We start from the raw sequence: 118484 nt of genomic DNA on the forward strand, positions 1-118484 counted from the left end.
CGGGCTATAGTCCTCATTTGGCCCCCAATAAAACTTAACTCACAACTCTCCCGTTGTGCTTTCTTTTTTCAGTCAACATAAGGAAAGATATGCAATCTTGATTACCTTGTTGAAAGAATTGCCATTCACCTTTCTGCCTTCAAAATGATTGTTCAGGGCTTCCCTGGTGGCGCAGTGGCCGAGAGTCCGCCTGCCGATGCGGGGGACGCGGGTTCGCGTCCCGGTCCGGGAAGATCCCACGTGCCACAGAGCGGCTGGGCCCGTGAGCCATGGCCGCTGCGCCTGCGCGTCCGGAGCCTGTGCTCCGCAACGGGAGAGGCCACAGCAGTGAGAGGCCCGCCTACCGCAAAAAAAAAAAAAAAAAAAAAAAAAAAAAAAGATTGTTCAACGTCTCCTTCCTCAGGAGTGCATCTTAAATGTTTAGCAAGCAGAGGGCCATGGACCAGACCTTCTGTTATTCTTAGGAAGAAAGATCCCATAATCTCCCTAACACACCCTTAGGTCTGCAGTCCAGCAATACCTCAACGGGCTATGGGGCTCAGCACTCTTCAAGCCCCAGTGCTTGTCCTTACTAATTCAATCCCCTGCTTCTAGAGAGAGGAAGAACTTCCCCAAAGGAAGTTTTTTGAAGAGTATCACCTCTCCAGAAAGAGTTTCCCACGTGTTTTCCTTCTTCACACATGCACTCTGTTGTGCTAAAACACTGAGTTCCAGAGAAGAGGGAAAATCTTGTGGAAATCTGTTAGTAACACTCATTTCGGCCTCACAATGCCAATGTTGGTAACCTCAAGCAACCAAGATTTTTTCATAGCGTTCTACACCGTAATCTACCTTAATAACGGCAGGAACAATCCATTTCTCACAGGTAGATAATATCTCTTCTAACAGAATCATACTTGTAACCACTGGATAAATAATGCAAATATTATTTACTCATGTATCACGTTTGCTCTTGGAAATTCTTAAACAATGAAAAATACGTACAATGTTCAGTAAATCACAGTCACAAATCAAATATTGGCGAGTTCAAAGTGGAAGAATTACGGGAATTCCCTATCAGTCCAGTGGATAGGACTCCACGCTTTCACTGCCGAGGGCCCGGGTTCAATCCATCCCTGTGCTAGGAACTAGGATCCCACAAGCCTCGTGCGATGAGGCCAAAAAAAACCCGAAAGCAAAACAAAGCAAAAAAACCAAAGAGGGAGAATTGAGACTATCAAATGGGATAAAGAGGGAGAATTGAGACTATCAAATGGGATAAAGTAAACGTATCATATACCGTTATCAGTCTTTATCGTTGCACCTGTCATATTACCTTACAAAATATCTGCTTATATAGCTCTCTCTTCAAGTTGACCATATGTTCAGTAAAGAGAGAATATGTGTCTTATTTACTTACGTGTAACCCTCACCCACTGAGATGTCTGGCATATAAAAGACACTAGATAACTATGAAATAAATGGATATTTTTATGGTTTAACATAGTAGAGGGCAGAGAATTTTTAATGATGATAAAGCAAAAAAAGGTTTTATTCCCTTGCTTTGCTGTTCTCAGCCTTGATTTCTGCTTACCAAAAATATAGATGATGTTATTTCCAGCTAGTCATTGATGAAAATTGGGGCAAGGAAAATATGAAGAAAAAATCCTTAAAATCTCCTTATAAAATTATGCCAGTATGTTTCCTTTCCATATTTTCTATGTATATTTTGTGCATAGGAGGAATTACACATTATTTTACCATCCAATTTTTTCAATTAACATTGAAAGAAGCATATAAGAAGCATTTCTTATATCATTGAATACATCATAAGAATAATCTTTAAATTTTCGTATTTTTCAATTGTATGGTAATATTATATATATTTAACCCTTCTCCTATTGTTGGATACAAGATTTTCGCTAATATTTGGCAAGTCAAATAATGCTGAGGTAAAAATCTAACTGTGTAGCAGCTTGTTCACATGTATTATTTCTTGAAGGTAGATCTACAAAGTAGAATCATTTGCTCAAAGAGTACCACCATTTTTAAAGCTACAGATATATTTTGCTAAAGTTATTTGCAGTAATGGTCTACTAACATTCCTAGTAGCAGCTTATAAGAATATAGTTATTACTTTATTCTTATGAGCAAGCCGTTTTCAAATTTAACCTTAATTTCAGAGCTTGATTTGTGTGATGATGCCCTCTGGTGGCCATAGTCCAAAATTACAAAAACAGACGTGGAAAAGACCCGTTGAAAACTAATAAGCAAAATTAAATGTATAAAGAGGCGGCATGAAGTGAGACAGTGGCATGGACATATATACACACTACCAAAGGTAAAATAGACAGCTAGTGGGAAGCAGCCACATAGCACTGGGAGATCAGCTCGGTGCTTTGTGACCACCTAGAGGGGTGGGATAGGGAGGGTGGGAGGGAGGGAGAGGCAAGAGGGAAGAGATATGGGGATATATGTATACGTATAGCTGATTCACTGTGTTATACAGCAGAAACTAACACACCATTGTAAAGCAATTACAGTCCAATAAAGATGTTAAATAAATAAATAAATAGGCTATAAGCTTTCCAAAAAAAGAGGCGGCAACTATTATAGATAAGTTTTCAAAAAGCACTCTTGCTATTTGGATTTCTAATCATCCTCAGCAACCATATCAAATAAGGCTTACAAACTGTTTCAAATGATACTTATTAATTCATCTTATTCAACCTGGATTTCTGTAGAACTTTCCACACTGTGACTCGTCTATCGCGTGCCAAAGACAGGTATGCGTCACAGTGCGTGAGCTCAACGGGTTTATAGCTTAATGAGGATACACGAAAGCAAACTGATGATTACAAACCTGACCAAAGGCTTTTGCAAATGGAAAATAATACTTAGTAATATTTGTATATCTGAATCATCCTTGTTTTATAAAATACATAATATCTCATTGTGTAAGCAGCCCCTAAAATGACACCCAATCATCATTCCCCACCCCCTGGTATTCATACCATTGTGGAATCCTGTTCCCAGGGAGTGATCCCCTCTCTCTCTCTCTCTCTCTCTCTCTCTCTCTCTCTCTCTCTCTCTCCCTACCCCCAGGGGAAACAGACTGCTGTGAGGTGAAGAGCCCTATGAAAACACCCACATGGCAAGGAAATGAGCCTCCAGTCAATAGCCAGTGAGGACCCTCTGAGACCAGCCAACACCCATGTGAGTGAGCTTGGAAGCGTTAGCTCCTTAGTCAGGCCTTGACCCGAGGCCCCAGCACTGACCCACACCCTGAGGACAGCTTCGTGAGAAACCCTGAGTCAGTCACCCACGTGTCGCTGCTGACCCAAAAGAAGTGTGAGATACGTTGTAGGGTAATTTATTACACAGAAAGAGCTAGTTCCCTAATAAAGAGAATTGGAACCTATTGAAACGTTTCAACATTAATTTCAACTTAAGTACTCAATTAAGTGCTATAAAAAATTTAAACTTCAATTAAAGAGTCTAGCTAACTCTTTTGAACACCTTAAGTAGCAAATGTAACAAGTAAAATTATTATAAAACCTATTGCTATTCTTGTGCTTAAACCTATTCTAAAATATAACCGTAGTTTTTAAACTTCATTGTGTGTGTTATTCCTATAATTTTTTATACTTCTCTAAGGTTATAATTGTACTTTCCAATAGTTGCATTATTAGATCCTTTGATACCTTCCTTGTTTTCAGTAATCTCCCTGGACTAAAAATGAAAATATTTCAGGAAATGGTTTATCAAACAACTGATTTTTAGGCTGAATTTGGAACCTGTTTGCTTTTCCCACAGTGATTGAACTCAAGCTGCAGGCCATTAAGTTAGCTCTTGTTTTAAACTTCATTTATTACAAAAATAGGACATTTGAAATTCTCACTTTTCACGTAGGTTTTGGATTTTTATAACCTAGTATCTCCATTATAAAAGATGTATGTTTTAAGTCTCACTTAGCTAACATTTCATTATGTATTATCCTATCCTTTTTATATATTGCTATTATCTGTTAGCACTGTTACACATTGTGTATGCTTTCTTGTAGCATCTAAATTTTAGGGCCATTTAGAAATTCTAAATCCTAGGAAAAGAGGAATCAAGTCTTGCAGTTAGCTCCCTTTTCAAAACATTTGGCTAAATCATTTTAAAACACAATACTGAACTCTCTTCCTCGTTCTACTTTTTTTATTGTGTATGATCATCCTGTTTTTGGTTCTGCTTTTTCTGGACAATTTCACTTACAATTTCCAATATTTCCCTTCTTTACTTACACAGTTAAAACAAATACCTCGGGCTTCCCTGGTGGCGCAGTGGTTGAGAGTCCGCCCGCCGATGCAGGGGACGCGGGTTCGTGCCCCGGTCCGGGAAGATCCCACATGTTGCGGAGCGGCTGGGCCCGTGAGCCATGGCCGCTGAACCTGAGCGTCCGGAGCCTGTGCTCCGCAACAGGAGAGGCCACAACAGTGAGGCCCGCATACCACAAAAAACAAACAAACAAAAAAAAACAAACAAAAAAAACCAAATACCTCTCTATACTTCATAAATACGTATATTATAAAAGAGTAAACAAAATCATTTAGCTGTATTAACACACGTAATGAAATCATTAACTTGTTCACATACATTTCTGAAACATAATCTGTTAGATTCCTCCTTTCAGATTGCAACTACCTATGCCTACAAACTTTCCTTTTAATTATCATTATAAACACATGGCCTTGTAAAAGTTAATCAATCTTTATTGATTTATATATTTATTTATTATTACCATTAAGACTCAAAGTGTCACAACCTGCCCCCCAAAAACCCCCTTCAAGCCGACATCTATGTACATTGTCTTTTTAAAAAAAATTTTTAAGATTTAATTTTTTTAGCGTTTTGGATCACAGCAACATTGAGGGATAAGGTACAGAGATTTCTCATGAACCCCCCGCCCGACACACGCATAGCTTCCCCTGTTCTCAACATCCCACGTCATGCAGAGTGGTGCACTTGTTCTAATTAGCTACCCTACATTGACACAGTCCGTAGTTTACCTAAGGGTTCACTTTTGGTCTTACACATTCTATGGGTTTGGACAAATGTAAAATGACATATATATACTACCATGTCTAAAATAGCTAGTGGGCACCTGCTGTACAGCACAGGGAGCTCAGCTCGGTGCTCTGTGGTGGCCTAGATGGGTGGGATGGGGGCTGGGGAAGGAGGGGATACACGTATGCATATAGCTGTCTCACTTCATTGTACAGCGGAAACGAACACAACAGTGTAAAGCAATTATATACTCTAATTTTTTTTTAAAAGTTAACTGAAAAGAAAAGACACGAACTCAGCTAAATCCCAAAGAGCCCTGGTTCTTCCTCTTCTCCATTAAAAGCTTTTAATGACTTCCTTTTGAACCTAACATGAACACTGAGAATTACCTCATTATCTGGCCTCTGATCACTTCCTCATCTTCATTTTCGGTCATCCTGCCCTCTAGCTGAAATCTCCTCCCACACTGCCTTCCTCTGAGGTTTCAAATGCACCAGAATAGGTATTTGATCATAATTTCCATTCTGGAGGATTTTCTTAGAGAAAGCGTTGCAATAAACAGCAACAACAAAAACACAATATCTCCTTGGTCTCACTGACACCCAGCGCAACACCCAGAACGTGGCCGGCCTGCCGTAAACAACCGCGATTAAAGTACGAGCAGGTCGGAAGGATAAACCAGATGAAAGTCATTAATCTATAAGTTAAAGGTACTATTGCAACAGTGTTCAAACAAAACTAATATTACTTATCTAGGTCAAAACAAGATTAGGGAAGCATAAAATTATTGGAGATGGCTGCGGTGTGATGGGGGGGATAATAAAAGATACTGAAAAAGACGAGTTTAAGAAAATCTTCACAGACGGGACTTCCCCGGCAGTCCAGTGTTAGGACTCGGCCCTTCCACTACATGGGGCACAGGTTCAGTCCCTGGCTGGGGAACTAAGATCCCACACGCTGCAATGTGGTCAATAAATCGATAAAGATCCATTCTTAAAAAAAGAAAAAAAACTTCACAGAAACCTGCCATGCCTGTGCTGCTGTCTTGCCTCAAGCTGCTTAGCGTGCATGCCTGCCCTTAATTTTTATATGTGTAAATATATATCAGCAAATAATGAGGGACTTCCCTGGCGGTCCAGTGGTTAAGACTTCGCCGTCCAGTGCAGAGGGTGCGGGTTCGATCCCCGAGATGGGAGCTAAGATCCCACATGCCTCGCAACCGAAACATAAAACAGAAGCAATATTGTAACAAATTCGATAAAGACTTTAAAAATGGTCCACATCAGAAAAAAAAGAAAGCCAAATAATGACTTCCTACAATATCTAAGAATAAATGGCTAAAATGCAGAATTTTAACATTTAATAAATCATTAAAGTGGAAAAGATACAATTCATGTTTGTCCTAAGCCCCCTTTCCTAATGCTACTCACAACAAATTACAGCATATGTTTTTCTTTTCTTTGATTTTTTTTTACAACTGCTATAACTACAAGAGCAAAAATAATTACAAGTCAGATTTTTATATAAGGAGTTTGCAGAAGCTGTTCGAAGCCATAAAGACCAAGACATTTTCTTTCAGTTCTTCCGCCGGTATGGCCATCTGTGGAAATAAAGCCCAGCATGGAGTATTGACTTGAATTATTATTTTTTTCACTTGAATTATTGAGAGGGACAGTCAGAAGGGAACCATTAAAAATTAGTGATAAGGACCCAAATATTAGTGTATAATGCATATACACAATTCCCTAACATGAGTATTTATCTCCTTAAAAAACAAAAGACTCTTAAATAGCAAATATACATTGACTATATGTCTAACAAAACAAGATGATCTTGCCGTGTTTTTTGCACTGTAATTAATTCATGGACCCAACAGGAAGAAATGACGACCTGTTGCATTGAGATGTTGGACTCAGTGTTAGAAGTCATTAGGCTTGTTATGAGAATTACTTCTTCTTCTCCATGAAAAGGTTTCTAAGTAGTGTTTGTGCATATCGGATGCAAGAAGAAATATTCTGATTCAGAGTAAAGAAAAATATTCTAGGAGCAGTTAAAGTCTGTAATTGACTACCTTGGGGGAAAATGAGCTCCATTTCCAAGGAGGTGTTCAAACGCAGCTTAACCACTTGGCAGGCAAGTTATAGAGAGAAATTTACAAATTCAGTGGATTTTTGGACATATAAGATCTTGTTCAAACCTATGACTTATGATTCTGTGAATCTAGATGCTTACCATAATCATGGTTCCTGTCAGCAGTTCTGGACTGTTTTCTTCCTTTTGTCGGGAGATTTCACCTCTGTGTAAATATCCTTCTCGGTCATTTCTGGATAGTAGAGAAACATATGGAGATAATTTGTGGTTGAAAGAGAACTTTCTCCCTAAGTTCAAGAAAAAAATCATTACAGTTCACACTTCCCATACAACGTACGAGAAATAGTTCTCTAGAACAATTATGTTTGAGGAGATCTTCCTCTTTTAGAACGATTCCTCTGAAGGGCTACATTAAGTGTCTATTGGAATTTCCCACCGTTTGTGGTCTTTTGTAGGTTTGAGGGAGGCCGCTGCGCCAATGATGAATGGAGAATTGGGGGATGAGGAGCAAAACTATAAGGTATTCAGACAAAAAGCAAATTATCATTTTGAAGAGGTTTTCCTACTATGCTGAAACAGATTAAAGTAATAGGTCAGAAGGCATAAAAGCAGAGCTGTCAGGAAAAAAGCAGGCTGAGAAACTGCAGCTTTGGCTGCCTGAGAGATTTAAGACCCTTTTATTTTTAAACCACAAATTACAAGGGTTTCCTGTTTTGTTTTGTCTTGTTTTAATCTTAAACGATCTTGTTTTGTAGCATAGCACATCCTCTATATACGGTAATGCTAGATTATAAGAACACAATTTATAGCTACAGTGATAATAAATCCAGAATTATTCTGATTTCTCCATTATTCTGATCTCTCCATCTTGTTTTTCCTAAGTCCATCCTCACTTGTCAAACAACCTGCTTATATTTTTAATTCAGTGTGAGTTCCTTCCTCTGTGTGATGAGGAACCCATTGAAATGGACGGCAACCAGGAGCAAGTGGTTCTTAGACATACATAACAAAAAATCCAGAGATCAAGAGGCGAAGGACTGGTCCAACAGCTCAGCAACACCGTCATCATGTCACTGGCTCTCTAAAGCTTTCAGATCTGCTCTTGGGCATGTTGACAACCTCATGGCCACAACATAGTTGCCACAGCTCCAGGTAACTTGTCAGTATCCAAGACAACAAAAAGAGAGTAGAGGCAATGCAAGCCATATACCAGAAATCCTCTAGCCAAATTTGTCTTAAGATTCAATGGCCAAAGGTGGGCCACATGGCCATTCTGGCTACAAGGGGAGCTGGGAAAGTGAATAACTTGTGTGAAGACCAAGAGAAAAGGTGATTCAGAAGGGCTCATGGATTGGTCAACAGTCTTTGGCACCCTAGGCTAGGGCTAACACAAGGTTTAATGGACATCAACAAATTTTTGATGACTCCAAATTAATGTACAAGTGATGAATCCAAAAGGGCATTTTAATTCTCAGAAAAGAAAATAAGAGCTATATATACATATATATATATATCACAGTATATAGTGAATATTAAAAATCTTTTACTACATTACTTGTTTGGTATTGTTATTCTCTGCTAGTTTACCTGTTGCAATTACTGGTATAAAAAAAATAAGAACTTAGAAACAGAGGAATCTGAATAATTTTTGCCTTTGAGGAAATACAAAAGGTTGAGTTAGAAAGATTCCACCCGAAGGATGTGTCTGGCTTAGTGATACTAAGGGATTCCATAGGTAGTAACAACTTTATATGGAGAAGAAAAAGGGATGAGTCCCAGAAGGGACCTGCAATCAAAGAAGAAAAGAAAAATAGCTTGGGACTGAACAGAAATCTTCAGGTACATTTTGATCTCTGTACAACATTCATTCTTTCACTGATTCTTTAAATAACTGCTCTTTATCTGCCTCCTCTGGCTAAATACTGTGCTGGTTGTCCACTCTCACAGCTCCTCCAGCAATGCCCAGTATCCTACCTTGCATTAGCGCTAATATTCTATGGAAAGTGACGCATCTGGGCTACAATCACCTTGAATGCAATGCCATTCTTCATTTTGTCCAATGGGCAAAATATATACTCTTTCTCCAAACCAAGCTGAATGCATTTCTTTGAAAAGTCTTCCCCGTGCCTGAGCAGAGTTAATCCATCCTTCCTATGGGTTCTCAGAGCATCTTTATGACCCAATTACTTACATTTTTACATTGCACTTTGATTATTTATAGATATTTCTGTCCCCTGAAGTTTGAGCTTCAAGGGGAAGGGTCTGTGACTTTAATTACCTTTAAAATTTCAGTACCAAATATAATGCCTTGGACATAGTAAGTGTTAAATAAACAATTGTTGAACAGATGGATAAAGGAACAAATGAACGCTCTACTGAGGGAGACAGTTATGAACAGGGAAAACTAAAAAGAAAGAGCCACTAATTCTCTTTTAAAGTATCTATGGTTCTGAAGAACCTAGGGGCAGGACAGGGAAAAAGATGCAGATGTAGAAAATGGACTTGAGGACACGGGGAGGGGGAAGGGTAAGCTGAGATGAAGTGAGAGAGTGCCATGGACTAATATACACTACCAAATGTAAAATAGATAGCTAGTGGGAAGCAGCCACAGAGCACAGAGAGATCAGCTCGGTGCTTTGTGACCACCTAGAGGGGTGGGATAGGGAGGGTGGGAGGGAGACGCAAGAGGGAGGAGATATGCAGATATATGTATACGTATAGCTGATTCACTTTGCTATAAAGCAGAAACTAACACACCATTGTAAAGCAATTATACTGCAATAAAGACGTTTTTTAAAAAAGTATCTATGACAGAACAATTTGATCTCCTTGAATGGCTTTGTCTCTAAACTTAAATACAAAGTGTTTATCTTCAAAAAATGTTCAACTTATAAGGGGAAAAAAAGTCTCATATAGTCATTTGTTTGTATACTTCCTGAAAACAAAATATTCCCTATCTAGATTATTATAGTTTATAACTAAGAGTAAAAGCTAACTGAAAGGATGATACAAAACATTCACAAAAAATACTATTCCCAAAAAACCAAGAAAGGTAAACTTATATCTTCTCTACTTTTCTCTGTCTTCACAAATCACTTTATTCAGTTCTTAGAAAAAAAAGAAAATAAAAAAACTTTGGAGGGCCCAGCATTATTTCATTACCAGAATGGAAATTCTTTCACTCAAAAGACCTCCTTTTAATTCAATATAATTCTAATTGAAAATAATATAATTCAGGGAATTCACTCCCCTTCCCCAAAGTTTCATTACTCTGAGTTTAGTGTTCTTGAATTTCAAATATAAATCCCCACCAGATAGAATTAAGGATGTTAACAAAATCTCCAGAAACAGAAGCTGATGACACCTTTGACCTTACCAGAAAGTTCCACAGTTTGGTCAGAAATAGAGTTGAGAGGGGTTCACGTTCCCTTCTAAAGCCTGAACAGGAGGAAAAGATGTGATGTCCAGAACAACTGAAAATACTCTCAGCAATGGAATAGGAGATCTTGACATTTTAGAGACATTCTGAAAGTTTCGGTTCTTGTCAGAATTCTTACATATGTTCACATTTTTTAAAGGACCCTGGCTTCTCTCTTCACCTAGAGCATATGCAAGCCAAAAATAAGTACCTATGAAGTAAAGAGTTTTGATTGATAAATGGAGGGAAAAAAATAATACCATGGATGAGTAGACAGTGAAAGGAAGGAAGGGGGAAAAGAAAGGAGAGAGGGGAAAATCTACTGGACAGGCTTCCCTATTCTAAATGCCATTAAGAACATTTGTGATTCATGAGAACAGGTCAAAATATCAACATACATAGGAATTTGGAAGAAGTTGATCTCAAGCCTCATGGATGACTTTGAGGGGTTCAAGACGTCAGTGGAGGAAGTAACGGCAGATGTGGTGGAAACAGCAAGAGAGCTAGAATTAGAAGTGGAGCCTGAAGATGTGACTGAATTGCTTCCATCTCAGGATCAAACTGTAATGGATGAGGAGTTGCTTCTTAGAGAGGAGCAAAGAAAGTGGTTTCCTGAGATGGAATCTACTCCTGGTGACGATGCGGTGACGATTACTGAAATGACAACAAAGGATTTAGAATATGACATACACTTATTTGATGAAGCAGCAGCAGGATTTGAGAAGATTGACTCCAATTTTGAAAGAAATTCTACAGCGGGGAGAATGTGATCCAACAGCACTGCATGCTACCGAGAACTAATTCCTGAAAGGAGGAATCAATTGATGCAACACACTTCTCTGCTGTCTTAGTTTAAGGAACTGCCACTGCCACCCCAACCTTCAGCAGCCATGACCCTGAGCAGTCAGCAGCTGTCATCAAATATCGAGGTAAGACCCTCCAGCAGCAAAATGATTACAGCTCACTGGAGGCTCATATGATGGTTAGCATTTTTTAGCAATGAAGCATTTTTAACTAAGGTATGCACATTGTTTCTTAAGGCATACTATCTCACACTCAATAGACTACAGCAGAGTGTAAACATATAACTTTTTTTAAAAAATAAATTTATTTATTTACTTTTGGCTGTGTTGGGTCTTCGTTGCCGTGCGAGGGCTTTCTCCAGTTGCGGCGAGCGGGGGCCACTCTTCATCGCCGTGCGCGGGCCTCTCACTATCGTGGCCTCTCTTGTTGCGGAGCACAGGCTCCAGACTCGCAGGCTCAGTAGTTGTGGCTCACGGGCCCAGTTGCTCCGCGGCACGTGGGATCTTCCCGGACCAGGGTTCGAACCCGTGTCCCCTGCATTGGCAGGCAGATTCCCAACCACTGCGCCACCAGGGAAGCCCAACATAACTTTTATATACCCCTGGAAACCAAAAAAAGTGTGTGGCTCCCTTTATGGCAACATTCACTTTATTGCCATTCTGACTTGATTGCAGTGTTCTGGAACCAAGCCTGCAATGTCTCCGAGGTGTGCCTTTATTATCTCACAGGATGGTTATAATGAGAAAGTGAGAAAATATATGTGTATCAACCAGCATCCAGCAAGGAAAACAAATCTCTCTGAGTTTTTAAAACGGAGGGAATTTTATTCAAGGAACTGATTAAGAAGGTGACAAAGATGTTAAGAAACCACTTAAGAATCAATAAGGAAACTCAGAGTTTAGCAATACCGGGAAGCTTCTACTGCCCCCTAAACTAGGGTTAAAAGAAAGAGGTGATTTCCTGGAGTCAGGATTCACTGGCAAAAGCTAGAACTATGTAGATCTGTCCAATGAGAGGTAGGAACATAGGACTAATAGCTAGCTAGTGGGAAGCAGCCGCATAGCACTGGGAGATCAGCTCGGTGCTTTGTGACCACCTAGAGGGGTGGGATAGGGAGGGTGGGAGGGAGACGCAAGAGGGAGGAGATATGCGGATATATGTATATGTATAGCTGATTCACTTTGCTATAAAGCAGAAACTAACACACCATTGTGAAGCAATTATACTGCAATAAAGACGTTTTTTAAAAAAGTATCTATGACAGAACAATTTGATCTCCTTGAATGGCTTTGTCTCTAAACTTAAATACAAAGTGTTTATCTTCAAAAAATGTTCAACTTATAAGGGAAAAAAAGTCTCATATAGTCATTTGTTTGTATACTTCCTGAAAACAAAATATTCCCTATCTAGATTATTATAGTTTATAACTAAGAGTAAAAGCTAACTGAAAGGATGATACAAAACATTCACAAAAAATACTATTCCCAAAATAGTAGCTGTTGCTAGAGATACAACCTAAAGTAGAGAGGGTTTAAAACTACCCTGGCTTCTCCGTTCCTCTCATCCTCCAATTTCCTATCAGCATCTCTTATTGACAAAAACCACCTAGAATCCGGGAGCCCGGTTGTACAGAACACATCTTGTGCACCTTCTCAGATTCTCAGCCTCAGCTGAACATGCCTCTCAGTTCTTAACCACTTGCTTTTACACGGTGGTCCCTGCAATGATCATGGACAGGTGAGACGCATGTTTCTACTGTCTGAAGTCTGCAACTGACGTGGCCAGCTTGGAACACTGTTTTCAGACTCATAAGCACCAAACCACAGGGGATGAGAGCAGGATATGAGAAGCTGTCCACGCTAGGAGTGCAGGTTATTTGTTTTTTGCTTGGGATGTACTTTAACCATTGGGAAGCAAGAGATAGAAAGAAATTGACACATACATTTTTTTGTTCTCTTCTCCCTTCCATTGACTGTTTACACTTCCGGTGTTTCTTTAGAGCCACATTCTCCGGTCAGGTGACCAGCTTTGTCTCTTCGTGGAGCAGTGGCCATCTCAGTCATGCATCATCTTCTATTTATTTCCCATCCTCCTTCACCTCACTTCCCCTTTCTCTCAGTTTCACTGCCCTGTAAAGCATTGGTATCACTTAAGCTTTGCTTCAGGGATTGTTTGGTTAAAGACACTGGGAAATGCAGCTTGGAGGGGTTAGATTCCCTCATTATAAAGCTGAGCAAGGGGGGCTTCCTTGGTGGCGCAGTGGCTGAGAGTCCGCCTGCCGATGCAGGGGACACGGGTTCGTGCCCCGGTCTGGGAAGATCCCACGTGCCGCGGAGCGGCTGCGCCGGTGAGCCGTGGCCGCTGCGCCTGTGCGTCCGGAGCCTGCGCTCCGCAATGCGAGAGGCCGCGAGAACGAGAGGTCCGCGTACCGCAAAAAAAAAAAAAGGGCTTCCCTGATGGCGCAGTGGTTGAGAGTCCGCCTGCCGATGCAGGGGAGGCGGGTTCGTGCCCCGGTCCGGGAAGATCCCACATGCCGTGGAGCGGCTGGGCCCGTGAACCATGGCCGCTGCGCCTGCGCGTCCGGAGCCTGTGCTCCGCAACGGGAGAGGCCGCAGCAGTGAGAGGCCCGCGTACCACTAAAAAAACAAAAAACAAACAAACAAACAAATGCTGAGCAAGGGAAGAGCAAACATCTGTGCACGAACAGGCCCAGAGGGGCATATTCTAACCTCATTGTTCATTGCCATCGTTATATTCATATTTAAATTTTATGTAACAACTTCATGCTTCCACCTAATATGAGGCTCCTCATTTCTCTCATAGGTCATGCAGCACAAGAGGAGTTATGCAGAGTCTGAACATCTGTAATGGGGGATGTCCCTCAATGTAGTTGAGTCTTAGTTCCCTTATATGCCTAGTATGGCAGGATTCATTAATGGGGAGTTAAATAAGTGCAATAGTCCAGAGATCCTAAGGTAAAGGAGGACATAAGGAAGATAGTCTAATTAAATAAAACTTGTATGTAAAGTAAAGTAAAAAAGGAACAGTTGGAAGAGGTCATTACACTAGATAAGGGATCCCAGCTAGCTGAGACATTAGCTTCATGAGAAGAATGAGTGGTAGAAGTCGAAAGTGTTAAATATGAACTATGGCTTCATGACCTATTACAGAGTTGAGGCTATTGGTAGCTATTTTTTACAAGTATTTTTATAGCTATGTTTTTTATAGTTATGTCTATATGAGAAGCAATTATATCTTTTTTCTTCTTCCTTTTCCACTGCCACTTTGTGTCAATATAAAAAGTGATGGTGGAATTTATCATCGTAATTCAGTCTTCCAAACTATGAGGGGCCACATCTGGAGCTGATGGGGAGGACTGGGTATCAATCGGAAGCCTGCTATTTGAGGTAGACATGATTAATGAGGCTTTGTGTCTCTCCTTTTGTGGAGAGGGTGAGACCCTCTTTCTTGGTATAGCAGATAGTTGCCTTATATTAGGATGGATACAATCCTTCCTTTCATTAGATGGCATCATCTTAGCCCAGAGTTCCTTGGAAAGCAGAGCCTGAGGCAAAAGGCTCAACACCTAATGCCACAACACCTAATGGCGGGAGGAGGTAAAATCCAAAGGAAGCAAGACGGAGAGGCAAAAGGAAAGGGAGATGAGTCAGGGAAAGAAGAAAAGGAAGTACAAGATGGCACGTTTTCAGGCTGGCCACAGGTGCACAAGAAATAATTTTTTACTCATTCAAATGGAACATCTCTGAGGAGTCGTTACACAAACCCTGCATCTCCAAACAGTCCATCAGGTTGAAGAACGTGGCTATCAACTCACTGGCAGCCTCTTTCTTATCTCTTTTTTTCTGGTGAAAATTTGCCATTTGGGCCTCTATATCCCTGCATTTCTGGATTGTGTTAGCTGAAGGCTTCAAGCAACCTCTGGAAAGCCACAGCTTCTGAGGGGTCTGAGCACTGGATCTGCTGTGGCTCCTGCCACTATAGACATGATGGAGGCCACGCCACAATCTGGCATACACGTAATGATAACCTATTTTTACAACCATGGGTACGAAACAAGCATTGCTGGGGCTGCTTTGGCTAGGAAGCTAGGCAAGCATCCAAGAGAGTGAGATAGACGGGACTGAGAGATCAGGAAAAGCACATAAGCTAGGTCCACTAGGTTGCCCTGTGATGGGAGATGCTTGAATCTTTCTATTAAAAGCTTTACAAATGTTCTAGATTTACTTTGATCTAACACAGGTAAAGACCTAAGTTTGACAAAAGGTTATACAAGCCCTTGTTTAAGAAGCCAGGACAATAAAAGAAGTTAAATTCAAAATAAGTAGAAGAGAGGAAATAATCAAGATAAAAATAAAAGATAAATAAGATGGAAAGTGGGCAGACTTTTAAGACTTCAATGAAACAAAAGCTGACTTCATCGATAAGATTAATAAAATTGATATAAATCTCTAGCTAGACTGGTCAAGAAAGAAAAACACAGATTCAATAATATCAGAAATACAAACAATATCATAAAAGAAAGGACATCATTACAGATCCTACAAACAGGAAGCAGATAATAAGGGAATATTATTGTTATGGGTTGAATTGTGTCCTCCACAAAGATATGTTTAAATCCTAACTCCTGCAACTATAAATGTGACCTTATTTGGAAATAGGGTCTTTGTAGATTAATCGAGTTAAGAGGAGGTCAGTAGAGTGGGCCCTAACACAATATGACTGGTGTCCTGGGCTTCCTTGGTGTCACAGTGGTTAAGAATCTGCCTGCCAATGCAAGGGATATGGAACTCTCATATGTCGCTAATGAGAAAGTAAAATGATACAACCACATTGGAAAACAATTTAGAAGTTTCTTATTAAATATGCACTTACCATAGGACTCAGCAATCAAAATCCTAAGCATTTAATAAAAAAGAAATAAAAGCATGCGTTCACACAGACACTTGCACATAAATGCTCATAGCAGGTTTATTCATAATAGCCAAAAACCAGAAACACATCAAATGTCCAAACATGGATGAACAAACTGTGGTATATCTATACAATGGAATACTACTCAGTTACTGAAAGAATGAACTACTGATACATGAAAGAACAGGGATTATGTCAAAAACATGCTGAGCAAAACCAAGCCAGATACAAAGGAATATATGATGTACAAAATTCTGTAACAAAGCAGACAAAATTAAATTATAGTCACAGAAAGCATATCACTGGTTGCCTGAGACCAGGTGGGTGGTGAGAGGGAGAAAGGAACTTCTGGAGGTGATGGGAATGTTCTGTGCCTTGATTTGATGGTGTTTGAGAGGTGTATATATTTGTTTAAAACCCATTGACCTCATGACTTAAAATGAATGCATTTTATTGCATGAAAATACAACTCAGTAGAGTTGATTTTTAAAATGTCAAGGTCAAGAAAGACAAAGAAATCCTGAAGAAGTGTCCCAGATTAAAGGAGACTAAAGAGACTTCCCAACTAAATATATCACATGATCCTGAACAAAAAGGAAAAACAGGCATAAATGACATTAGAGCTACAGTTGAGAAAACTCAAATATGGGCTATAGATGCAATCATAGTACTGTACCAGTGCTAAATTTCCTGATTTTGACAATTGCACTATGGCTATAGAAGACAAAGTCCTTGTTCTTGTGAAATATTTAGACAAATAGATGTAATATCCTAGATTTATTATCAAATGAATCAACAAGTAGAGAGACAGAGAGAAAGAAAAACTATAAAGTGCACACAGAGTAAAATATAAACATATGGGTAAAGGTTATATGAAGGTTCCTTATACTATTGTTTCAACTATTCAGTAAGTTTGAAATTATAGCAAAATTATTTTTTTTAATGAGAGTCAAGCATCTAGATGGGGTGGGAGGGAAGCTAACTACTTTTTAGTTATTAACTGTGATCTCTGAAAGCCGGAGTCTATTGAAATGATTTATCCTATTGATAAGGAAAAGACCCAGGCTATTTATCAGAGTTCTTTAATTGATTCTGTGGGTGTTTCAGGGAAAGAGAGAGTAATTCCTCAAGGCCATTAAAGAGAGGGGTAACTGCTCTCCAAAGACAAAGTGATTCTCTCTTCCCCAAGAAGGCAGATGGCATCTGATGTCTTCAACCATAGTCCAAAAGAGCATTTTCTTCCTCCTCCATCTCATCTCTGTTTCTGCAGTGGACAAAGTCCTGCAGTCAAAACCAAAATTACTACAGGAAACCACCACCACCAACAAAAGACAAAATTCCATTTCACCTTTTCTCCTTAGTGTCTATTTGAAGCAACCAATTCTCTTCTCACAGATACAATTATAGGTGTTCGAGCAAGCAATATTTGCTGTTCTTGTTGAGGTTAAAAATGCACATTCTCCTCTCCCAGAAGAAGTCATTATTGCCAAATTACTGTAGAACAGAAAACACGCATGGCCAACTGTTTAATTCTGAAGCTTACAATAACATAAATCATATTTTAAGTCTGTTGCCTAAAGATCTGGAATATGGAAATATTAAACATAACTTCATCACTAAAAGATTTTCTACTTCTCTTAGCCCACTGAATAGAATAACATCCTCTTGATCACATCCATAATCTCCCATTTTGTTCCACATTGGGAATTTTTGATCAGAGAGTAATATTGCTATGTTGGGAAAATGATACAGCAACCTGCTTTCCTATGTTAATTATTTCAATAAAAATGAGAGATTTAAAAGGAGAGGAAGTAAATTTCCGTGACACAGATAACAAGGTCTCATGTGCATACACTTTAAGGAGAAAAAAGTAGACTTGGAATATAGTCAGAGAGGAAGTTGTTTAATTGATGTTTTTATGTGTTTTATTTCTTTTCCTTCCCCACCCTATCGCTAACAGTTATTAACTAAAACATGAAAATTCATTGAAAAACATCTAAAGCAGGACCTCTCTTTCAGCAAAGTGTTGGATTAGGTGAGAACTATCTTCCGATTGAATATAATTTAAAATCCTGAATAAAAACAAATTTTAAAACCTCTTGAATAAGTTAATGACCTGGCAAAAAGCAGATTCACAGTCAGGCTGAGGGTTAAGTAAAGATGGAAACCCAGAAGGGTAAGTGAGGCCCTGAAGCCAGTTTTTCCCTTAATTGATGTAGCAGGCTGAATAATGAAATTCAACCCCGCATGGAGATTCTACACAGAAAAAAAGCTACAAAGTGTGGAGACCAAAGGATGTATCTCCAGTATAAACCACCTTACAACTGTCTTGAATGTTGGTTTTAAGTAGAAAAGAAAAAGAATCATCCCACCTAACAATCCAAAATCACAAACCACCCCTCATGTAATTTGCAACCGCTGTATTACTTAGGAATATTCGAATCTGCTATAGGTAAAAAGAGAAACAATTAAGGAAGATAAATGAAACTAAGTAGCTTGTGAGGCATAGGCAGAAAGTGGGAGATGTGTTAAGTATAAGTATAGATAAGTAAGCTAGTAACCTATGTGACGTGTTAGGTATAGATATAGGAAGTAGAGCCCATGTGTGCTGAACATAGAAAAGGAGGAAAGAATCAAATAGATACAAAATATCGTACATAAAATATCCATGATGCACATAGATACTCAACATTCATGAGGGCTTCGGTTAGCCACCCATGGGTGACACTCCTTCTGGCCCTCTGCCTAAGAAACGCAAGTAACATCCATAGCTGCTCATCAGGCTGATCGGAAAGTTGCAACTCTAACCGGGCTTACACGCTCCTGTATCTGCCCAACAGAGAAAATGTGTGCCGGCCACAAGAACCTTCTGTCTGTTGGGCCCCTTTACTCAAACCCCAAGTCTGGTCCGAGAACCCTTACACCATCGTCAGGGAAGTGTGATGCCACAGAGCCAGGCCATACGAAGAGAGAATAACTCGGGTTGCAGGAGGTCCTGCTAACCCACTTGCCTCGCAGCCTAAGTGTGACAACCTATCCCATCCCATCCAAGTATGATAAGCCATCCCGTGTCTTTCCCCTCGCATAGGACTATGTGTTTAAAATGGATTTAATTAACTGTGCAATTTGAGCATCTTATTTTAGCCCTGAAAAGTGTTCACCTGAAAGTGTACTCACAGGCTACAATTACATCAGGGTTATTTCCTGCATGACATCTCTTCTAGGTTTGCGGCCCAGAACTACACGACTGGCAGGGTCTGAACTTAGAATGAAAAATGCCTTCGATTCACAATGCTCCAAGGCATCCAACAAAAGCAAATTCTTCCTTGAGGAAGCCACCTTCGTCTAAGTCCTCAAATGATTTCCACAGCGGCTCAAAAAAAAAAAAAAATCATTAAACACTACAAAGAAAATGGCATCATGAACAAAAGTCAGTAGAAGTGATAGGTTAGACCCACAAAACTTCAAATATTAAAATGATCAGATACCAAATATAAAAGTAGTGTGATTAATATCTTTCAAGAAATAAAAGACAGCTTGAATATATGAGTGACTAGCAAGATTTGAAAATGTAAGAGAATTCTTAGAAATAAAAAATGTAAGTTAAGATTTTTTTAAAAATCATTGAGGGCTTCCCTGGCGGCGCAGTGGTTGCGAGTCCGCCTGCCGATGCAGGGGACGCGGGTTCGTGCCCCGGTCCGGGAGGATCCCACATGCCGTGGAGCGGCTGGGCCCGTGAGCCATGGCCGCTGCGCCTGCGCGTCCGGAGCCTGTGCTCCGCAACGGGAGAGGCCACAACAGTGAGAGGCCCGCGTACCGCAAAAAAAAAAAAAAAAAAAAAAAAAAAAATACTGCAATACTGCACTTAACAGAGGACTATAGTGAGGTGTGTTTGTGGGTACGCATGCACGTGTATATGTTTGAACCTACATTTATGTATATTTATAATTAATATAAACTACTAATATAAAGGAGTTTCAAATGAATTTGGGGGATACTCAAAACACTCATTCCTGGTTGTGGGAGAGATCACCACGGCTAAGTCAGAATGGTCCAATCACATCATATCACCTTACTTTATGATTTTATTTTATTTTGTGTACCTCATAACACATACTTCTGATCATGTGTTTAGCATCATAATTTTATTATTCATAACTCTGTATGACACTTCTCGTCCTTTTTAACTGTGTTTCCTGAAACATTTCTTTAATCATTCTCCTTATTCTTACTAATGACCTCTACCTGAAAATGCGTTAAGCCCTGTGAAGCAAGATTCTTTTTAGAAACAATCCTTCCAACCCAACACCAATATGAGAATTTGAATGTATCCCGGAAACTTACAGTCCAGAAGATAGGCCATTGTCAATCCATTTCCACTTACTTTCCCTTTCATTAAACGATAATCCAATCCAGTAGGAACTTCGATAAGTCTGGGATTGAAGGAAGGTCTATAAAGGAAACAAAACATATCATGAGACTAAATTCCCATCTGTTAGATGAATGAAAATAAGGACAGGTAAAAGACCCAGCTGTTTCTATGACCAATAGTCTTCTACTTTCTACATGATCCTTCATCCTTCCTTCCTAAAAAAAACCCTCTCTCCCCTCAACCCCTGTATTTTCATTTTCCAAAGTCATTTTCTTCTAGTAGCTTATTCATTTATGTTACAAATGGCTGCCAGTCTCATAGATTATTTAAAATGTGGAAAAATTTAAAATCTAAATATCTAACAATAGGAGAGTTGTTAAATCATGTATGACACCTTATGAAACCATTCAAAATCATGCTCCAGAAAAAATTTAAAGGTAAAGAAAAATAATCATTACATATTCCAAGTGAAAGAAGTTATCTTCTAAACACATTTATTAAAATAACAAATGTTTGTAGGGACGTGTGCATTAGAGCCTTCAGCTTCATAAGAGACAGACTTGCTGTTGTTCAGTAGTAGGAAGGGGTAAAGGGAGACAGGGCAGTATTTGGAGATATTTACTATGTCCAAAAATGTAGTATATCAAAGTGACATAGTACATAATGTCTGATTAAATGACTGAATATATTTTTAAATATAGGTTTAAAGTTAACTGTGTTTTACTGCAACAAACATAAAAAAATTATTTTATGACTTGACATCATAAACTCTTTTATGTTACAATTTAAAACATCTACTAGATTTGCATATAAATTTTGTGCTGTTTTTCTAAATGATAAGTAGAGATTTCAGGCTGATCGTTGCAAACATTTCTCTGTAAAAACACATTTTGTGTGTATGGATAGTTTTTATTAGTAATAAATTTAAAAGATAATTTCAATATTATTGTCGCTGTATTTTCTCTTTTTTTACAATTATTTTTGAAAGGTATACATCTTGATACAATAAATACAAAAATTAATCAAGTAAATGTTACCTACAGATGCAATGAAAATCACCATGAAGCTAATTTGTAAAACCGTTACCACTTTTATGTTCCTCATTATTATCTACATTTTGCAAATAGGAAAACTGAGGCCCAGAGAGGTTAAGTAATTTGTCCAAGGTCACCCAGCAAGTAAGTGGCAGAAATGAATTCGGTCCCAGGCAGTTTGGCTCCTGGATTCCTAATAGTAACTACTAGACTATGTTGCCTTTGGGTTCTTAGTTACTGCCTTATAGGAAAAAAATAACTGCTGGTTCCAGGCTGCAATTTACCAAAGGGTTAAGTACTTCATCAAAGGGAAGGCATCCTTCTCTGTGAGGGGTTCTCCTGCAGAGTCCTAAGAAAAGGAGATGATTGCAAAGACTCCAACTGCATCTTCAAGGGGGTTTCCATTTTGGAAATAACAATGTTCATCATGATAGATAATATGTATTGAATGCTTAGTAAATAGCAAGGTCACATGCCTATTAACAGGCAAGGTCTCCTGGGAGACTTTAAAAAAAATTTTTTTTGTCTTTGATTCTATGGAAAACAGGAAGGTGTTTGAGAATAGCATTCACCAAGAGGGGAATATTTACTAGGGATTTTGATGAAGTCATAGCCCTTCAATTTCAGTCTTCAAGAAGCAATTCCCACTCCCACACCCCCAGGAGACAGGGCTCTCTGTATTACAGTCTTCATGTTCTTTGGTTCTTACTTTTAAGTACTTAGCTTAACGGAAGGAAAGACCAAAGATATTTCACCAGGAAAAACTTATTTGTTTTGAGACTCTTAACTATACAATTTTTGTTCACTCAACAGACATAACACAAAGAATAACTGAAGGTTCCTCTTTCTAAACTCCCCCATTTCCTCAGTATCTTGGGCCCAAGGGTGAGAGGCAGAGGCCAAGTAAAAGTACGTGTAACCGTCCATGATACCCGTTCGTCTTCATCATCTATCTTCAGAAGAGATGAACTGTAACTTTCGCAAGTCCGTTTACATCCCTTCCAGTCTTTCCTTTCAGTGGTAAAGTAATAACAGTTTACTCCTCGACAGCACCAGTGGCCTTCATTGAGTTTGCCTGCAATATACAAGGTGAAACATTAAATGTCTTTTCATCTGGTATTTTGTTAAGTAGAGCAAGATACTTATCAACTCTCCATAACTTAAAAATCTTAACAGCTATCACTAATGATAATGTGAGGTTCACCAGAAGTCGGGAATGCCAAGAGATATCTGCATTCCCGTGTTCACCGCAGCACTAGTTACAATAGTCGAGAAATGGAAATGACACAAATGTCCATCGATGGATGAAGAAACTGTGGTCTGTTCCTACAAGGGAATATTACTCAGCCTTAAGAAGGAAATCCTGCCATGGGTAACAGCATGGAGGAAACTTGAAGATAATAATGCTCAGTGAAATAAGCCAAGGACGAAGGGCAAATACTGCATGATTCCACGCATATGAGATATAAAATGTAGTCAAACTCAGAGAAACAGAAAGTAGAAAAGCGGTAGCTGGGGGAGGGGAAATGGGTTGTTGTTCAATTGGTACACAGTTTCAGTTATGCAAGACGGATGAATTCTAGAGATCTGCTGTATACCATAGTACTTAGAGTCAACAATACTGAATGTTACACTTAAAAACTTGTTAAAAGTGTAGACCTCACCTAAGTGTTCTTACCACAAAGAAAAAAGGGACATAAGAAAACTTTTGGAGGTGATGGATGTATCTATTACCCTAATTGTGGCTGGTTTTACTCATATATACATATGTCTCAACTCATCAAATTGTATACACTAATTATATGCAGCTTTTTGCATATTAATAATACCTCAATAAAACTGTTTTTAAAATAATAAAATTAAATTTAAAAAATTTTTAGGATTCTGGAATGCCTTCTAGATAAAATTAAAATTATTCTTTGGAATTTTTTCTTTTCCTCACACATAATATAACAAATTAAAATATTATTAATCCTTCAAAGTATGTTTACGATTATTTTTTAATAAATTTATTTATTTTTGGCTGTGTTGGGCCTTTGCTGCTGCACTTGGGTTTTCTCCAGTTGCAGCGAGCAGGGGCTACTCTTCGTTGCAGTGCATGGGCTTTTCATTGTGGTGGCTTCTCTTGTTGCAGAGCACGGGCTCTAGGTGAGCAGGCTTCAGTAGCTGTGGCACGCAAGCTAAGTAGTTGTGGCTCGCGGGCTCTAGAGCGCAGGCTCAGTAGTTGCCGCATGCAGGCTTCATTGCTCCGCGGCACGTGGGATCTTCCCAGACCAGGGCTCGAACCCATGTTCCCTGAATTGGCAGGTGGATTCTTAACCACTGTACCACCAGGGAAGTCCCTGTTTATGATTATTTATAGAAGAGAAAAATTGAAAACAGTCTAACAGTCTAATAAAGAAAGCATTTAAATTGTTATAAATATAATGCAATAACACACAACTGCTAACAGACATGTTTGTGAGGAGTATTTAAGACTATGGAAAAATGGCCACAGAAGTGAAAAAAACAAGATGTGAACCTTTCTGCAGTATGATAACCAATTTTTTTATAGATAGTGAAAAGTAAAGCTAAAGAAACAAAACAATAAAATATTATTAATTCTTCAATAGAGACATTTCTAGTAACTACCACACCTAAATGATATCAAATAAGCAAAATCTCTTTGTAAACGCTAAATACATATTTAGTAGTTGTTGATTAACCAGGGTGATTCATTGCATCTTATGCATGATAACAGAGTTTACTGTATGAGATTTAATATTATTATCTCTTGGATGTTTTTAATAGTATCATCACATAGAGTTGTACAAACATCAACCCTCCGGCAGATCTTGCTGATGTATTATAGGGAGTATATATTGATCACAAATAGACCAAATATCTGAAGTCAATGCGCAATGGAAACACACACATACAGTTATCTTTACAACAGCATCCAAATGAAAGGCCTTGTGACCATTTCAGCCTAAGTATATTTTTACTGATAGTCTCCATATTTCACGTCAGCAACAAAGCTGGAGAGCTTGATTTTCCCACAGGTCCAAAACAATCCAAATTTTCAGGGGCGCTAATATACTATTTCACCTTCTGGGAGCAGAAAGGAAGCAAGAACTGCCATTAACTTTTGGGAAATATAGGGCTCTACCAATCAAACATGACTCCTGGGGTCTCAGTCCCATGTTTGAAATAAGCAAACCCAAATACCCATATTACACCTAAGAGGAACAAATTAAAAGTTATCTAGCAGACCTGGATCCCTAGCATATAACATAAGCCTGTATTAAGCCTCAAAGCTTTTGGAAGGGGAAGAAGTATGGAAAATTACGCCATCTTTCATTCAAGATTTCCTCCATACATACCTATATTTGGCCAAAACTTTGAAAAGATCTCCTCTTGTTTATGACATCCCTTCTTTTTTGTAGCGGGTAAGTCCAGTCCCTTTTCTTGCTGAAGGATTTTAGTTTTTAGAATATCATATTCTAAATTCTTATTTATCAAAAGTTGCTCCTTTAAGTAGCTCTCATTTTGCAAAACATGGTACTTCTGACTGAGGTTCTGTAGAATTTCCTCCTGTTGATGTTTTTGTTGAATATACTGAAAAACTAAAATTAATAGTATAGACACAATTTTTAAAGTACTCATAATGCTTAAATGTTGAACTTTAGGACAGGAGAAAAAAAAAAATCTCACTTTGACAACCAACCCATTTCATTCCTTTAATTAGTAGTTTTACATTTAGAAAGTAACACCTCAATAACTTGACCATATAAATTGAAACTTCAAATTTCTCACTATAAGCCACCTAAGTGTAGAATAAATAAAGCATGATTTCTGAATAAAATTATGACGGTAACATCTAACCATTGAGTTCAGTTTCTAAGTTAGCACAACATTTACAAATAGGCAGCAAGGGACAAATCAGTCAACATTTAGCAACACATCTTCTGAGTATGAAAATCTGCACTAAACAACATGAAGAAACAGCACCATTATCACTGGAGCAAATGGAATATCCACAGGAGAAAAGTGAGGAAGATCGAAATAAGTAATTTTGTCTGAGTGCAACATATTGGTAATTTTCCCTAAAGATGTCAAGGAACTCAAATAAAAGATAAAAGGTTGAATTCAACATCATCTAACATCCATGCATAGAATCACTCTTTTTACTAAATCATTTCTTTATTATATATTCAGAAAAAATTAAGAGTAAGTCATAATTACTTTTGAACAGTTGTTTCTCAAAGAATGTGTATCTGAGATTCACAGTGATCTAAACTTAGAAGGTGGAATATAATAGTAGTTATCCGTGGTTTCACTTTCCACGGTTTTAGTTACCCTGTCAACCGCAATCTGAAAATATCAAATGGAAAATTCCAGACATAAGTAATTCATAAGTTTTAAATTGCATGCCATTCTGAGTAGTGTGATGAAATCTCATGCCATCCCTCTTGTCCTCCCCAGGAAGGGGAATCATTGCTTTGTCGAGCGTATCCTGCCCTTGTCAGTCACTTAGGAGCCATTATCAGATGACTCTCGAGGTATGCGGTGCTTGTACTCAAGTAACCCTTATTTCACTTACTAATGGTCCAAAAGCACAAGAGTAGTGATGCTGGCAATTCAGATATTCTCTCACTGTGCCTAAATTATAAATTAAACTTTATCATAGGTATGTATGAATAGGAAAAAAAAACATAGTATATACAGGGTTCAGTGCTATCTGCAGTTTCAGGTATCCACTGGGGGTCTTAGAAAGTATCTCCCATGGAAAAGGGGGTCTACTGTACTAAGTCCTGTATCAGAAGGAATGTTACCATGTCTCATACAGACTGGGACAGCTCATTACAGCTTCAGAGATACTGGAATAGGTAAATAAAATGAAAATGACACTGTGATTATAACTGGGGAAAAATCACTAAGAAAGAACCACCTGGAACATTCCCTGATTATAGCCATGGAATAATTGATGGACCACGGTTAATACCCACTCAATTAGTGGTTATTTCTATGACTGAGACTTGAAGGATGGATTTCAATTACTTACTCTTTGTACCCAACACTGCGCTTGTCATCAGCAGAAGTAAACAGAGGGTCCCAAGAGTCACTGCAATGCCACACCAGGGCACTGAAGACTCTAAATATAAAGAAGGAAGAAACGATCATTAGGGATAGAGCCTGACCCACTACTCATCTTAACCTGGACACCATCTGAAACATAGAAACAATCGTCTCTGAAACTTTTACAAAAATACATTGTACCAACTGTTTTAATTTGCAGTCTAGCAATTATAGTTTTAAAATTTCAGATTGCTGACTTCAGTCACCCATTTTAGAAATCCTACACACAAGAACAGTCTTGTAGGATTTTTAAAATGCGTTCCTTGGGCTTCCCCGGTGGCACAGTGGTTGAGAGCCCGCCTGCCGATGCGGGGGACACGGGTTCGTGCCCCGGTCCGGGAAGATCCCACATGCCGTGGAGCGGCTGGGCCCGTGAGCCATGGCCGCTGAGCCTGTGTGTCCGCAGCCTGTGCTCCGCAACGGGAGAGGCCACGGCGGTGAGAGGCCCGCGTAACGCAAAAAAACCAAAAAACAAAAAAAGCATTCCTTACAAAAGCACAGATGGCAATTAACACAATATACATGTGTGAGAATCCACACTGACATGCATACTTCCTGCTATGATCACAACGAATAATGAAGAGGAAGGAAAAAGTAGTCGATATTCTTGAGAAACTGGTAGCCAATAGTGGGTATTCTGAAGCTGCAAATGTGACTTGGGCCTATCCCTAAAGAACTTTCTAGAAATCAATTTTTCCTTCTTTCGAACTTTCTAGAAATCGACTTTTCCTTCTTTCTCTTCAATTTTTTTTTTCTCTAGCAGTGCTCCATTTTTCCTCTTACTTTTAAGGCCCTCTATATCTGAAAATTGTATCTCTGATGGACACTACATTAAAACGGTAAAAAAATTATTCTCAATCTAGAGTTTGTGACACTATTTGAAGGTACAGAGAGAGAACAGAAAAATTAGAATATGCTCCTTTTGATTTGAACATTTTTGTTTCTTCATTGCCCTTAAGTTTTGGTAAATATTTAAGACACCCGAAATACCTTTTGTCTAAATAAAAACATTGTTTCTAACGCATATTTTTCATTTCTTCAACATTCCATAAGACTTTTATTTCTCTAGGATCTGCAATGTTTTCTTGTTTTTTTTATTTTTTATTTTATTTATTTATTTATTTATTTATTTATTTATTTATTTATTTTGCGGTACGCGGGCCTCTCACTGTTGTGGCCTCTCCCGTCGCTGAGCACAGGCTCCGGACGCGCAGGCTCAGTGGCCATGGCTCACGGGCCCAGCCACTCCGCGGCACGTGGGATCCTCCCGGACCGGGGCACGAGCCCGTGTCCCCTGCATCGGCAGGCGGACTCTCAACCACTGCGCCACCAGGGAAGCCCCCTCTTGTTTTTTTTAAAACTTAGTTTATTTATTTTGGCAGCGCGCGTTCCAGTTGCAGCGAGCGGGAACCATTCCTCCTCGCGGTGCGCGGGCTTCTCACTGTCGTGACCTCTCTCTTTGCAGAGCGCGGGCTCCAGGCGCCCCGGCTTCAGGAGTTGTGGCTCGCGGGCTCTAGAGCGCAGGCCCAGCAGCTGTGGCGCATAGGCCCAGTTGCTCTGCGGCATGTGGGATCCTCCCGAACCCGGGTTCGTACCCGTGTCCCCTGCATTGGCAGGCGGATTCTCAACCACTGCGCCACCCGGGAAGCTGCTGCAATGTTTTCTTGAGACTCTAGTCTGTCCTTTACTTTTAAAATCCTCATGAGGGAATTCCCTGGCGGTGCAGTGGTTAGGACTCCACGTTTCCACTGCTGGGGGCCCAGGTTCCATCCCTGGGTAACTAAGTTCCAGCAAGTCTTTTGGTCTGGCCAAAAAAAAAAGTCCTCATGAATTTCTCTTGACCAAATTTGAATGAAAACTTTCTATTGGGACTTCCCTGGTGGCGCAGTAGTAGTTAAGAATCCGCCTGCCAATGCAGGGGACACGGGTTCGAGCCCTGGTCTGGGAAGATCCCACATGCTGTGGAGCAACTAAGCCCTTGCGCCACAACTACTAAGCCTGCGTTCTAGAGCCCGCGAGCCATAACTACTGAAGCCCGCGTGCCTAGAGCCCGTGCTCCACAACAAGAGAAGCCACCGCAATGAGAAGCCCGCGCACCGCAACGAAGAGTAGCCCCTGCTCGCTGCAACTAGAGAAAGCCTGCGCACAGCAACAACGACCTAACGCAGCCGAAAATAAATATATTTTTTTAAAAAAATTCTATTACCTTCTCAAATTTAAAAGAATTAATTTCTCCATTCTCACAAAATTAAAAACAAAAAAGATATTAAAGACCATTATGGTTTCATATTACCGAGAACCTAGAATATAGATAGGAACTTTTTATTTCTAACGTCAGAAATTTGACAATTCATAAGAGATGGGTGAATCTAGATGCTTCAAACATTTACCTTTTGCATCAGTCTTGCCAGGGCTTTGAGTACTACCAGGCCTTAATTTATGTTGTGACTCCAAAGGTGACCGAGGAAATCTCACGATGGAATAAGTCACTTCTTGATCACTCATCTCAAAAGTAAAAAGAGGTGAGGTATGTGTTTTGCATTAAAACTTTGTAACAGAATGATTTCTATCCAAAGAAAAATTAAAAGGTTAATCTATAGCAACACACCAAGATTAAGATGTATGTGTGTGTCTGTATGTGTGTGTGTACGTGTGTTTATTAACTCCTTGAAGTGCCTGAAGCATGTAGACTGAGCCTGATTTATATAAGTAATGAAAACCTGGGCTTCCCTGGTGGCACAGTGGTTGGGAGTCCGCTTGCCGATGCAGGGGAGGCGGCTACATGCCCCGGTCCGGGAGGATCCCATGTGCCGCGGAGCGGCTGGGCCCGTGGGCCGTGGCCGCTGGGCCTGCGCGTCTGGAGCCTGTGCTCCGCAACGGGAGAGGCCACGGAAGTGAGAGGCCCGCGTACCACAAAAAAAAAAAAAAAAAAAAAAAAAAGAAATGAAAACATTTCAGTATTTTTGCTAAAGTCATTTGTACTCCTAGTAACTACAGCCATGATTATTAGAAAATAAGGAAAGAATTTTTTAAAATTTACCAATAGATTAAATAGGCTGGGTCCTATTCAGTTCAGCTCAAAATGTTCAACGGACATATATTCACATGTTAGACAAAGTGCTACCATCCCAAATTACTGAGACACTTTTAAAACTATTAATTCAAAAAACAAAAATTCTATTTTTGGGGGATTCTGAAAATATAAATATCTCGGCTTAAAACATATATATACATGTATGTGTATTCAGGACTACATATCAGTAGTAAAAAGTTCTTACAAGGATTTGAATAGTAAGTCAATGTCAGTTTGAGATCATTATTTCTTGACCCGAATAGATAAATACATTGCATTGTTCTTTTCAACTATAACATGACTCTACCACAGTGTTCCCCAAAGTGTATCCCATACACCATCTGCAAAAAATTATTGAGGGTTAACACTGAAAATTGGTTAATTTCAGATTCCAGTGTCTCGTGGGAGATGTGCTGAGTAAAAATCTCTCAGGTTAGATCCCAGACACCTGTATTTTTAATCCCCAATGATTATGTGTATATTAAAAGTTTAGAAATAATCTTCTAGTTGCCAGAGAAGCTTATGTGAAAATAAAATTTGTCAGTAGGTAGTCTTTAGTTAATATCCATAAAGCATTCAATCTATTAGTAGATATCAATATAAAAAATTATTAAATAGTAGATATTTTAAATATACCTTGCTTCTTGTATTAATCAGTATGAAAAGGTGCTATCCAAGAAACAGGAAATATGGAAAACAAATAGCACATGTAACCATGTTCTTTAAATTTTTTAATTTCTAAAAGGTCCTAAACTTGATTATTCACATTTTCCCTAAGTTCCTAAGGAAAATGAGTCTTTTCTATTACAGAACCCTCTACAATTGATGAGATAATATGCAAATCATGAGACCTGAATAAAAAGTAATTAATCCCCCAAATCTCTCTGCCTTATTTTGATAACAGAAGCAAAAATCATAACATATTTTTAAGAAGGAAAATAACTTTCCATGAATGCTGAACTAGTTTTCACATCCTTTAGAGTTAATGCAGTTCTAACCCAATCAATAAAGAACGCTTTCCTATCCATCTCATATTCATGCCAAGTCATTTATAATAAAATTCCATATTCCTAGAATCTTTTTTCCCTAGAATCTTTATAAATCAGACAAATGAGATATTCAGGTACAAAGATCTGAGAGAATAAAAGCAAATGTTACCTGTATTTGTGCCATGTAGCGAGGCAGGCAGAGAAAGCTGACCCAAAAATTAGGTGAGAGAAGTTGGCCTTTCCAACCCCAGATCCCTTGGGTGCGTTAGTGGCTGAAAGACGGAAGGCAGAAATGAACCGTCTCTGAATGATACTCCAGCTCAAAATTTTCTGCCCCTCCTCTTGACCAAAGTGAAAAAAGGAAATTGTATGATAAAAGCTGATGTTGATGAGAAAGGAAAACTGGCCATCAGCTATATCTTCCTCCTTTTCAACCGACCAACCACTTGGGTTCTCTGCACAATAACATTTGAAATCTACATTGGAGGACTGAAAAAATAAAGGAACACAGCTTTGGTGGAAACAAGAAGTAAGATCTTTAACAAAAACTAGCATACTTGAAAGAAACTACTAGCAAAAACAACTGATTAAAATGTATATGCATAAATATAGAGACATATACACAAGAAATATTATGACTAAACAAATAACCTGTCTCTTAGAAACTTTCTCTTATAGATTGCTATTTGAAAAAAATTTTTTCTTTTCCCATTGATGTTTAATGCAGAGAAATGTATTTTAGAAAGTATTTTAAAACATCCATAATTCCACTATAAAATTTTGGTGTATATGTTTCTAGTTTTTTATCCATATGTTTACTATCAAAGTTGGTGTCATTCCACACACAATGCTTTTGATCTATTATTTTCTAAGTGTTTCTTCATTTAAAAATATTCATCTAAAATGTTATTTTAAAAACAATTGTATAGTTTTTATCCATATAGATTATACCATAATGTATTGAGGCAATCCCGTACTGCTGGACATTTAGGTTGTTTCCAATTTTTGGTGAATATTAAAAAAATGTGTCCGGTACTTTCAAATATTTCCTTAAGAAAAAAATTTTAAACAAGAAATCATGGGGCCAAGGGATATATACATTAAAGAACTTTGATACGTATTACCAAATGCCCTCCAGAAGAGTTGTTCCCATTGATACAACACTAGTGTGAAAGTGTTCACATTTGATATTTTTAAGAAATACTGGTGAATTATTCTACTTGAGTTTCATCCAGGAATCTTACCTCACATGAAGACCTATAATCTTCCAGTGAAAAGAAATTCATTTCTATAAGTCTGTTTCTATGAGCCAGACCCTGTGGGGGAAGAGGAGTGAGGTAGGAAACATAAGGTGAAACTGATTATGCAGAGACAAACCCAGCCCTATTTCACCAGGTTCTAACCACATTCCTTGCTTATTCTTTTCTTCCCTTACCAACCTCCAGCCACAATTAACTGTCACCCTTTAGAAGGCATCTCCACTCTTCACCTCCCACGTCTCTTCCAAACTACTTTACAAACACAGTCTATTGAATGTTCTGACCACTAGGACCCCCCCACCCCCCCCACCCCCCATCCCCCCACCCCCCCACCCCGCCTAGGTTATGCTGCCTGTTGTCTGGCTGTCAGCTGACCCTCTCCCATCCTCCGATGCAATTCTTAATCTCAGAATCACCATTGAGTTGGCCACTTGTCACCATGGGCAGGCAGGCAGCTGAATTACCTCCTAGAGACTGATTTAAGTCAATCACACAAAGTTTCATGAGTGGAGTCTGGACACTTCAGGAACACTGACTGCTGTGCATTTTCTTCTCTCTTTACCCTCATCCTGGATTGACTTTGTCAATCTCAAAACAGAAGGATCCCGAGCCCTCAATCCCAATGCCAGAAATGAATGAATGAAGTCTGCTGAGAGAACGTAGGGAGTAGGGATGGGAGAAATAGTAATGGTTGTCAAAAGGTGGCAGAGAGAGATGCCAGCATTTGCTGGAGGACTGCTGTGTGTATAACCATATTGAAACCTCCCAACGCTGACAGCTATTTATTATCATCCCCCCCTTACAAATGAAGAAACTAATGTTAAGAAGGTAATTGACTTACCAAAGAACACATTATTCCTCATTCTTGACCCCTGTTTAAAATCAGGCCTGACTGAACACATAGAGCACAGATGGGCGTTGGATTCAGAAGAGCCTGGATTTTCAACTAATCTCTCGCCACCAAGCATGAATTCTGAAACTGGACAGATCTGGCTTGAAATACCAGCCCTCACTTCTATGTGTGACTTGAGGCAAGGCACTTCACTTCTTCAAGCCTCAGATTCGACTCAAGTAAAATAGTGCTTTTGCTTCCCAAGATTGTAGGGCATATAAAGCGCTACCAGACCTAATGCTAACGTTCATTAAACGTTAAACACTATTATTTGAAGTCCAAGATTCAAATCCTTTCTAGCTGTAAAAATTTGAACTCGTCACTCCAAATCTTCACGCCTGTTTCTTCACACGTTCAATAAGAATGTCACTCACTTTATGTATCTGGAAGAATTCAATTAGATTAGCACTACAGCTAGGATTTCTTAGACTTCCAAAATAAGTAAGTATTCATTTTTTTCTCTTTCTTCGAGGGGTCTAAAAATAGTGAAAGAGCCATGACTGCAATCCAGAAATGCTGACACACTGAGCTAGGGGTGCAGATGCTTAGAAGGAAGTGGGGCTGGGCGCGGGGGTGGGGGGGGGGACCGGGGAGTGGGGGCGGTGCATATTAACACAATTTAGGAGCGGGAAGACATGGCAGCATCTCGCTGCCTCTATAGAAAAAGGCATTCCATGAGCTCAGATCTGGTTATTTTATATTTTACCATCCCATGGAGACATTGGTGATGTTGAGCTTTTTGTCTCTTTTGTTTTACATGCTCATAGCTGGTAAGAGGGTGGATAGCTCTCATGATGGAGGCTGAGGCAGAAGAACTTTTTTTTTTTTTTTTTGCGGTGCGCGTACCTCTCACCGCTGTGGCCTCTACCGCTGCGGAGCGCAGGCTCCGGACGCAGGCGCAGCGGCCATGGCTCACGGGCCCAGCCGCTCCGCGGCACGTGGGATCCTCCCGGACCGGGGCACGAACCCGCGTCCCCTGCATCGGCAGACGGACTCCCAACCACCGCGCCACCAGGGAAGCCCGGAAGAACATATTTTTACACTTAGATAGTCGTCTGTTTCCTCTGTATAAACTCCATACCATGAGAACGTCGGTCCCATTTGTTATTCTAACTGTAGCACATAGAAGAGACATGAGGCCTACACGTGCCCTTGATGAACAAGGTGGTTAAAGGTAAGAACTGACTACAAAATCTAGATTTTTCATAGTTTTGTAGAGAGACATAATGAGGTTAATAATGGGAAAGCCAAATTGTGTAGCTGCTCCTTCTAAGCTCTAGTTTCTTTTCATTACTAAGGTCTGATTTCTGGGATAGGCAAATTCCTTCTTAAATGAGAAGAAAAACCAGCATCAGAAGATAACAGCAGTAACTTCCGACAGGACTAACTGAAACCCCTAGCATTGTCATTTGGTCAAAGAAGCACAAAATGGAAGCACTAAACTTCATGTATCACACCCACTCCTTAAGAAAACAGAAAGATGAATGATTTGAGGAATGTTTTGAATGTTCTTGTACATTGTCTTCCGAATTCACTTTTGCGCAAAACACAGATAACACATACACAACATGAATACAGAAAGCATTCACTTCCTGGTTGCTTAAAGGCATTCTTCATTTAGGAAACCACACCTTTTACCCGTCCCTTCCTGATGATACTAACTTCGTCAGCTAGAGGCTTAGCACACAGCTTCTGGTCACACCTTCAAACCTCAATGGTTTATCATTTCACAGCAGCAGGCTGTTCTTCCTGTCCCAGACTGAAGTGAAGGCTTCAAGAATAACCACCAGATCCCAGGGAAAGATGGTCTTTATCCCTCTTATCGGGAGGAGTAACCTCACCTGGCCAGGTTCCCCCCTCCACGGCTATTTGTCCTAATGCCTAACCTTTATGCCACTGGGCCATATGAAATTTCCAGGCTCTTACAGTAAAAAACTCAAAAGAACACCTTGTTTGACGTTTCCTGTTTCCCTAATTAGCTACTTTATTTGTCCTTCTCTTGACGATAAAAGCTTTTCTAATGGTCTAGAGAATTTCTCTATTGTCCCAGCTGGTCTCCAGCAGTCAATCTAACAGGAAGCATCCTTCCTCCAATTTCTAACTAAATGAGAAGAACACCTGCGGGAATAAGAAAGCATGAAAAGGGCTTCCCTGGTGGCGCAGTGGTGGCGAGTCCGCCTGCCGATGCAGGGGACACGGGTTCGTGCCCCGGTGCGGGAAGATCCCACATGTTGCGGAGCGGCTGGGCCCGTGAGCCATGGCCGCTGAGCCTGCGCGTCCGGAGCCTGTGCTCCGCAACGGGAGAGGCCACAACAGGGAGAGGCCCGCGTACCGCAAAAAAAAAAAGCATGAAAAACTAATGGCAAAAAAAAAGGATTTTGGATAACTATTCAGACTCTGTGCCACTAAGGGATAAAGCCTATTCACAGGTCGAAAGGGAAAATAGTTCTGTGAAGTAGTGCCATAATGAAGGATTTCACTTTTTCAGTGTTCTTGCCACTGTATCACATGGTTTGGACTTTAATCTCATCCTCAAATCATTCATTTACCTTTGTTATTTTTATTAATTTTTTTGGATTTTCAATCTAGCTCATTGCCATATAATGCTAGGAAACCAATTATTAAAATAATCAAAAAACTTAAGGTCCACACAAAAACCTGAACACACGTTTATAGCAGCTTTATTTAGAATGGCCAAAACTTGGGAGCGACCAAGACGTCCTTCAGTAGGTGAGTGGAGAAACAAACTGTGGTACATCCAGAAAATGGAATACTATTCAGCCTTAAAAAGAAATGAGCTATCAAGCCATGAAAAGACATGGAGGAACCTTAAATGTGTATTACTGAGTGAAAGAAGGCAGTCTGAAAAGGCTACAGACTGTATGATTCCAACTATATGACTTTATGGAAAAGGCAAAACTATGGAGCCAGTAAATAGATTAGAAGTTGCCAGCGGTTGAGGATAGAGAGAAACGAATAGACAGGATTTTTAGGGTAGTGAAAATACACTCTATGATACCAGAATAATGGACACATCATTATACATTTTTTCCAAACCTATAGAATGTACACAGCCAAAAGTGAAACCGAATGAGGTAGTTTCATCAGTTGTAACAAATGTGCCAGTCTGGTGGGAGATTTTGATAATGGGGGAAGCTATGCATGTGGTGGGGGCAGGGAATATACAGGAAATCTCTGGATTTCCCTCTCCATTTTGCTGTGAACCTAAAACTGCTGGATCAGTCGTTGAACTTGCAGCACAACCCATGTCCACAGGTCTCACACATTTCAAATGAAAACAAAGTAGTCTAACAAGAGGATGTATAAAGTAATCTCATGTATATTCATATTTTAAATGCCCACATGAATAGACTCAGCTCGATATCAATGAAATATCTACTTGTACTTTTCACAGTAAGAAGAGGCACAAAACCTGGTTTTTCTTTCATATAAAGCACTTTAAAAAAAAAATCTCTGCCTCATACCTTACTACGGCTAAGAGGAAACATTAAAGATTATTCAGCACAACCCTTTACTCCAAAGACCAGAGGTTTAAACATTTGACAACATTAAGCAACTCTTTCCACCATGCCCCACTATCCTTGACCCTTAGAAAAAGTTCCAGATTTAGCGTTGGTCTCATGGCAGAGACACCGCCATCCACCCGACTGGCGGAGGCCTCCCCAGGCGGCCCAGTTCCACCAGAGGTTGGTCAGCTTTCAGCTTTCCATGGGTTATGTCACTCGAAGGCTTTCTTGACCTCAAGCCAGGTTAAGATGGTGTTACTAGGGCAATACTACAGATTGCCACTCCCCACTTTATAATATTAAATCTTTCTCTATCTATAATAATTATTGGGGCACAGTAGGAATAGGCCCACATAGGCACAATAGGAAAAGAGAAATATAATAATGCATAGGTTTTATTACATTCATGTCAAAGAGGGGCATGGAGGAAACTGGGTGGGCGGCGTATGGGAATTCTTTGTGCTACCTTTTCAATTTTTTGTAAATCTATAATTAAAAAAATAAAGTATATTTTGTAAATATATATATATATATATATATAAAATAGAACGGTAGAGCCTGGCGGATGACCCCGATTCTTTCTTACCCGTCCTCTTTGCTGTGTTGTATTGGTTGCTTTGACTGAGGAACTCAGACTGTACACAGAACTTAGGATCACAGTTGGGCCACATCCAAAAGACACATCCTTAACCAATGTGTTCGAATATAGAACTCCGTGGTATGAGTATGTGCATTTGAAAAATTCATGGTAATGAAAGGTATCCATAGCGACAGAAATGAATCTCTTACACCTCAGACTAAGTTACAAAGACAAATAATCTGCAGGCAGTAAATACGAAAGACAATAAAATGCTGAAAAAATTTTTACAAAGCACCTACTATATAGAAAAGACTGTGTTAGATGCTGGGTAGTGACACTCCATCCCATGAAGGGGCAAATAAAGGGATGAGGCACAAAATCAACACTTGAAAAGTAAATTTAGGGCTTCCCTGGTGATGCAGGGGTTAAGAATCCGCCTGCCAGTGCAGGGGAAATGGGTTCAAGCCCTGGTACAGGAAGGTCCCACATGCCGCAGAGCAACTAAGCCCGTGCGCCACAACTACTGAGCCTGCACTCTAGAGCCCATGAGCTACAACTACTGAGCCCGCATGCCACAACTACTGAAGCCCACGCGCCTAGAGCCCGTGCTCCGCAACAAAGAGTAGCCCCCCGCTCGCTGCAACTAGAGAAAGCCGTGCGCGGCAGCAAAGACCCAACGCAACCAAAAATAAATAAATAAATTTATTTAAAAAGAAAAAGAGGGCTTCCCTGGTGGTGCAGTGGTTGAGAATCCGCCTGCCGATGCAGGGGACACGGGTTCGTGCCCCGGTCCGGGAAGGTCCCACATGCTGCGGAGCGGCTGGGCCCGTGAGCCATGGTCACTGAGCCTGCGCGTCCGGACTCTGTGCTCCACAACGGGAAAGGCCACGACAGTGAGAGGCCTGCGTACCGCAAAAAAAAAAAAAAAAGAAAGAAAGAAATTTATTTAAAGAGGTCTCTTTATTATGGGGGGAGTGAGAGGTGGAGACATGTATCTGCTGACCTGAGTGCTATAAAAATCCTGTTTCACATAAAACTAGTACTGTACAAAATTTAATTTTTAATGCTCATTGTCCACCAGCCACTTACAATCAAGTAAGAGCCAGTTCAAAAATGACAAGAAGGGGCTTCCCTGGTGGTGCAGTGGTTGAGAGTCCGCCTGCCGATGCAGGGGACGCGGGTTCGTGCCCCGGTCCGGGAAGGTCCCACGTGCCGCGGAGCGGCTGGGCCCGTGAGCCATGGCCGCTGAGCCTGCGCGTCCCGAGCCTGTGCTCTGCAACGGGAGAAGCCACGGCGGTGAGAGGCCCGCATACCGAAAAAAAAAAAAAAAAAAGACAAGAATATCAGAGAAAACATAAATTATTTATCCTAATGACCTATTCTCCAATCTTGGTTTGAATATGAGAACCTTAGTAGATAGTGAAGATAGACCATAAGTAAATCAGCACTAGGGGGGAGTTAAGAAAGAGGACAGAGTTAACATATTAAAAACTTTCTAACCCAAGGACTATTTCTCCCCAGTCTTGCTCAGTCTTGAGTGGATTGCCTTATTCAATAGGAGCCACAGAATGATTATTTTGAGGAGCAACCAAAAAATTGTGGGCCCACAGTTTTCTCCTTGAGGTTGACATCTAGCTTAAGAGAATTATAACATAGTTTTATATTACACATCCATCGAGGTGCACAGCTTGAGCAGAAATGCTTATTTTCACATGAGACTTCAAGGGGATGACAGCAGTCTTGCACAGTGGCAATCTGGAGATCAGGTGACTTTCCATGGCAAACCCGAAGAGGATGGCCACGCATTTTAATGCAATGCAAAGGACCAGAAGCACTCCAAGGTAAACAAGCTACCAAGCCATACTCTAGAGCTACACTGTCCAAAGGGTAGCCACAAACCTCATTTGGCTATCTAAATTTAATAAAAATTAAATAGCACTTTAAAAAATAGTCTATTGGGGACTTCCCTGGTGGCACGGTGGTTAAGAATCCGCCTGCCAGTGCAGGGGACACGGGTTCGAGCCCTGGTCCGGGAAGATCTCACATGCCATGGAGCAAGTAAGCCCATGCACCACAACTCCTGAGCCTGCGCTCCAGAGCCCGTGAGCCACAACAAAAAGTAGGCCCTGCTCACCGCAACTACAGAAAGCTCACATGCAGCAACAAAGACCCAACACAGCCAAAACTAATAAATAAATAAATTTATAAAAAAATAAAAATAAGTCTATTGACACCAATTACACCAGTTATTCCACCCCTAAGTGAGAAATCAACATGACTTATAATAGACTTATTACAGTAAATGAAAAATGTTAATTATAGAATCTAGATTGGCATATGGGTGTTCATTTTACAATTCTTTCAAGTTTTCTACCTTTAGAAATTTTTCATAATAAAATGGTGGGAAATTTTTTTTTTTTTTTTTTTTTTTTTTTTTTTTTGCGGTATGCGGGCCCCTCACTGTTGTGGCCTCTCCCGTTGCGGAGCACAGGCTCCGGACGCACAGGCTCAGCGGCCATGGCTCACGGGCTTAGTTGCTCCGCGGCATGTGGGATCTTCCCGGACCAGGGCACGAACCCGTGTCTCCTGCATCGGCAGGCGGATTCTCAACCACTGCGCCACCAGGGAAGCCCGGGAAATATTTTTAATTAAATAGGACTATAAATTCAGTTATATTAGCCACATCTCAAGTACTCAGTAGCCACATGTAGTACCCAGTGGCCACCCTATTGGACTGCTCAGATACAGAACATCTCTATTATCGCACAGTTTACTGGACAGAGCTGCTCTAGCCTAGCTGCCCAGGAGCCCCAGTGAGCCTTCAGACACCAGTCCTTCCACCGTGAGGTCCCTGGGCGAAGTGGAGGATGACTAACAGGACTGCAGGCTCTCAGAGTGAAGGTTCAGATGGAAAAGTAACAGCATGTCAGGGCCTTAGCTACTAACAGAAGCGATCAAGTCTGTCAGAAAGAGGCTGAAGGGAACTGAGAAATATGACTGGGGTCTGTGTTCATCAGGAGTGAGGATACAAAGACACACACACACATATACATAAGTCTAAATTTTAAATAATTTTTAGAGCTGAGAACTCATTTACTTCCCACCGATATACAAAACATATACATTGTGAAATAATGGAAACAGGGCCATAATAAAAGATGTGCCTAATTTGGGGTACTGACTTTACCTTCATAACCTTGAGGAAATCACAGCGTGTAATACAAAAACATTTAAATGTGAATGACCGCTGAGGGGTTTGCGACAAATGTAAAAAATCCAAAACCTTCTATAAACAACTTCTATAAGCACCAAAAAATTAAATCCCATCAGGTATGGTAGAAACAAGGGAAGATCTACAATTGCCTTTAAATGGATGGGAATCTGGCTACATGTTTCTACGTGAAAGACCCTTTGCCATAGAATGCACCTACTAGAACAATTTTGATCTTTAAAATGAATCAGAGATACAGCCTCCTGAAGGAAAAAATGCACTCTCCATCCAGGCTTTGATATGTTTTATTGGAGCGAAATTTCAATAAAGGTGGCTTTTATTTACAGAATTTAATGTGTGTGGGGACTGTCCAATCCACTTGGACCCAAGTGAAGATAACCATTAAGCCTGTTTATGTATTTTCTTATTTTCAATTTGCATACCAAAAAAGCTTGCTTCACATTCATAAAAACCCCAATATCATAAATGACAAACCCTCCCTCACCCATCCCTTAATTAAATATAAACACAGTTTCAAAAAACATACAATTTAGATTGGTTTAATCTTGAAATGTAATCCAATAAGACTAAAAACTAAACATTTCAGGTCCTGCACCAAATAGTAAAATACTCGAAGGCCTTCAGGATCCCTAAAATTTAAAAAGATAAAAGTTACTTTTTTCTTCCTAAAATGAAACAACATAATAGTACAAATTAATTCCTAAAACAAAACAAAGACCAAAAACCTAAAACAATTACGTTAAAGGAATTTTGAGGAGAAAGGAAACATTTTCTGATAACTAAAATGGATAACCTGAACAAGTCCCATCTCTACCTTTTCTGTAAGAAAAAAATACATAAATTTCTTCATCAGTATTCATTTCATATTTGAAGTGTTTATTTCCTTATAAAAATATTTATGCATCACAAAAATGTTTAAGGCAAATAAAATTATAAAGATAGAAAAAAGAAACTCAATACTATATAATGTCATTCCTCATGGAATAATTATAAATATTTTGGTATTTCTCTAATATTTTTCATAATTAAAATCATTTACTTTGGCCTCTTAAACATTAATTTTTCCATTACATTTTTTAAAAATTCACAAATAATTTTTAATTAATTTAGCAATTCTCTCCTTGTTAGCATTTGGATTTTTTTCCAATTATCACTATCGTTTTAATGAACATCTTTATGAATAATAAAGTTTTTTCATTATTTCAGAGTATTTCCCAGGATAGATGGATGCTCAGAAATGAAATCAGCTGGACAAAGATAAATGAAAAATATTAACAGCTTTTGATGCATATTATCAAATTGCTTTCCAAAAAGCACTGTATCAATTTACAATTCGAGTAGGATACAAATGCCACATCCTCACCAACTATGAGAAAATAGATGTGATAGTTTAAAAGTATCTCGCCAGTCTTCATATATGAACATAGCCTTTTGTATCCAGTAGTTATGCATTAATTCCTTTCTCCTTTCCTCTATAAATTATAAAGCACCTATTGTGTGCCAGGCATTGCACTAACTTTGAGATACGGGAAGGTTCTCAGGGAGCTTATACTGAAACCAATTAAGCAAACAAATAAGTTATTACAATTTAGGGGGACGGGAAAAAGACACTATAAGAACATTTTGAGGGGAAAGAGTGGAAAGAAATAATTGGAGGCAGAGAGATTTTTCAGACAATGGTATGTGGTACCGCACTTACAGAGCTTGTGAAGACACAGGTAGCTCAAGCCATACTTAAGCTATACTGGGGCTTTTTCCATTTCTTTCAAGTATTAAATCCAAGGAGGAGAATGTTGTTATATGGGACTAATAAGGCTGATAAATCCAATAAGGATTTCTTTTAAATTTTGTGACGCTGTGTCCAGATTAAGATTATTTTTGGCAATCAGTAAAATATACCACTAACTTCTTTGATAACAAGTCTTCACTACTATAAAAATGAGGATTACACATACATAATAAACTGATACAGGTTGCAATTAAAATAATCTTACCAAACTGGCTATAGTTCTAAAATGAGCCCCTCTAATAAATTATGTCAATTTAGTCAAAATGCTTTAACATACTCACTTTGACTGATTAACATCAATAAGAGAACCTATTTTTGATGTGGTAAAAGAAATGTGTTCATCTCCAATTACAATTTCAAGCTCCTGAAAAAAATAAAACAGAGAAATGTAGTTAATATAAAAATCCATCCCCCAAGATATATGTATTCTCACTACCAAGAAGTCCTAATTTTAGCTGCAAGTTTTCTAGCCATCACAGAGGAGGAAAAAAAAAAACCCAAAATGAAACGACCTGTTAGCTATAAACTATGTAAAATTAAAACCTCATCAGCTCCTCAGGTGTCCCCAATATTAGGATGAATCAAGAATTGCTTTCCAGGGACTTCTCTGGTAGCACAGTGGTTAAGAATCCGTCTGTCAATGCAGGGGACACAGGTTTGAGCCCTGGTTCAGGAAGATCCCACATGCCGTGGAGCAACTAAGCCCATGTGCCACAACTACTGAAGCCCGCGCACCCAGAGCCCGTGCTCCACAACAAGAGAAGCCACTGCAATGAGAAGCCCGTGAACCACAACGAAAAGTAGCCCCTGCTCGCCGCAACTAGAGAAAGCCCATGTGCAGCAACGAAGACTTAGCGCAGCCAAAAATAAATAAATAGAAAGAAATGTAGATGTTAAAAAAAAAAGAAAATCATGAAAAAAAGAGTAAGAAAAAAGAATTGCTTTACAGAGATCTCAAAAAGATTATGCTATCAAATGAATGATATACTTACGAATGACACAGAATGTTTCTTATAATGTGAGTAAAACTAGTAATATGGGTATAAGCCTATTTTTAATATAATAAATACAAACACATTTACCCTTTCAACCAGCCTCTACAAATAAACTGCATAATATTAATAACAGCACTACTTAGCACCCACTATGTGTCAGGCCTGGTGCTAGGGACTTTACAAACATTCTCTGTAATCCCTAAAATTGGGCTAATAAAGCCTACCCTTCTTCTCAGGTCAGCTTTATTTGTCTAATTTTACAAATGTGAAATCCAAGACTCATAAAACAGAGGAATAAAAAACTGTTGATGTAGAACCACTAGTAAGTGATAGCACTAATATTTGGATCCTGGACTGTAAGACTGAGAGATTCATACTCTTTTGACTTCACAAAACAATTAAAATTAAGAACTAGTAAAACAAATATAACATAGTATAGACATTTCTAGTGTGCCAAAATTAAGTATAAATTTTTCTCCATATTTTATCTCCAAATCTAAAATGAAAAAGTAAGAGGCTATGTCTGTAGTAATTTTTCAGTTTAAATTAACAGATGACCTTAAAGACACTCCTAGCTATATATTTGAGCAGAAAATCTAATTAGACACAGTTTATGGCACACACAAAATGGAGAATTAAATAAGACTCTCAAACAATCGTAAAATCTTTGACTTAAAGATCCAACAGACAGTTTCTGAAGCATGAGTAATCCTCCCCACTAACCAAAACACACGAACACATCATCAAGTGGGTAGATGAAAACTGTTCTCTCCCTGAGTCTAAGAGATAATAAAAAGTTGGTTGCTGTTTGTAATGCAAACGTATATATGTATAAAACAAACAGATCTAAATTTACTTCTTAAAAATGTTTGCAGTGCATAAAATAAATACTGTTAACTATTACCTTCGCTTTCCTAAATAATATTTCTTTAAAGAGAAGTGTTAAGTTACTGCTACAGAGAGTCAGCATCTATTAGATTTCACCACATTTTCTTCTAGTCAAAGAAGTTGTTATACAGTATAATCCTCGGGAATATACAAAAGCGAAATTAAATGTTTCTTCCTCCTGGGGTCATATCTCATTTCTCCAACAGGTGAGAAGACCCAGTTCAGAAATCAAACTGGCTTTCTACAGAGTGAAATTAGGCCTTCAGAGCTCTCCAGCAGCCCATCGATTTTTCTGAAGGGAATATGAGAGGCAAAGTCAACGGTCAGTTGGAACAAAGAAACCAATCAAATCACTCTCTGGGGCATAAAGACGCAAGTAAGAACTTTCAAAGTTATAAATCTGGCGAAAGTGAATTTTATGTAGTCAATGAGAATTCTAATTCTCAAATTTAACAAACACTTGTGTTTTTTCCTATCTATTTTTATTTCCAAATAAAAGTAATTAACCAATAATAGCAATTATTCATAACATTGTGAAAACATCTTAACTTTAGCTGGGGTGGCTGCAGAGAAGACTGTTCAGAAAGATGTCTCAACTGACTCCTTTACTACTAGGCGGTAGCATAGAAAATGACGCAAAGTGAAATAAAATTATAAAGTATTTACCAGGTGCCTACTAAATGGAAAAACCAAGACTCAATGAGGAGCTATTCTAAATAAACAAGGAGAAATGTAACAATTATATTAACAATTTTTAGTATTTATGCATTTAAAGAATTATCAACTACAAACCTGCCGGCCAACCCTGTCAGGGGGGGGCCACAAAGCATCATCTTCTTTTGTAATTTCACTGTCATCAATAATTCTCTTCAGTTCTTCCATTACACTCTTGTGTACATAAGCCTGAAAACAAGTTATAAAAATCTCAGTGTCTCTCTATTTCTCGACACAACTCAGAAGGCAATAATAAAACAGTTACAAACCCTGAGTATTCAAATAGAATTTTAAAGAAAAATTTAATTCTGATTCTAAAAGTACAAGATGGGAAAGAATCATTCTTCCTTATGATTTTTCTTCACTCTCTTGCCCTTTCCTTTAAAACATATTTTTCCCTCTTCTCAACACCAGCCCCATCTTAAAACATTGTATTCTGCCTTTGTGACACAGGACTCAAACACCTCTGAGTGGTCAACACAAAATCTATGAGGTGAACAGTGACAAATACACGTCACAGTTAGTGCTTTGAACTTTTTGTATACCTAACTTTTGAGAGTTTCATTTAAAATTCATACTGTGTTTAAAACATAATTATCAATTAGTTTTAAATAATGAATAGAGTAAAAACAAAGTTAATTGTAAAATGAATTAAATGATACACTCGAATGTAGGACTACAACTTAATATATTCAGATTGCTTCTTTTGTTGTTACAGAAGCTACAATTAGAAGCCTTTTTCAATCTATACATTGGCTTCTTCTTTACAGCCTTAGATGTACTTTAAATATGTAAATAAAAACACAGACATGAGGGAAACAGGCTTAATGTAAAAAATTACACATCTGTAAAAAACTTACCTCCTTTCTGATCATGACATCATTTTTATAATTGCTGTTGTTAGCATATCTAAGTTTTCCTGTGGGAAGTGGAAAAAAAATTCAATCTATAACAGCAAAAACTGCTAAGATATAAAGAAATGACATCGTAAGCAATTTTGAAGGTAAAAAACATTTTATACTACTACTTTTATTAATATCTCCTCCCTCCTGGCATAAGATCAATGCTGAACATGTATTTGCTGTTAAGTTGGCTGAAGTTGAAGCCAGTCAACTTTTTAAACTCCATGCCTTCAATACAATTCCATATAATGGGAGGGTCATTTTCAAGGCCCATTTTCTTAAGCTACGTCATGATCTAGACAGGGAATCTGAAAAAGGAACTAACATTTCTTCTAAAGTTTACATTACATGTCTTATTGGTGCTGAGTTACCCAGAACATTCAATCGAATCTGTAAATCAACCCTAAAAAGTATGTTTTATTCTCTCACCTATTCATAGCTGAGAAAACAGAGTTAAGTAACTTGCCCAGGGTCACACAAGATTCAGACCTAGATCTACCTTCTTCCAATACACATGCTTTCCCCACTACTCCAAAATGTTCTTTTAATTATTTTCCTTCAAATTAATGTATTATGGCAATGATACTGTTTTAGAATTGTAATTAAGAAGCACACAAACTATGTCTTCTGAATAAAAACTGACCAGTTCGTTACCTGATCTACATTGAATTTTGATGTATTCCTTAATGCATGCTTCTCCTCACGGCTAGTTAGTTGCCCAGATACAGATGTAATGTGATCCTGATCCTCTAAAATGACAGGTTACCCTAATGAGGAGAACCCCTTAGGAATCACTGTCTTTGGGACTCATCATTACTTATGGAAAGGTTGTGGAATGGTGTGGTGGCAGATGAGAACCAGTGTTCTGGAATGAAATTTCCCTGATAATCTTAGACTACTTAATTTATGTGACTAGCTAAAAGTGATACAGACAAGCAAAAAAAAGTTGTTCACAGGCAAAGGCCCTGAAAACAGTATCACACAAAGAAAGAACAGATGGAGAATTGAGGTAAATTTGGCTCCTTAGCTAAATTTAGAAAAGACGTGGGGAGAACCAGGGAGAGTAAGGTGATGAAGGTTTCTAAATAATTGCAGAGCCGAAGTTACCCTGACTTCTGTATGAAATGTGCCATGTTCTTCCCCTTTCCTAATATGTGATCCTCCCCTAATTTTTCTTTCATGCCTTCACAGATCTTTGTCCAAAGCATGAACACAGCACTTAATATCTATACTGCCTTACAGTTACTTTCATGTCTATGTCACCCACCAAGGTATAACTCCTTGAGGGGAATTAAAGAGTCTTATGCACTACTGTCCCTTCAATTTTTGTTTTTTCATGTTACCCAGCACATAGTATGTATTCAAAAAAGAAAAGTCTACGCAGATGGACTGTCGTCGTTACAATAAGAATTCAATATACAGTACAACCGTCTAAAGAGAATCAGAGCTGTCAAAAGACAGAATTTGCTGCACTTTCCTTGGGCGGCAGGCAGTTTCACCTCACAGGGCTCTCAGCAGTCTGACCCTTTTTTTCCCCCTCAGAGACCAAGAAAAAAATCTACTCTCGTTTCAAGACTCACCTCAACTGTCACCTTCTCTAAAAAGACTGCCGACTGTTTCCTGTAGAACTAACCACGCCCCTTCTTTAGAGTCTTAATGCATCCTATAGGGAACAACTGTATTTAGGCACCCCAAACACGTCATTACACTCATTTTTCTACACGTGGGGCTCCCCGCTTCAGAGCAGGCCTCATTCGTTTTTCTCGACATTTTGCCTTCCATACAGCGCCTGAATGAATAAAAAAGATGAATGGGCAGTCCGAAATTTACTGTTCACCGGAAGATTTTAAGCATCCATGCGTCCACCTCGTGGAGATGTTCTCACAAACGTTCAAGTATTAGATCGATACACTAGACGGCCTTTAACGTCCCTTCCGGTGAACTGATGCTAGGATTCTGAACTTTACTATCTGGCAGGATCGGCTTTTCTGAATTAACTGACACCAATTTACTCTTTTATTCACAAAGCCAATGTACGCTTCCTATTTTCCTTAAGCTCCTCGGCCCTACTGCACACTCGCGAGCCCGCGGAGGCGCGCCCACCCACCCCAACTCCTCCGCGGCCTCTCCACCTCGCTTCCCCCTGCTCGGCACCGCGCTTCGTTGCCGCGGCCGCTTTTCTGCTCACCGTCAGGCCGAAACTCAAATTCCAGAAACTCGTGTCCAAACTTGCCCTTGTGCCCTACATAGTAGCGCAGGTAGAAATCGCTGGCCATAGCCATCCTTGTCCCCAAAAAGCCCGCCGAAGGCCCAGCCGACTAGCCGCCGGACGCCTGGCAGTGACGTAAGCCGCCCAGGAAAAACGCGTCACTGCGGCCTTTCAGCCTCCAGCGACCCCAGAGGAAAGCGGGTGGGTGGAGACTCGAGTGAGAGACCTGGAGGCGCGCGAGGAGGGGGCGGGCGGCAGCGACCTGAACTTTGCTTCACTAGGTTGGAAGCATATTATTTTCAAAATTCAGTAGATCATATTCTATTAGGAAAGCACAGAAGTGTGAAAATATGAAAGCATTTGTTATGGGCTTGGAACTAAGGTTTGCCAGTAGCCCTGACTTTCCGGGTCTCTAATTCTCGCGGCAGCCGTGAGGTGGGTGTGGCCTTATTCCCCTGATTCGTGGAGTGAGTAAAGAGAAAGCCCAGAATCGGAATGGCACGTCGGGAATACAAACCTTTCTCCTGCTAGATTCCTAACACGGGCCTTTCCCCTTCGGACAATGATGGCTAGTTATCCGACACCTAGAAACCAGTAGCAGAGACAAAGTAAAAAGAATTCATCAGACAGGAGGTCTGAAATTTTGAAAGGCACGTTGAAACTGAAAAATCTCTGGCAGTCATGATATAAAAGAATTCCTTTTTTTTTTTTTTTTTTTGTGGTACGCGGGCCTCTCACTGTCGCGGCCTCTCCCGTTGTGGAGAACAGGCTCTGGACGCGCAGGCTCACCGGCCCTGGCTCACAGGCCCAGCCACTCCGCGGCACGTGGGATCCTCCCAGACCGGGGCACGAACCCGTGTCCCCTGCATCGGCAGGCGGACTCTCAACCACTGCGCCACCAGGGAAGCCCCAAGAATTCCTTTTAATAGTAAAACTTATTCAGCAAAGGTTACTCTCTAGTGGCCTCTGGAGTTTTGGCAACTTGACTTAAGATCAAATGGTTTAGCCCGCGTTTCTGACCAGATAGAATTACAGGGGGAAAGGGAAGGAGTGCTCATCTAGGATAGGTTTTGAAGGATGGGGAAAGGCAAGGTGAGCTTTACACAAAGCCTATTGTTCAGATACTCTTCATTACCTTTCTTTTACCAACACACAGAATAATCCTGCCTGTTGGATGATCTTTAACCTTCAGTGGGATTTGGTAGAAAGAGTGGCAGTCAGAAGACCTGGGATTCGTTTCCATCACGTATCTCTACCTAACCGTGGTTAAGACGCTATCTCTAAGCCTGTTTATTCGTCAGCCAAATGAATAGACTACAATCAATTTTGTCAAGCGCAAAGAATTGTTGAAAAGATCAGATGAGATAATGCATGTAAAATAAGATTTAGAATTTATAAAACATTATATAATGAGTTATAATGGGCATTTCCTACATGTCAGAAATTGTTAGGCACTGGTAATTAAAAAAGAGCCCTTTGCACTTGTAGTCTAGAAAACAAACATATAGACACATATTAGCCCAAGGAAGCAAATGCTATAAGGAAAAAAAAAATTTTTAATGCTGGTAATACAGCAGAGGACACAAGTCACTTGAATGGGGAAGTTGAAGAAAGGGGAAGTACCAGAGAAGGCTTGTGACAAGATGTGCTATTTGAATTGGACCTTGTTGGATAAATTCAGTATATGTTCAGAGGGATGGAAAAGCAAATAGCCTGAGCAAAAGTGCAGTCGTGTTACAATGCCTGCCTTGGGAAAGCCAAGAATTTCCGTATGATTAGAACACAAAGTTCATGGAAGTGGAATAACCAGAAAAGCAGACTGGACAGGTTATGTTGAGTCTGTATTAGTAATTGTATAACTGTCAATATAGAAAACTATATTAAGCATTGTATAAATGTTAGTATAGAAAAATTATTCATATTTGGAATAGTCCAATAATTAGGCTGCCATTATGGAAAATATACAAGAAACATAAAGCACCATCCCTCATCACTAGGGTGATGAACCATTCCAGTTTGCCCAGGACCAAGGAGTTTCCTAGGATGTGGGACTTTCAGTCTTAAAACCTGGAACTTCCCAGGCAAACTGGGATACGTCAGTCACTGTACTTACCACAAAAATAATCCACAGAAACTTGATCATAATATTCCATAATATCTCTGAAAATATAGGCAGTAATCCATTTGCTTTTTGTAGGGAGCCTCATGCAATCTTTGGATTTTCTAATGCATTTCCTTTCCATTTTTGGCAAATGTGCCAAGTGTTCATGCTTACCTAAGTAGAGCTACAGGTACCAGATCTGTGACTGTGTAAATAGAGCTTATGGAATGCACAGGGTTAAGATTTTTATCTGTAACCAATTACTGTCTTTATCCCCTAAAAAGACATCTGAGCTCAAGACTAATCTCTCTAACCCTATCTGTTTTTAAGATGCAATGTGAAAATATACTTACTTAATCCTTCCTATAATTAACAACAACAACAACAAAAAAGCCAAACTGTACGTCTCTTGTGTCACCGTAAAGATTGGAAAGTGATAAAGCATTTGTGTATTGTGATCTTCTTGGATGTTATACACCAGAGCTATGGAAACTTTCTGAATGGCTATTGAGCACTTGAAATGTGGCTAGCGAGACTGAGGAACTGAATTTTTATTTTTAAATATTATTTAATTTGTGTGAACTTAATATTTAAATAGCCAGGCATGTCTAGTGGCTATCATTTTGGACACTAAAGTTATATAAGAACCATTTTATATGCTTTTACATGGGCTGAAAACAGAGAAAATATTTTTGGAACATTGAGAGATCTCAATCTCAATGGCTGTAGGCTTCAAATTAGGACATACTTACTGGTAAAAGCATAGTTTATTTATAAAAATAAATGTTTGGGCTGCTTAAATGAAGCCAAATGAAGAACTATTTCTGCCTTTGCTAATGCAATCTCTCTGGTTAGCTTCAAAAACCCTTGTGAAGTAATTAAGAAATAAACATTTTATTTTCCAACTCCAGCTGAAATGAAGGCTTAATGATTTAATCAAATACACATTATTAATTGATAAAATAATGATTTCCCATTAAAGTTTTTAAGTTTATTGCTTTCAACTTCATGATGACAAGTCAGAGGGCTAGGGTCAGAGATGATTATTTCTTCTAAGTGTTAATTTCATCTTTTAAAATATTCTGATGTTTCCTGTGTCTAAAATTCTCTCTTCTTTTGATCTCTCATGTCTGCTCTGTCCTCACACCTCTTTTGCCTTTTGCCCCATTATTTAAAATTATCAAATCATTCCTACTTACAATTTCCAGAAATATGTTCTGATTTTCTTGTGATAACTAGAGAAGATAGTTTTGTTTTTTAAGTTTTATTTATTTATTTATTTGGCTGCATTGGGTCTTCGTTGCTGTGCGCAGGCTTTCTCTAGTTGTGGCGAGCAGGGGCTACTGTTTGTTGCTGTGCGCAGGCTTCTCATTGAGGTGACTTCTCTTGTTGCGGAGCACAGGCACTAGGCGCGCGGGCTTCAGTTGTTGTGGCTCGTCAGCTCAGTAGTTGTGGCTCGCGGGCTCTAGAGCGCAGGCTCAGTAGTTGTGGCACGCGGGCTTAGTTGCTCCTCGGCACGTGGGATCTTCCCGGACCAGGGTTCGAACCCATGTCCCCTGCATTGGCAGGCGGATTCCTAACCACTGCGTCACCAGGCAAGCCCAAAGATAGTTGTTGTTTTCATTTGTTTTCTTTATTTTATGAGTAGCTTTTGAATAGTTTTGATTTTGTATTTACAGACAAAAACTGTTAGGGCTAGCTCATTACATTAAATGGATCAGAGTAGTAAATCAAGACTATTATATGGTCCAACAAAACATTCTAAGGTAATCGAAATGTTTTTAAATGTCAGAATGACTACGGTCTCTTTCAGTCTTCATTCCATCCACCCACCTTTCTCTCTTCCCTTCTGTAGTAGACTTCTCTGTTTTAACCATATATGTCTTTTAAACCAGCGGTCCCCAACCTTTTTGGCACCAGGGACCGGTTTTGTGGAAGACAGCTTTTGCATGGATGTGGGGTTAGGGGGATGGTCAGGCGGTAATGCGAGCGGTGGGGAGCGGTGCGGAGCGGTGGGGAGCGGTGGGGAGCGGTGCGGAGCGGTGCGGAGCGGTGCGGAGCGGCAGATGAAGCTTGGCTCGCTCCCCAGCTGCTCACCTCCTGCGGTGCAGCCCTGTTCTTAACAGGAACTGCTCCCCCCAGGGGCTGGGGACCCCTGTTTTAAACCACTCAGTGGAGTTACTTTTTGTAATGAGAAAACCACCCTCATGCAGAAACACCAAAACTTCCACACCATTGTTTCTCAAATGTGTTCATATATGGTGAGCACTTGAAGCTATTGCTAGATTATTACATGATATATTCAATTCCATTATTCAGACTAATAATTTATCGAGCATATGACAATATTATATGCTTCTAACACATAGCATAACCATTAATTCTTATTTCCGATACAAGTAAAACCAGTCTGCTAAATTAAGCATAACAGGTGATTCTCCCAGTCTTCTATTGTATTTGATACACATTTATTTGTTTAAATGAGTCATGGTAGAGCAAAAATTTAACAACAGTCGTTACAGCAAGGTTAAGATTTAGAAGATTCTATCACTGACTTTTTCTTTAGCATGGTGAAAAATATTATTCAATTTTAATAGAAAATACCTAAAACTAGTGTTGTGCACAAACATGATTTGAGAACTACTGGTTCAGACTATTCTAAGTTGAATTACATTGTCAAGTTTCAATGAGACGTGGTTTCCAGGTGGGCATTTGCTCAGTTCCTAGCTATTTTGCAAATTTTTTTTAAACCATAAAGCATAAATTGGAAAAGCAAAACTGGGAGAGGAGGGAATCAAAACAATAAAACAAACCCTAACCCGGATTCAACTTGATTAAATGGTAAATATTTTCATTCTTCTTTCCATTCATTAGCTTGGGAATACCTGCTATGGCTGATAAGTCAAAGACGCCAGAAATATAATTCTCCTTTGGAAAAAGGCTGGACAAGTGAGGGAAAGACCCAGTTTCCTCTAAATAAACAATTACTGTATCCAGTGTTCCAGACCTATATTCAGGAAAACAAAGTTTAAAATAGCAATTGTCTGCTTCTTTGCCTCCTACCAAAACAAACATTAACATACAATGTGAGACAATTAGCAAAATATTTTAAAAATAAGACTTATTTCAAGCAACTATACTCCAATAAAATTTAAAAAATATTTCTTTATTTTACCAATTTTAATTTATATTGCATTTATTTTATACTGTGTATATTTTACATCTATATATAAATTATATAATTTTATTAGGGTTGAGTGCTCAAAATATTTTTCCTAATAAAGATATGTAATTTAAAAAATGAGGGGCACCAATTTACTACCAAATAAGTGACTTGAGGGCTTGAGTCATTCAGGATTTGTCTTTATTTCTTCCATAGAAGCTAACTTTGAGCTTTGTATGTGGTATACAATGAATAACTACTTTTAGAATTAATATTTTTTTCCTCTTACATATTTTAAAAGCTACCCTTTTCCATTGAGTCTATTTTTGTACATGGTGGGGATTCTGAGAAGTATTCCCTCTTGGATCATCTGATCTATTCCCAGACTGTTGGTAGAGTTGATTTTTATTATTCCTAATTTACCCCGATGGATGAGTGTTGAGTGCTATTTTGAATATCATTGGTAAAGGTGAATTCATTATTTCCCTTGCAAAAAAAAAAAAAAAAAAATACAGCGTGAAAGAGCAGTGCTCCGTTTCATCATGCACCACTCTCCTCCCGCTTCACTATACCTCCCTCCCACTAGCCTCCTCGCACTTCCGCAGACTGAGTTCTTTCTTGCCTCGGAGTTTTCACATACGTAATCCTTCAACTGGAAGTCTCTTCTCTTCACTGTCAGGCTTACTCACCCATCCCTAAGTTCTCAGTCTAAATGCCATTTTTTCAGGGAGGTCCCCATTTTATACTTCCTTCTACTACCCTATACTTTTTCTTCACAGCACTTATCACAATTGTAATTAACAAACACCCACATAAATGTGTATATAGTGTCTCTTGCTTTTTAGACTGTAAGCCAAAGCTCTCCATTCCTTTTTATCCAACACCTAGCACAGTGTCTGGCACAGTTGGCCTTAACACTCTATTCTTTGAAAATAGTTGAATAAATAAACAAATATTTTGTAAATTTGACTTAAGTGAACAGCTGAGAACAATGAGATTCCATAGGACTTCATCATTTTGTGCTGAGCCATTCTTCCTCCCTTCTCCCTATTGCTGCTTACCACGCATTTAAATTCTGTCTACTCACTGTGGTATTCCTAGAGGTGCAAGAATCATTACCCAGTTGGGCGACTCATCATGACTCCATCAGGATTCTAACTTCTGCAAGTTTTTCAACGGCCAGTCATTTTCCTATAGCAGCCTTGGATGTCCCTTCTAGAGTATCCAAGGTATTGTTTAAAATCACAGACCACATGTTCAACTGAACTGTCATTATCATGATATTTCCAGTATTTTGAACTAGCAGGAGATGTCATCACCCAGATGGTCACACAAAAATTATGACTTCCTCATTTTAGTCAAGTGGTATTTGTACCATACCATCATCTTTAAGCGTGTCCTCCCTTGCAGTGTGGCTGACAGACTGAGGTTCTCTTTTGGCCACCATAGGTGTTAAATGAAAAAGATATGAAAGAGTCTAGGCTAGTAAGGATGAGAGTAAGGAAATTAACATTTATTGAGCACATAGTATGTGCCGGATACGGTGCAAATATATACTGTCGTTCAATCCTCATGACAGCGCTGTGAGGTAGGTAGTATCCCCTTTTCACGCATGAGGAATCCCTTTTCTGACAGCGTAGACTGCCTCTTGAATTTTTCTGTTGACATTAGGTTTCATTTATCTACTGTCATCCTCCCTATTGGAGAGATTTGGGCAACTGTATAACCTGAAAAGCCTACTTTCACTCAATAAATATGAATTTAATGAAATAAGTTCCACAGTAGATCATTGGATGATTGAAAATGGGAACCTATCATCCTTCCATCTCAGGTTACATCCTTTTCTAGCCCTTGGTTACAGACGTCCTTGCCTACTAAGCACTTTTGCTTGATTTCCACATTTCCCATTTATTACATACACAGTGTGTATTCATCATCGACCCAATTGACCCTCTGGTCTCAGTCTCCCTAGTCTCATAGGGGCCAGGAAGCCAGACTGTTGAAAAGTACATGTTGAATGTTCTTAATCATGAAATGACCCCTCCAGCTTCTAGTTAAAATAATACCAACAGGGTTCACCTACCTCAGAATTAGATCAAAGGGGACCATATTTCTCCTATATACACCTTAGGGGGAGCTCAGAAGTCTTCCTTAATGGTTCTCCTTCAGCCCTGCATGCATGGACCAGGAATGAAGTCCTGTGTGTCCTTCCTCCCCCTTCTCTCTGAAGGATCACCTTGGTTCTCATCTATACTCCTGAGCACGTAGAACCTTCAATTTTCTTCTCATCAACTTCTTTATCAGCTTTCTCTTCCCTCATTTGATTCCAATTTTCTGGACCTTATAATAGTCTAGATGAAATCACGTTTCAAAGGAAACCAGCCCGTGGTGGGAGGGACCAGCTTATCTGTGCCATGCTGCGACAAACACCGCAGACTTGTAAAACCTCCCTTGCATTGACACGGTCCATCCCATCTACCCTGCATCTGCAGGACTGGGATAACAGAAATGAAACTGTACTTCTCAGTCTCGAGGGTATATGGTATGTGCAGCCTCGTCTAGCATCATCTCCGGTGTCTAGGGAAATGTGTAGGGAAAGATGCGGGATCCGTGTCCCGTTCCTTCCTCTATGTCCCACTAGAAAATCTTGTCTCTGTTCTTGGAGGAATTGGTTCCCAGAGTATATGATCTCCCCAAAATGTGTGTTGCCCCAGGATCTTCAAAGGATGCTATAGCTATAGGAGAGACTCTCCACGCTGACGCCTGCCACAGCTGCGTACAATTCAGGCACCACCAATTCTGGTACTTGCAACACAGCCTTGTCATTTGCAGTTCGAGCAGCAGTTTCTAGGCGTGAGTGTAGCTCTGTAAGTGAGGGGCGGCTGTCCTCACTCCAGCGCCAGCAGGACTTCATGAGACCGTACCTGAAAGGGAAACAAGAGAAACAAGAGAAACGGTCTCCTCTCCTAACAAACCTTAACAAAAGAAACCTACGAGTCTTTAATCTACTTCTCATTGCTGTGTCCCATACGCTTCCCAGAGAATACTGTTCCTTCTCATCCTCCTAATGCTAAGTCTCTTAATATCATCTTCTTAACAGAACCCTTTTTATAAAAGGAATGACTAAATATTTCTTAAACTACAATCAGTATGACGGAACAGTTTTTTTTCCATTAGATTACCAAAAACTCTTAAGTGTTTTCATCTGACATGTTCTTAATATACCACATTCCAAACCATTGCTATAACTTATCTACCAGTATGAGCTACATTACAGCAAGGAAAATAAGAAGGTATGGAATAATACGATTCCTACTAATCTCAGATAATGTAATTAGACGGTTCCTTCCTTTAATCCAGGTCATCTCCCCCCTTTATTACTTCGCTTCTCCAGGAAATTGCCTTAATCGAGATAGAAGTACTTACCACCTTTAATCTGTCTTTGCTTCAATCCAGTTTCTAGAGAATTTACAACATAGCCTGTTTTCAAACACTCTTCATCAAGTCTCATTCCTGCCCAAGAACCTACAGTGATTTACCACTGCTCACCATATAAAGTCAACAACCCACCCCCTAGCTTCTTACCACATAGTTCTTGCCTAACTGAAGCCCTCTCCTCCTGACAAGTCAGCGTCTTGCTATGCCCTAGATGTGGTTAGTAACACCCAACTCTGTCTTTGCTCATGGTCTGCCCAATTCCTTGAATATCCTCTCCATGGTTATCCTTTCCTACAGGTTTAAGTCTCAATTCCTTTCCTTATAAACCTCAGCATGCACTGTGTTTCCCACACTCTTTAATGTTGTACGATGAGACTTTGTATAAGATGCTACTTTAATAATACTGCTAACGTTTTACCAAGAACTCACTTATTATAAAAGGCATGGTAGGGAAACTTAACATGCATTATTTCATTGTAGCCTCACAATAATTTTGAGGTAGGATTATCATTATACCTATTTTAAGATAAGTAAACAGCGCACAGTAAAGTAGTAGGACTAGGACTGAACGTGTGTCTTTTTAACTCTATGAGATGAATCTGAGCTTTTAACCATTCTACTTATTGCCTCAGACGTTATGTTGATTTTCATGTTGTTTCTGATATCCTTCTTCAAGACCAGGTACTTTATCAGTTAAATGTCTCTCCCCAGTATCAAGGACAGCCTTTTATACACATAAAGCCTGTGAGAAATATTTGTCAACAACTTCATTCTAGTATACCCAGCCAGTATCACTATACTGTGTGTATGTGTGTATATATACACGTAAAAATATATATCAACAGTTATGATATTTAACATTTTTAACATGCTTGATGCTGTAACTGTTTAATGTTGGGAAACCCAGGTGCTGGAAATTTACCCTTTCAGTGCTGAAAAATTTACAAAATAGCAACAACTTTAATAGAAATGTATATTAATATACTAACTCCTGTCTTCTTAAAAATAATTTAACCTTTTCTTATGTTCTATAACAATCTTTTTTTGTACCTTATTGGTTATAAAATTCTGAGTGTAATTTTTAATTTTTCCATTTTCTGCCTCTACATTAGTTCACCAACTGTCCCTTTCTGCTGACAATTTGATATCCACCTTCTCCTGCCAAATTTCTTCTCACCCCCACTTTTGGTTGGCTTCCAACATGCGTAGAACTGGGAAAACAGATAATCAATATGTTTTTAAGTTAAATATTAAATAGGAACCAGTGAGTAACTGGAGTGCAATGGATTTTATGACAACTACATTAGAACTGAAGCTAGTAGTCTCTAACTGAGACTGACATTTAAATAGATAAAACACTACTGTATTTGCATTGGATTTGTTCTATTTTAAAAGCTTCCAGAAGAACTAAGCTTTAACAATGTTAGCAAACTTAAATTTCTAATATAGTACTCAGTGGTTGCCTCAATATTTGTTGTGTGTGTATGTACACACACATACATACATATGATATACATATACATGTACATCGTATATGTGAGCAGATGTGTTTTACTGCAGAGGTTTGGTTTAGGGTTTTACATTAGCACATAAAGGACAGTGAGGGTCGTCTGAGCCACTTTGAAAGGGACACGACTGATGAAGAGCAAAAAAAGACTTTAAAAACCATTTACATGGTGTGTGTGCAGCTACTGGGTCTCTTCATGATTTTTCTTCTTTGTAGATGCTGTAGGATGCTGGTAGGGGGGACTTCAGGATATGGAGGTGCCCCTGTTGGTATGGAAAGAATGAGAGTAGTGAGAGAACTTAAGGGTCCTCAGAATATAAAGTATAACTAACACTACTCTCCATCCACCTGGGCTAATTACCTGCAAAAGTATAGCCATAGGAAAAATGATAGATATAATATAATTGCTCCCTGGTGATCAGGTAAGGATATAGCTTAGAGAATTTTGGAAAAAAAGAGATGGGGGGGTACTGATAACTTAGCAGAACGTTGAGTCTTTAGGAAAGTAACAAAATAAAGCAAAGTGAGAAATAAGATCTGCCCTCTACTTCCCAAACATGAGAAGGTGCTATAGTTTCTCCATCAAGTGGATTAATAAATCTAAAGACAATAATTTTTATGTTTATGCAAGATCATCCTTGGAATCATCCTTGGATTTTAAAACATCCCATGGAATTGGTAAAGTCTTGAGGGAAAGAAAGAGAAAGAAAGCAAAAGAAAGTTAAAAACAGAAGAGGGAAGGAGAGAGAGAGGGAGGGAATCAAGACATTACAAGATTATCTCAAAAATCAGGATTCTATGTCAACTCAGTTCAACCTTCAGAGATTGTACCGAAACCCCTTCTCATAGCAAATGTCATCCACCACCCAAATTAACATCCTTGTATATTTTTGTATAGGGGCACATTACTTTGGGGAACCTTCTTACCTAGAGTCACCATCTCGTAGAGCAGTATCCCAAAAGACCAGCTGTAAAAGAAACAAGGCCATGGATTTAATTTTGATTTCTGCCTTTCGTAAAGACAGCTCACTTAAATACCAGAGGCCTTCAGTAAAGAACCCCATCACAAAGTCAATGAAAGGGAATCAAGGGTGACTGATACAATAAGCAATGAGGTAGTACCATTAGAAGGCATTTCTGTCCAATCCCCTTAGAATCTAATCTATTTGAGTACTGAATTTATGTCTCCTTTTTTCTATAGTACATATTAATAGATATTTACCATTATTTGCTAAATTGTGAGTGTTTGTGCAAACATATTCACCCAAACATACAGAAATTCCCCTCTGCATCTTTTTCATCCTTTCCATTTCTCCCTGCTGAAATTCTAGCCTTTATCCTTAGCTCAAGGCCAAGCAAGTTTTATCATTTATCTACTATTTCCTCAGTAGATCTAATTTCCCAAACCTAGGAAAAATATTAACAGAACAAGTTTTATACATAACTGGAGTAGGCATTTGCCTAAGCAATATGATTCAAGAGATGTATATTTCACTATTCTATAATATCATCATTAAATGAGCAATATTTGCCAGTTAAGCTTATTATTCCCAGACCTCTATTCAAAAGCAGATGTCAGCGAAGCAGCAATGAAATAAAAAAGCAGTCTTCTGGGGACTTCCCTGGAGGCCCAGTGGTTAAGACTCTGCACTTCCACTGCAGGGGGTCATGGGTTCGATCCCTGGTCAGGGAACTAAGCTCCCACATGCTGCGCGGCACAGCCAAAAAATAAATAAAGAAAATAAAAAAGCAGTCTCTTAATTGACTCACCACATCAACTGATGTTCTAAATTTCTCCCGCAACTCATAGCATTCATGGCTAGTAAGATGTTCTATATTATGTTTATGTGCTCCTCGGAGCAGTTGAGTTATTGGCTACCGAAAGTCAATCGCAGTTCTTTACAATCCGGTTTATGCCAATCCTACATGTAACTGTAATTATGTAAGCAATTAAATATTACGTAAGCTGATTAAATATACATGCCAAAAGCATTAGCTCCCTGAAAACTAGATTGAATGCTTTGAAAATATTCTATAAAACCAAGCTGCTAAAAAGAAAGTGTTGTCGAATTGCGTGGGTGAGACAACTGTAGAAAACTGGGAAAAAATTAACAATAAATGCCTGTAGTCAAATTGCGTCACAATTGTTTCCAAGTTTCTCACTCTATTTAGAGTCACCCCAAACTGAAACTCAAAAATAATTCATTATACGGGGCTTCCCTAGTGGCGCAGCGGTTGAGAGTCCGCCTGCCGAGGCAGGGGACGCGGGTTCGTGCCCCGGTCCGGGAAGATCCCACGTGCCGCGGAGCGGCTGGGCCCGTGAGTCGTGGCCGCTGAGCCTGCGCGTCCGGAGCCTGTGCTCTGCAACGGGAGAGGCCACAGCAGTGAGAGGCCCGCGTACCACAAAAAAAAAAAAAAAATTCATTATGGATGCTATTTATACAAGAAACACAACACGTAACTACATTTAGCATAGCAGGTCTATCCCCTTGGCCCTCCTCCAAAAGATTGATAATTAAACATCTATTTATATGTTTTAAGTTAAAATACATTGAGTATACACAGACACATATGTATTTATTTTAATAAGTCCTAGTTTAACTAAACTTTTGACTAAGCGGACCTACCTCTTTCAGATAAAACTAGATAAACAGATAAAATTCCACCAGATTAAGTCCTCAGATGCTAGCATGAATAATCTATTCATTTTTTTCTCTCCTAATTAAGGTTTCTAATCTAACACAGAGGGAATACTTCAAAAGGCACTAAAAAGGATTGCAGGCAGGTGCCAAGTATGAGCTCTGCCACATAACACACATTTTTGGTTAAGAGTCTGACTTCTCAGTAGAGATTTCACGTGGAGACATAATTGACAATAGACCCAGTCACGTCCATGAGCTGGAGGACACCTGGGTCAAGAAAGGAAGAAATCCTCAGAGCAGGAACAAACCCTACATGTCTCCTTTGATGCCAGCTGGTCTCAGCAGAAGCCGTTCTGGGGCGAGCCACTTGAGAGGTACCATGCGAGCAGACGAGATGGCCCCTCGCGAGTGGACTTCATAAGCCAGGCCCAGTCCGCAGAGCTTAGCAGTGAGATCACACTGGATCAGGATATTCCTGGCTGCCACGTCCCCATGGAACAGACGCTTATCCTGGAGAAATTCCTGTCAACATGAGATCAAAGATGGATCAGCTCTCTGAGGTCATGGCTTAGGTCACAGATAAAGAGAAACATATCCTTGAAAAGACAAGTATATTTTCTACTCTGAACAAGCCTCATTAATAATGACATATTGGGCTTCCCTGGTGGCGCGGTGGTTGAGAGCCCGCCTGCCGATGCAGGGGACATGGGTTCGTGCCCCGGTCCGGGAAGATCCCACGTGCCGCGGAGCGGCTGGGCCCGTGAGCCATGGCCGCTGAGCCTGCGCCTCCGGAGCCTGTGCTCCGCGACAGGAGAGGCCACAACAGTGAGAGGCCCGCGTACCGCAAAAAAAAAAAAAAAAAAAAAAAAGTTAGAAAACATAGTATGATATTGCGTTATAACTGGTAACCTTGGGCTCTGAGGAATGCTTCAGTGTGATCACTGCATCTCTATGGGATACCCCTGCGATTATGGTTCAGAATACAAGGTAAGCTCTGTCCTGATACCCTAACTTCTTATTGAAGTAGAGCTGATTTACAGTGTTGTGTTAGTTTCAGAGGTACAGCAAAGCGATTCAGATATATATGTATATATATATATACACACACATATACATATAGATGTGTATATATATACACATATACATATATATATTCTTTTTCAGATTCTTTTCCATTATAGGTTATTACAAGATATTGAATATAGTTCCCTGTGCTATACAGCAGGTCCTCGTTGTTTATCTGTTTTATATATAGTAGCATGTATATGTTAATCTCACACTCCTCACTTATCCCTCCTCTCCCCTCTGGTAATCATAAGTTTGTTTTCAAATGCTGTGAGTCTATTTCTGTTTCTTAAATAGTTCATTTGTCCTGATAGTCTAACTTTATAAAGGAAATATACCAACTAGGCCATCCAAACACCATAGTTAACATTTATTTGTATGATGTGCTCTCTCCTTTGCTCCATGAGAACTTCAACTAACTTTTTCTCACTTCATCACCTCTTTTTTCCTAAGCTTTCTCTGATTCCATTTCTATCCCTTGTATATTTCACACCTCAAGGTGGCAAGATATATCAAATACTAAAATAGTAGCTTCACAAAGCCCTGATTTTCCATAGCTAATTTTAAACACATTTATCTAAATAATTTCATAGGAATAGTCATCTAAATTTCCTGAGTAATTCTGGTAAAGGCAACTTTTTTTTCTTAAACCTTGAGTTCTTTCTCTTCCCTGTTTATTTAGGTTAGTTTAAAATAAAGAAATGCTCTCACCTTTGCCCCTTCTTATTCCTCCTTTTCCACTTGTTCCTTGTTCTTTTTAAAGTATCTGTAATTCCTATCACATTCAGTATCGAAGCACATCTACAACCTAACATGTTCCGAACTAGTATTTCTTGTTTTACAAGTATAAATTATAAGCTTCCTTCAGGTTCTGTAGCCTTTCACCCATTCAGTTTCTATTCCCATTTCTTGTCCCAACTTGCTTCCCCTTTTACATCTGTATATATCTGGAAGTATGTGGACATACAGCTCTTGGCCCTGATTTTTTACCCTTAAGACTGAGAAACCTTTTAAAACCCTTCCTGTTCCTTCTTTTTAAAAAAAAAAATTAATTTATTTATTTTATGTATTTATCTTTGGCTATGTTGGGTCTTCATTGTTGCCCCTGGGCTTTCTCTAGTTGCTGCAAGCAGGAGCTACACTTCATTGCGATGCACAGGCCTCTCATTGCGGTGGCGTCTCCTGTTGGGGAACACAGGCTCGAGGTGCACGGGCTTCAGTAGTTGTGGCATGCAGGCTCAGTAGATGTGGCTCATGGGCTAGAGCACAGGCTCAGTAATTGTGGCGCACGGGCTTAGTTGCTCCGTGGCATTGGGATCTTCCCAGGGCTCGAACCTGTGTCCCGTGCATTGGCAAGCGGATTCCCAACCACTGCGTCACCAGGGAGACCTCCCTGTTCCTTCTAAAAACCCTAAATTGGAACTTCCCTGGTGGCACAGTGGTTGAGACTCTGTGCTCCCAATGCAGGGGGTCTGGGTTTGATCCCTAGTCCGGGAACTAGATCCCACATGCATGCCGCAACTAAGAGTTCGCATGCCACAACTAAGGAGCTGGTGAGTTGCAACTAAGGAGCCCACCTGCTGCAATGAAGAAGCCCACGTAATGCAACTAAGAAGCCAGTGAGTTACAACTAAGGAGCCTGCCTGCCACAACTAAGACCTGATGCAACCAAATAAACAAATATTTAAAAAAACACTTTAAACTGACTACTTTCTTCCTATAATTACCAATCCTGAATTATATTATCTAAATAATTTCATGAAGGAATTGAAAACAATTTATTGGTGCTTGAGTTTCCATCCCCTAGCTTCCATGTGATTTCCTTTATAATATATACCCCATTTGAGAGCATAACTGAAAAATATGACATTAAATACCAAGCTAAGAAGAAAAATCACTGCCATCTGTTGTCATTTCTCCAAGCCTTACCACAGCCAAAAGGACCTGCTTCCCTATGTGATATATTTGTTTTTCTGTGAGGTCATACGGAAGGCCATCCATGGTCATCACGTCCTAAATAGATAGAGAAAAAAGCAGTATATCAAAATGACATGAACAGATCTGAAAGAAAAAATAGGGGCAGAGATATTATTAAATGCAGTTATCAAAGCTAAGGAAAATACACAAAAATATAAGGACTATAGATTCAAGGACAGATGATATAAGAGATTCTCAGATATGCAGAGAAGTACCATGATTTATTGGACCAGGAAAACAGTAAAGAATGTAGATGAATAGCAGAATGAAGGAAGAACAGAATACCAGGTAAGAAAGACAAGTATATATAAGACTATCCATTGGATAAAGCAGCAATTTTCCTAGGGCAGAATATGTGTGTGTGTGTGTGTGTGTGTGTGTGTGTGTGTGTGTGTGTGTGAGAGAGAGAGAGAGATTAATTAAGCACATTAACTCAACACATCTTGACTGAATGCCTACTATGTGCCAGATTCCATCTTAGGAACTCAGAATACAAAAGTGAGCAAAATAAATATGTCTACTGCCTTCTGGAGCTTATACTGTGGCAAACACACGTGAATCAAAATAAAATAATCATACATAAATACATGGTTACACATCTATAAGTGCCATGAAAGAAATGTAAAAGAGATCATATGATGGTGGACGAAAGAGAGCTCATTCAGTCGGAGAAGCAAGGAAAGCTCTTGACGAGATCCAAAGAGTGAGTGGCCGTTGACCCTACAAAGAAGGGAGAGGGAGAAGTCTGGTGTAATGAGAAAAGCATGTGAAAACGATCTGAAATAGAGAGGCATGCAGTCTGAAAAATCAAAAGAAACAAGTGAGGTTAGGGCACAGACCAAGTGACAGATGGATAACCTCTTAAAAAGTTTAAAATCTCATGGTGTGCACGTTGTCCTATTTGCCTCAGTGGATGGAAGAGGTCAAAACAAGGTCTCTTTTTCATACACATTTAGTAACACAACGATCAGCCTACCTAGGAGGCTTGATTAATATCAGACTTTGTTCATCAGCAAGTGACGAGCTAACTAGGAAATCGTGGGGCACTTCAAAAAGAGGAGTAGAGAGAGAAGTGGTGAAATTGTAAGGAATAGGGCTTGCACTTTAGCCTGGAAATTTCTGAACATTTAAAGTTTTTAAAATATGAATTGGAGATATACAAACTTGCAGGCTGAATTTCTCCTTAACTCAGCCTCGGCACACTAGGGTGATGTTACAGAATGGAAAATATACTTCACACTAACAACAAAATTATTACTAACAGTAGTTAGGTTGTTATGCAATTATCATTAAAACGGCGACCATTTTGAGTGCTTAATATGTACCAATCACTATGTTTTTACAGACGTAATTTCCTTGAATTTTAATAAGTATTTATTATTACTCCCACTTTACAGATTCCAAAAACTCAGACTCAGAGAGGTGATTTGCCCAAAGTCACACAGCTTGTAGGAGATGGAGCCCAAAGTCCATTCTCTAAATCTGCACTGCCCAGTATGGTAGCCATTGCCCACATATGCCTATTTAAACATATATTATTTAAAACTAAATAAATTTGAAAATTCAATTTCTTAATCATATCAGGCTCGTTTCAAGGGTTCTGTAGCCACATGTGATTTAGTGGCTACCATATTGGACAGAGCAGACATTCCATCATCACTAAAAATTCTATTGGTTGGTGATAATCACTCTGTTATGCTATTATAATGTCTCTCTGATTTGTCATTTATCAGGCTAATTGACATGTGAACAGCTAATAAGTCAGGTCAGGCCTTTCCTTCGCAACACCTCTACCCTACCACTTACCCGGCGACAGGTCCAGAGGAAGCTGAGCAGGTCCCCCTGGGCCACATCCTCCAACACCATGTAGAGCGGCAGCCCTTCTGTGCAGCAGCCTTCTAGCTGTACCAGGTTCTTGTGCTTCCCCAGGTACTGGTAGAACTGGATTCGCCCTAAGAACTCCTGCACCTCTTGGAGCCCAGCTGGTTCTGTGGAGGACAGAAGAACCACCGGGAGTGAGCAGTCAGGGAATCACCAACAAAATGGGGGTTCAAGTCAGGAAGCAAAGCTCAGATGATAAATCTCAGGGCTCCAAAGGGGGGCGAGTGCAGACAAAAAGTAAAAAGAAAGAGAATCAATTAGAAGGTGATCTTCAATGTCACCGATCTTTTGTCAAAGGTAACACAGAACCGTAGGTCTTTAGAACTGGACGGGCTTTCCTCTGCCTAATAGACAAGTGCTCTGTTCACAGTAAAATATTATCACACATTAAGATATTACCGCTTCTAGACCTTTTGATTAATACTCTTGCTAATCCTATCCTTGTTCTGTTTTTTGTATCCATCATTACTGGTCCATATCATGAGTATCAGCAAAAAGAAGAAAAATGCAGTAACTGGAAAAGATATCAAAACAGCGAAGAAAAATGAAGAAACAACCACAAAATCCTCATTCAAGTAATATCTAATATGGAAAAATCAGTTTTAACAGCCTTGATAGGCAAGGTTGAGCTAGGGAAAGACCCAAAGAAGAACCTTTCTGTTGCGACTTTTTACTTTCTAGTCCCTTCTTATTCTGTGCCCAGTTGTGACCACAACTATCTGTTGATAACATCTTAACGTCTGCAAAGCCTGTTAGCATTCACTGTTGAGGGCTCACAGTAAAAAAAAAGTTAAAAGAGGAAAGGAAGTCCAACACTTCGCCTTTTACCTTTTAAAGCCTTGAGGACAACACGCTTGGTCTTATCAGGGTCCCCAGTATATATCTTGGTTCGGTAGATGGTCCCAAAACTACCATCGTGGATTTGCTCCAGAACTTCAGAGAGGTGCTCCCGGGGCACCTGCAGCTTAGCCAGGGCATGTGTGGAAGTTCGTAGAAGGCTTTCCACCGATGTCTCCTTAAGTGGTACAAACACACTTCCTTCAGGTCTTGCTGCTTCCCAGCTTAGGCTCCTAGATGGAGGCGCGTGGGCAACACCTAAAACAAAGAGGTGGCACCAACAAGCTTTTTCCTAGCCTAGCGACTCCGAGAAAGCAGAACCTGGAACAAACCAGCAAGGAGTCCCTTCAGCAATTTCCTCTCTGGCCAACGTGAGGATACCTTCTGATGCTTCTCTATGAACCAGCATCAATACAAACCTTGCGGAATTTATGTAACAATCCCATTACTTCTAAGACAACTGAAGATGGACCTCTCAAAATGGGTAATGACATTTCATTTCAGTCTTCCTCAGGATTACAGTTCAGTATGAAGACAATTAAGGAAGTTACTGAACAGGTATTCAAACCACAGACACCTAAATGTGGTGGCCACTGCCAGTGGAGACGGTCATGAAAGTCAATCAAACGGCTTCCCAAGGTGGAGGGTAGGTGCGGATAACTACTCAACCCTAAGCTAAAGTCATTCCTCCCTCAAGTTGTCCCCAGAATCAAATTATTCCATATTTCCAAGAGTCTCAATCAAAAAATTCTTTTGGTACTTTCCCCCTTTCTAAAGCAGGTTTTCTCCATTAGAGAAGAGAGATTCATTCCTTTTATTAAATCTTTATTCATTCAGTAATTCATCCATTTATTCACCACATATCACCTCCTCTGTGCCAGGCACTGTTCTAGGTGATAGGAACAGGCAAAGTCCAGATTCTCACGAAGATTACCAGCTAGTGGTAGGAGAGAGGGAGCAGATAATAATAGACTAGGTAAGGAGTGTTATGGAGGAAAAGAGGGGAATAAGAAGCATCAGTCACGCAATTTTATGTTTGAAGGTCAGGAAAGGTCTTTCTGAGAAGATGACTTTTGAGAACTACCTAGAAGCAATTTGAGAGCAAACCATACTGGTATCAGGAAGAAGTGCTGAGGTTGACGAAGGAGCATTCTTGCCATTTTTGAGGAAGAGTAATGAAATCAGTGCCCCTGGAACCAAGGGGATAACTAGAGGGTTACAGAAGATGAGGCCAGAGAGGGCCCAGATCATGTAAGGCCATTAAAGGAAATTTCTCTTGTACTTCCCTGGTGGCGCAGTGGTTAAGAATCCGCCTGCCCACACAGGGCACACACGTTCGAACCCTGGTCCAAGAAGATCCCACATGCCGCGGAGCAACTAAGCCCACGCGCCACAACTACTGAGCCTGCGCTCTAGAGCCCGCGAGCCACAACTACTGAAGCCCGCGCGCCTAGAGCCCGTGCTCCGCAACAAGAGAAGCCACCGCAGTGAGAAGCCCGCGCACCGCAACGAAGAGTAGCCCCTGCTCGCCGCAACTAGAGAAAGCCCGCGCGCAGCAACGAAGACCCAACGCAGCCCAAAATAGTAATTTATTTAAAAAAAGAATTTTGTCTTTTTCCATTCTAAGTTGAGCAGCCACCGGGGGTTTCATGCAGAGAATTGACAGGACTGACATGCCTTAAGAGAAGCATTCTGCTTCTCTGGGACAATAGAGCATTAAAGGATACAGGCAGAAGCACGGGAAACCATTTAAGAGTGTATTACAAAAAAGAAAAAAAAAAAAAAGAGTGTATTACAATTATCTGTGGGAGGTGAGGGTGGCTTGAGTCTATTTTGAAGACATAGTTAACAGGATTTGCTAATGGATTAGAGACAGAGTGTGACAGAAAGAGGGGTCAAGGACACCTTCAAGATTTTAGACTGAACAAATAGGGAGCTGCCATTTACTACAATCGGGAAGGCTGTTGGGAGAGGACATTGTGAGGGAATTTCAGGACCTTTGTTTCACACACATTACGTATTAGATGTGTACTAGGTCCAAACTGCAAAGTAGGTGGTTTAGTATACAAATCTGAGTTCAAGGGGACTATAGTCAGAATCGAGAAAGTAATTGAATCCATAAGACTGAAAATGAGATCATTTACGAAATGACTGTAGATTTAAAAGGAAAGAAAAAAGTATTTCACCAAGGGGGAAGTGCAAAATAGTGTCAAATGCTTTTGACAGGTCAAGTAGGATGGAGACCCAACAGAGCTGACACAGGTGATCTTGGAAAGGGTTCTTTTGGTGGACCGGGGGCGGGGCAAGCCTGGTTTGAGTATGTTCAAAAGAGAATGTGACAAGTAGAAGTAGTTAGAGTGAGTTTAGACGAGTTCTTTGAGAAGTTTCTCGTTAAGAGTGAATTATAAGAGAATTGGGATACAATTTAGAGAAGGATTAGGCATCAGCCACTGTAGACTTTCATTTACTGTCAGGATAGTTTTTTCCTTCTTTTTTTCTCTGGGTTTTCTGTATGAGCTGATTCTCTTCCATTATATGCTCAGTGGTACTCCAGAATAGCACATTATCACCTCCTACCTAATGCTTCAAAGACTGTTCTGAAGGCTACCCCTTTACATCGTAAATTCCAGAAGCACAGGGCAGGGCTGTAATGCATTGTCGAGTAAAATGTCATCCTTCAAAGCTGGTTACAAAGGCTTGGGCTTTACCCAAGCCTTGCTCCCCAGTCCTTAGACACTCACATGGCCAGAGACTTGATAGTGCAATAGGGCGCAGAAGACAGAAACAGGTTACAGGAGGCCTCTCTTGCCTGCTCCTCTTTCAGCTGAAAAGCATATATTGCATTTCCCTGAGAAGAGCTCACCCCCCTCTCAACTACACAGGAGGGGACCCAAACCCACTGTCTCATTGCAGGGTCCTCCAGACTTGGGCTCATTGAGGCTTGGGCCTTATTTTCGACAATCTCCGTCTTCCCCGAGCCCCTCCCGAGCCCCGCTTTGGACTTTACTTCGTAGTGCAGGAGACGGCTGGTGCTCTCTTTGTTCTCTGATGAAAAGCCACAGGATGACGCCAAGGAGGATGAGGAAGATCCCAACCAGCAGCGCTGGAATGATGATAACTTCGTACTGCTGCTCCCGGACAACTAGGCAGGAAATCGAGCAAGTAGACAAGAGGTGGACGAAGCAGCCTAACCTGACTTCCCCCACCCATCAGTCCCCAGCTCACCCCACACGAATCATCTCTTCCTTCTGACCCCTCTACCACAACTGGAATCTGAAATCCCAATGTCCCGGTCTCTTAGCCCGCGAAGTAGGCTCTGTGCCTCGCCTCTCGTTTTTCCTGCTGAGATGGGGGGAGACGCAGCACATCTGGATCTATGATCGCCGCTCTCCCCAGAGCCACGAGTGCCAATCCAGTTATCACCATTGGCTTCATTTCTATTAGAAATCAGAGGATCTTGCTTCCACAATCGATTCAGATCTTAATCTCCATCATGCTCAACTCAGAGGGCAGATCTCTACAGCATCTGGACTTACTACACAACTTGTCACTGAGGCTGCATTCCAACAGCATCCGCGTCCTGTGCCTCGCATCTCCCATTGCCACACAGCAGTCCAGTTCAGCGCTTGACCCCCAGAGGATGCACGGAACACTAGAGAAGAAACCCCAAGGATTGAGTTGTTCTGAAAAAGATAAAATAAAATGGAGCACACCGAGAATGTTAAAACACCCCTCCAAATAACTAGTTAGTAAGTACACAGGTACCTGGAATGCTCCAAGCCACCAATTCATCTCAATCCAGCTATCTGACGTTCAAACTGGAAGAGCTTTTTTTTTCCTGCCTTTTTTCTTATACGGCTAATCCAGCCCTGATCTGGTGTTATCCTTTCGTGCCATTGTTTCTCAAATTGTTTTAAAGGCTCCCCTCCTACCCTAGACCCCTGCTCCACTGGTCAAGTTCACGAATGCTGCACAATTGTGGTCCATGAGCTATGTGGAAAAGATCTCTCTCTCTTGCAGTCCTTAAGAAGGTCTAATTTTCTTTTTCTGTGTATCCCCTAATTTTTAAACAAAACACTTAATTTCATTTTTATACAAAACGAACTCAGACAATGAATCCATAGTTGGCAGATTTCAAGAGAGATGAGTTATGCATTTGCTTTCCTTCTCTGAAACATCCCTCTACCGCATTCTCACTACCAATGAGCAGAGAGCAGTTATCAATAAAACTATTGAATTCTGCAACTCTCGGAGCTTTCCCTGCCCGTCATATACAGATAGACAAAGACACTCATTCTTACCAACATTTGGATGAAAGCAAGTGTCAGTACTAAGCCGTCTTCTCTTCCTCTCTTTTTCTTTTTAACAAAAAGGAAATATGTTCATATGATCCAAAAATAAAAATATAAAATGGTATAGCATGAAAATCTTTACCCCACCCCATCCTTCTCCATCTGTCCAGTTCCCAATTCTCCTCCAAGTGGACTATAGTTGCGAGTTTCTTGCTTACCTGGCCAGAGATTCTTCACATGATTATATTCTATTTCATCAGTATATATTTCTATAGAATTCTATATAATCAGCATATATTTCCAAAAACCCAATCCTTTCTTTCTGAAGAGAACTGGTGGTCACCACTCTTCCATGTATATAAAAACTTTATTTTGCCCTTGATTAACTTGATTCCATGGCCAGCAAAGCCAACTTCTTTAATTCTGATTGATCTGAAACAAATATGGTGATTTTTCACTGCCTAGGTAACTCTGAATATGTGATCTAGTTCTGTAGTGATTTAATGACAAGGTAAATTTTAGAAAATCATACTTGTAGCTTATATGATATTATACTATATTGTACACATGTGACATTAGCCATATTATGGTCCCGTTTGTTACATTACATGTTGTGTTTTATTATTAATACTAATAACCACGAATACCTTACTGAGGCAGAGTGTCTCAGTGCAAGAAACACATATGTAAAGAAACCTCCCAGCCAACTGAGTCTTCTTTTCACTATTCCTGGAGTTGCATGAGTTTGTCTGAGGGGATGAGGGTTAAACAATCCCCTTGCAGCTCAGAAGAGAGACAGGTGTGTGGCTGGTTGACAGAAACCTAAGTAAACAGAGGAGTAGCCAGGAGAAGGAATATCACAGAGAGAAAGGGAAATTCTTATCTGTGGGCTGGCGCATAGGGAGGGATCTATGAAGGCAATGAATGGTAAGATAGCAAAGTCCATCTCATCGAGTTTGTAAGCCAAAAAGGCAAGGTGAAAGTTCCCACAATTCCACAAGACTGCATGAAAGGGAAAACACTCGTAAAATTTGGGCAAGAAACAGAGAGCCTTGAGAGGGTGAAGCGAAGAAGGTGTTAAAAATAAAACACTAGTTCAGCCAGGAGAATTCAAACATAATTTGCAAATGTCATTCTGATTCTTATTTTCCCTTCCTCTTACTTCCTCTTCGGTGCATTATCAGATGTAATTATTTTCGTTCAGGGAGCAGCCAGTTAAACGAGTTTGGCTCTCTGGGGAGTCAGTTCTGGGCTCATAATCTCTCTCACCACAGTACAAGAGGAAAAAAGGGTCAGGCAGCAGCCAGCTCCAACTCGTGAGCTTTGCCCAGAAACCAAACTACCCACGTGCTGACGCATACTTGAGCACGAAATGTAAAGCCCTGTGCGCATGTCCCCACGGAGAGCTGCTCAGGTGGCTTCCCGCAATGACAGCACATGGCCAAACATACCTGTGGCCAAGGACCCAAGTCCATGCCTATACCCTTTCACCTGGGCGTCACACTTACTACGGAGCACCCACTCTGGGATACAACGTGACCTTCGATTGCATTTCCTGAGCAAGGCTCTCACCATCAGTTTTAATTGTGCTTAGACAGCTTAAAGAGACTGGGCTTAACAACACGTAGCAGCCCGACGAAACTGGATGCTGAAGCAAGGAAATAAACCTATAATGCGGCGAGGCCCACTCAACATATCGCTTTCCAGACGTTTGTATAATAAGCCCTTTCCAATGATTACACTTTGGCTAGAGGCATCTATAATATACCAAATGAATGCAGAATTTTTAAGGAATACGCACCAGGTACACCCCTATATCCATGAACGCCTACACAGTAAACTTACCACACAGAGCCCTCCAAAGCACTTAGGTCACAAAATTCTTATAATCACTTGTAAGAACAAAATTTCTCTCCACATCATTTTTCTCTCTGCAGTTAGTTGAATACTAGCATTCAATTACCACAGGACTCAGCCTGACCACTCTGTGTCGAGCTGAGAAAAGCCACAGATGACAAAACCTTCTGGGATGGCCGTTCTCATGGGTTTGATTCTAACCCATCTGATTATTAGAAGAATGTACCTGACCAGCATTTCTGTACAATATGACCAATACTCTGTCCCCTTCAGCTATATCTCACTGGGTTAAAAGAAAATAATATGTTCGCTACTGCTTCGTCTCTTAATTGGACTGTAAAATCCTTAAGTATGTAAAACACAACCCTACATGCCTTATCCTATCATGCCATTGTTTCTCAAATTATTTTCAAAGGCTCGCCTCCCACCCAAGACTCCTGCTCCAGGGCTCAAGTAAATGTTCACAGCACCTGTCTGAACAGTTGTGGTCCGTGGATTATGTGGGAAAAGTCTACCTCCCCTATGGTCCTTAAGCAGGTCTAATTTTCTTTGTGTCTCACTTATTTTCTTAACAAAACATTTAATTTCATTTGTATACAAAGCTAATGCAGACAGCGAATAAGGAGTTGGCAGATTTCAAGTTCTCGCTTTAGTGTCATGTATTACTACACGCAGGGCATTGGAATCATGGGTCCAGTGAGGTTGTGAAGTTGTTAATTCTGATAACTATATTTGACAGTGGAAAATATGTACATAGCTTGCCTGAAGTTTACACATACGGATGGCGCCAAATCTCTCAGGCAGGGCTCTAATTAAAACAATATTATTGCCTCATTTGTGGTTATCCTTCCTTATTTTTTCTCTTTTCATTTGCTCCTGACTTTCTGTTAGCATATTAAAAGATTTAGTTCCCCCTCCAGCCGAATCGAGAATCTAGAGGGACACAGAGCACTAGGAAGGAGATACAAATAGGAAGAGAATGAGAGTAAAATGGGAAGCGAAATCCACCCCAAATTTTTGCAAGACTGCAGTCTAGAGACCATAGAAGTGAATGATCACAACTGGAATTGAACTAAGTATTCATATTAGCTCTCCAAATTCTTACACATATTTACAATGTAAGTACAATGCACACTGCATCTTTGCATCTGTTTTATTACACACAAAGAAAGACAGTTCTGTTTGCAATAATAACACAGCTCTGATGAGTGACGTTTCTGTTCAGTTAGCATAATAATGTCCCAGACATAAACAGCGATTTACTCGTGAGTGTCCAGAAGAAACTCCTCTTACCAAAATTCATCTACAAATAGAACTTTAAAAATTAGGTGCAGGGACTTCCCTGGTGGTCCAGTGGTTAAGACTCCAAGCTTCCACTGCAGGGGGCAGGGGTTCCATCCCTGGTAGGGGAACTAAGATCCCACATGCCACAGGGTGAGGCCAAAAAAAAAAAAATTTAGATGCATTCTTCTGTACTCTGTCTGCCTATGTGTGGTGAGAAATTCCTCGAAAGACTGTATGACACATGGTCCCGTTCCCATAATGTGTGATTAAATCTGTTATGCCTGCCTCACCCTCAATCTTACCACCTGCATCTCTGCACAAGTGGACCTGCCAGCCATGTTCTCTTCATACAGACAAGTGCTCCGCTGCCTAGCTGGGCACTGTGCTGGGTCAAGGGGGTTATTAATAGCTGTGGGCCATGGGGCAGAGGACACAGAGACCCAGAGTGAGGAAGATAAAATATATGGAGATGGCACCGCGAGACGGAGACCGTCTGCCTTCTGGCTCTGTCACTCAGCCCTCCCTTCTCTTCCCCCATCATCCTTACCCCTGAGCTGTCTAGCCAAAAAAATTCACTTAATGGTGTGACAATGTTAACTTGAAAGCAAGATAGAAAAGAACTGCTCAGATCTAGAGGATTCCAGAATTACTTATCTCCAACATTCTGAAAACCGAGCTGTCCTTCCTGTTTTCAGATCCAATAAACATATATTGATGAACTACAGTGTGCATCTATCATGCTAGGCTAGCCACTTTCACACACAGGGGGAAACTGAGGCTCAGAGAGATTAAGTTCTGAATTAGGGGGGGTTTTTTAAGAAAAAAAAAGGCAAGTAAATAAATGTCAGAGAAAGGTTTCATACCCCAGTCTTTTTTTATTCTTTTGGCCATGCAGTTTGCGGGATCTTAATTTCCCGACCAGGGATTGAACCCGCACCCTCAGCAGTGAAAGCGCAGAGTCCTAACCACTGGAGACCAGGTAATTTCCCATACCTCAGTCTTTTAACTACAAACCCAATGTTCTTTAAACTACTTCATTGGGACTTCCCTGGTGACGCAGTGGTTAAGAATCTGCCTGCCAATGCAGGGGACACAGGTTCGAGCCCTGATCGGGGAAGATCCCACATGCCACGGAGCAACTAAGCCCGTGGGCCACAACTACTGAGCCTGCGCTCTAGAGCCCACGAGCCGCAACTACTGAGCCTGTGCTCTAGAGCCCGTGTGCCACAACTACTGAGCCCGTGAGCCACAACTACTGAAGCCCGCGTGCCTAGAGCCCATTCAACAAGAGAAGCCACCGCAATGAGAAGCCCGTGCACCGCAATGAAGTGTAGCCTCCGCTCGGTGCAACTAGAGAAAGCCCGCGCGCAGCAATGAAGACCCAACGCAGCCAAATAAATAAATAAATAAATAATAAACTACTTCATTACATGTATGTCCTTGCCATTCAAATGGACAAGACACATAGTGTCAAGAAGGAATTATGTCAGAATCCAAAACACTCATGGAAATCACAATGCTGAAACTAAATTTCACCAACAAATATACCATAAATTGGAAAGAACGGGTGAGTAGAATCTGTGTGTTCTCCGAGGTCACCTAGGGGCATGTCTGCATGTCTGTCTTCAAAATGCATTCTGAATATGAGTGTCGAATCAGCAATGGTTTCCACTTCTCACCAGATGATGGAATCCAGGATCATTTTCTTTGCCTGTTCCTTTTCCTGGAACTGAGCCCAAGCCTATTTCTATCTTTCATTTGGGGAAAAGGGCCTGGTTTCCAGGACTAGCAATCTTCCACTGTGAGCCCGAGGATCAGGAAGGGGCCAGAACTCCCAGGGGACAGAGCACTGGCCTAATCACTAGAGTTGCCCTGACCGGTCTCAGAGCGCCTCAGGCTCTGCGTTTCTCCTGCAGCGCACTCGTGAGAGGACAAGCTGATGAAGGGGCTTGCTCTTTAAACCCAGAGAATCAGACTTGCACAGATAACTCACCTTATGCCCAGTGAGATCTCCCGGTGCAGATAAGGCGGAGAGGAGAGGAGGTAGCCAGAGAGAAGCCCTCGTCCTCCTCCCGTTCTTCTCAGATACGGAAGGACTGTGACTGTGCCGATCTCCACCCTCTTCCACTTTCCTAGAGACCTAAGGCTTGAAATGCACTTTGAACCATAAAAAAAGAGGCCCTGCCATGCTGCCTGGGAGTCCTGACCGTGTTTAAACAAAATATTTTGACGAGAAGACGGAGTGTTATCAGCTCTTCTTGCTTATTTTTACCTGTCAGGAATTTTTACCTCTTTGAGAATTCCTGAAATATACGTGATATACGGTAGAGATGAGGAAGCCTAAATTGTATCTTGGCTTCTCCTGAAAAGCCTGCTCCCCAAGGGAGGACACGGAATGCAAGATAGGCAGCCCCGGGATTCCTAGGCATGAGGTGCAGTGCTCACATCACAAACAGCGTCAGATTTTAAATATCATTACTGACACGAACACATTTTATGTCCTTTGAAGTGTTATACAAATTCGAGACATTTTATTTTGATTATAATGATCATTTTACTTATCACATCCCCGATTCCATAACCCTCCATCCACCATGTGCAAACCTCCAAGGCCTGGAAATAATATATATATAATTATACCCTCTCTTGCGGGCTCTTTTCTCTTCCTGGGATTACTAACCAACAGCAATTTCCCAAGCCCATAATAAAGATTATTGATAGGAAGGAAAGGCCAATGGCTTTTTAGCTCCTTTGCTGCCTCCCGACATCAACTCCCTGCAAAGTGTTGTCCACTCCCTTATTCATTCATTAAATATCACTGACATGCTGGGCACCGTGGTTTTTTACAAAAAAACAAACAGAAAAGGAAAGGCCAAGAACATACAACCACCGCCTGCTCTGAAAACAGTTGCCTCTGATCCATTTATTCTCTCCTACCTGACGGACACACCCAAGATGCCTGTATGTGCTGCTTGGGGCTCGTTTCAAATACTTTGTTTTTCCTGTTGTCAGTCACACTGCATTTCCAGGGATCAGTCCCCATCTTTGCGATTCACCCCGCTTGGCTTTTCCTTCTAAGGGGGGGGGCTTCTGGTACTTTAAAACTCTTTTGAGCATTTCCCCTATAAGCGAGGACATCCATTTTGTTGTCCTGCCACGCCTCCAGCCTTTTCTAACACACAGCCCTCTGCAGAGAGGAGGGTGTGAAGAAGACAGTCTGATTAATCGCTGAACATGCCTACGCTTAACTACTTCATCTTCTTATTAGAGAAAAAGCGAAGATGTTTCTGTTCACTGGACAAACACCTTATACCACGTTGAAAGAAATTATGCAATGAGAAAATGTGTATTTGTAGAGGTTGTGGGATATGTTTATAAGCTTGCCAATCAGGAAATGCTAATATGACAAACAGTTCACAGTTAAAAAAAAAAAAAGAAAGAAAGAAAGAAGGAAGACAGTCTCCAAAAGATGGCGGGAAACACACACACACACACACACACACACACACAAGCACACTTTCTCGTTCTCTGATAAATGGCTCCCAGATGCAGGCAGGCAGAGACAAATAGACAGGAGACTCCACAATCGGGAAATCAGCTCAGCTGCCGTTCACCTCAGTGCTTTGTCATACAGGGTGAGCCCTTGTAAGGGCTCCATACACAGAAGGTAATTCCAGGTAAACAACAGCAAATGCCTGGCAAGATCAAAAAGGCACCTGTGCGAACACATCACCACCTCATTCTGGCCGTCAGGAGCAAACAGGAGAGCCCCCGCCTCACGAGAGGGCCAGCGTGCTTCCGAGCTGAGCAGTCTGGAGGCCGGGCAAGAAGCATCAGTGCTGACCTGGTGCTGGGATTACAGAGCAGAGGTTCGAAGTTCTAGTTCTGGGTTGGTAGGTGATTCACTGAGCATATCACTCGACCTTGTCATTCCTTCTCTTCCTAATTTCGGGACCAAGGCGCCTGCTTCTCTCCTGAGGGTAGTAAAGAACTACAGAGAGCTGCAGGAAATGAATGACACCAGAAAAGGGGCAGGCCAGCCAAGAAGTCCCCACAGCCAGTAATTCCCCCTCGCCTCGCTCAAATTCTGAAGGCTCCCTTGGACCTGCATCTTCCTACCCACATCATGGCGGCCCCAGAACCTCACAAGTTTTCATTCCTATCCCTCCCCTGTCTGTAATTTCCTTTGGGGTAATAGTCAGAGAAGGAGCTCTGGAGTAGGACTTCTATTTGAATCTCAGTTCTCGTATTCACCGTGACTGTGTATAAGTTATCCTAACTTTCTGAGCCTCTGTTTTTCCACCTGTAAAGTGGAGACAATAATATCTACCTTCCAAGGCTGTTGAAAATTATACGGGATAATTTATGTAAAATACCTGGTGTCATGCCAGGTCCATTGCAGGCAATCCATATACAGTATATTAGTCTCTCCCTTCTTCACCTGTTTTCCAGGTTGGGAGGTAGTCGCACAGCTGTACCAATCAGGTAAGCATATATAACTACCAAAAACAAAACAAAACAAAAAACCGTTATCAAAATATTTATATTTGTGGATCTAAGTATATGTAGTCCTGTGTTTGAAGAGCGAGTTAAAGTAATCACAAATTAATGTGGCTTTTAAAAATCTGCATACAGGGACTTCCCTGGTGGTGAAGTGGATAAGGCTCCACGCTCCCAATGCAGGGAGCCCGGGTTCAATCCCTGCTCAGGGAACTAGATCCTACATGTATTCTTCAACTAAGAGTTCCCATGCCACAACTAAGTAGCCTGTGAGCCACAACTAAGGAGCCCGCCTGCCGCAACTAAGACCCACTGCAACCAAATAAATAACTAAATATTTTTAAAAAATCTGCATATACCAACAAGGTGTGATTTGACAGCCTAAGTATTACACCTGCTAGAAGGTGTCTGAATTTAACAATCATGTTGGGCTTCCCTGGTGGCAAGTGGTTACGAATCCACCGGTCAATACAGGGGACACGGGTTTGAGCCCTGGTCCGGGAAGATCCCACATGCCGCGGAGCAACTAAGCCCGTGCGCCACAACTACTGAGCCTGCGCTCTAGAGCCCGCGAGCCACAGCTACTGAAGCCCGCACACCTAGAGTCCACGCTCCACAACAAGAGAAGCCACTGCAGAGGGAAGCCCGTGCACCGCAACCAGAGAGAGCCCACGCACTGGACGGAAGAGTAGCCCCCGCTCACCGCAAGCAGAGAAAGCCAGTGAGCAGCAACAAAGACCCAACACAGCCAAAAATAAATAAATAAAACAAATGTTTTAAAAAAGAGAAAACAATCATGTTGAGGAAGGGAGATTTAAACATGGTGGATCAAAGAGCATAATGCTGTGAGCAAAGGTACAAAAACAGATAGAATGCTATGATAAATAGTGATACAATTAATTCGTTAATTAATTAACCTCCGTCTCTACATTCCTCAACTCCTTCTAGCTGGTTCCATTGATACCACCTATCTGCTGGCTCAATCTTCACCCAGGTCCTGAACCCATCTTGACAGAGGCAGTAAGGAGATCAATAGTGATCAATAGTCTCAGTTGCCTTCTCCTCTTCCTCTCACCATCCTCCCCAGTTTGAGAGGACAAAACCTCGATCCATTTTCGCAAGGCATGTCTGGTTACCCGTGCTTTGGATCCAAGCACTCTCAAACCTGGGGTCCCATCCTGAATCCATCCTCATGGGTGGATAGGGTCTTACTGTCCTCTCTGCCGAAATCAATCCTCCTTCATGAGATTAGAACTTTGTTCTATGCTCTGGTTACTGAGGTTCTGCTACAAATGGGAAGACATCTCCCCCCAGATAAACACCCCAGCCGGCCTAGAGCCTGAATCATGGCTATCACCCCATCCCTGCTCTATTTCATGTCTGCGCACACACCCCGGGACCTCTGGCCCCTGTGTTCTGTTCACGCCACCAAAAACCCAAGTTGCTTATTCTTGCCTGCATTTGACTCTATAACTGAACTGTCCATCTTTACCTACCATCTACCTCTGCAACCTAGTTAGATTATCTCACATCTTTGCCCAGGCGATTGGTCATAAAGCTGATGAAAATTAAGAGAAAAAAGTCACCAATGGATACAGGCAACATGGAGATCACTCTTGGCCATAGAAAGAGTAGTGTGAGGGCAGCAGCAGAGCCAGAGAGTGGTGTGGTTCAGAGAATAAATAGAAAGTGAGGATGTGGAGAAAATGTGTTTAGGTAGCTTTTCTAAGATGTTTAGCTATGAATGAGAAGACTAAGATAAGGAGTTCAGGGAGAGCTCTTATAGGTGGTTTGTTTGGAAACTTAGGGCTCCAGCAAGATGAGGAAGGGAGCTAGCAACATCCCAGCATGAGGTAATCTTTTATTCCAAAAACAAAAGAAATCAAACTTTGAGCCCGAGAGGCATGTTCTAAGCCTGAATATATGACAAAGCCTAACACACACATACACACACACACACACCTACCCAGACACACTCACACACAATGACACTGAAAAATAGAGCGAAAGATTAATAGAACACGTAAATATCCTATAAATAAAACACATATTTAGAAATTTAATATAAAGAAGTCAGCATGAAAAAAACAAGCAGATTCTCAAACTTGGGCTGTACATTAGAATTTTTAGTGAACTTCTTAAAAAATACTAGTACTAGTACTGGAGCTCACCACCCCCCAACCCTGGAAGAGATTATGATGATTATGAATCCAATAGATTATGCTTTCACCTATCAGCATTGAAAAAAGGAAGAGTATCTCCATGTTTCCCAGGAGATACTAAACTATACCTGGTATTGAGAAGTACTGAGATAGATTACGCATTATATGAATTATGCATAATATGCATATTATGGGTTACTCATTTGGCAAAAATACTTTAGATCCTTGCTTCATCCCTATGTAAAAATAAATTTTAGTTGGAAAAATGACTGTATGTTTTAAGAAACATAAAAAATAACAGTATAAGTTATATTGGATTGGCAAGGACTTGTTAAATTTTAAAGAAAAGATTCTTTCCAATAGAAAAAAAAAGAGATCGACCAATGAACAAATAAAAGCATAGAAATTTTATAGCAATAAATAAGAAAATTATTAAGATGCTAATAAATAAATGGCCATGAAAAATGAAAAACTGAAGAAAACAAATTCATCAAACCAAAATGTTTAACAAATATGGAACCACGGGGGAGTAAGATTAAAGATATTCAATTTAACTAGTAATTAAATAATACACATTAAAATAAAAACAAGATGCAATTTTTTTTTTTTTTGCTTATCTACTTAAGGAAAAAATGAAAGAAAGAACTTTGATGCACTGAGGAGCCTTATTAAAAAGCTCACTCTGTTTTAGTTTCTTAAGGAACCTCCACACTGTTCTCCATAGTGGCTGCGTCACTTTACGTTCCCACCAGCAGTGCAAGAGGGTTTAAAAAAAAAAAAAAAAAAAAAACTCACTCTTTTTTTTTGACAGGTTATCAAAATTTCAACATTTACAGAAACAAATTTGGCAATATATAAATGAAGAACCTTAATGACATTTACAGTTTTGACCCAATAATGTCTCTCCTAGGAGTCAATTATAAGAAGATCTTTTTTATTTTTAATTTTTAAATACTTATTTATTTATTTTTGGGTCTCCGTTGCTGCACGCAGGCTTTCTCTAGTTGCTGTGAGCGGGGACTACTCTTCGTTGCGATACGCGGGCTTCTCATTGCGGTGGCTTCTCTTGTTGTGGAGCACGGGCTCCAGGCAGCAGGCTCAGTAGTTGTGGGGCACGGGCTTACTTGCTCCGCGGCATGTGGGATCTTTCCGGACCAGGGCTCGAACCCATGTCTCCTGCATTGGCAGGCAGATTCTTAACCACTGCACCACCAGGGAAGTCCCAGAAGATCTTTTTTAAGTGGAAGATGTTTCTGAACACAGACAAACATTTTTATGGTACTGTCATCTATTTCTCTTGAAAGCAAAAATATACTTTTACTTCAAAATAATCCCAGGACTTGAAGGAGAGTGGGTGGAGATGTAAAAAAAAGATTGACCATGTGTTGAGAAGTGTTGAATTTGGGTGATTAATACCTCGGTAGCCATCATACCATCCTACCTACATTTTTCTGTTTTTGTATAGATTTGAAATTTTCTACAATAAAAAAGATAAAAATATCAACAATTGTCATGAAAAAGAGTGTAATGGTTAATTTTTGTGTCAACTTGGCTAGGCCAGGCTACCAAGATATTTGGTCAAACATTATTCTAAATGTTTCTGTGAAGGAATTTTAAAAATGAGATTAACATTTAACTCAGTGAACTTTGAGTAAAACAGATTACCCTCCATAATGTGGGTGGGCTTCATCAAATCAGCTGCAAGTCTTTTTTTTTTTTTTTTTTTTTTTTGCAGTACGCGGGCCTCTCACTGTTGTGGCCTCTCCCGTTGTGGAGCACAGGCTCCGGACGCGCAGGCTCAGCGGCCATGGCTCACAGGCCCAGCCGCTCCGCGGCACGTGGGATCCTCCCGGACCGGGGCACGAACCCGCGTCCCCTCCATCGGCAGGCGGACTCTCAACCACTGCGCCACCAGGGAAGCCCAGCTGAAAGTCTTAAAAGAAAAAAACTGACCTGCCCAGAAGAAGAGGGAATTCTGCCAGCAGACTACCTTTGGATTCAAATGGCAACTCTTCCCTGGGTCTTCACCTACCCTGAAGATTTTGAACTTGCCAAGTATCCATGGATTTCATATATCTTGATAGATTGTATAGGTAGATAGATTGATGACTGATAGATAGCTAGATAAATACACACACACACACATACTTCTTACTGATTCTATTTCTCTGGAGAACCATAACTTATACAAAGAGGGATGTTAAATTTTTATATAGCTATAGAGTGGAATACTATAAATACATTAACTTTATGTTCATGAAAATTTTTAATAAATGGGGAATTTTAATGGTAGCACATTAAATGATAAAAGCAGATTTTTAAAATATACATATATAAGCGAAGACCACACCAATACTGGTTAGGGGGAAACACCTGTGCAGGGGAACCCAAAAGAGAAATATATCAGAATGTTACAGCAACAATGGTGACAGTAAGATTGATATTTTTCCTCCATTTTTAAATTTTTCAGATAGTCTGAATTAAGCCTTCATTATTTTATAATAAAAAAATGAAAAGGAAGAAAGTCTGGAAGGCAGAAAAAATTGAAAGCAGAGACATCAAAAGAAAACTGGCTGAGGGTGACAGAAAAGACAGAAGAAAAACTCTTCTTTAAAATCTTCTTGGGCTTCCCTGGTGGCGCAGTGGTTGAGAGTCCGCCTGCCGATGCAGGGGACGCGGGTTCGTGCCCCGGTCCGGGAAGATCCCACATGCCGCGGAGCGGCTGGGCCCCGTGAGCCATGGCCGCTGAGCCTGCGCGTCCGGAGCCTGTGCTCCGCAACGGGAGAGACCACAACAGTGAGAGGCCTGCGTACCGCAAAATAATAATAATAATAATAATATTCTTCTTAACTAGTGATCAGAATTAAAGATAAGGTAGAATCATTAAGTCAAGATTTATGGCTTCAAAGAGGGCTCTCTTGGCCTAAAGTCAAGGTGAAGCTCTGAAGTTTATCAAGTCCTTTCTTATTGCTTGCTGGAGGCATTATCTTTCCTATCCAGGAAGCAGCCAAGTTGGAACTTTCGCGAACAAAGTTAATATATCATCTTCATCAAACTGTGGTATAGTAGAAAGAACACAGGCACCAGAGGTGGAGATGCAGAATGGATTTATCTCAACCTTGTAAAGCCTTGGTTTTCTAATTTTTACAGCTGAGATCATCATGACCACTTAGCTCAGAGGATTCTAGTGAGAATAAATAAGACTGTAGAAGTGTTCTTCAATGGTAGTAGCTATAAGTTCCTCTTCTAACAAGAATTCATGTGTGTAGCATAATTAGTTTTCAGACCAAGGGGTCCAACGTACCGTTCCTGAATAATACACTCTGCAGGACGGTCTCTAACTCTGATTACTACGGGCCCACCATGATGATCTCAAGAGAGTGTGGCTTTCCTTCAAAGCACTGGCATAAATGTGGATAGAACCCCTTTCTTCTTAACACCGGCCCAACATAATGAAAGTGCCAAAAGACTTGCTAAATGTTAAAGGAGAATAGTTGGAAAATAAATTCAGTGAGCAAAAAAACGCAGAACCCCTGCATGTGCGCACGCGAATATGGTGAATGTGGGTGTGGGTGAGTAGGGTGCGTAGGCATGTATTTTCTTAAATAGAAGTGAGCGACTCTTCTATAGGTGGCCTGTTATCTTAATATAGCCCCAGTGCAGCCCAACAGCTGGCCCCATCTCAGCCATCTGCCTTTGTCCCTTTCTTCCCTGCTCTGAACTTACATGCATGAGGAAGATGCTTTGTTTTTAGATGCTTCTTTCCTTGAGGTCTTTTATATCTTCCACAACAAAGGCAAAAAAGGCATACTCCCAGGCTTCAGCTACCTTTCAGTTTTTATTACAAGTCTCAGAAGTATAGCCCAATGCATTTCTGAAACCCAATATACCCATTTCTGCTACTAATTAGCTGTGTACTCTTGAGCAAATTACTTAATTTCTCTTAAACCTCATTTTTTTTCATCTGTTAAATTGGGTTTACAGTATTATCTAACTGCAAGAGTTGCTGTAAGAATTAAATGATCCTTAGAAAAATGCCTAGCACATAGCAAACAGTAGCTATTATTAATTATTCCTATAATAATTATAGAAATAAAAATATTCCTATAATAATAACTATTATCATTATTCAAATTATGATATCTTCAGATGATCTCTCCTTTTGGATAAGATTTCATACCAATATCATGACATAATAACACAATTAAAATACTCATATGTCTGTGTATCACAGGAATAAAAGATTATTTCCTGAAATCTAAATTTAATGTATTCTTATAGTAAATATTACCAGGCTTCTACTACAATTTTCTCATCTTCCTTCTGTGAAGTACCTGATTTTTTAAAATCTTAAATCTTCAACTTTTGTGTTCTTTTTTATAAATTGCTTCATAACTTTAAAATTTAAAACATTATATACTTACAACAAAAGTAGATAAAACTGATTGTAGATTTCCTTTCCCCGACTCTAACCCCCTCCCAGAGTTAAACCAGTGTGGCTGAAGGAGCTTTTTAAAAGTTTCAATGCCCAAGATGCATCAATTAAGTCAGAATCAGAGTCTCTGGGAATGGGAACAAAGTACTGGGATCTGCTAAAGCTCTGAAGGTTAATTCCAGTATGCAACCAAGTTTGGGAACTCTGCCTTAAACCCGCATTACCTTCATTTCTTACTTAATACAGAGGAAATTCGCCAGGCTCTGATTTAATAGGTAAGGTTCTGGGACTTCCCTGGTGGCACAGTGGTTAAGAATCCGCCTGCCAGTGCAGGGCACACAGGTTCGAGCCCTGGTCCGGGAAGATCCCACATGCCGCGGAGCAACTAAGCCTGTGCCACAACTACTGAGCCTGTGCTGTAGAGCCCTCGAGCCACAACTACTGAGCCCGCGTGCTACAACCACTGAAGCCCGCGCGCCTAGAGCCCGTGCTCTGCAACAAGAGAAGCCACCACAATGAGAAGCCCGCGCACCGCAACGAAGAGTAGCCCCCGCTCGCCGCAAGCAGAGAAAGCCCGCGTGCAGCAACGAAGACCCAACACAGCCAAAAATAAATAAATAAGTTTATATTTTAAAAATTACCTTTAATATTGTTTTGGGGTTTTTAAATTGAGATATAATTCGCATACCATAAAATTCACCCTTTTAAATTATACCATTCAGTGCTTTTTAGCATTTTCAGAAGGTTGTGCAACCACACTGCTAGACTATTTTAATCCCCCCCCACACACAAAAAAACCCTGTACCAGTAGCAGTCACTTCCCAATGCCCACCTCCCCGCTCCAAGTCCCTGGGCAATCATAAATCTATTTTCCGCCTTTAAAGGTTCGCCTATTTGGGATATTTCATATAAATTGAATCATACAATTTGTGACTTTCTGTGTCTGCCTTCTTTCACTTAGCAAGTTGTCAAGTTTCATCCATTGTTATTAGGGAGGGTTCTCTGAGAGACAGAACCCACAGGATATACAGAGAAAGACATACCTAAGAGGAGATTTATTATAGGAATTGGCCACAAGGCTATGGAGGCCAAGAAGTCCCACAACCTGCCATCTGCAAGCTGGGGAACCAGGAAACCTGGGGCTATAATTCAATCTGAGGCTGGAGGCCTGAAAACAGGGGTCCCAGAGTCTGAAGTCCATATTTCTCCTTATGCCAATAACGCGTGTCTTAATTACCGCAGCTGTGTAGCACGTTTTAAAATGATTAAGTCTGGGGGATTCCCTGGCGGTCCAGTGGTTAGGACTCAGCGCTTTCACTTCTGAGGACCCGGGTCCAATTCAATCCCTGGTCGAGGAACTAAGATCCCACAAGCCATGTAGCGTGGCCAAAAAAAATTAAAATTATTAAGTCTGAGTCCTACAACTTTGTTCTCTTTTTGAAGATTGTTTTGGATACTCTTAAGTCCCTTGTGTTCCCTCTTATATGAATTTTAGAATCAGCTTGACCATTTCTGAAAAAGGAATCTGGAATTTCGGCAGAGACTGCATTGACTGTGTCCATCAACTTGGAAGGACTGCCGTCTTAACAGTATTAAGTCTTCCTACTTCCCACAGGGTGTCTTTCTACTGATTCAGTTCTTTCATTTCTTTCAATGATATTTTGTAGTTTTCAGTGTACAAGTCTCATTTATGGTTAGCATTTGCAGGTTCATGGCCTCTAAAGGTTAAATCAGAATTTGTGTATGGTTTGGTGATACCACAGAATGTTCTGTGTCTGAGAAAATCAGTTCCTAAACAGGTTGCACAGTACATGTCCCCTAGAAGCTGTCCAGACATGCCTTATATGAGATAACAGAAGCCCACTGCTGAGCTTTCTCATACCTGGGTAAGTACACAGACCATAGAGCACCACATTCTGTAGCTCTCAGTGTCAGAAAACAGTTTATTTTCTTTGACCTCCTGAGTTGGTCTCAGTTTCTTAGGTTGCCATGAACTGGCGGGACTAGAGAATGTAACAAAACAGTCACATCTCTAAATTGTTAGCAACATAAATGTTTCTATAAACCTAACCTACAAAAAAATCTGTTCCCTGGGCACCCAAAATTTGTTTGATTAAGGTTGAAATAAAAGCCACAGAGGTGCAGCCTCCAATACAGCTGTTAAACTCAGCTATGAAGATATGGGGATTTCCATCTAGCACAGAGTTTTATCCCAAGGTTCAGTGAACTTTTTCTGAGCGATTGATCTCACACACTATCTAGCTCTCTATAAGCCCACAACCTGTGGCCCTGCTGATACTATCAAGTCTTTATTGCCCATCTGTCTGTAGATAACCTAAGCTCATACTTTTATTTGTAACTCAGCTTGCCTCTAGTTCCCAGTGCATTAACTCAGTGAATTAAAAATAATCAATTTTAATATCAGCCCAAGAAAAGCAGACCTAGAAAGATAAAGGTGGTGGTGATGAAGGGGAGGTGCTTTACAGATAATTACAAAATAGCATTTGGTTAATCTTTTTTTCCCCCCCAATCCTAAAAACTTGGAGTGTTCTTCAAAGTTATTTATTTATTTATTTATTTTTGGCCACGCAGCATGTAGGATCTTAGTTCCCCGACTAGGGATTGAACCCGCATCCCCTGCAGTGGAAGCGTGGAGTTTTAACCCCTGGACCACCAGCAAAGTCCCTTAAGTTATCTTCATTTTTATGATAGCAAGCCATTCAGAATAATCCATGGCTGTTCTTTGTTTGTTTGTTTGTTTCTTGTGCTAGGCGGGCCTCTCATTGCTGTGGCCTCTCCCGTTGCGGAGCACAGGCCCCGGACGCGCAGGCTCAGCGGCCACGGCTCACGGGCCCAGCCGCTCTGCGGCACGTGGGATCTTCCCGGACCGGGGCACGAACCCGCGTCCCCTGCATCGGCAGGCGGATTCTCAACCACTGCGCCACCAGGGAAGCCCTCCATGGCTGTTTTAAGAAGTTCATACTGCATGTGGAAACTAAGATCTAAGTGAAAAGGTGACTCGTTTAGGGTCAGAAAATAAATCAGAGATCTAATCAGATGTGGGACCTTCCGATCATGAATCCATGATTAGACCATCTTAAGAGTGGAACATGGGTGAGGACAAGAAAGGGCATGAAATCGAGGTCACTTGGTGTTAAGGGAGCTATTGGGGCTTCAAGAAGGGATGCAATCGCAGCAGGTTCAACTTTCAGTGTCAAAAAGCCATTCTGCTCCCACACCATAAACCACCACTGTATCTCCTGTGTCACTACAGACACAGCTCCCTGCTAAAGAAACTATAAAAATAGCAACCCTGCCTTCCATTTCTATTCTTTATTTTAAAAAAAATTTTTTTTCTCTTTTCTTTTTGCCTTCCATTTCTTATTCTGCTTTACAGGTACACTGTGAGATGCAACATGAACTCCACAAATGCATTCTAAACATGTACAACCAGAAGAGCCCTTTGAAAGCAACCAAAAAAGCCCTAACCTCCATAAGTAGCTGATGAGGAAACTGGGGCACAGGATTCAGGTGTCTTCCTGCAGCTAATTAGAACTTAAGCTAAGACTGGCCTTGTGTGCCTTGAATGCCCGTCTGGTGCTCTCTTACTATAATTTTCCACCCTTCAAAAGGCCGACTGGATATTTGATCTCTTCTTTAAGTTAAGTTTTGTACAGATGAGGATAAGGAGGAAGACCCTAGTTCTTAGGACTCATAATGTGCCTATAGTTTCATAGTTTCTTCTGCCTGCCAGGCCTTTGGGTTGTATATGTGTCTGGATTAACCTCTGGAAATCTACCCCATAGGTTTCCAAGGTTTTAGAGACTTTACATTCCAGTTGTATTTTCCTTGCTGGCACTGCAGGGCTTTAAGAATATTCTTGTGAATATTCCGCTTATTTATCCCTCCCCCCAAACTCATTTTGATTCATACTAAGATATCAGCCCCAAGGAACACTCAACGGGTGAGGCATTGGGACCTACGGGGAAAGACCACGGAGGCAGGAGGCAGGGCAGCTGTAGAACAGACTGGTTGGATTTGTGGAATCTGCTTGTAAATCCGGTAGAAAACAAGGCAGTCAAGACAGATTTTCAGCATTCCCTCAGCTCCCCTCCCCCTTCCTTGAACCACAAGCCAAGCTTGTCACTTCTACTCAGATAAACAAATCCTTTCCTGCTGCTGTAGCCTCTAACTAGCCAGAGGCAGCACTGACTTTGGGTCTTAGCTGGAGGGGCATCGTACAGCATGTAGGCAAGGGTCAGCAGGCGATTTCCTTGTCTGGGCTAAGCTAACCCCATCTGACTTAAAAGGGACTTCGGAGAAGTTGATCCTGATGACACAAACTAGGGGTGGCTGGGTCTACAATGGGTCTTGAAAACTGATTATTGTCAGAAAAAAAAAATGCTTAAGATCATCTTCTCTAAGCTCCAAATTATCATCTTTGGCAAATATTTTTCATCATTCAGCGGACAGCATAATATGAATATAACATAAGTGGTGTCTCCAGAGTTGTTCAGCCCAACACCCCAAATTTATCCAACAAAACAGTACATTTGGTTAAATCATTCAAAACGATGATCAGATGAAAACTAATAATTTTGAAGTCTTCTCCAGGAAGCTAACTGGCTTAACATATGAGTATTATATATGTATTATTGAGATTTTTCTATGGCTACAACGTACACTTTGAAACACATTTTTTTCTTAAACTTTAGCATCTGCTACAATTTGTTCTTAGTAGAATTCTAACATAGCCTAGGATTATATACATATAATAATTTTAATTTAGATCAATGTTCTAGAAACAGCACCATATTTCTATGTACTTTGTCACCTGACAACTTTAAGAACCACTGTTAACTATACAAAGATGGGGCAGTTTACGATGACTGAAGGTTTAAGATGTTAACATCTGTACAAGAAAAAAATTGAAGAAAGTTTCCCTTTCATTTATCATTCTTGCCAGTAATTTAGTCATGAAAGTATAAAAGTGTAGGTCCAAAAAACTCAATCACTATCTTCAAGTTGCTATGATCATGCAATTGTCAAGAATTGGTTTCATTGAGGTGGAGTGGCCAAGATGGTGGAGTAAAAGACCCTGAGCTCACCTCTACCCACCAGCACACCGAAATTACAACTATCTACAGAGCAACTATAGATGAGAATGAGCTGAAGACTAGCAGAAAGGATTTTTCACAATTAAAGAGACAAAGAAGGAATCACAATGAGATGAGTAGGAGGGGCAGAGAATGGTCTAGTCAAGACCCACACCGCAGCTGGGTGACCCACAAACTGGAGGTTAACAACAGTTGCAGAGGTTCTCACCAAGGAGTGCGGTTCTGAGTCCCACATTGGGCTCCCAAGCCTGGGATTCCTGCACCAGGAAGTTGAGCCCCTAGAATGCCTGGCTTTGCAGGTCAGTAGGGCTTGCATAGGGAGAGTTGGAGGGCTTGCATAGGGCAAGTTGCATAGGGAGAGCTGCCTTGGAAAAAGAGACTCGCTCTTAAAGGGCTCACACAAAATCTCACATGCTCCAAGACCCAATGAAGAGGCAGTAATTTTAAAGGAGCTTGGGTTAAGCTCATGCGCTGATCTTGGAGAGCCTTCCAGAGAGGCAGGAAGCAACTGGGGTTCCCTCTGGGGACATAGATGCCGACAGAAGCCATTTTGGGAACTCATTCTACTACAAGAACACTGGTGCTGGTGAAACTGAGTGGGGCAGGCATGGAGGCCTCCTTTTGTCCACCACTTCTTATAAGCAAGATTCCAGCCTCCATGACCTTCCCTGAGTTCCAAAGGGTGGATTTGAACAGTTGCTAATCTAGGGAGGAGGAGCAGCCAAGAAACCACCTGAGGAAAGATTAAGGGACCAGAGAAGCTCATCAAGATTAAGAGACAACCACCTGAGATGAGATTAAGGGAGGGCAAGCCCTGCTCACACTCTAATCTTGTCAGAGACCCCACCTTTGAACCACTGCTGTAAAACACTTCATCAAATCCTCTGAGGTTGAGACACACAGGTTTTCGAGGCAGAAGCCCAGTGTGTCTCCCTTTGCCTGGCAGAGTATTGAATAATAAAGCTATACTTTTCTACTTCACCCAACACTCTGTCTCCAGGATTTGATTCGGCACCTGAGTCGGTAACACTGGCAAGCACCGTTTTGGAATCGTCCCTCTAGCCTATTAGCACCAGGGCCTTACCTGCCCACCAGCCAGTAGGCACCAGTCCTAGGGCCCCACAGGCCAAGAAACCAGCCACACGGGGGGAACCAGCCCTGGGAACCCCCCCAACTCAAGCCCGACACGCAGTCACCCAAGGGCGCAGTTCCACCCTCCAGTGGGCCAGCATCCTCCACATGAGGCAGGGCCTGAGAGCCACTGGCTGGGGGCAAGTCCCGCCTACCAGCACACCTACAGTAGTCAACTCACCACAACAGAAGGGTCCATGCGGCCCACATAGGGGGTACCCTTAGAGTATATGGCTCTGGTGGCCAGAGGAGAGTGTAATGATGGTCCCTATAGGATGTCTCCTATATAAGCCACTTCTCCAAGATCAGGATGTATAACCAACCTAATAAATAAATAAATAAATAAATAAATAAATAAATATATATATATATATATATATATATATATATATATATATATATATATATAGAGAGAGAGAGAGAGAGAGAGAGAGAGAGAGAGAGACAGAGAGAGAATTAGGCAAAATGAGGTGAGAGAGGAATACACTCCACATAAAGGAACAAGGTAAAACCCCAGAAGAATTAAGCTAAGTGGAGATAAGCAATATACCCAATAAAGAGTTTAGGGTAATAATCATAAAGATGCTCAATGAATCAAGGAAAAGAATGGATGAACACGGTGAGAAGTTTAACAAACAGAAAATTAAAAGAAGATCCAAAAAGAACTGAAAAATACAATAACTAAAATTAAAAATATACACTAGAAAGAATAACAGGAGATTAGATTATACAGGGAACGATCTGTGAACTAGAAGACAGAGTAGTGGAAATCACCCAAGCTGAACAGAAAAAGGAAAAAATAATTTTTCAAAATGAGGATAATTTAAGAGGTCTTCTGGACAACTTCAACTGTACTAACATTCACATTTTATGGGTCCCAGAAAGAGAAAAGAAGATAAGGGGCAGAGAAGTTATTTGAAGAAAAAAGGCTGAAAACTTCTGTAATATGGAAAAAAAAAAAGACAACCAGGTCCAGGAATCACAGAGCATCCTAAACAAGATGAATCCATAGTTTCACACCATGATACGTTGTAATGAAAATGGCAATACTTAAAGATAAAGAGATAATCTTAAAAGCGGCAAAGGAAAAGCAACTACTATGTACAAGGGAACTCCGATGAGACTATCAGCTAACTTTTCAGCAGAAACTTTGCAGACCAGATGGGAGTGGCAACATATATTTAAAGTGATGAAACAAAATAACCTACAACCAAGAATTCTCTTCCTGACAAGACTATCATTCAGATCTGAAAAGGAGATAAAGAGGTTTACAGACAAACAAAATCTAAAAGAGTTCAGCACCACTAAACCAGCTTTTCAAGAAATGTTGAAGGGACTTCTCTAAGCAGAAAAGAAAAAACCACAACTAGAAATATAAAAATTATGAAAGGAAAATTCTCATTGGTAAAGGCAAATATACAGTAAAGATAGTAGATCAACCACTTACAAACCTAGTAGAAAGCTTAAAAGATGAAATTAGTAAAAGCATCTATATCCACAAACGTAGTTAAGGAATATACAAAACGTAAAATATGGTGTAAATAATATGCAGTGTGTGTGGGGGGAGGGTGTTAAATGCAGGGTTGTTAGAATACATTTGAACTTGAGATCATCAACTTAAGTAATCATGTAAATATTTAGGTTGCTGTATTTAAACTTCATGGCAACCACAAATCAAAAATCTAAAATAGATACACACACACACACACACACACACACACAAGAAAGAAATACAAATACAGCACTAAAGATAGTCATCAAATCACAAGGGAAGAGAGCAAATGAAGACGGGAACAAAAAAGGACAAAAACAATCCAAAAACAATTAACAAAATGGCAAAAAGTACATACCTATCGATAATTACTTTAAATGTAAATGGACTACATGCTCCAATCAAAAGACAACGAGTGGCTGAATGGATTAAAAAAAAAAACAAGACCAATATATATTCTGTCTACAAGAGACTCACTTCAGATCTAGAGACACATACAGACTGAAAGCAAGGGGATGGAAAAAGGAATTCCATGAAAATTGAAACCAAAAGAAAGCTGGGGTAGCAATACTTATATCAGACAAAATAGACTTTAAAACAAAGACTGTAACAAGATACAAAGAAGGAAATTACATAATGATCAAGAGATCAATCCAACAAGAACATATAACAGTTGTTATATGTTATATAGATGCACCTAACATAGGAGCACCTAAATGCACAAAGCAAATATTAACAAACATAAAGGGAGAAATTGACAATAACACAATAATAGTAGGGGAGATTTAACACCCTGCTTACATCAATGGACAGATCATCCAGACAGAAAATCAATAAGGAAACACTGGCTTAAATGATAGATTGGATCAGATAGACTTTATATATACAGAACTTTCCATTCAAAAGCAGCAGAATATACATTCTTTTCAAGTGCACATGGAACATTCTCCAGGATAGATCACATGGCAGGATAAAAAACAGGTCTCAATAAATTTTTGAAGATTGAATCATATCAAGCATTTTTTCCAACTACAACAGTATGAGACTAGAAGTCAACTACAAGAAAAAAAAACCTGCACAAACCACAACACATGGAGGCTACAAAACATGCTATTAAACAACCAATGGGTCACTGAAGAAATCAAAGAGGAAATCAAAAAATACCTGAGAATAAATTAAAATGGAAACACAATGATCCAAAATCAATGGGACACAGAAAAAATAGTTCTATGAGAGAAGTTTATAGCAATATAAGCCTACCTCAGGAAACAAGAAAAATCTCAAATAAACATCCTAACCTTGCAACTAATGGAACTAGAAAAGAAAGAACAAACAAAAACCCAGTTAGTAGAAGGAAAAAATTATAAAGATCAAAAAAGAGATAAAGTGGGACTTCCCTTGTGGTCTGGTGGTTAAGACTCCACTCTTCCACTGAAGAGGGTGTGGGTTTGATCCCTGGTCAGAGAACTAAGATCCCACATGCTGCATAGCATGGCAAAAAAAGAAAGAAAGAAAACAGAGACAAAAAGAGAAAAGAACAATGAAACTAAGAGCTGGTTCTTTGAAAAAAAATAGACAAAATTCATAAACCTTCACCCAGACTCATCAAGAAAAAAAGAGAGGGCCAAAATAAATAAAATAAAAAATGAAAGGGGAGAAGTTACAACCCAAAGCACAGAGATACAAAGGGTCATAAGAGACTACTATGAACAATTATACACCAATGAAATGTAAAATCTAGAAGAAATGAATAAATTTCTAAAAACATATAGAGTCCCAAGAATGAATCAGGAAGAATTAGAAAATATGAGCAGACCAATTACCAGTAATGAAATTGAATCAGTAATCAAAAACACTCCCAACAAATGAAAGTCTAGGACCAGACAGATTTACAGGTGAATTCTACCAAACATTTAAAGAAGAATTAATGCTGTCCTTACCAAACTATTCCAAAAAATTGAAGATAAAGGAATGTTTCCAAACCCATTCTACAAAGCAGGCATTACCCTAATATCAAAACCAAGCAAAGCCATCACAAAAAAAGAAAACCAGAGGCCAATATCACTAATGAACATAGATGCAAAAATCCTCAACAAAATATTAGCAAACCAAATTCAACAATACATTAAAAGGATCATATACCATGAACAAGTGGGATTTATCCCAAGGATACAAGGATGGTTCAATATCCTCAAATACAGTCAATGTGATACACCACATTAACAGATTGAAGGATAAAAATTTTATGATCATCTCAATAGATGCAGAAAAATCTTTCAACAAAACTCAATATCCACTTATGACAAAAACTCTCAACAAAATATATATAGAGGGACCATACCTCAACATAATAAAGGCCATATATGTAAGTCCACAGCTAACATCTTACTCAAAAGTGAAAAGCTGAAAGCATTTCCTCTAAGATCAGGAACAAGACAAGAATGCCCAACCTCACCATTTTTATTCAACATAGTATTGGATTTCCTGGCCATGGCAATCAAGCAAGAAAAAGAAAAAAAGGAATCCAAATTTAAAAGGAAGAAGTAAAACTCTGTTTGCAGATGACATAATATTATACAGAAAATCCTAAAGATACCACCACAAAAACTATCAGAACTAACAAGTAAAGTTTAGGATACAAAATTAAAATATAGAAATAAGTTCTGGGCTTCCCTGGTGGCGCAGTGGTTGAGAGTCCGCCTGCCGATGCGGGGGACACGGGTTCGTGCCCCAATCAGGGAAGATCCCACATGCCGCAGAGCGGCTCGGCCCGTGAGCCATGGCCGCTGAGCCTGCGCGTCCGGAGCCTGTGCTCCGCAACGGGAGAGACCACAGCAGTGAGAGGCCCGCATACCGCAAAAAAAAAAAAAAAAAAAAAAAAAAAAAAAAAAAAAAAAAAAAAAAAAAAAAAGAAAGAAGTTCTGTTTCTATACACTAACAATGAACTATCAGAAAAATAAATTAAGAAAACAATCCTATTTACAATTGCATCAACAGAATACAACATCTCAGAATAAATCTGGCCAAGGAGGTAAAAGATCTATACTCAGAAAACTATAAGTCACTGATGAAAGAAACTGAAAAGGAAATAAACAGATGAAAATATATACAATGTTCATGGATTGGAAGAATTAACACTATTAAAACGAACATACTCTCCAAGGCAATCTACAGATTCAATGTAATCCCTATCAAAATACCAATAGTATTTTTCACAGAACAAGAACAAATAATTCTAAATTTGTATGGAAGCACAAAAGACCTCAAATAGTCAAAACTATCTTGAGAAAGAACAAAGGTGGAAGTATCACACTCCCTGATTTCCATCTATACTGTAAAGCTACAGTAATCAAAACAGTATGGTACTGGCACAAAAACAAATACAATAGGTCACTGGAACAGAATAGAGAGCCCAGAAATGAACCCATGCTTATACAGTCAATTAATCCATGATAAAGGAGGAAAAAATATACAATGGGGAAAAGACTGCCTTTTCAATAAATGTTGTTGAGAAAACTGGACAGCACTATGCAAAAGAATCAAACTGGACTCCTTTCTTACACCATATACAAAAATAAATTCAAACTGGATTAAAGATTTAACTGTAAGAACTGAAACCATAAATTCCTAGAATAAAACATAGGTAATATATACATTTTGACATAGAAATATTTTTTGAATATGTCTCCTCAGGCAAGGGGAACAAAAGCAAAAAAGAAAACAAAACAAATGGGGCTACATCAAACTAAAACATTTTTGCGCAGTGAAGGAAGCTCTTAACAAAATGAAAACGCCACCTACTAAATTGAAGAAGATATTTGCAAATGATATATCTGATAAGGGCTTAATATCCAAAATATACAAAAAACATACACTCATCAAAAAAAAATTAATAAATGGGCAGAGAACCTGAATAGAATTTTTCCAAAGAAGACATATAGGTGGCCAACACACACATGAAAATATGCTCTTCACTAATCATCATGGAAATGTAAATCAAAACCACAGTGAGATATCAACTCACTCCTATCAGAACGGTTATTCTCAAAATAACAACAAATAAACAAGTGTTGGCACAGATGTGGAGAAAAGGGAACCCTAATATACTGTTGATGAGAATGTGAATTGGTACAGCCGTTATGGAGAAAAGTATGGAGGTTCCTCAAAAAATTAAAACAGAACTACCATATGAGCCAGCAATTCCTCTTCAGGGTATTTTTCTGAAGAAAAAAATACTAATTCAAAAAGATATATGCTCACTGCCCTATCATTCATTGGTCATATTTTTTCTCCTCTCATATATCACTACTAATCATCTTCAGGGAGACAAAGGGTAATGCATGTAAAAAGAGGTGATATGAATACTGAGTGAAATAAGTCAGACAGAGAAAGACAAATATATGATATCGCTTATATGTGGAATCTAAAAAAATGGTACAAATGAACTTATTTACAAAACAGAAATAGAGTCACAGATGTAGAAAACAAACTTATGGTTACCAAGGGGGAAAGGGGAGGAAGGATAAATTGGGAGATTGGGACTGACATATACACAAAACCATATATAAAATAGATAACTAATAGAGACCTACTGAACTCTACTCAGTACTCTGTAATGACCTATGTGGGAAAGGAATCTAAAAAAGGATGTATATATGTATATGTATAACTGATTCACTTTGTTGTATAGCAGAAACTTACACAACATTGTAGATCAATTATACTCCAATAAAAAATATTTTTTAAAAGATATATGCATCCCAGTATTCACTGCAGCATTATTCATAAGAGCAAATGTATGGAAGTAACCTAACTGTCCATCAATAGATGAACGGATAAAGAATATGTGAGATAGATAGATAGATATACAATGGAATATTACATAGTCATAAAAAGAATGATATCTTGCCATTTTTGACATTAATGGACCTAGAGGGCATTATGCTAAGTGAAATAAGTCAGACAGAGAAAGACAAATACCGTATGATCTCACGTATATGTGGGATCTAAAAAAAACAAAGCAAATGAACAAACATAGCAAAAGATAAATAGACTCATAGATACCGAGAACAAACAGGTGGCAGCCATAGGGGAGGAGGGAGGGACAACCAGTGAAGTAGGTGAGGGAGATTAAGAGGTACAAACTTCCAGTTACAAAATAAGTGAGTCACTTGGATGAAATATACAACATGGGGAAGGTAGTCAATAACATTGTAATAACTTTGTATGGTAACAGATGGTAACTAGACTTCTTGTGTTGATCATTTTGTAATGTAAAGAAATATTGAATTACTATTTTGTCCACCTAGAACTAACATAGTGTTGTACGCCAATTACACTTTAATTAAAAAGAAAAAGAATCGGCTGTACTGGCAATTGGCTACATCAAGGCCAAGAACGATTATTATTATAAGTAAGAAAGCAGAGTAAGTGCAGGGGCAGACAATGCTTAAAAGCTGAGATAGAACCTAGACTGATGAGGGTTAAAGAAAGCATGAGCATCAGGAAATCCTTCTCTTCCCTGAAATCTCTCGCTTAGGAGGGGCCTTCACAGCGTTATGTAGCTGGAGTCTACACCACCCAATTCAGCTAGTGTTGTAGGCAGGGGAAAGTTGTGGAGAAGACCACCTGAGCTGAGGGGGGTAAGACTAACTTTAGGAAGTGAGGTTGAAGCCAAGGCATGGACAGGAACCCTTTCACTTCATCGCCATTTTCCTTTCCTTATCCAGAGTTGACTGTCTCCTCAGATAAATTCTAACCTATCTCCTCATGATCATTCTGGTTAGGAAACTCAGAGAAATTATGAGAAATTCCAAAATAAAAGACTCAGTTTTTTAATCTGGAAGAATTCCCAAGATTTGCCAGTCTACCTCAACCCTTTGTTTTCTAAGACAGAAAAAAATAATAATAATAATAATAAAACAACTAAGCACACTGAGGTGAGTACCTTGTTCTTTGCTCACAAAAAGAGTACCAGAGCTTAAAACAGATTTCACATCCTTGGACTCAGGACAGGACTCTTTCCACTTTACACTATCTATATAATATCTCCTTTTTCTTTGGGTACATTTATTCCCTTCTACTTGTACTCCCCAGTTAGAAACTGTACCCAAGAAATGACATGCTAATATAGAGCACTGAATACCCAACCTACTTATTCAGTACTTAATCAGTTTGCCTATGATTATGTTTCTTTCTAACCAGATAGTAATTTCCTTGAGGGCATACTCAGTTTCTTTACGTCCTTTTATTAGCACAGCCGAGATGTAGACACAGAGCAGTAGCCTGGTGGGGAGTTAGAAGAGAAAGCATGAAAGCCTTCACAAGAACAAGAATTTGGGGACTTTGGCTATTTTCTTCCTGGTTGTATCCCTAGCACTTGGTAACAGGGCTTTTTCGTGTGCCTTTCAGTGTGGGTGTGTTACATAATACAGTAGCTTAATGTCTTTATCACCATAACTACCGATGGCTGCTAGTAAGTAGTGGGAAGAAAGCTTGGTCTGAAATGTAGAACAACTCAGATGGGGAGAGGATTCATATCAGAAGGAGTCCACAATCATAGAAATAACAGGGAAAGATAGGAGACAACATGGGAATGAGGTTTGAGGGATTGATAGAAAGGAAAAACAAATTAAGAAAAAGAGAAGACAGAGATGGGATCAATCAAGATGGTGGAGTAGGAGGAGGTGGAGCTCACCTCCCCCCGACGAACACATCAAAACTACATCTACATATGGATATGGAACAATTCTCACTGAAAACTAACTAGAGACTAGCAGAAAGACTCCTGTACAACCAAGGCTATAAGAAAGATCCACACATAACTGGATAAGAAAGGAAGAGAAGTGATCAGGTTAGGACCTGTGCCCCTGGAAGGTGGCTCAGGGGAAAAGGAAGCTTACACAGGTGAAGACCCATGCTGGGGTGTGAGCAGTTCAAGCCACATATTGGGCATCCCAGTTCTGGGGTCCTACACAGGGGAGAAGAGCTCCCTTGGCTTGTGGGAAGACCACTGGGGCTAACAGGAGAGCTGTGGGGAGCCTGGACTCACTCACGAGCAGCGCACACTCGCTGGCTTGCCCCCGAGGCAAAGTGGAGAGGACGGAGTGAGGACCACTCCAGTGGCTGCCAGGTTTCCCGAGACAGCCTTGGCACGTGCCCCAGTCCAAGCAGAGAGAACTCTCCAGACCCACTTACTCTGGATCTTAGTGTGACACTGAATCTGGGGTGGCCACGGCCAGGAAGAAAGCTCAGCTGTGCAATGCAGAGGTGACCTGGGTGGGGCAGTGATCAGCTATGAGGGGCAAAAGGGACTTGGACCCAAGGCTACTTCTGAGCAGAGCAAGGGAAACAACTGCAGGCATCTGCACATGCAGCACATCAGAGACAATTCAGACAAGGGTCCCAGAACAGAGGGAGGGGAAAACACACACTTAAAGGAAACAGAGCCAGCTTGGCCCAACCCTCAGGGCTTCTGCTCCAGCAACTTGGGGTCATACCCCACCCCCAATAGGGCAGCTATGGCCACCGAGAAGAGGGGAAGTCCCGTCTCACACCAGCTCCAGCTCCAGACCCTCTATGTCCAGAGCCACCTCCTACCAATATGATAGCTGCCAGCACACCCTGAGGAAAGACATGATTGCATACACAGTAAATCCAGCTCTCCCACCAAAGACACTGGGCACACATAGTGTGTATATGGATGTTCCCACACAAGAACACCCCTTCAAGACTGCAAGAGGTAAACTGTTCATAGAGTCAATATAGTCAGAGAAAGTTAAGCCAAAAAAACAACAACAACAACAAAAAAAAAACCTGAAAAAATAAATAACAAACAGAAATAAACAATTACCAGGTAAAGAATTCAAAGCATTAGTAATAAGAATGTTAACTAAATTAAGGAAAAGAATAGATGAACACTGTGGGAATTTTAACAAAGAACTAGAATATATTTTTAAAAACTCAATAAAAAATGACGAGCTCAATAACAAATAAAAAACACACTAGAAAGAATGAATAGCAGGCTAAGTGATACAGAACACATATGCGATCTGGGAGATAGAATAATGGAAATCACCCAATCATAACAGCAAAAAGAAAAGCAAATTTTAATAAATGAAATCAATCTAAGAGATCTCTGGGATAACATTAAGTGCAGCAATATTTGCATTAAAGGGGTTATCGAAGGAGAAGACAGAGGGAAGGGGATCAAAACTCATTTATAATCACTTCAAAAAGAATAAAATACCTAGGAATAAACCTACCTAAGGAGGCAGAAGAACTGTACTCTGAAAACTATAAGACACTGATGAAAGAAATTAAAGATGACACAAACAGATAGAAAGATATATCCTGTTCCTGGATTGGAAGAATTAATACTGTTAAAATCACCATGCTACCCAAGGCAATCTACAGATTCAATGCAATCTCTATTAAAATATCACAGAACTAGAACAGAACTAGAACAAATACTTAAGAAAGTTGTATGGAAACACAAAAGACTCCAAATAACCAAATCTTGAGAAAGAAGAGCAGAGCTAGAGGAATCACTCTCCCTGACTTCACACTAGACTACAAAGCTACAGTAATCAAAATAGCACAGTACTGGCACAAAAACATACACATAGATCAATAGAACAGAATAGAAAGCAGAAATAAACCCACGCACTTATGGTCCATTAATCTACAACAAAGGAAGTGAGAATATGCAACAGAGAAAAGACAGTCTCTTCAACAAGTGGTGCTGGGAAAACTGGACAGCTACATAAAACAATGAGATTAGAACATTTCTTTACACCATATACAAGAATAAACTCAAAATGGTTAAAGGATCTAAATGTAACACCTAAAACCATATAATTCCTAAAATAAAACACAGGCAGAACACTCTCTGACATAAATCATAGCAATATTTTCTTGGATCAGTCCCCTAAGGCAAAAGAAATAAAAGCAAAAGTAACCAAATGGGACCTAATTAAACTTAAATGCTTTTGCACAGCAAAGGAAACCACCAACAAAACAAAAAGACAACCTATGGAAAGGGAGAAAGTGTTTGCAAATGACACAACCAACAAGGGCTTAATGTACAAAATACACAAACAGCTCATCCAATTCAATATTAAAAAAAACCAAACAACCCAATCAAAAAAATGGTCAGAAGACCTGAATAGACATTTTTCCAAAGAAGACATACAGATAGTTAACATGCAAATGAAAAGATGCTCAACATCACTAATCAGCAAGGAAATGCAAATCAAAACCACAAGGAGATACCATCTCACACCTGTCAGAATAGCTTTAAATAACAAATGTTGGAAGGGATGTAGAGATAAGGGAACTCTTGTACACTAATGGTGGGAATGTAAATTGTGCAGTTGCTATGGAAAACAGTATGGATGTTCCTCAAAAAATTAAACATAGGATTACCATATGACCCAGCAAATCCACTCCTGGGTGTATATCCGGAAACATGAAAACACTTATTTGAAAAGATACATGCACACCAATGTTCAAAACAGCATTATTTATAATAGCCAAAATATGGAAGCAACCCAAGTGGCCGTCAACAGACAAATGGATTAAAAAAGACATATATACATTATATATGTATATATAATGAAATATTACTCAGTCATAAAAAAGAATGAAATTCTGCCATTTGCAGCAACATGGATGGACCTGGAGAACAGCATGCATAGTAAAATAAGTCAGACAGAGAAAGACAAATACTGTATTCATACTTACTTGTGGAATATAAAAAATAAAACAAATGAATGTATATAGCAAAACAGAACAGACCCACAGATATAGAAAACAAATTAGTAGTTACCAGTGGGGAGAGGGAAGGGGGAAGGAGCAAGATAGGGGTAGGGGATTAAGAGATACAAACTACTTCGCATAAAATACACAAGCAACAAGGATATATTGCACAGCACAGGGAATAATAGCCATTATCCTGTAATAACTTTTAACAGAGTAAAATCTATAAAAATACTGAATCACTATGCTGTACACCTGAAACTAATAATATTGTAAATCAACTATACTTCAAGAAAAAAGAAAAAAGAGAGGAGCTTCAAGATGGCGGAAGAGTAAGACACGGGGATCACCTTCCTCCTCACAGAGACATCAGAAATACACCTACACGTGGAACTTCTCCTATAGAACACCCACTGAACGCTGGCAGAAGACCTCAGACCTCCCAGAAGGCAAGAAACTCCCCACGTACCTGGGTAGGGCAAAAGAAAAAAGCATAAACAGAGACAAGGAATAGGGACGGGGCCTAGCGCCAGTGGGACGGAGCCGTGAAGGAGGAAAGATTCCCACACACTAGAAGCCCCTTCGCGGGCGGAGACTGCGGGTGGCGGAGGGGGAAGCTCCGGAGCCGCGGAGGAGAGCGCAGTAACAGGGTGCGGAGGGCAAAGCGGAGAGATTCCCGCAGAGGATCGGTGCCGACCGGCACTCACCAGCCCGAGAGGCTCGTCTGCTCACCTGCGGGGCGGGCGGGGCTGGGAGCTGAGGCTCGGGCTTCAGTCGGATCCCGGAGAGAGGACTGGGGTTGGCGGCGTGAACACAGCCTGAAGGGGCTAGTGCGCCACGGCTGGCCGGGAGGGAGTCCGGTTGAAGTCCGGAGCTGCCGAAGAGGCAAGAGACCTTTTCTTCCCTCTTTGCCTCCTGCGCGCGACGAGAGGGGATTAAGAGCACCGCGTAAAGGAGCCCCAGAGACGGGCGCGGAGCCACGGCTGTCAGCATGGACAGTAAAGACGGGCGTGGGACGCTAAGGTTGCTGCTGCCGCCACCAAGAGGCCTGCGTGCGAGCACAGGTCACTCTCCATGCCGCCCCTTCCAGGAGCCCGTGCAGCCCGCCACTGCCGGGGTCCCGGGATCCAGGGACAGGTTCCCCAGGAGAACGCGCGGCGTGCCACGGGCCGGTGCAGCGTCACGCCGTCCTCTGACGTCGCAGGCTCGCCCCGCATCCGTGCCCCTCCCTCCCCCCGGCCTGTGCCAGAGCCCCCGAATCAGCTGCTCCTTTAACCCCGTCCTGTCTGATCGAAGGGCAGACGCCCTCGGACGACCTACACGCAGAGGCAGGGCCAAGTCCAAAGCTGAACCCCAGGAGCTGTGTGAACAAAGAGGAGAGGGGGAGGTCTCTCCCAAGAGCCTCAGAAGCGGTGGATTAAAGCTCCACAATCAATTTGAAGTGCCCTGCATCTGTGGAAAACCTGAATAGCCAACGAATCATTCCAAGTTGAGGAGGTGGACCTTGGGAGCAAGATATACTATTATTTTCCCCTTTGTTCTTTTTGTGAGTGTGTATGTGTGTGCTGCTGTGTGAGATTTTGTCTTTATAGCTTTGCTTTCACCATTTGTCCTAGGGTTAGACTGACCCGTTTTTGTTTTTTTTTAATAGAAATTTTTCTTCTTAATAATTATTTTTTATTTTAATAACTATACTTTATCCTACTTTATTTTGTCTTCTCCCTTTCTTTCTTCCTTCCTTTCTTCCCTCCTTCCCTCCTTTCTTCCTTCCTCCCTCTCTTCTTTCCTCCCTTCCTTCCTCTCTTCCTTCCTCCCTTCCTTCCTCTCTTCCTTCCTCCCTTCCTTCCTCTCCTCCTTTCTTCCTTCCTTTCTTGCTTTCTTCCTTCCTTCATTTCTTCCTTCCTTTCTTCCCTCCTTCCTTCCTTCCTTTTCTTTCCTTTCTATTTTTTCTCCCTTTTATTTTGAGCCATGTGGATTAAAGGCTCTTGGCGCTCCAGCCAGGCACCAGGGCTGTGTCTCTGAGGTGGGAGAACCAACCTCAGGACACTGGTCCACAAGAGACCTCCCAGCTCCACGCAATATCAAACGGTGAAAATCTCCCAGAGATCTCCATCTCAACACCAAGACCCAGCTTCACTCAAGGACCAGCAACAAACAGTGCTGGACACCCTATCCCCAACAAAGAGCAAGACAGGTCTACAGCCCCATCCATTAGCAGAGAGGCTGCCTAAAATCATAATAAGGCTACCAACATCCCCAAACACACCACCAGACGTGGACCTGCCCACCAGAAAAACAAGATCCAGCCTCATCCACCAGAACAGAGGCACTAGTCCCCCCAACCAGGAAACCTACTCAACCCACTGAACCAACCTTAGCCACTGGGGACAGCCACCAAAAACAACAGGAACTACGAACCTGCAGCCTGCAAAAAGGAGACCCAAACACAGTAAGATAAGCGAAATGAGAAGACAGAAAAACACACAGCAGATGAAGGAGCAAGATAAAAACACACCAGACCTAAGAAATGAAGAGGAAATAGGCAATCTACCTGAAAAAGAATTCAGAATAATGATAGTAAAGATGATTCAAAATCTTGGAAATAGAATAGACAAATTGCAAGAAACAGTTAACAAGGACCTAGAAGAAATAAAGAGGAAGCAAGCAACGATGAGCAACACAATAAATGAAATGAAAAATACTCTAGATGGGATCAATAGCAGAATAACTGAGGCAGAAGGACGGATAAGTGACCTGGAAGATAAAATAGTGGAAATAACTACTGCAAGCAGAAGAAACAAAAAAGAATGAAAAGAACTGAGGACAGTCTCAGAGACCTCTGGGACAACATTAAATGCACCAACATTCGAATTATAGGGGTCCTAGAAGAAGAAGAGAAAAAGAAAGGGACTGAGAAAATATTTGAAGAGATTATAGTGGAAAACTTCCCTAATATAGGAAAGGAAATAGTCAATCAAGTCCAGGAAGCACAGAGAGTCCCATACAGGATACACCCAAGGATAAACACGCCAAGACACATAATAATCAAACTGTCAAAAATTAAATACAAAGAAAACATATTAAAAGCAGCAAGGGAAAAACAACAAATAACACACAAGGGAATCCCCATAAGTTTAACATCTGATCTTTCAGCAGAAACTCTACAAGCCAGAAGGGAGTGGCAGGACATATTTAAAGTGATGAAGGAAAAAAACCTACAACCAAGATTACTCTACCTAGCAAGGATCTCATTCAGATTTGATGAAGAAATTAAAACCTTTACAGACAAGCAAAAGCTGAGAGAGTTCAGCACCACCAAACCAGCTCTACAACAAATGCTAAAGGAACTTCTCTAGGCAATAAACACAAGAGAAGGAAAAGACCTACAAGAACAACCCAAAACAATTAAGTAAATGGTAATAGGAACATACATATCGATAATTACCTTAAATGTAAATGGATTAAATGCTCCCACCAAAAGACACAGACTGGCTGAATGGATACAAAAACAAGACCCATATATATGCTGTCTACAAGAGACCCACTTCAGACCTAGGGACACATACAGACTGAAAGTAAGGGGACGGAAAAAGATATTCCATGCAAATGGAAATCAGAAGAAAGCTGGAGTAGCAATTCTCATATCAGACAAAATAGACTTTAAAATAAAAACTATTACAAGAGACAAAGAAGGACACTACATAATGATCAAGGGATCGATCCATGAAGAAGATATAACAATTGTAAATATTTATGCACCCAACATAGGAGCACCTCAATACATAAGGCAAATACTAACAGCCATAAAAGGGGAAATCGACAGTAACACAATCATAGTAGGGGACTTTAACACCCCACTTTCATCAATGGACAGATCATCCAAAATGAAAATAAATAAGGAAACACAAGCTTTAAATGATACATTACACAAGATGGACTTAATTGATATTTATAGGACATTCCATCCAAAAACAACAGAATACACATTTTTCTCAAGTGCTCATGGAACATTCTCCAGGATCGATCATATATTGGGTCACAAATCTACCCTTGGCAAATTTAAGAAAATTGAATCATATCAAGTATCTTTTCCGACCACAACGCTATGAGACTAGATATCAATTACAGGAAAAGATCTGTAAAAAATACAAACACGGGCTTCCCTGGTGGCGCAGTGGTTGAGAATCCGCCTGCCGATGCAGGAGACACGGGTTCGTGCCCTGGTCCGGGAAGATCCCACATGCCGCGGAGCAACTAAGCCCGTGAGCCATGGCCGCTGAGCCTGTGCGTCCGGAGCCTGTGCTCCGCAACGGGAGAGGCCACAACAGTGAGAGGCCCGCGTACCGCAAAAAAAAAAAAAAAAAAAAAAAAAAAAAAAAAAAAAAAATACAAACACATGGAGGCTAAATAATACATTATTATATAACCAAGAGATCACTGAAGAAATCAAAGAGGAAATCAAAAAATACTTAGAAACAAATGACAATGGAGACACGATGACCCAAAACCTATGGGATACAGCAAAAGCAGTTCTAAGAGGGAAGTTTATAGCAATACAATCATACCTTAAGAAACAGGAAACATCTCAAATAAACAACCTAACTTTGCACTTAAAGCAATTAGAGAAAGAAGAACAAAAAACCCCCAAATTTAGCAGAAGGAAAGAAATCATAAAGATCAGATCAGAAATAAATGAAAAAGATATGAAGGAAACAATAGAAAAGATCAATAAAACTAAAAGCTGGTTCTTTGAGAAGATAAATAAAATTGATAAACCATTAGCCAGACTCATCAAGAATAAAAGGGAGAAGACTCACATCAATAGAATTAGAAATGAAAAAGGAGAAGTAACAACTGACACTGCAGAAATACAAAGGATCATGAGAGATTACTACAAGCAACTCTATGCCAATAAAATGGACAACTTGGAAGAAATGGACACATTCTTATAAATGCACAACCTGCCGAGACTGAACCAGGAAGAAATAGAAAATATGAACAGACCCATCACAAGCACTGAAATTGAAACTGTGATTAAAAATCTTCCAACAAACAAAAGCCCAGGACCAGATGGCTTCACAGGCGAATTCTATCAAACATTTAGAGAAGAGCTAACACCTATCCTTCTCAAACTCTTCCAAAAGATAGCAGAGGGAGGAACACTCCCAAACTCATTCTTTGAGGCCACCATCACCCTGATACCAAAACCAGACAAAGACGTCACAAAGAAAGAAAACTACAGGCCAATATCACTGATGAACATAGATGCAAAACTCCTCAACAAAACATTAGCAAACAGAATCCAACAGCACATTAAAAGGATCATACACCATGATCAAGTGGGGTTTATTCCAGGAATGCAAGGATTCTTCAATATACGCAAATCAATCAACGTGATACACCATATCAACAAACTGAAGGAGAAAAAACATATGATCATCTCAATAGATGCAGAGAAAGCTTTTGACAAAATTCAACACCCATTTATGATAAAAACCCTGCAGAAAGTAGGCATAGAGGGAACTTTCCTCAATATAATAAAGGCCATATATCACAAACCCACAGCCAGCATCATTCTCAATGGTGAAAAACTGAAACCATTTCCACTAAGATCAGGAACAAGACAAGGTTGCCCACTCTCACCACTCTTATTCAACATAGTTTTGGAAGTTCTAGCCACAGCAATCAGAGAAGAAAAAAGAAATAAAAGGAATCCAAATAGGAAAAGAAGAAGTAAAGCTGTCACTGTTTGCAGATGACATGATACTATACATAGAGAATCCTAAGGATGCTACCAGAAAACTACTAGAGCTAATCAATGAATTTGGTAAAGTAGCAGGATACAAAATTAATGCACAGAAATCTCTGGCATTCTTATACACTAATGATGAAAAATCTGAGAGTGAAATTAAGAAAACACTCCCATTTACCATTGCAACAAAAAGAATAAAATATCTAGGAATAAACCTACTTAAGGAGACAAAAGACTTGTATGCAGAAAACTATAAGACACTGATGAAAGAAATTAAAGATGATACAAATAGGTGGAGAAATATACCATGTTCTTGGATTGGAAGAATCAACATTGTGAAAATGACTCTACTACCCAAAACAATCTACAGATTCAATGCGATCCCTATCAAATTACCACTGGCATTTTTTATAGAACTAGAACAAAATATTTCACAATTTGTATGGAAACACAAAAGACCCCGAATAGCCAAAGCAATCTTGAGAACGAAAAATGGAGCTGGAGGAATCAGGCTCCCTGACTTCAGACTATACTACAAGGCTACAGTAATCAAGGCAGTATGGTACTGGCACAAAAACAGAAATATAGATCAATGGAACAGGATAGAAAGCCCAGAGATAAGCCCACACACATATGGTCACCTTATCTTTGATAAAGTAGGGAAGGATATACAGTGGAGAAAAGACAGCCTCTTCAATAAGAGGTGCTGGGAAAACTGGACAGCTACCTGTAAAAGTATGAAATTAGAACACTCCCTAACACCACACACAAAAATAAACTCAAAATGGGTTAAACACCTAAATGTAAGGCCAGACACTATCAAACTCTTAGAGGAAAACATAGGCAGAACACTGTATTACATAAATCACAGCAAAATCCTTTTTGACCCATCTCCTAGAGAAATGGAAATAAAAACAAAAATAAACAAATGGGACCTAATGAAACTTAAGAGCTTTTGCACAGCAAAGGATACCATAAACAAGATCAAAAGACAACCCTCAGCATGGGAGAAAATATTTGCAAATGAAGCAACTGAAAAAGGATTAATCTCCAAAATTTACAAGCAGCTCATGCAGCTCAATAACAAAAAAACAAACAACCCAATCCAAAAATGGGCAGAAGAACTAAATAGACATTTCTCCAAAGAAGATATACAGATTGCCAACAAACACATGAAAGAATGCTCAACATCATTAATCATTAGAGAAATGCAAATCAAAACTACAATGAGATATCATCTCACACCGGTCAGATTGGCCATCATCAAAAACTCTAGAAACAATAAATGCTGGAGAGGGTGTGGAGAAAAGGAAACCCTCTTGCACTTCTGGTGGGAATGTAAATTGATACAGCCACTATGGAGAACAGTATGGGGGTTCCTTAAAAAACTAACAATAGAACTACCATACGACCCAGCAATCCCACTACTGGGCATATACCCTGAGAAAACCATCATTCAAAAAGAGTCATGTACCAAAATGTTCATTGCAGCTCTATTTACTATAGCCAGGACATGGAAGCAACCTAAGTGTCTACATCAACAGATGAATGGATAAAGAAGATGTGGCACATATATACAATGGAATATTACTCAGCCATAAAAAGAAATGAAACTGAGTTATTTGTAATGAGGTGGATAGACCTGGAGTCTGTCATACAGAGTGAAGTAAGTCAGAAGGAGAAAAACAAATACCATATGCTAACACATATATATGGACTAAGAAAAAAAAATGTCATGAAGAGATTAGTGGTAGGACGGGAATAAAACACAGAGCATGGACTTGAGGATATGAGGAGGGGGAAGGGTAAGCTGTGACGAAGTGAGAGAGTGGCAGGGACATATATACACTATCAAATGTAAATTAGATAGCTAGTGGGAAGCTGCCGCATAGCACAGGGAGATCAGCTCGGTGCTTTGTGACCACCTAGAGGGGTGGGATAGGGAGGGTGGGAGAGAGGGTGACGCAAGAGGGAAGAGATATGGGAACATATGTATATGTATAACTGATACACTTTGTTGTAAAGGAAAAACTAACACACTATTGTAAAACAGTTATACTCCAATAAAGATGTTAAAAAAATAAAAATAAAATATTAATCATAAGAAAAAAAAGACAAATTAAGAAGGAAACTGAAATTCGGTAAACGAAGAACAGCATTATCAGACTGCACAATTTTTAAGCATGATTACAGATATTATCTCATCTCATTTAAATATCACAACAACCCTGTGAGGTAATTACGTTTTTAATTATGCATAAGAGATGAGGAACTGAAGCTGACAGCAGGGAGCCCAAGGCAGCACGTCTGAACGACTGTATTGTCCTATGACAAGTACTGTAATTCCTGTACATGCTTGTTTCTATATATCTCCCCTCTCCTGATGGCCTCCTCTCCAGTAATACACAGAGAACCCTCATCACTTCGCTTTCTGGCTTCCTCTGTCCTTGCCAAAATTGCTGAGGCAAGTTTAGCCTCTCCTTAAAAAAAGACAGAAGCCAAAACCCACGAGATGCTTGTTCCAAAGAAATACAGATTCATTCACCTGGTGATCGCTGTTCACCTAAAATAGAAACAACCATTCGCAACCATCCCACTTTCGGCCGCCTCCCTTTTTTTCTTCCCAAACATCAAAGTCCACCCAGAGCTGCATCACTGCCATTCCCCTCCCACCCTTAGTACCCCCAAATCCTTTTTACTACCGTGTCCTTCCTCCGGTCACTCCGTATTTCAGATGAAACGGGCCCAGCCAGGAAAAAAAAAAAAAAAGACGGTTTTGGGTAGGGCAAGCTGTGCCGTCCTCAAGGAAATGCTTTTCAGTCCCTCCTTCCCACTGTGGGGCGTGGCTGCCAGCAAAGGATGGAGTATGGGCGGGTTCCCCACTAAGGAAAGACTGCGGGCGCTGAGGTTTCCGGGACTCACCACACATGAACCAGCAGGAAACCTCTGCCGAAACTGTAAAAGCTGGACTTGTTGCTGATCAACTTATTCATTTCCTTCACTAGCGATTGCTAGACCTGCATAAAGGAGACGCCTGTCCAGGTGAAATGATAGTCATGATAAAGCGCAACAGCGCCACCTCCTGTGCGACCCAATAACAGAGGCCTTCATTGGTGCTCAGAATGGTCAGGATTTGACTTTAGCTCCAGGGACAATCGCAACCCCAAGTCTTTACCGGGTGCACCAGATTATATTGAGCACTGCTATGACATGAGGCAATAGATATGGGACACGTGAAAATAAAAATCCCAGGAGTAGGTAATCAATCATTCACAAATGCTTTTTTTTTTTTTTTTTTTTTTTTGCGATACGCGGGCCTCTCACTGCCGTGGCCTCTCCCGTTGCGGAGCACAGGCTCCGGACGCGCAGGCGCAGCGGCCACGGCTCACGGGCCCAGCCGCTCCGCGGCATGTGGGATCTTCCCGGACCGGGGCACGAACCCGCCTCCCCTGCATCGGCAGGCGGACTCTCAACCACTGCGCCACCAGGGAAGCCCTATGTTAACTTTTTAAAAAAATTTATTTATCTATCTATCTATTTATGGCTGCGTTGGGTCTTTGTTGCTGTGCCTGGGCTTTCTCTAGTTGCAGCGAGCTGGGGCTCTTCTTAATTTCCGTGCGCGGGCTTCTCATTGTGGTGGCCTCTCTTGTTGCGGAGCACGGGCTCTAGGCACACGGGCTCCAGTATAATTTGTGGAATGCGGGCTCAGTAGTTGTGGCCCATGGGCTTCGTTACTCTGCGGCATGTGGGATCTTTCCAGGTCTTGAACCCGTGTCCCCTGCATTGGCAGGAGGATTCTTAACCACTGCGCCACCAGGGAAGTCCCCTCACGTGGATTTTATAATCATAGGAGACACTGAAGAAAATACACAGCTGGGAGAATTCCAAATTAGATATTAACACTTAATACACGTTCTATTCAAGAAATATAGGTCATAGATTGAATAGATGACCAGTTTGCTCAGCGTTATGAACAAACTAAGCAGAAATTGGGCATCATTAGAACAGAAAGAATTTGGGTGCATGTGATGTGGCACATTTAGAGACTGAGGTACTTCAGTTCTCTAGCCTTTGCTATTCACAGTTTTATTTCCTTCAGATCTCTTTTTTTTTTTTTTTTTTTTTTTTTTGCGGTATGCGGGCCTCTCACTGTTGTGGCCTCTCCCGCCGCGGAGCACAGGCTCCGGACGCGCAGGCCCAGCGGCCATGGCTCACGGGCCCAGTCGCTCCGCGGCCCGTGGGATCCTCCCGGACCGGGGCACGAACCCGTGTCTCCTGCATCAGCAGGCAGACCCTCAACCACTGCGCCACCAGGGAAGCCCAGATCTCTTTTAAAATAGGATGAACTGTACTGAATGCCACTGAATTGTACATTTAAGAATGGTTGATGGTTAATTCTGTTACGGGAATTTTACCTCAATTTAAAAAAAAGAATGGAAGAAGTCTCATCAGTCAAATTTTCTTCCCATCCTTTATTCATAATTGATGAATACAAGACACATGAACTGATCTGAGCTTTATATTATGTAATCTCCTACTCTACTTCCCCAAGAACCCTGATCTCCTTGAAGGCAGAGACTATGGCTTACTCATTTTTGTAATTCCTGCAGCATCCAACATACTGCTAGATACCCATTCTGATACACAGAATTGTGTTTAAAAATCTAGTTTTTGTAAAGGACCCACTACAGTCATAAAAGTAATAACCTCTAGTACCTAGAAATTTTAAAAAATATATACAGATAGAACAAAGGGGGATTCAAAAGTTTATTCTCCAATTTTAATAAACAATTCAAATAAATGATGAATTTTTAAAATTTCTGAGATAGAGAAAACTCTGGAAATAACTGCACAGACACAGAAACACCTACGTACATGCTAGATAGAGAATCTTAAACAGAAGATGTAAACAGGAGGCATATATGTATCATTGGTCCCATACATATATGCATGAATAAGGTGTCTAAATAGCCCTTATTTCTCTTTTCTCTCCAAGTGTTCATTCCCTTATAATTTCAATTATTACCTCTGTCTCAAATTTCTGTCCCTCTTACTCATTTTCAGCAATGCTTCAGTCCATCCTTCCCTGCCAGATGGCTATTTCTGCCTCGCCATTCGTTCAATCAGCATTTATTGAAAGCCCATTTTCCGCTCTGCCAATGTTAAGTACTGAACAGCAAGAGGTCACACTGAAATATATACTGGGAACCTCTTCATTCTACAGTTTAGTCCATACACACCTCTACCAGATCCTCTAAATTCCTACAACACTCGTTCCTGTGTTATTTAGTGTATTCTGTTGGATTCTACAAATGTGAGGAGGAATTCCAGCTTGCAGGCTGGTGGGGTGGACCCTCCTGAAATCTGTTTACGTGAGGCATGGAGAAAGCCCTAGAAAATTGTTAATTATAAGGAAAGAGTCAGAGCAAGAAGGCTTTGCCCAATGACAAGAATAGAATGATGTTCAGCGTTGTATCTGTCTCTTAAAAGTCCTTTGGCCTATAAATGTGGTAATCAATAAAAATTATAAAGACTATACTTATATAATAATCACAGAAAATGTGAATATGTATGTAAGATAATGAATATGGTTTGTTAAGGAAATATTAGGTTATTAAATGATAATTCAGTGTAATATATATACTTGATTTAATATGCTGAGATAAAGTATATCTTAAAAACTAAAATTTCATTATATATGCATTATGTATTTATGTATGTCTACCTATACATACAAAGGCATATTTAATTCTATAAATGACAAAAAGGAAAATTCAAAGGTATATTCCATGTTAATAGATTTATTCACAGAAAAAGGCTTATAAATCTTTTACTGCAAATTGTAATATAGACATTTTGTGCCTAAAAAAAAAAAAAAAAAGTCCTTTGGCCTAGACCTCATAACATAACTGAGCCTCAGGAAAGGTGACCGTAAGTACAACTGCAAGAGTTATTTCACAAAACAGAAAAACAAAACAAAGCCAAAAAACTATGATAGACTTTGGGTAGTATTGCTTTGGAACTGTTTCAAAGGAAGTTAACACGAAAGCCAGGCAAATGGATTCTTCCAACTCTATCTGAAAACAATCCAACTTCACCACAGGGGGGCAGCAGGGGACCATACACAGCTTCACAGGCCCCCGAGGCTTACAAAGAAGGTTTGCATGGCACATGGAAACAGAACAATGATGTAAGCTGTAAACAAAGTCAGCAACAGACTCGCTGCAGCAATGCCCCCCACCTAAATGGGGCATCTCAGAATTTGAAAGAACAGTAGATATTGCCAACTAAAAATTGTCACTTGCCATCTGGTTCTACAAGGATGACGTCACTAGCCACAGCAATCCCTGACCTTCAACACAGTTTAAAAGGGGTTCAGGGTGGAGATCAGGAATGAGGGTCTCTGTGCTCTGAGAAAAACTGGCAGAACAGGCCTTCAGATAGTTAGATATTTTCAGGAAGAGATTTTATGAGCCCAATTTCTCGCATCTTCTGATATGTGGAAAAGCACTAAAATCACTCATGGAGGCATCTGCTCCCCGTGACTAGCAGTAACCGTCTGCCAAAATGTGAGCTTCACTGCACGTACCCCCTTCACTAAGATCTTATATATACCGACATTTCCCCCTACCTCTTCAGAGCCGTGAGGACCATAGCCCAGGAGACATCGTCTAGTTTCCCCATCTACTGGCTGGATGACAGCAGGACAAGTTGAAACCATGTATTAAAGACAACAGACCCATAGCATGGAAAGAGATTTTACTCCTAAGAAGCCACTGGGACGAAAAGTGCCCATGGGAACCACTCAGCCAAAAGCATCCATAAGAAAAAGTGTGTTATAGTAAGCCACTGAAATTTACGATGGTTTGTTACAGCAGCTAGAATGAATTACCCTGAGAAATGCAGGCCTACCACTTTTTCAGAGCCACTGTTCTCCACATAAATAAAAGGGAAATAAAAAGTCTTGCAGTAAAGGGAAAAGATAATCTATATAGTGCTCGGTACATAGGATACATTAGTGAGATATATGTAAATTGTGAGGAAAATACGAAGATTTGCTTCTGTTTTTATCTTGAAGTATATGAGAGTAAGCTTTCTCACTAAAATTCACCATATTTTTATATAAAAGAGTGACAATGGAATACTCACTGAATCTGCATGTCAGAGGGTCACGTGTCACATATGGAGAATGAGGTATCGTGAGAAGAGCATTGCAATTACATGAAAAAAGGGGGTGATAGCTTACATTTGTTTATACATGTTTAACATAATGCAATCTATAATGATATCATGTGGTTTATTTTGTAAAATCAAAACTATTAAATAGTATAATCCTGGCAATACCTTGAAATGAGAAGTAATAATTTAAATTGTCCTATATACATGCATCTGTATACTTAAGAGAATTGTCACATTTAAAATATTATCCACTCTTCTTTTATATGAAGGCAGGTCTCCTAAGTTTGCTATTTTTTCTCTGTTCAGTGATTGACAGGAGTATGCTAGCAGATAGTTGTAGAAAAGATGAACACCTTCAAGGTAAAAGTGATATTTTCACAATGTGTAAAAATTGAGCTTTTTTGAAAAGAACCCTTGTTATGGGAGTTGAAAATGGGTTTTTGGAGATGTTATTATTTATTATCTTGTATTATTTTGTTGCTGAAATGATATATTTTTCACCTCTGAATTCTCATGTTTACATATTTCTAAAACTTTAAAAAATTTCTAACCTCTCTAAAAATTATATAAATGAATAGTTTCCACTTTGAAAGCAATTATTATGTAACAATTTCTAACTAGTTTACATAACTGTTTTGATACCAGATAGATGAACATTTTCTATGCAAATTCCAACAAAACATTTAAACAGTTGGTAGATGGAATTGAAATATATCATGATAGAAGCAAAATGCTTTTCTTCCATTTGGACCCATACATTTTTTTCAGCTATTACAGCCACTGAAATCAACTATCAGATCAAAGTGAACATATAAAACATATCTTCAAATCACATATCACAACATATTAAGCCAATACTTTTACAAATAATAAAACCATTTAAATCACTTTACTAGTTATTATTAAAATATCATAGTAAGAAGTTTGTTACATTAATAAACATTTTCTGCATGCTATCTTGTCTTTCATTTTTAATTTCTTTCTTATGTTTTATAACAGGTACTATAAGTACATACAAATACATACACAGTTTTTTATTTTAAAATGCACGCATTGGGATGCACACTCACTTTTATTTATTTATTTATTTATTTATTTTAAATTGAAGTTCAGTTGACTTACAATGTGTTAGTTTCAGATGTACTGTAAAGTGACTTGCACACTCATTTAAAAAAATTGACTTAAATCAATTTTTAAAATTAGGCTGAATGACTGAAAGAACAGAGACAACTATTCTCAATGGTACCTATAGTATCTGAAATTTAAATAGCTTCATTTGAACCCACTAGCATAGTATCATGAGAAAAACTGTACAACTGAGTCTTTTCTTATTTCTTTATTAACATCAGGAAATTTATCCCTGAGGGTTGTGGTAGGGAAAAAAACAAACAAACCTCTGACCACTCTAAGTTATAAGTACACACACTGGGACATTGTGATGAATAAGATTGGAAAGGGAATCTAGATTGGAAGCATTGGAAAACTCTTCCCGTGGTTCATCTGCAACTACGGTCATATTTGTAAAGGATGTGACACCAGCAGTAATTGAACCTTAAAATGACTGTCTTAAAAGACGGAAGAGGAGCGGAAGGACTAATCAAAGGAAAAGTGGAGGAAAAAAGAAAAGTTCAGAGTCCGTCAAGAAAATGACTTCAGTAGTTCTTAAATGTCACTAGTACATTTTAACTTCAGCAACTTCAGAGTTATCTCAAACTATACTTGTCAAAAATGGTCTCATATCACAGTTTAAACACACTTCTTTTTTTCCAAAAATGAATTTTATGTATTTATTTTTGGCTGCAACTTGGGTCTTCGTTGCTGCGCGCGGGCTCCGTCTAGCGGCGAGCGGGGGCTACCCTTCGTTGCGGTGCGCGGGCTTCTCACTGTGGTGTCTTCTCTTGTTGCGGAGCATGGGCTCTATGTGCGCGAACTTCAGTAGTTGTGGTACGCATGCTCAGTAGTTGTAGCTCACGGGCTCAAGAACGCAGGCTCAGTAGTTGTGATGCACGGGCTTAGTTGCTCTGGGGCATATGGGATCTTCCCAGACCAGGGCTCGAACCCGTGTCCCCTGCATTGGCAAGCAGATTTTTTAAACACTGCGCCACCGGGGAAGCTCCCAAACACATTTCTAAACTGACACTAAGTGAGCAAATTGTCCAATCCTCATTCAGCTTCTCCGTTGCCTGTTCCTGTTTGTTGCCACACGCTTGGAACACTCTACATTGGCTGTTGCCTCTGCTATCATTTCCCCTACAATTATGTGCAGACACAGATTACGAATATCAGCCAGTGAAATATAGTTCTTTGGTGCCATCCCTAGAAGTGATCTTGACAGAGGCACTTACAAAAGGATAATGGCATACTAAAGTTGAGGGAGAGCTGGGGAAAACTCTGCAATTACTTCACCCTGACCCCCAGTTGAAAACCACTGATCCACACAACGTTTTTCCTTTCAGCCAGACATGAAAACCCCGCGGCTGAGTGAGTGGTTTGAGATTAAAGATGATGATAACTTTGGATCTGAACCCAGATCTTCTGATTCCCAGACTCTTTCTCTCTGTCTTCTCCATTTCCGTGGGTTTGAGCCTCCTAGTGAATCTGTGTGACCTGGATCCACAACTTTCTCATTTCCTAAATGGCAACAAAAGCTACTAGCCAGGATTGGTGTGAAGGTTTAAAACAATGCTGAGAACATTGGCACTTAATGTATTTTTCATTTATGCAAGAAACCTTAAAGATTAAAAAGACCCTAAGTTAGTAATACCATATTTCTTTACTTTTCTTCATACAATTTTTATTTTATATTTTTTATATTTATATTTTATCACTTTATATTTTTGCCTAACCCAGTTTCTTAAATTTTTGAAGGAGTTAAGTTAGGTTTAGCTTAGGTCTACATGAGTTTACAAGACAAGTTTCAAAGTGGGGAAGGTGCTAAGATCTTGCCCCTTCTTCACTCAGTCTGGCTGAAACCACAACTTTTTTTTTTTTAATTCCTGAATTTTATTTTATTTATTTTTTTATACAACAAGTTCTTATTAGTTATCTATTTTATACATATTAG

The 118484-nt window shown here is 40.1% G+C and overlaps 3 protein-coding genes across 10 annotated transcripts; all 3 read right to left on the bottom strand.

The window, feature by feature from the left end:
* Positions 1 to 7276: 7276 nt before the first annotated feature.
* Positions 7277 to 31292, bottom strand: LOC131767391 (killer cell lectin-like receptor 2). 2 transcript variants are annotated; one of them, XM_067010595.1, is made up of 8 exons: positions 31032 to 31109; positions 29191 to 29305; positions 26727 to 26816; positions 25045 to 25287; positions 22615 to 22757; positions 20621 to 20727; positions 17625 to 17770; positions 7277 to 7354 (listed from the first exon to the last, which is right to left on the bottom strand). In XM_067010595.1, the coding sequence occupies exons 1-7, from the start codon at positions 31044 to 31046 to the stop codon at positions 17641 to 17643; spliced, it is 843 nt and encodes a 280-aa protein (XP_066866696.1). In that variant the 5' UTR covers positions 31047 to 31109; the 3' UTR covers positions 7277 to 7354; positions 17625 to 17640. The 2 variants fall into 2 exon arrangements, with proteins under 2 accessions (XP_066866696.1, XP_058938648.1); XM_059082665.2 differs by lacking the exon at positions 7277 to 7354 and adding an exon at positions 16311 to 17540 and having other exon boundaries at positions 31032 to 31292.
* Positions 31293 to 40620: 9328 nt separating this feature from the next.
* Positions 40621 to 47981, bottom strand: MAGOHB (mago homolog B, exon junction complex subunit). 2 transcript variants are annotated; one of them, XM_059082691.2, is made up of 6 exons: positions 47829 to 47981; positions 47221 to 47429; positions 45599 to 45657; positions 44817 to 44927; positions 42423 to 42505; positions 40621 to 40981 (listed from the first exon to the last, which is right to left on the bottom strand). In XM_059082691.2, the coding sequence occupies exons 3-6, from the start codon at positions 45611 to 45613 to the stop codon at positions 40882 to 40884; spliced, it is 309 nt and encodes a 102-aa protein (XP_058938674.1). In that variant the 5' UTR covers positions 45614 to 45657; positions 47221 to 47429; positions 47829 to 47981; the 3' UTR covers positions 40621 to 40881. The 2 variants fall into 2 exon arrangements, with proteins under 2 accessions (XP_058938674.1, XP_058938673.1); XM_059082690.2 differs by lacking the exon at positions 47221 to 47429 and having other exon boundaries at positions 47829 to 47980.
* Positions 47982 to 54605: 6624 nt separating this feature from the next.
* On the bottom strand, positions 54606 to 111245 carry STYK1 (serine/threonine/tyrosine kinase 1). Of its 6 annotated transcripts, none has more exons than XM_067008729.1 (10): positions 111164 to 111245; positions 69997 to 70143; positions 69468 to 69602; positions 66452 to 66718; positions 65549 to 65730; positions 63695 to 63778; positions 61014 to 61222; positions 58986 to 59026; positions 58225 to 58321; positions 54606 to 56037 (listed from the first exon to the last, which is right to left on the bottom strand). In XM_067008729.1, the coding sequence occupies exons 1-10, from the start codon at positions 111168 to 111170 to the stop codon at positions 55833 to 55835; spliced, it is 1374 nt and encodes a 457-aa protein (XP_066864830.1). In that variant the 5' UTR covers positions 111171 to 111245; the 3' UTR covers positions 54606 to 55832. The 6 variants fall into 6 exon arrangements, with proteins under 6 accessions (XP_066864830.1, XP_058938623.1, XP_066864832.1 ...); XM_059082640.2 differs by lacking the exon at positions 111164 to 111245 and adding an exon at positions 110944 to 111128; XM_067008731.1 differs by lacking the exon at positions 111164 to 111245 and adding an exon at positions 110944 to 111127 and having other exon boundaries at positions 69997 to 70112.
* Between the last annotated feature and the right edge of the window lie 7239 nt (positions 111246 to 118484).

The sequence above is a fragment of the Kogia breviceps genome, chromosome 12, assembly GCF_026419965.1.
Source record: "Kogia breviceps isolate mKogBre1 chromosome 12, mKogBre1 haplotype 1, whole genome shotgun sequence".
Taxonomy (NCBI): Eukaryota; Metazoa; Chordata; class Mammalia; order Artiodactyla; family Physeteridae; genus Kogia; species Kogia breviceps.

Bases quoted from the DNA above. Each gene is read 5' to 3' on its own strand.
- LOC131767391 (XM_067010595.1), bottom strand. The intron at 25,288-26,726 runs GTAAGTAATTGA...TATTAATTTTAG, and splicing joins CGCAGTGTTGGGTACAAAGA to TTTTTCAGTATATTCAACAA. The intron at 20,728-22,614 runs GTATCATGGACG...TTTCCTTTATAG, and splicing joins TAGATGATGAAGACGAACGG to ACCTTCCTTCAATCCCAGAC.
- MAGOHB (XM_059082690.2), bottom strand. From the start codon at position 47,922: ATGGCTATGGCCAGCGATTTCTACCTGCGCTACTATGTAGGGCACAAG. The intron at 45,658-47,828 runs GTGAGCAGAAAA...CACTTCCCACAG, and splicing joins ATTTGAGTTTCGGCCTGACG to GAAAACTTAGATATGCTAAC. The intron at 44,928-45,598 runs GTAAGTTTTTTA...ACTTGTTTTCAG, and splicing joins ATGTCATGATCAGAAAGGAG to GCTTATGTACACAAGAGTGT.
- STYK1 (XM_067008728.1), bottom strand. The intron at 69,603-69,996 runs GTAAGTCCAGAT...TTTCCTGCCTAG, and splicing joins CCTCAGTGACAAGTTGTGTA to TTGTCCGGGAGCAGCAGTAC. The intron at 58,322-58,985 runs GTAAGAAGGTTC...CCATACCAACAG, and splicing joins CTACGAGATGGTGACTCTAG to GGGCACCTCCATATCCTGAA.